General features: G+C 42.6%; 3 protein-coding genes across 7 annotated transcripts; 2 read left to right on the forward strand and 1 right to left on the reverse strand.

Moving 5' to 3' along the window:
- Window positions 1-10,828: 10,828 nt before the first annotated feature.
- On the reverse strand, window positions 10,829-78,415 carry LOC147890108 (Methyltransferase MT-A70 family protein). Of its 2 annotated transcripts, none has more exons than XM_087390994.1 (9): window positions 78,036-78,415; window positions 76,495-76,552; window positions 50,739-50,878; window positions 42,223-42,256; window positions 41,640-41,715; window positions 41,349-41,526; window positions 37,898-38,023; window positions 11,974-12,061; window positions 10,829-11,781 (listed from the first exon to the last, which is right to left on the reverse strand). In XM_087390994.1, exons 1-9 carry the CDS (start codon window positions 78,354-78,356, stop codon window positions 11,606-11,608), a joined length of 1,197 nt encoding a protein of 398 aa, XP_087247120.1. In that variant the 5' UTR covers window positions 78,357-78,415; the 3' UTR covers window positions 10,829-11,605. The 2 variants fall into 2 exon arrangements, with proteins under 2 accessions (XP_087247120.1, XP_087247119.1); XM_087390993.1 differs by having other exon boundaries at window positions 76,495-76,738.
- Window positions 70,784-75,989, forward strand: LOC147890109 (uncharacterized). The gene is made up of 2 exons (XM_087391007.1): window positions 70,784-72,541; window positions 75,978-75,989. Exons 1-2 carry the CDS (start codon window positions 70,784-70,786, stop codon window positions 75,987-75,989), a joined length of 1,770 nt encoding a protein of 589 aa, XP_087247133.1.
- Window positions 78,416-121,341: 42,926 nt separating the features above from the next.
- LOC147890110 (uncharacterized) lies at window positions 121,342-126,393 on the forward strand. 4 transcript variants are annotated; one of them, XM_087390819.1, is made up of 9 exons: window positions 121,342-121,398; window positions 121,817-121,907; window positions 122,065-122,596; window positions 122,748-123,078; window positions 124,088-124,146; window positions 124,307-124,352; window positions 124,506-125,716; window positions 125,939-126,008; window positions 126,125-126,393. In XM_087390819.1, the coding sequence occupies exons 1-9, from the start codon at window positions 121,374-121,376 to the stop codon at window positions 126,184-126,186; spliced, it is 2,427 nt and encodes an 808-aa protein (XP_087246945.1). In that variant the 5' UTR covers window positions 121,342-121,373; the 3' UTR covers window positions 126,187-126,393. The 4 variants fall into 4 exon arrangements, with proteins under 4 accessions (XP_087246945.1, XP_087246947.1, XP_087246948.1 ...); XM_087390821.1 differs by having other exon boundaries at window positions 122,170-122,596; XM_087390822.1 differs by lacking the exon at window positions 126,125-126,393 and having other exon boundaries at window positions 125,907-125,996.
- The last annotated feature ends 17,786 nt before the right edge of the window (window positions 126,394-144,179 follow it).

Consider the following 144,179-nt stretch of genomic DNA (forward strand, 5'->3'; position numbering starts at 1 on the left):
AGGATGCACTCAGCACCCTGCATCCATCCAATAAGACACGCACACACAAACGTGAGTGCATACGAGGTGGTGAGTGTGAGTACGAGGGTGCTCCCTGACTATGATCAATCTTGCCAAGAGAACCCAAGGAGTGCTTGTCCTCATGACGAGGGTGACTCCTCCTCCGACATATCCGTGTCGTTGGTGTCAAGCGATAAGGAGGACCCTTTGAATGTGTTTGCATGCATGCTTATTGTGAGGACAGTAAGTGTAGAATCCACCCCCAAGACCACCGAATGAGATTGGTCATGGAAATCTCCACACTTGCCTCACCATAAGTAGGGTGTTGCGGTTCCATATGCATTAGATGGAGCTCATCTTGAAACTCCCAAATGTGACATCTTACTATTACAAACTCCTCTTGAACTCTACATGAGTGCATGGCAATGCTTGCAATCGACCATGCGACATTCCTCCACAAGTGCAACAAGGAGAGAGTGACATGGGAATGAAAAAACCCTACCAAATATGGGCCATTCGCCAAATCGAGACTTTTCTTTGTGTTTGTAGTAAGAATGCACATCGTGATTTCCAATGTGTAGCATCACTATACCTCCCAGACGCTATGGGGTATACAAGATGAACACACAACGCATCTCCTATACGAAAAAATAGAGAGAACAAGGAAGAACAAGATCACCATAACACTATGTAAGATGTATATATCTTAGACCAAGAACTCATATATCCTAAAAGAACGGAGTCAGAATGCTAGTAATAGCATGCATACAAGAACAAGATATCGGTTAGGAACCATTTGAGAACTGAACCGTTAGCCATTGCAACTAACCTACCCTTGCACACCCCTCGCAGTTACTACTATTATCCCGCATGGGTATACAATAACAAAATTGGTGGATGCATTCCCTTGTCCTTGGAATCTTCCTCGATTGGAATGATTTTCTCTTTGCTGATGCTAATGTCACGGAGGATGATGCTGATGTTGATTTTGACTTTGTTGTTGATGATGACCACTTTGTTGGAATGATTTACCTTTGCCTTTGTCTCTACTTCTATCTAAAGCTGTGAATGCTTGATCATTGGAATGATCTTTGTGTGCATGAATGGCTTGCGTCATGAGTTCTTCACTAAGTAAAATTGATTGAATTCCTTCGAGTGTCAGAATTTGCCGTTGGATGGCAATACTCTAGACTAGATTCTTGTATCCCTCTCCTAGTCCATTCAGGATGACTTGAACCATTTCTGCTGGATTCATGGTCTCTTCTACTACTACGAGTTGATTTTTCTAATCCTTGATCCTAAGTACATAAGCATGACCGGTTTCACTACTATTGTGGAAACTCTGGTTGATATGGTTTCTTAGTGTGAGAATCCTGGAAGCGTTCTTGGACTCGTAGAGAGCTGCAAACATATCCCATGCTGCTTTTGATGTCTTGACTATGTTGAGTTGTCCTAGCATGACATCTTTCACATTGTGTTTGATCAGATGATAGGCATACTTGTCTTTCTTGTCCCATTCTTCCTATGCTCAAGCAATGGAAGGATCTGCTATAGGTGTAGACACAATTGGTGTAGCTAGAGATCCTGCTATAGATCCCACTGCTAGTGTTGTGACAACAGGTTGAGTAGAGCTACTGTTAGGATGGATCATCCACTGGTCTAGGTGTAGACCCATCAACATACTCCCATTTGTCTTGAAGTACAAGAAATGGTCTCCATTCAGTATTTCCATGTGCCATGATTGGACTTTTCTAGCTTAGCAGACCCCTCTAAATTGAGGTTGCTAAGTCATAGACACGGTGCAAAAAATGTACTCAAATTGTATGTGAAATCACTATCTGAGTCAACTGCAAAACACTGGCTGTATCAACTAAAATCTGAGCTGTCGGTGAAGATAGAATTGCAATATATAATCCAATTTGTTACAAGGCTTATGGCAAGGCTTATGGAAAATGATGCCGAGAATAGCCAAGAGGCTTTACAAGGTTTAAAATAATGTGCACTATGCCAAAAAATAGCCAAATAGGCTTTACAATGATGGCATGTTTGAAATCAAATAGGCTTTACAATGATGGCATGTGTGTGTGAAATCAAATCATGTGCTATCTGCCCACTGAACAATCAATCAATGTCTCTAAACACTCTAAACTCTACTCATTGAACTGATGGAACATCAAATTTCAGGTAATGTGATAATGTGAAACCGCATGTGAGCATTGGGACTTGACTCTGAGTAGGAAGTATGGCATGGCTTCGATTGGCTTCTTTGGAGTTCTCTCCACTATGGATGATCTAAAATACTCTAAACTAGATCTAGACCAACCGTCGAGTGATGAAAAAGTAGCAAATAATTCCTTCTCTTTGTTCGTTTTAGGTGTTTGGTCAGATGTGTCGATGTAGAGGCTGATGTGCATGAAGGAAGTGGATTTGTCATCGAGGCTCAAAGGTGTATTATACTTGTGGACTAAATGTGCGCATGATGTAACAAGCGCATAGAGCACAAAAAATTGAGCGATTTTTCTTTTTGGAGCACCCTCAAATTCTTCCTGGATCAAGAGATACCGCTTGATCTAGGTGGAGGTGCAAAAGGGTGCAAATTGCTCAATGATGATGTGGCAAGGCGAGTCACATGCAGTGCTGATGTGGCAACTGTGCTTAGCAAGGGGTATTCCTATGAATCCATGTGCTAAAGTGGCAGGTGGGTTCACATGCAGTGTGAATAGTGTGCTTGTAGAGGGGTCAGTGTGCCTGGCAGGGGGTAGTGCCATGTGGCATTGATGATGTGGCACTATTGACTGGGCACTAATGAGGTGTCACTTCACTGACCTGACCCAAGGTGAAGTTGACCTAGCCAAGGTCAAGTTGACTAACCCTAGGTTAGGTTGACCTAACCAGGATTACAATAACCATGGTGATGTGGTAAAAGAGGATAAGGTACCATGTGTCAATGCTGATGTGGCTTGGGATGATCTGGCTACTGACATAGCATGTGAATAAGATGATGTGGACCTATGGATGCTGATGTGGCAATTGCGGGATGTTACCGACATGGTAGATCAAGCGATTGTGATGATGTGGCCTTGTGTGGCCACTGCTGATGTGGTGGATAAGACGAGGTGCCATATGGCCAACCCAAGTGACACAAGAATTGCGTGAGATTTTGATGGAATCTTAGCATTCTGTCTCCAACTGGAGGGTTGTTTCGTGAAGGAGAGGGCCGTCATTGTAGAGCCGCAGAACGTTGGTTGGACAGAGCTCAGGACTTGGATTGCTGTGTGAGTGTGGAGCTTTTCTTGTTAGAGGCGTTGTGTCATTGAAGAGCCTCCAGCTCCTCATTCCGTGAAGGCATTGAACGTTGTAGGCGTTGCAAGGTCATTGAAGAGTCAGTTGGAGTCTCTGGGCCATGGAAGCTATGAGCTATCAAGACTGTGTCGAGGGAGGTAGGCTACGTGGAGGTGCCTCTTTTGTGAAGGAGCATTGATGCACGCTATTGCATGAGCCTTGTTGGAGGTGCCTTGGAGGGCAAGCATGAAAATACAAGAGTTTCTCCAAATAACAAGGACATTTGTAGAAAGCGGATGGGACACAACATGTTTGATGAGCACATCATACACATGCTTAATACAATGCTGGACAGTGGATGCCTAAACCATCCTGGTGGTTGTCTACGATTGAGCTTTGGGATAGTTTACTTGTTTCATTTCTTGATACGACGCAGGTCAGTGGTTGCCTAAACCAGCCCAGCGGTTGTTTGTGATTGAGCTTTGGGATGGTTTACTAGACTAGCTCGGACTTAATGTGATTATTTTAAACTAGCTTGGTGGTTGGAATATCATGCAACCATGGCTGGTTTGGCTCAAACACCAAAACAAGCTAGCTTGGACTTAATGTGATTGTCCTAAACCAACCCAGTGGTTGGAAAATCATGCAACCGTGATTGGTTCTGTCCAAACACCAGTTATGTGATTGTCTTGAACTAGTGTCGCTGAGCAAAAAGTAACAACAATATATTTCACAATAGAACAGCAATGTATTGTTATTTTACTAAATCGGCCGAGTGGTTGGAACGTCATGCAACCTGTTCAACTCAAACACCAATGTGGTTGAACAGTCATTAGTTGTTGACTAGATCGGTGGTTGAAATTACTGTGTTTCTCACTACTTAAATTATTTAAATTTAATTTCCTACTGTTCGGGACATATACAACTTAATTTCTAGACCAGGATGTCTTGTACTTAATGAGATTGTGATTGTCCTAAGCCAACCCGGTGCTGTTTCAAGTCAACCAGGAGTATTTGATTGAAATTGTGGTTGAACATAAATTAAAAAATGAAAAGCAATATATTGGTATACAAATGAAAAGCAATATATTGGTATAGAAATGAAAAGCAATATATTGTTATTTTCTAATTGTGAAATTCAAAATTGAAAAGCAATATATACTTGTTATTGTCTAATTGTGATCGTCAAGCTAAACCAGTCCGGTAGTTGAAATAATGACTATCCTAAACCAACTCGATGGTTGAAATTGTGACTGTGTCCTAAACTAGCCTGATGGTTGAAATTGTGAGTGTCCTAAACCAATGCGGTGGTTGAAATTGTTTTTTTTACTAGTACCTTATTATATATAACTCTATTAAACCAGCCTACAGGTTGAAATTATTTTGTTTTCCCATAGGTTGATTAGTTTAATTAGACCGCGTTTTTGCACATATTGTATTTTGTTTTGTTTTCCTCATAATAGTGCAAAAAGGGGACCTGCCCACACTTTCCTAGTTGCATCATCAATTAATGTCACATAGTATTTAGCCACGCTTAATGACCGTGTAGGCATGGGACTATATAGGTCTGAATGCACCAAATCAAGCCTTGCAAGCTCTTTCTTTCCCCTTCTTTGATGGGTTGATTTAGTATGCTTCCCATAGAGACAACGCTCACAAAATTCAAAGTAAAAAAAACTCAAATGCTATACATAACCCACACAACATAAGAGTTTCATTCCATTCTGGCTCATGTGCCCCAACCAGCAATGCCACAAAGAAGAACTTGGTTGCTCGGTTATTGCAACAACATGATCACACACCTCTGATACATGTAAGGGATACAATGTCCCACACTTGGCACCTCTTGCCAAAACCATAGAGTCCTTCTGAATTTTCCAACTTTGAAAACCAAAGGTGGTCTGAAAACCAACATCATCTAGCTGACCCATTAAAAATAAGACTCTTGGTCAACTTAGGAAATGGTCTTTAGCACAGTTACAGCATGCCAGACTCCCGTTCAACTATGCATACTTACTACTGGGCGGCATGCCTAGTAGAGCTCACTCCAATTGGAATGCTATCTATGCTTCTGCACTATGGTCAATTTGGTTTACTCGATGTGCAAAAGTTTTTTACTATAACCTTGTTGATGCTACACATTTCTTTATAAATCTATGTATGCAACCAGGAACGAAGTGATATTCCACAGAACATTCTCGAAACCTAGACTCAGCTACAAGTGTTTGTCCAGAAAACCTGGCAAAAGAAGAGAACACTCTGCTGGCGCAACTACGTGATCTTGTAGGGAGAGAGAGAGAGGTGTGAACAAAAGAGAGTAGAGTCGATGCCAAGAGCAAAGCAATTTGGCTCCTCAAGTAATGCAACCTCTTGCCCCCACTCAAGATGCTACCCCTCCCCCTTTCTTTCCCGTTGCTGCTTCTTTATCGGTTACTCCCTCCCCTTCTCCTGATGAGAGCACTATGACACAAAGTGTGCTACCCACACAAGCTCAAAAAACTGCCACCCCCCCGAACCGCAAAGAGCCTCACCATGCCCACCCCCCTTCAAGAGACCAATCTCACGTGCTGACCCGGCGAGCGCTTTTGCTAAAGTATGCAAAGAGATTTTGTCGAGAGAACAATTCCTCCAATCCCTACTATGACCACTCAAAGAACTCCAGAGGAAAGCCAATAAGCGCAGACGCTCATGCCCCTACATGCATATCCCAGGCACTTTTGTTATTGGAGTTGTTACCCATGTCGTTTCGAAGGAAGAGATGAACTAAATTACCTATCAATTGGCCCAGCTCAACACAACCACTTTTTGATAGATGGTTTTGCTCATAATACTATCTCCTCCCGTTAAGGGGCAGAAAGATTTTGACGTAAAAACGTTTGTCTATATTTTTGACTTGATAATATAAACCTACATTTTATTTTATTTTTAAGAAAAATATTTTTATATAAATACATCCCATTAAATTTGGCTTTTCTCCTATAAGAGATTGAAATTTTTGTCCCAACTTGAAAAAATTACTACAATTAAGCCATTTTGTAAGGGAATGTTTAAATTGTTTAGCTTGTAATAGTTCTCAGTTGATATTCACTAACCTTATATACAACAAAGAAAACTTTAAGCTTGTGTAACCTATTTATTTCATTGACCTCTTGGACTTCAATCATCTAGTTTAGTTGCCCTCATATCCTATTTTGTATGTCCTTTCATTGCAATGTAATGATCCTTGTGGAATACATGATCCTTGTTAACTTTTTATACGATCATCTAGCATAAGGTATTGAAACATGTTTATTTCATTGAACTCTTGGCTTCCATCATCTAATTTATTTGCTTGCATATCCTATTTTGCTTGCCCTTTCATTGCAATGTAATTATCCTTGTGGAATATATGATCTATGTTAACCTCGTATATGATAATCTAGCATAGGGCATTGAATGCCTTTACAAAAAGGGTAAAAACACTTGCCATGCCCTTCTCTACCACCTCCACTAGTACACACTTGGAATCCTTCATATCTTGGTAAAATATTTCTCAAGGATCTTGATTCCTTTGCAATACAATCATAGCTTTAGTACGTGCATGTGGAGAATATTTTAAAAATTGAATGCAACAAGCTTCAATAAGAAGTCCAAAGAAATATGTATATATGTGGGAGGACTAGTTTGTAGACACAAACATGCATCATATCCTGTTCCAAATACAAAATTTTGATGACCCATGTGCACATGCAAGATTTCTCCCATTCATTCCAAAAGTAAGCGAAATCACTTTTATGTGTTTCATGATGCACACTTAATCGCTAAAAGTAGGCTGCATTGGCAGCCTGATAATGTCGATAGAAGAGGTTTGATGTTGAGACTATTGAGAATGCTAGATGAGAGGCATGTAAAACAAAATTCAATCCAATACCATACAACAAGAATAGATGCCAACCTATGTGTAGATTTCCCCATTTTTTGAGCTCATTAGATGCACATCATCAAGTTAACAAAATTGGTTAGCCCAGCATATTAAAGTGTAGCTTATTTCTAAACTTTCCTTCTTTTAAGGATTGTAGGATAGAAGAAATAAATGGTTGTTTCTATATTTGAATGGTCACAACAAAGTAATTCTTTAAAATTCTTGATATGAGAGATGAGAAATTCTTTAAAATCCTTGATATTATTATCTTTGGAGATAATAACTCTTTGAAACCATCATTTTAATGAAAAATATGCTTACACTTTAGAAAGATGCACTCATAGAGAAGAGAAAACTAGCTAGGTGAGGCAATGCCTACTCTTCATAGTAGCTCCAAAATATAATTGAAGGTGTATTGCACCATATAATGCAGTTATGACAAGGGTGAATAAAATTTCACTCAAACTCTTCAACCATGTTAAATAAGGGAGCAAAATGTCGAGAACTACATGTATGTTGATTGGAAATCCTAATGGTATTGCAATGAAGTCTTATCAGTTTGAGGCTGATTGTAGCTTTAATTTTTTCATTGTAGAATGAATGGGTCATATGTTGAACCCTTAAAAAGAGCTTGACTAGAAAGATGAAGGGAAGTGACTTCAAAGGTGGATTCTAGATCAAAATACAAGAAGGTATTGGTAAATGGTTGAAGATCAAGAGCTAATTTTATATCAAATTCTCATTGGAAAAATATCCATTTAGATTATTTCCTAATTGTTAATGTCCTAGTCAACCATATGACCTTGTAAGTTTGATATTATTGTTTTGTGTCAGAATCAAGTGAATATAGCAATGCATATTGTTTCCCAACCAATTTCCAACCTTGAGGAAACTAGCATTGGATATTCAAAGGCCTATCTTTCTACACAATTGATATCTCTCCCTCCCTCCTCTTTTGGGATGTCCATGTCCCTTTTATATGCAACACCAACGAAAACATAGTGATTCATCCGTGGGGGGGGAAATAACTTATCACATAAGTGAATTCGGGCATGAGGGATTGAGCAAGAGTTGTCCAAGTATTGCCATGCCACGAAGAGAGGGGAAACAATATGGAACAAGAGCACAACTATCAGCTATGTCTATCACTCATCATCTTGATATTACTATGCTCATTTTTTGAAGGTTGAAGAGTAGTAGTTGAGTTGCTTGAGAAAATTGATGAAGTATGGATATTCTCCCAAGCTTAAGGCTAAGTGGAAAAATCCCTTCAATGATGTAGAATAGGTGATCAAAAATATATTTTACCCATCTGGATTGAATATACAAGAAACCTCGATCCTTTGATACGTGCAAGCTTCAAAACAAGCAACGATGCTACACGCACTGCACACAAGAAGTTGATGTCATTTTGGTAAAAGACATAACATGAGGTTTCTTGTAATTTCTTTGATGATTGCATCGTGTTGAATTCAAGAAAGGGCAATTTATCGAGGTTTGATAATCTTTTCCGCATAGGGGCCACTTTGAGAAAGAGAAATTACTTCAAAACCGTGTTTTTTCCCAAGGCAAAAACTAACGTGTTTACACTTAAACAATATCACTTCAAAGAAAAAGAAAGGAATAAAGGATAATTCAAAAAGTTAGTGGAATGAAGTTGTAGGGGAACAAGCAAAGTCAACTCCAAACTAGTAAAACAATGTTGAAATGAGTTGTAGTTCATTAGGTGGAAATGTCGCATACATGGGTAACAACTAAGAATTTTCTCGTTGAGCACATTTTCAAGATACAATGGGTTTGTTTAGTTGGAATGTGGTTGATAGCAATAAATAAATGCTATTTGACTAACCAATGTACACTGTAAGCAACATAAGTACCAAGGAATAATTTTTTTCATTGAGCACATATTAGTCATGATTTAATCAGTTGTTTGGTTCAAAGAAATTTGATTTGGGTTCTTTACAAGATTCGGGTTACATAGTCCATGCAAAGCTTAACAAACATCTCTCTCTAAAGCATAGAAGACCCTTTTAAAAAGATTGCAAAGGTCAGGATCAATATAGATTAATTAGTCAACCCAATTGAATGCACACAATGAGATTCACACATTGAACATTTTGCTCATGGTCCATGCATGGTCATTTGTTGGAAGCTTGGAACCTAAAACACACTCAACTAGAGGCTAAGATTTCCAATTGTATAGTCTATGCCACAAAATTCATGGTAAATTATCACGAGTAAAGCTATGATGATCCTATTTGTGTTTCTAGCTTTCTAGCACATCATTATCATTCACTTAGTCCAGATCCACAATTCAACACTACGTTGGTTTAAAAAGATCACTTTTGTGAACTCTCAAAAGTGACCTTGAATTTATTTGCGACTCAAGTAACTTAGGTCATACACATATATTCGTTTCCTAATATGCTAGCTAGCCTTGAGGAAAATTTGATTTTTATAGCATTTTCACCTTCAACATGGCAAGTTTTAGTGAGAACTAGGAAGTTCTAGAAACTTGAAATTTTTGTAATTTTTCAAGCTTTGGAAAATTCATGAAAAATACTTTATTCCATGTAGAATCAATAGACATAAAGTGTTATTTTTCCTTTTGATTATTTGGCACATCTTATGAACACATTAGAGCATTTAAAAACATTAATTGAATGCCCTTATATGATAGAAGCCCTCCACTAATCTAAATAAGGAAAGTAACTTTTGTAAAATACAAAAAAGCATAAAGACTAGGTGTGTACAATATCAACTTTAAACATTCCTAACATCAATATCTACTCTACTGTGAGCATTGTGATCTTTAAGCATGCATTTAGGTTTGAAAATGGTTGTGAAAGAATGATATTCTAATTGAATTTAAGAACCGATCAATAAAGTGATGTTAGATTAATAAACCATGTAGGATCATTAAAAGTGATCTTAGATTGTCAACGTAATCTTTAATCAAATTAATGTCTAAAAGACTACAGAATGCCTTGGAAGTTTTGTGTATAACTCAACAGAAAGTTTAGACATTGATTGCAAACATATATCTTGTAGACAATTATAAAAAAGAGGATAAAAGGATCAATCTTAGCCACTAATTTATGTTCTACCTATTGAGATAAAACAAACGTTAGAGCAACGGCCTAGAAAGGCAAGTGTCCAAATTCATCAATTGATCCCTCTTGGCCTTCAACCTATCCCTTTCATAATGAATCAAATCCAACTGTGCTTCAAGAGGAGTGAGAGTTCTCTTCCTCTTCTGCAGCTCCTCAATTAGAATTTGTGACCCTTTTTTCTCTCAATCACTATTATAGCAAGCACATGGTGCCGACTGAATTTCCTTCTCTCTCTAGGTATGGCAATGCCTTCAAGTTTATGTAAATAAAAATATAAAAAGGATCGATCTATTGTACATAGATACCAAGACTGGATCTATGACCAGAGACAAATTCACTTTATACTTCTTGCTTGAGGAAGAAATACCAGTTACCCATTCTTGTGCCCAAAAATTGTAAATTGCCTATTCAAACAGCATGTAGCACACTCTGTACACCAAAAAGCATTGTCAGCAACCAATTTAAATCAAGCTGGTGTAGGATAATACCTATTTAAGAGCCATTTTAAGCCTACTATTACTAATGTCCCAACCTAGAACTCGGTGAAAACAAAGTATGGATGCCTTCTTTGCCCTCACCTAGCCCATGAGCACCTCCCAAGATGCCCTACTCTAAATTTCAACATCATACAAAGGTATGCCTTTCTGTCGAATAGGTCCTTCAGTTATCATTTTCGGGAGGGAAGAAACATAAAATAAAGACAGCTTGCATACAGTTCTGCCAACAAGCTTGACCTCTGCACATATCCAAGGACATTGACAATTCTTTTGAGAAGCGACTTTGCAAAATGATGCGTCCCTCTCTCTAAGCCATTAAGGGCTCACAGATAGGACGACATTTTCTGTATTATCACAACATATTAAGGCAAGCCAGTTCACAAGATCCTTCAGGTCTAAATCACATGCCTCCTTTAGGCCAATTTCATAGAGGGAGCTGCCAACAACCACCTCAGCATGCAAACCAAGGACCTTAGCAATCTTTATCAAGGCTGCTGCTAGAAATTCTTCAAATATTCAAAGCCTTTCAGTAAGGGTACTTTTGTCATATCGGAACAATGTTAGATTATGAGCTTTGACAAATAACAATAGTAGTTTCTGGAATGTGGACCACACCTCTGCATCAAAACAATTCCATTGTCATGCCACTGTGCAAGGTAACATTTAGTAAGATGAAAGCATAGCCTCAGATTTTAATTTTCACTGTATCTTGTTCTGAAGCCATGTAGTCCTTTTGGCTGGGAAAACACCAGTAACTATTGGATCCAAAGCAGCCATAGCATGGTAGCTGACAGAGGACTCACACTGGAAGATCATAGTGAAAAACTTGTGCTACTTTTTCCATCTCTGAGCTTTGATCGGAAGTAATCAAGCTGTTGAAAACGAAGTGGTTCATTGCCCCATGCCATCCAACCAGGGTTTAAATCTCTTGCAAAAAGCTCCAAGCCTTTTACAGGTGCATGCCCAGGAACATAGGCAGAAAGAAGCACTAAATAGTTAAGGAGCATCTCTTGGAGCGTTGCATGGTTGTCTTGCCAACATTTGCATAGAGAGTGTACAATATCTGATGAACATGACGAAATTAACCCTCAGAATTTCCCCTGCCTATTGAAACAGGGAACCCTCTGAAAATGGAAACAGATAAACAAGGACTTCACTGATTATCCCAAGAAAAGGATACATCCCACTGGTGGTTTTCGAGAATGATCACCAGGAATGCTGATCAAAACTTGCCTATCTGGAGGACCTTTTGGAGCTCCTGAGGTGATCTGTCAACAATCCAAACATCAGAATTGGAAAAAGGTAAAAAAATGGCAAAGGAGCATAAGCAGATAGTGTAGGCTGTGGAGTCCAGATGAAAAGGTAGTCTTTTGAAATGCTAAAATTGCAGCCTGATGCACAGATAAATCATGATGCATGACAAGCGACAAACATAAAATTTGTATTTTATAGCTAGTTCATGTTAAACCCATAGGACTCCACTTCAAAAAGTATTCTTAATGTAGATCTAGAACTGATTGCCAATTTGATCCACCAGGAAAGTCTCAGACTCTAGTTTCCATGATCCAGAGAAACGAAACAAGCTGTTACATCTCTATCCGCACTACTAACATCTATAATTAAATGCAAATGATATATGTAAATGTCTGCCTACAATACTACCATGATTATATCACCATGACACCCACATCAGAGGTGACACGTGTGAGAAAACAGAATGGATGCAAGAGTGAGTAAAGAGAGTGAGCTGAACATAGTTCACTCCCAAATGTCAACTGAACTGAAGTGCATGAAGTGTGTGTACAAGAAAGAGATAAGGGGTTTTGTCTGAGTGACAGAACCCTATCTAATCACTAACCGTAGTTAGAGATTAGACTATGGTTAGGGGGAAAAACCTCTAAGAGGGAGAAGTGCCCCTAACTCACTTATTACATTACATTGGCTACTGCCTAGAATATATCAATAATTCTAACACCCCCCTGCAATGCCAATGTGGTGTACAAGGTAGTGATCCATCAAAAGAAGATAAGTTTAGGGCACTGCGAAATGCCTCAAACTTCTCACGTGGAAGTGCTTTGGTGAAGATGTCTACAACATTGTCATGTGTTGACACATAGATCATACTGATCTCCCCTGCATGCAACTTCTCTCTGACATAATGATAATGAACATCAATGTTCTTCGTGCGAGCATGAAACACAGGATTCTTTGCCACCGCAATAGCACTCTGACTATCAGTGAGAATAGGAGACACCCTCCAATATGAGATGAAGATCAACGAACAAACGTCGCAGCCAAACATACTCAACTGTCACTGTGACAGCTGCCCTGTACTCAGCTTCACATGAGGAATTAGCCACTGTAGATTGCTTTTTGCTCAGCCAAGAAATGCAAGCGTTGCCCAAAAAGAAACAATTACCACTAGTGGAATGCCTTGTATCATAGTCTCCAGCCCAATCTGAATCACTGTAAGCATGCATCTGCAAGTCGCTCCCCGGGGAAACATCAAGCCAAAAGACTTTGTGCCTTGCAAATATTTAAAGATGCGTTTTACAGCCTACCAATGTGTTGTCTTTGGGCTGCGCATATATCTGCTCACCTGAGATACAGCATACTGAATATCGGGCTTGGTATTGCACAAGTATATGAGGCATCCAACAGCCTGGCTGTAAAGTGTGACATCCACTGATTCACTAGCATCATACATAGTAAGCTTCAGCCCCGGCTCCATGGGAGTGGCAATAGGCTTACAATCATGCATGTTGAACCTATCCAAGAGTTTTTGCACATACTTGGATTGAGACATAACGATGCCACGCTTATCTTGTATAAACTAGATCCCCAAATAAAAATTTAACATGCCCAAATCTGTCATGTCAAATTCAGCTTTCAACTCAGCCTTGAAATCTGCAATTATAACTTCATTTGACCCCGTGAGCAACATGTCATCTACATAAAGAATGATGACTAAAATATCCCCCCCATCCTTCTTGATGTAGAGGGTGCTTTTCGTGGGACTATTGTGTAATCCCTTACTTGCCAGGAATGCATCTATCTTGGCATACCATGCACATGGGGCTTGTTTCAGCCCATATAAAGCTTTGTTAAGCTTGCATACCTGAAGTGCATTGCCAGAAAGTTCAAATCCAGGACGTTGCTTGACATAAACCTCTTCCTATAATTCCCCATTAAGGAAAGTTGTTTTTATGTCCAACTAATGGACATTCCACACAAAATTTGCAGCCATCGTAATAACTAACCCTATGCTGGTCATCTGGGATGTAGGAGCAAATGTCTCCTCATAATCTATGCCCTTCTTCTGTGCATAGCCTTTGGCAACCAGCCGTGCCTTATACCTGTCAATAAACCCATCTGGTTTCCTTTTTACCTTGAAAACCCACTTGGTACCAATGGCATGCTTACTTGATGGCAAATCCACAATATCCTAAGTCTGATTTTTCTCTATGGAATGCAACTCATTGTGCATGGCTTGCATCCAATGCACATTATCCTTTGCGTCTTCAAAAGAGTCAGACGACTCTTCATCAAGAAGAGTCTCTGCATAAGCTGCCTCAACTGAAAGAGCCCCATCTGCGTGCCTTACTGCACTACGAGTCCTGCCAGGCAATAGGGCCTCAAGCCTACTCTCCCTGAGAGTCTGAAGCAGCCAGTTCGGGACTGTTTTGGCTGTGTGTATCTCTTGAATCTCTTGCCTCATAACTTCATCCACACCCTGAGGTGGCACAAAATCAGCTGGTGGCTGAATCGGGGCATGTGGATCTAGAGGAGGTTGCTGTAAATTCTGAGTTTCAGCGGGGGAACCAAATGCTATAGGAGGCATCCCCTCAAACACATCATCTGAAGAAACTGGAATCTGAAATTCAGCATGTGTATGTGCTGATTTTTCAGAGAATATAACATCTCTACTAACAAAAATCTTGCGTGTAGCAGGATTGTAGAGACGATAGCCTTTGCTTTGCGAACTATATCCCACAAAAATGTATTTGAGTGCCTTTATCTGACAACTTGTGTCTAAACTCCACAGGCACATAGGCATATGCAACACAACCAAAAACTCTGAAATGGTCCACTAAAGGCTTTCTCCCATGCCATGCCTCATAGGGAGTGATTGTCTTCAAAGCCTTTGTAGGAGCCCGATCCAAAATATAGTTGGCACACATGAGGCCCTCAAGCCAAAACCTGTAAGGCAACTTCTTACTTGTGAGCATGCATCTATCCATCTCCATGGCAATGCGATTCTTCCGCTCAACTTCGCCATTCTGTTGAGATGTAAGCCTCACTATAAGCTGATGCATGATGCCTTTCTCCTTCAAAAATGCCTCCAATTCATGAGACATATACTCTCCCTCTCAATCTGTGCAAAGTGTCCCCACCTTGAGTCTTGTCTCATTCTCAACCATAGCCACAAAGTGTTTGAAGTGCATAAACACTTCTAATTTTGCCTTGAGACCATAGACCCAAGTGTAGTTTGTGAAGTCATCTATGAATGTAACAAAATAGAGATAACCTCCAAAAGCAGGTGTCCTCATGGGACCGTAGACATCACTATGATTAAGCTGTAATTTCCGTGTAGCTTTCACTGCACCATCCTTCTTTTAGGGAAGTTTATGCATCTTGCCAAGGATGCAACCTTCACATGCATGAGGAGGAGGCGTCTCCAAAGGAGGCAATGCATCAACCATATCATGCCTCTGAAGTGTCATTAAGCTGCCATAGCTCATGTGTCCATACATGGCATGCCATAACTCCGCATTCTACATCGCGGCAATGGGAGTGCTCACTGATAATGCAAGATCGGATCTTTTTTTCATATAGATCAAGCTGAAAAAGACCCCGATACAAGGTGCCAGACAACATCAAAGCATAGTCATTCTCTTTGTCTCTGACAACGCACTTGTCATCATAAAAAACAACCTGAAATCCTCCTCTATTGAGTAAGGACACTGAAAGTAAATTCTTCTTTATACCTGGCACAGAGAGAACATCTGAAATTCTGAAATCTGTGCCATCAGTGGATGTGAGAATAATGTCTCCCACTCCACACACTGAATAAGAAGAATTATTTGCACAAGTCACCTTCTTTTTGGTAGGTGGAGGATGCAGAGATACAAACAGACTCTTCTTGGAAGTGATGTGCTTTGAAGCACCATTGTCAAAATACCAAGTATGAAGTGTCTCATTGATACTAAGAGAGCATGCATCCTTTGAAGGATCATAGCTACAAGTCAAAAAAGCATATGGGTCATCACCATTAGTGGCTGTAGCATCTGAACTACCCACTGAAAAATCTGAAGTGCAAGACAGAAAGGCATAGTGCTCTTCCACAAAGTTGACGTAAGAAATCCTAGATTTACTATATTTAGAAATGTGCTAAGGAACAGAAAGGAGACTGAAATAGCAGAGAACAAGGACTATTTGTATTGCTTGAGTGTCTGTAGTGTGTCATCCATACAGTTGGGCCTCTCTTATATAGAGAGTGAAGAGTCACACACAAAAAGGTATGCACTCCAAAGTGTATGTGCATGAAGAGGTGTGTACCCCTTGTGAAGGGTGTGACCCTTTATGAGAGGGTACATTACAATGGGAGTGTCTTCAATAGAATGTCTCTTGTGAAGGGTTGTGCCTCATAGGAAGTGTCCCCTTGAAAGGGCTTACCCTTCCAGAAGTGTCCATTCATCAAACCATCCATAAGTCTAAGATATAGAGAAAGGAATACATCACAGACCGTGACATCCCCTCCCACTCAAAATAAGACCCTCGTGGAGATAATGAACTGATGTAAAAAATATCACTGTAAGTTTTGAAAATACTGCTGTAAAATGTCAGGGTACTGATGTAAGTCTTCATTAGATTGCCAAGTAGCGTCGGAGTCATCCACATCTCGCCAAAGAATAAGAAATTCCGTGATAAGTCGATGTCGAGTCTCTCGCTGTCGATGGTCCAGAATACGCTCAGGAATAAGGAGAACATAATCGTCTTCGAATTCTCGGACATAATCACCTGCAGGAGGAACTGCTTCATCGCCTGGGATGTACGTCTTTAGCCAAGAAATATGAAATGTCGGATGGATTTTACCCCATGATGGTGGTAATTCCAATTTGTAACTTAAAGGTGAATTTTTATTGATGATCCAGAAAGGTCCATAGTATCTTGGTCGTAACTTAGGAAACACACACTTAACCGTCTTATAGCGATGTGGGGCTACAAATAATAGCACCATATCACTAGTGTCAAATTCCAGGTGACATCTATGTTTGTTAGCAGACCGTTGATACCGCTCTTGCGCTTTTCGCATATGATCCCTGACTTGGAGTAGAATATCTTGCATTTCTTGAACCAGTTAATCAACTAGGGCCACTCGATGTTGAAGTACAAAATTCGTTGGTACAATCGGAGTGTGTCCATAAGCTGCTTCGCATGGAGTCATGCTGATGACACTATAGAAAGAGTTATTATAAGCAAACTCAAGGAGTGGTAGATACTCTTTTTAAGCTGCTAGGCGTGACTGAATATAATGTCGAAGCATTTCTTCCAGAACTTGGTTGACTCTTTCAGTCTGGCCATCTGATTCTGGGTGGTAGGCTGAACTGAACAGTAGAGTTGTACCCAAAGATTCGAATAGTGAAATCCAAAAGTGACTGGTAAACTTAGGATCTCTCTCGGATACGATATTCTTGGGCAACCCATGGTGTCGGAAGATGTGTTGTATGAAGAGTTTGGCGATGTCTGGAGCCTATGCACTTCTTTTGCAAGCAACAAAGTGCCATTTTGGACAATCAATCAAAGATTATCATAATCTGAGTGTTACCTCTGGAGAATCGTGGTAGTGTTGTAATGAAATCCATGGAAATACTTTCCCACCTTTCAGTTGGAACTGGAAGAAGCTGAAGAAGTCCTACTGAAAGTCGTCAGCTTGCTTTCATTTGTTGACAAGATAAGCAAGATGTAACCATTTTGATGGCGTCGCTTTTCATCCGAGGCCAGTAGTATGTTGCACTGAGTAACCTATAAGTCTTGTTGATGCCTGGATGGGCAACATAAGGAACTACATGATGCTCTTTTAACAAAAGACATCGAACATCCTTGTCATGTGGTACACAGACGCGATCTTGATAATACAGAAGGTCGTCCATATAAGAATAGGATGAGAAAATCTTATGTTCGGAAGTCGAAGTTTGATCTTTTGAAAAAACTTGTCCTGCTGTGCCGAAGTCTTTATCATTGAAATACTTCCCTTTGAATAAATTCGGAACATCCACAGATAATGTAGAGATTACCATAGCTGATGCTAGAGTTAACCTGCTGAGAGCATCTGCAACTACATTGCGTAGTCCTCGAATGTACTCAATGGTCATGTGAAAGTTGGCCAGAAACTCAACCCAGCATGCTTGTCGAGCGTTCATGACTGGCTGAGTAAAGATATACTTTAGAGAGTGATGGTCTGTCTTGACCACCAAGTCGGCTCCCATGAGATAATGTTTCCAAGAGCGATAAGCATGTACAACGGCAAGAAACTCCTTATCATAAACCGGTATCGGGTTTGGATATCGGAATGTTTATGGCTGTCAAAAGCAATAACTCTGCCTTCTTGCATCAAGACTACTCCTGTAGCGATGTCGGAAGCGTCAGTCATGACCTCAAATGGAAGGTTTGGGTCAGCAATAGCCATAACTAGTGTGGTAGTGAGTACTTGCTTGAGTTGTTGGAAACTATACTCTGTTTCAGGATGCCACTGAAAAACTACTGTACTTTTCAATAATTCGGACATAGGAGCTGTGATTTTAGAAAACTGATAGTCCTTTGTATGGTAATCCGAGAAAAGAGCGGACATCATGAACATTCTTAGGAGTAGGCCAGTTTCGGATTACCTCGACCTTCCTGGGATCCACAGAGATGCCTTGAGCTGAAATAACATGTCCCAAATATTCGAGTTGGGTCTTGAAGAACTCACTCTTCTCAACATTGATGTAGAGAGAATTTGCGCGGAGAACTTCAAAAACTTGGAGAAGATGTTGTTTATGCTCATGTAGGAATCTGCTGAAAACGAGGATGTCATCAAGGTAAACGATGTCGAACTTATCGAGGAAAGGCCTAAAGATGTCGTTCATGAGTGTCATGAATGTGGCCAGGGCATTGTTTAACCCAAAAGGCATGACCAAACATTCATAGTGTCCATACTTTGTTCGAAAAGCTGTCTTGTACTCATCGCCTTCTCGTATGCGAATTTGATGATAACCTGAACGAAGATCAATCTTTGAGAATTGTGTTTCGTGTAGAAGTTGATCAAAGAGGCCATCGATGTGAGGCAATGGATACTTGTTTTTTATAGTGAGCTTGTTGAGGGCTCGGTAGTCGATGCAGAGGCGCATTGACTTATTCTTTTTTTCCACAAGTAGTACAGGAGATCCGAAAGGGCTGCGACTGGGCCGAATGAGACCTTTGTCGAGTAGTTCGGTCACCTATCTTTGGATTTCTTCATTTTGAGTGTAAGAAATCCAGGAATAAGTTCGATTGGGTGATCCACTGGTCGTCGAGGTGGTAATTGCTTTGGCAATTCCTGTGCAAAAATATCCAAGTAGGGCTGGAAAAAAGGTTGGTTGAGGTATTCAGGAGGATCCTTTGTTGATGTCTCCTCTACTGCCATTACCAACAAAAGTGAAGTCCTTACTTGACGTTTACGAACCCACTTCTTTACTTGTAGGGCAGAGGCAACTGGGGTTGAAGGAGAGTCCCTAGAACCAGTTAGCTCAATAAGCTTTCCCTGGTGGACAAACTGGATATTGAAGTTCAACTTGTCCGTATAATGTTGGATGCGAAAAGACAAGTTTTTTATCCTGGTGTTGCACAAGAAGGTAGGTCCGTTTGCGAGTTCAATCTGATAGTCCATGGGACTAGGACTGGTGGTCAACCGAAGTTTGTCGACCATAGAACTAGCTAGGAAGTTATGAGAGCAGCTACTATCGATGAGGATAGTGACCGTTGTTCCACGAATCGATCTTTGGACACAAAGTACTTGAGTGGCCAGGAAAGGTTCGGGGTTGCTGGCAAGGCTCATGTGGATGGTATTTGCCATTCGAACAGCTTTGCCTTTCTTGTCTTGTGCTGGGGTAGCATCTTCTGTTTGGGAAGTACTAGGTTTCATATTGGAATTTTGCTTTGGTCGCTTGGGACAATCAAACCATCTATGGTCGCCTGTACAGATGGTACAAAGTCCTTTTGTGCTGGAGTTGTTCTTCTTGTCAGTGGCCGCACCTTTATGTTGGGGATGACGGTGATGACTTTGTGAAGAAGAAGAGGCGCGATCCTTGGAAGAGTGCTTCTATTGGGATCCAGCATACGATTTCTCAAACTTGTGGGGATCTTGAGACCGTCGTTGACCTTGATTACCCGAGTTTTTTCTAAACTTGGGGTTATCTTGAGAGCGAGCACCTTTGGCCATAGTAGAGTTCTGTGTTCTATTAGCACTCTGCTTCCCTGTGTTTTGGAAATCTGTAATATGCTCTGCGTAAGCAATAGCGCCAGCTGTGGTGGTGATATTTGCTTTGAGGACATCAATGCGTAACGAGGGGTTTAGGCCTGAGATGAAAGCATGAAGGCAATCATCATCAGTTAAACCATCAATCTCCAGTACCAATGTGGTGAACTGAGAGATGTAGGAAGACAAGGAGCCTGTTTGCTTCAACTATTTGAGTTTTGAACGTGCTTGGAAGTCCGCATTGGCAGGTATGACCTACTTACAGAGCATGTGTTCAAAAAGTTCCCAAGTTAACACACTTTTGCCGTCCTTTAAGCGTCGTTGCCACCATAGGAAAGATGTATCCTTGAGGAGAGAGGCTGCCAAGGCAATCCTTTTGCCTTCAATGAGGTCAATAGTATCAAAGTACATGTGTAGTTTTGCGAGCCATTGGTCAACTGTTCGGCAATTTCGTTGACCAGTGTAGGCTTCCGGAAGTTTAATGTCAAGTCTTTTAGTTTTGGAAGCTTGGAGTAAGCAGTAGAGGGCACGGAGTTCAATGTTTTCTACCTCAAGTGGAAACGAGTCCACATAGTCCTCTGGTGGCATCACGTCATCCTCTATATGTGTGTGGTACAGCGAGAATCTTGGAGTTGTTGGACTTTCTTGACCAAGTCGGAGATGCTGTCTTGAAGCTAAGAAATTTGAAGTTGAAGTAGTACTTCGCCTTGTAAGTTGACTTCAGGGTTCTTTTTTGGACTTGAGTCACTGATCTCCGGAGAGGTTGCACGCGAGCGTTGCGACATATCTGAGGTCCCTATGAGAAGAGCACGAACCTGCGCTCTAGTTTGTACCATTCCTGAAAGAAAAACCGGGTTGCTCCCTGAGGTTGCTCATGTTGGAGGGGGCAAGCGAGGCAGGATGGAACCACCCGTGGAAATCTGGTAAAAGAGGTCATGTCTGAGGTAACACTAGTGAGGCCGAAGTGGGTGTTACTGCTCGTGAGAGTACAGGGGTAGGTTGCAGAGTCCACGGATCTGAGAAGGGATAAGGAGCTGCTGTTGGGAGTGGAGGATATCTAGGAGAAGGAGTGTCTTCAGAGTGTAAATACTGTCTTGGGGAAGGTAAAACCTGTGTAGGAGGATATATGGGACCTGAAAGAGGTGGAGAGTACCCTAGAGATGCTGAAGCTGAGGGGTAAAAGTCTCTCCAACGATGGACAGCAAACTCATGAGGAATATCGGGTTCTGGGTATTTACGTGTCTCGTGGAACACAACCTGGACTGTGCTAAGGAAGTAATGTAATTGAGGTGCCTCACGCAGAAGGTATAGGATGTGGTCCAAGTCACTGGAAGGGCACGTGACACAGAAGACCCACTATGCAAAAGCTCCGAATGGGCTGGTTGTGCAATCTGAACACGATATTGTGTGGTAGATGATGCCTGAGGTGTCCTTGAAGGGACTGGGGAATTACCAGGGGTTTCCATGCTTTAAGGAGGAGGCTTTCATTTGCTATAATTTGATAATGAGCATCCAATAACAATATGAAAGAGAATCCTTAGAAATAGAATGGAAAGAATCCACCTGGCATAGATTAGATCTGCCAATTAGTTGCGTAGAAAAGGTCTGCAGATCACTGTCCGAAGGTCCATGTTGCTGTCCTTGCAAGTCCACGTGGATGTGTGAACAAGAAACAGGTACCTAACGAGACTTTCGAGCCAGATGGACGTTGGCAGAGGCGTTTGGCAAATTGCATGAGATCTGGCGCACTCCTCCTGCGTTGAAATCCGTGGCCTGATTAAAGTGGCCTGCGTTGAAACCTATGGGGTAATAGAAGCAGGACCAGGCCTGGCTAGACGGAAATAGAGGGCAGAAAAGAGCCACCGTTGACAGGCTAAAAGTGGTGTGATGAGCAGCAGGGGCCAGGCTAGTATGATTCGAGATCAAAAGGGCAGCAAGGGCTGCTGGTCACAGATAATCATGGCGATGAACCAACAAGAACTGGCTGCTGCAGAACGATCTAGTGTATGCCAGATGGAAGCCTGAACGAAAGTGCAGCCTGCTTGAAAAGGAGAAGGCGGAAATCATGTACGGCTGTTTTGGAGCGGAATAGGCTGACGTGAAATCGCGATTGAATTTCGCCCTTTTTCCTTGCTGGTTGGTAGTTGCCAAAAAATTAAAACGTGGGTTTAAACCCTTGGGTAATCTAGGGTTTGGCCTTGGGTGTAGGGCCGGTTGCCCTTTTTAGGTCCTCTAGGTACCCTTTTGTAAGTTGGTGCTTGGTGCCAAAGGGTGTGCCTATTCTAAGGGGTGTGACCCTTGGATAGGTGTATCTTTTTATGAAGGGGTGTGACCCTGTTTTAAAAAGGGGTGTCCCCAGACGAAAAGATGCCCTTTTTTCCACGATGGGGTGTGTCCCTTGGGTGAGGAGTCAAAACTCTTCATCAAAAGATACGTCCGATGGTGAAAAAGGTGCGTCCCTAGGTTTTGGGACAGCCCAAACACATCAAAAGACACGATTTTTGTCGTGTCCATTCACATCAACTCGTGATGTGGGGGAGATGGAGAGGCCATTGATGACTTTAGGTGGAGTTGGCGCTAAAAATTTTTACACTCATTCTCTCCATCTCTTCCATGCACAATGTGCGCGGATATCCTTCTAGCGGAAAGAGATGTATCAGATAGGCGCTAGAAGGTGGGAGGCATTTCCTACAGGCAAGAGCGAGATTTGCTCTGATACCACTGTAAGAAATCCTAGATTTACTATATTTAGAAATGTGCTTAGGAATAGAAAGGAGACTAAAATAGCAGAGAACAAGGAATATTTGTATTGCTTGAGTGTTTGTAGTGTGTCATCCATACAGTTGGGCCTCTCTTATATAGAGAGTAAAGAGTCACACACGAAAAGGTGTGTACTCCAAAGTGTATGTGCATGAAGAGGTGTGTACCCCTTGTGAAGGGTGTGACCCTTGATGAGAGGGTACATTACAATGGGAGTGTCTCTTCAATAGAATAATAGAATGTCTCTTGTGAAGGGTTGTGCCTCATAGGAAGTGTCCCGTCGAAAGGGCATACCCTTCCACAAGTGTCCATTCATCAAACCATCCGTAAGTCTAAGATATAGAGAAAGGAATACTTCACAGATCGTGACAGTTGGCTGTAACATCTCCCCCATCATGAGAATGTGGAGCTGATGCATCTGACACAGCCATACTTGAATTCCTTTCCTTCTCTTTGGCTATGCGCTTCTTGCATTCTCCAATATAATGACCTGGCTTCTTGCAATAATGACAGATGCCCTTCTTTTTCTGCTTATCTATATCACTCTTTACCTTATAAGAGGACTGTCCTGAATCAGCTTTATGCTGATTTGTGGGCTGATTGGCATGTGGCTTTTGCTGCCCTTTACCCTTGGGCTTGAACTTGGAGAGCATGGCATGCTCGCCAGCCCGGGTTGCCATATTTGTGTGTGTCTGCTCCTCCTGCAACAGAAGTCCTACCAACTCGTGAAAAGAGAGAGGATTGCTGCCCCCCTCAATGACAAATTCAGCGAGGTGTGGAAACCGAGATAGGACTCAGGAAGAGAGTTCAGAGTGGTGGTGATCATCTCTGAATCCAGAATGACTTCATCAATATTCAGCCACTGTTCCCTCAAATCCTGAAGCTTTGTGAGGTGAGAATTAATGGAATCTCCCTCATCCATATGTGTATGGGAAAGCTCTCGCTTCAGAAAGGAAACTCTAGCATCATTTCTTGCTGCAAACATACTCTCTAGTATCTCCCAAGCTGCCATAGATGTCTTGCATGACCGAATGTGAGGTATAATAAACCTCTTGACAGAAAGAGAAATTACTGAAAGAGCTTGTGCATCTCTAGAGTCCCATCTTTTCTGCTCTGCTGTGGGAGCTCCTAGAGCGGCTGCTCCAACTACTTGAGCTGCATTTGCACCTCTACCCCTGCCTCCAGCTATAGGAGTGATAGATGTAGCCACTATATCTGGGCTTGCTTCATCTCCATTGACATAATCCCAAAGATGTCTGCCAACCAAGATATTGCGAACGATGACACTCCACAAGGAGTAGTTGGTGCCATCCAACTTATCCTCCTGTGTGAGAACTCCGAACACCTCATTGGGGTTGTTCTGATCCATTTTCACTAGATAATCCCAAAAAACACAGCAAACTGGCCAAGTAAACTCCCTTCCTGGGATGTAAAATGCACAAGTAAAATCTGCAAAGAAAATCTGCCCACAGTGACAAATACTGTCACAGCCTATCAAAGGCTCAAAATGCACTTCAATGCTCTGTTGAATGCCCAAAAATCTGCAAATAGAATCTGCAAAAAGTGGCAAAAGTCTGCAAATTGACTCGTACTAAGTCCAGAACTGCTTGCAAACTTCCAAAGTGCTCTTTTTCCTACAAAATTGCTACCCAAATGCAAAAGCCCCAATTTCTTGGGGGAAATTGCATACAAAAGAGGACAAATGATCTGAAAGCCCCAAATGTTGCACAAATTGCACTACTCTGCTTGCAAAAGCCCCAAATTTCACTGCCAAATTGCAATTATGCAATTGCAAAAAGTCCCAAAATTCTCCAAAACTTGCAGATCTACTGCAATGTCTGCTATAGCTTCAAATGTGCTACCAAAAGCGAAGCCAAACAATGGCTGATGCACAACTTAGCCTGCAAATGACGGACACCGAACACCTTCAGCCTGCAAAAAATCCTGCAAGTACAGAACTGTACGGAATCGTACAAACATTCTGTACAGACTGTACGGACAAAACTGACGCAAAGGAACGGAACTGTACGGCGTGCTGTATGCAACTTTGCAGACGAATTCTAACGTGCGGTACGGAAATGTACGGACGGCCGTACGAAACCATACGGACAAAATCTGACGCTCCGTACAGACTGTACGAACGAACTAGCGAAGAAAAATTCCCGGCGTGGATTACATACGAGAGCATATGCTTGTACAGAATCCGTACAGTTGTACGGACTGTATGGACGACAAGTAGCGATGAGGTTGTACGGACGAGAGGGAGCTGGAGGCAAGAGGCTGGGAGCAGGAAGCAAGTCCGGAAAGGAAGTGCTCTGATACCAAATGTGAGAAAATAGAATGGACGCAAGAGTGAGAAAAGAGAGAGTGAGCTGAACGTAGTTCACTCCCGAATGTCAACTGAACTGAAGTGCATGAAGTGTGTGTACAAGAAAGAGATAAGGGGTTTTGTCTAAGTGACAAAACCCTATCTAATCACTAACCGTAGTTAGAGATTAGACCGTGGTTAGGGGGAAAAACCTCTAAGAGGGAAAAGTGCCCCTAACTCACTTATTACATTACATTGGCCATTGGCTAGAATATATTAATAATTCTAACAACAGGAAGCTACGATGTTGTTCTGCCCACCATGCACTACCTTGTCATTTAAAATCCACAAGTGGATTCAGCTGTAATTCTCAGAACACATTTTTCAAACTCCAAAATCACCTTTCATATTGCCCTAATCAGTAATAAGATTATCAAGCACAACAATACAAAGGCATTTCTTTGTGACTTTCTTAATAATTGTGAAAGTGTGTTGCATTCGATTGAAGAGAAAAAAGAGAAGGTTCAGATTTTTTTATTATATTTATTCTATGAATCTTTCTAGTGGTTTACCTCCAAATAAGGCTATAGATTATAGTATAAAACCCAGGCTCAACTGACCGCACTGCACCAACGTGCAATTCTATGAGATCACCCAGAGGTTCACATGGATGAGGATCTTACTCCTCTGTGGATAGAGGAGAGACGAGTCCTCCTATAGTAGTGGGATGCTGCCGTTGGGAGGGGAACTGGCAATGGTACAAAAAGAATAACTCTTTGCTAGTCCTCGACAATCGGCAAGTGCCCATTGACACGCCCACTTGGCAAGGTGGGTTCTCTGAGACTCACAGGACCGAGATTCTCACCTATACCATTTAGAACTGTAATGGAACCTTTTGGTCAAAGCCAGGGAACTTCTCAGGAGTCGTAGACAGGACAAGACATTGTCTTCTATACAAAAACTCATCAAAGTCCGCAGCACCCACTACACCAATCTGTGGTGACACTGTTATGGATAAAATTGTCTAAGGAAAAAGGCATTAATATGTGTGTGTGTTTGTATATGTGGCAATAGTATAATAAAATATGGTGTGCATAGGGCCCAGGGTTGAGGTGGCAGGGCATGACCATGTGCCACCCTTCCACGTAAGAGGACCCATAAGGTGTGTTGTACAAAATCCATGATAGTAATATTATAAAATGTAAGGTGGCATGGCTTCTCCATGTGCCACCCCTCCACCTAGGCTGCATTTAGTGAGATATGGCTCAAAGTCCATGGGAGAAGTAATATAAAATAGGTGGAGATGGATATTATATTGAGTTATTCCCTCCATATGGGATAGGCCCATGTGGGGGAGGTATAGAAGGTCCAAGAGAGCAAGTTAAATAATGGGGAAAGTAGGATGAGGTGGCAAGATTCCTTATGCCAACTTTCCACTTGTCCTCCTAGAGGTTTGAACATATTATAAAATTGGGAAGAGACCAAGGAAGTATCATAGACTTGAGATATAGGACTTGATTTATGTGAAAATTTGAGGCAAAGGGTTGTCGCACACAATTGAGAGTGCGTAACCGCCTAGCCCACATGGGAGACTTTTCCACACACACCATGCATGTGGAAGGATGCATTAATTGGGAGAGACCCCCTCTTTTGGCTATAAAAGGAGGGGGCTATTCCTTGATGAGACACGCTCATTCTTGTAAAGCCACCTAGCTAGTACTTTGATATTTTCCTCTCATCCTTTCTTTCAAATAAAGTATGGTCCTCTTCCCTTGATGTCTCCATCTTTACATTCCTCCTCCTATCATGTACATGCTTCTCCTTCCCGCTCTCCCTTTCCCCTTGTGTCATAGTCTCCCTCTTCATTCCCTCCCCTTCTAATTCCTTTTCCCCTCCCATGAAACGTTTCGCCCTCACGATCTCCTTTCCTTTATGGCCCTCGAGCGTTGCCATGCTTAGCTTCTAGCCTCTGGTCTTGATTTCTTTTCCGGCTAATAGCAATGGTGTGGCTGCTGGGATCGAAATCTCCACGGCTAGTGGCGAATCTTCTGCTCGTACCGGTCGCATCTGCAAAACTGTACCATCTGTGCTCCTTCTAAGCTACTGCGCACGCATTCGATTCGCGCGTCTACTGTGTTCACCCGCACGACAGTTTTCTGGGCTGCTGCGTCTTCTAGTCGCAGATAGTTTTTTGAGTTTCTGCAAAACTGTAACAGCAGATCTCGCGGCCCCCTCTCTCTTCTCTCCTTCTCCTTCTCCTTCTCCTTCTCTTCTCCTCCTCCTCTCCTCTCCTCTCCTCTCCTCTCTTTTTATTAAAGAGTAGGATTTGAACCCAAGACCTCCCCCTTCACAAAAGGGAGACTTATCATTGGGCCAACAAGTTGGAAGTGGTGAAAATGTAATGATTTTTGTTTATATATTGAAATCTCGGGAACTGTAACTCTCTAACTGTGGGGAGTTTGCTCTTGCTGTGAAAAGTAAAAGTACTTCATTTCATGTGCTCTATTCACATCTCCTACTAGATTTCCGATTCAGAACTTCTCCAAGCTCACTTCACGGACGCACGCCACACGAGGAGGATGGATATTTATGTCACTTCTCGACACGTTTAAGGATTTAGTGCCTGGTCCTCCGCATCTTACGGCTACCAATGCACGAGATCTCTTCCTTGATCTTCATGTCGACCTTCAACGGCTGATTCTCTAGTGCATTGTTCGAGGAGATGACGAGTGGAATGATACACCGTGGATGATTTATGGTGAAGAACTACTGATACGCTGGGAAAACTTTGATTTTACTTCTACTCATGGTGCGGTGATCGAACTACTTGCTGCTTCAGAGGTAATTAAAACGGTGTCCTTCATCGAAGGGTGGGATGCTCCCCAAGCTTGGGGGGAGATTTGACGCATCTACTTGTTAATTCCTGTGGATAAGCTCGTCTTGAATGGTTTATTCTCAATCTCACTACAAAGGTTTCTAGGCCTCGGCTATGGTTGGTAATGTTTCGACCAAGGAATCCATTTGTACCTAATCAACCTTTTGTGCCTCATTTCGAGCTTCAAGTTGTAATTCTTTTTTGTCTAAAGATAAACTATCAACAAAGGATTGCAAGTTTATTTGGTGCTGAACGTTTCGCTCAAGTGTTGAATTCTCCCCACCCTCTCCTCCTACCTATCTTGGACTACCGAGAAACTTGGGATGTCCGAATTTTGGTCTTGGTGTGATGACATCTTGGATCCTTCAATTTGATGGAGCTTACAAACCTTCGACCAAGGCTACTGGCGTGGGTGTGAAGCTCACTTCACCGGGTGGTGAGGAGTATTGTTACAGCATGTCTGTACCTGCAAGTACTTGCAATCAAGCTGAGTACTTAGTGCTCATTTTTGGGCTACAAAAGGCACAAGAACATCATGCCAAGCAACTTGAAGTGCAAGGAGATTCTCAACTAGTGTGTGAACAAGTTAGTGGAAGGTGGAAGGTGCGGAGCAAAGGCTTGGTTGCACGACATCAACAAGCATTGGAACTTTGCAACCAATTTGAAGAGGTAAAAATTCAGCATATTCCTCGAGCTCGAAATCTAGTTGCTGATTTCTTGGCACGTGAAGCTTGTACTTCAATCACGCATGACGCGAGTGGAAGCACCACCCCAACAAAGCCGCAAGCCACGAAGGAGGGTGATCATTTGTAAGGAACGCAAAGGTTGTGGTCATCATGAAACTAAGTGTTAGGCATACTTCATACCAGTTCACCGACTTCGGAAGATCATCAGAAAGATCCTCAAGGACATTGCTCAAAAGAAGGATGCCAGACCGCACACCCCTTGAAGAAATAGCATGGTGACTACAAGAACTGGAAGAAGCTGAAGGTGATGTGCAGGCTCTCCAACTGTTGACATTTGTCATGGCATTCTTGTTTGCCTTGATGAACAACCTTATGCAGCATCATGTCTCTAACCCTCGCTTGTAGAGATGGATGTGATATCATGAGGGTTGGTCCTTTTAAGATTGTCTATGTGCTATTCTATGCTGAAGATTCTTCCCATGTAGTATTTCACAATACACCAGTGACACCCTACCCTGCCTATGTGTGCTTTGTGGAGGTATCTTCACCCGATTTTCAGTTCAAGCTTCCTCTTTCTATTGTTTGTCCATAGATAAGCCTCTCTTTTCCATCTTCCAAGCATGGCTGACATTCCCGTGTTTTATGGACGGGTGGAAGAAAATCCAAATGAGTATCTTGTGGCCTTCAAGCGCCGTTGTGTTTCTCTCAACTTTCTTACTGAAGACAAATGGCTGTTGGTTCTTCCCACATTTCTAGAGGGTTTGGCTCAAGTGTGGTATGAGAAGCAGGCCGAAGACGTTCGCCAAAGCTGGCCAAGGTTGACAGCAGCGATGATTGAGTATTTCGGCAAAGAAGAAGAGTTGGAGAATGTGTACTTGCAGGTGGCAAACTTGAAGCAGTCAGAAGGTGAGACGGCGCGTCGATATGTGGATCGAGCAGCCGTGCTCCTGGACCGTTTAATTGCCACACAGGAGGACAATGCCGGATTTCAAGCTGGAATGACTCAGCGTGTGCTAGGCTACCTTGTAGCAGGAGCAAGTGATGAATTCCGCCTCAAGCTTAAATGGGAGAATCCAGAAACTATGGTGCTAGCACATGAGATTGCTCAAAAGTTTGATAAAGTTCAGTCTGACCCCACTTCAAAGAAGACGATTGTCCCTCCGCAACCCCCTCAATTCCTGCAACAACCACCTGGGGGGTCTAACTCAGGGGCATACCCCCACCCCTCATCAGGGATGTATCCACCGCCTCCACCTCAAATGTATGGTCCTCCCTTAGAGGCTTACCCTCAACAAGGTGTATATTCTCACCCTCCGCCTCGAAGATTTCCCCAGCCTCGCCCATGAGCCCCTCTCCTTTCTACTCCCTCAGCCCCTCCAGCTAAAGAGGCCCCCTCTGCAACAGAACCTGGAGTCAATGACCTAGCCAAGGCCTTGAATGATCTTCGGCTTGAGATGGTGGGCATCAGAAATCAAGCCAACCGCCCTCCAAGAGACCGTGCTAATGTTGTATGCTATGAGTGCCACCAGAAGGGTCATTATCGCACGGAATGCCCCAATATTCCAAGGGTGAATCTTCTAAGTGAGTCTGGCACTAAGGATTCTGATGTAGAGATCCTTGACCTCGGGAAAAGAAGTCGTACCATCTCGGACCCCTCTCCAAACTGTGGACCAGGCCCCCCCAGGAAGAAGGTGTCCTTCTCAGAGCCCTCTGATGCTGAGATGGCAAACCCACCAACAGAGAAGACTAAAAGATCCCACAGGAGTAAGTGGTCACCCTCGGATTTTTCCATCGGCTCGGGCCAAGAAGACTATTCGGTCGTTCAGGACCTTGCTCATCGTTCTTTGAGCATCACGCTCCCTCAACTAATAGCATTAAGCCCTAAGGTGAGACGTGAGCTGCAGCAAGGGCTCTCAACAAGGAGGAACAAGAAAAAGGGAAAGGTAAGAGAGGTATCCTCTATCTCTGAAGAAATTGATCGTTGATCGGCACCCACATACAGTCGATGTCATCATAGATAATTGCCGTGTCAAAAATGTGTGTGTTAATAAGGGAGTTGCATGTAATATCATGGTGCCCCGAATCATAAAGAAATTGAATTTGAAATGTACAAGGCGTTCCTCCACTCGAATCAAGATAGCAGATGATCGACGACTCGCCACCCTGGGAGTCATTGAGGATTTTCCCATCACTGTCAATGGGTTGACCACCACTGTCAATTTCTATGTAGTGGACATTGAACATACAGGCAGGAGTTACCCAGCGATACTCGGGAGACCATGGTTGAGAAAGAGTGATGCAGTCAGCAATTGGAAGACACGACACATGTCTTTTGGTGCTTCTAAGGAGAAGATCGCGGTGCAACCCAGTGCCATGGAACCGGAAGAAGAAGAGGAGCAAGACAGTGATACTCTCTCATCCTTGGTGTCTGAATCAATGGAAGAATCAGACGCGGGGGAGAAATTCTTAGAGGAGGAAGTTTACATGATGGAGGTGTCTCCAACCCCGCCACTTGCAGAAAAGGTAACAGCTAGTCCTCAACAACTTGAATCTATGCTTTCCCCAGACCTCACTCCAAGTCAGAAAGATGAGTTCCTAGAAATGTTCAAAGATTTCCCTGACCTCTTTGCAACTAGCTACCACCACCTTCGCCATGTGACTGCCTAGAGCACAAGATAGAGCTGAAGCCTGATGCGAAGCCTGTGGCTCAGAAGTATCGAAGATTAGGGCCCCTGCAGACGGATGCTTTGCGCTCAGAGTTGCAGAAGCTTGTAGAGGCTGGGTTTATTGTTCCGGTTCACAATACTGAATGGGTTTCACCAGTGGTAGTCACCCCAAAGAAAAACAACAAGTGGCGGGTCTGCATCGACTATAAGAAACTCAATGCAGCCACCAAGAGGCATCATCATCCTCTGCCCTTTCAAGACCTCATTCTTGAGAAGGTAAGTGGTCATGAGATGTATACTTTCTGTGATGGTTACTCTGGGTTTTATCAAATCAGAATTGCCAAAGAAGATGTGCTTAAAACCACATTTGCCACACCCTGGGGGACATTTGCATTCAAAGTAATGCCATTTGGCCTCACCAATGCTCCTGCTACCTTTCAAAGATTTATGCAGATGGTTTTTGCTCCTTATTTGGGGGATTTCTTGGAGGTGTTTTTAGATGATTTATGTATATTCTCGTCACGTAAGGAGCATGTCATGAAGGTTAGGTTGGCCTTCCAAAGGGTCAATGATGCAAACGGCAGTCTCAACCCTGAGAATGCACCATTGGAGCCACTCAAGGGAGGTTATTGGGACATATTGTCTCATTCGAGGGCGTCAAGCCTGACCCCGAGAAGGTAGAAGCTATCCTCAAGCTCTCCCCACCAACAACCAAACGTGAGGTACGCTCATTTGTCAATCTAGCAGCATACTATCGCCGCTTCATTGATCAATATGCTGCTTTGACACGACCCATGACTATGCTATTAAAAGATGGGGTTGATTTCTCTTGGGATGAGAATTGTGATCATGGGTTTGCACAAATCAAGAATGCTCTGGCTTCAAAACCCATTCTACGCAATCCAGATTGGTCAAAGACTTTCTATATCAATCCTGGGTTTGGTAAGCACACTCTCGCAGGTATTCTTCTTCAGCAAGGGGAGGATCAGTTTATGTATCCCGTTCGATTTGCTTCTCGACAATTGCTCGACACTGAGCGACGCTATTCAGAGACTGACAAGCATGCCTTGTCTTTAGTGTTTTGCATTGAGAAATTTAAGCATTATGTGGCTGGAAAGTCCTTCATTATACTCACTAGCACTGGTCTTGCAAAGCAGGTTCTTCAATCATCAAATCCCATGGGCCGGTTGGCCAAATGGTTGGCAGTTCTACAAGAATATGATTTTTCTTTCAAAATTGTAAAAGGGGGTTGTTCCAACTTGAAGTTGCTTTGATTGACTTAGAGGAGTGCCTTGATGTAACCCTTGTAGCAGCCATAGAAGTTGGGAATCCATGGTATGGTGGTATCTATAAGTTTCTGACTGCTTTCTCCTTTCCTTCAGAAAGTACTAGCTATGAGAGAAAGAAGATCCGCAGAGATAGTAGGCGCTACACCCTCCTTGATGGGGTGTTGTACCGTCAAGGCATGGATGGGGTACTAAGACGAGCCATTGATGCAGATAAAGTGCCTAAGGTATTGAAGCATTGTCATGATGGATTTTGTGGAGGCCACTATGCCAGTGACTATACAGCTAAGAAGATTTTGCATGCTGGATACTATTGGCCGACCTTGTTCAAGGATGTCACTTTGTATTGCAAAACCTGTGAACCATGCCAATTCTTTGGTAGGAAGGATTTGCGTCCTGGGCAACATCACCCAGTGATGTCCATCCATCCGTTTCAGAAGTGGGGAATAAATTTTGTCAGGCCCTTGCCCATGACTGCCCGCAAAAAGAAGTATCTTTTGGTAGCCACTCAGTATGTCACTAAGTGGGCTGAAGCTATCGCCCTCCCCGCTGCAAATGGTAAGGCAGTTTCAAATTTCATATTTGAACGTATCTGCACAAGGTTTGGGACACCCATGAAGATTGTCTCTGACCATGGGAATCCATTCTTAAATGAAGCAGTGGAGTTACTCATGGATCGCATGGGTATTGATCATCACACTTCTAGCATCTATTGTCCGGCATCCATGGGTCAAGCAGAGCGGACCAATGGCCTCCTTTGTAAAACCCTAGGAAAAATGGCCACAGGGAACAGGAGCCAATGGGATCAGAAGGTCACTAAACCCGTGTGGGCTTACAACATCACTCATAAAACATCTACAGGTCACACTCCTTTTGAGTTGGTGTATGGTACTGAGGCCGTTTTACCACTAGAGATAGAGATTCCAGCTTTGAGATTGGCACAAGAACAAAGGATGACAGAAGATGAACATGTAGAGGCCACATTGGTACAGCTTGAGAAGTTAGATGAAACCCGACGCCTTGCACTACACCAAACAGAGGTCCAAAAGAATCGACAAAAGGCCCGCTCGGATGCTAAGATTCGCAAGGGATGACACTTTGCTGAGGGGGATGTTGTGCTATGCTTTGATAACAGATTGGACCACCAAATGGATAAGAAGTTTCTGTCACTGTGGACTGGTCCATACGAAGTCATCAAGGAACGTAGCAATGGGTCTGTACAAGTTCAGGAGCTGCATGAACCATATGGCAAGAAGGTGATCAACAAGCGTTACCTCAAGCCTTTCTTTGTGCGTGATGGACCCAGGCATGGAAATGCTGTGCATTCCCTGCCTGGGGGGGGAACTGTTATGAATAAAATTGTCTAAGGAAAAAGGCATTAATATGTGTGTGTGTTTGTATATGTGGCAATAGTATAATAAAATATGGTGTGCATAAGGCCCAGTGTTGAGGTGGCAGGGCATGACCATGTGCCACCCTTCCACGTAAGAGGACCCATAAGGTGTGTTGTACATAATCCATGATAATAATATTATAAAATGTAAGGTGGCATGGCTCCTCCATATGCCACCCCTCCACCTAGGCTGCATTTAGTGAGATATGGCTCAAAGTCCATGGGAGAAGTAATATAAAATAGGTGGAGATGGATATTATATTGAGTTATTCCCTCCATATGGGATAGGCCCATGTGGGGGAGGTATAGAAGGTCCAAGAGAGCAAGTTAAATAATGGGGAAAGTAGGATGAAGTGACAAGATTCCTTGTGCCAACCCTCCACTTGTCCTCCTAGAGGTTTGAACATATTATAAAATTGGGAAGAGACCAAGGGAGTATCATAGACTTGAGATATGGGACTTGATTTATGTGAAAAATTGAGACAAAGGGTTGTCGCACACAATTGAGAGTGCGTAACCGCCTAGCCCACATGGGAGACTTTTCCACACACACCATGCATATGGGAGGATGCATTAATTGGGAGAGACCCCCTCTTTTGGCTATAAAAAGAGGGGGCTATTCCTTGATGAGACACGCTCATTCTTGTAAAGCCACCTAGCTAGTACTTTGATATTTTCCTCTCATCCTTTCTTTCAAATAAAGTATGGTCCTCTTCCCTTGATGTCTCCATCTTTACATTCCTCCTCCTATCATGTACATACTTCTCCTCCCCCCTCTCCCTTTCCCCTTGTGTCATAGTCTCCCTCTTCATTCCCTCCCCTTCTAATTCCTTTTCCCCTCCCATGAAACGTTTCGCCCTCACGATCTCCTTTCCTCTATGGCCCTCGAGCGTCGCCATGCTTAGCCTCTAGCCTCTGGTCTTGATTTCTTTTCCGGCTAATAACACATGGGAGTCAACGTATCGGGATGAGACCAGAGAGGCAAGAGGAGTGCGAGGGTCAAGCAAGGTTGTAGTTCTATACGAGTCATTTCTCACTTGGATGATCATTGTGAAGCGGCACGACCAACATGCTAGATTCCTTTGGATTTGGATATCGAACCCATCATTGCGGGATAACGAAGTCTACCACTTTCCCCGGAGACCTCACACTTTGTGAGAGAGCTCGACAGGAGTGGGAGGCATCTCCATATGCTGTCTTATGCCCACATATCATGGACTTCTCAAGTCGCGAGAAAGTTGTCCTTCTTGGAGACTTGGACGCCAAGGCTGCTAACCGCTAGGTATATAAGGTTGTGAGATAGTAGAGCAAGGTTGGTGGGGGTAGGAATTAGGATGTTTTGATACATGCAGTAGGCCTCTGTTCAAGGCTGAATACCTACGCTTGGGGCTGCACATGGCAGCATTTTTGTGCAGGAAGGACTATTCAAGGTGCCCTGGCATCTGCCCTACAGACCTCAGTTATTGGCCAGTCCAGTTGTTAGCCGGTACAATCCATCTAGTCCGGTCAAACAGGTTGACCATATTGGCCTGGTCAGATGCAATGTACCTGGTCCAGATCTGGTTTGTAGATCTGGTTGGCTGTCTAGCCTGGTTAAACCTGGTCGGCCAGGTTTAGGGCTGGAATGCCTTATATAAAGGAGACCATAGTTTTTTCCATACGTTACCATGGAAATATGATTGGAGTATGGATCAGCCCCTGGGGCTGAATCATACGTGACCCTAATTTTACCCAAAAGCAAAAAGGAAAATATACATTGTACATTGACAGAGAGCTACAAAACTTTCAACTTCAAACTTCAAGTTTCAAATTTGTATTAATTTTAAAGTGAAGAAATTGATTTTAAAATATTTTCATAAAGGTCTGGGAACCCTGTTTTCCCTCCCAAAAAAAAACAAGTATGATTGGCCGTACCATACGCGTCTGGAATAACTGTTTCATACACGTATGGTTCAGCCGAACATACGAGTACGGAACCAACTATGAACGAGAACCCTGCCTCAGTCCTTGCATCCAAATGAAGCCCTCTTCACCGAGGCACACAGGAGCATACACTAAGCAGCAGCAGGCTCCATCTCCCTCAATTTTGGCACAGCATCCTCGGCTGTATTTTGCCCAGCACCTGCGGTAGTTTGTGCTCTACCTAGAGCCACACTTTCCACTTTCATTTCCACAACTGGCTACTATTTTCTACTGAAGTCAGAGGTCGTTTCCTCACTCAGTAAGAAGCAATCAACAATCGATCTTTCATGCACAAAGGTAGAGTACAAAGCAGCCTACTTGGCATCATGCCAGTCCCCATGGCTCAAGTGGATCCTTGAACACATGGGGGTTCTACAGGAAGCAGTAGAGAACCACTGCGACCATCAAAGTTGCATTGCGATTGCAAAGAACCTGGTGTTTCATATACAGACGAAACACATCAAGGTTCCACTTCATCAGAGAGCTAATAATTGACAAATTGAACAACCTTACCCGTTTGCCGGACAAAATAAAATGTAGCAGACCTACTCACTGAGGCTCTTTCTCGTGACCAGATGGAGCATCTCATTCGACACATGGGGGTGGCCCCAATTTCTCAGTCGTGAGCGGGGGTGATAGAGATCAGAAAGCCCATCTGTGAGCGCCCACATGAGAGAACGCGGCGCTGTATATCAGAGTTGATGGCATAGGAAATAGGGTGTTCTAACAAGTGCAGTAGGCCACTGTTCAATACCTACACCTGGGGTTCCACAGCGCAGCATTTTTGGGCGAGAAAAAGGGGCTGCTCAAGATGCCCTTCCATCTGCATCTGCAAGCCTGAACTAGGGTTGGCAGACCTCAGTTATTGGCCAGTCCAGTCAGCCACCTGGTCGTCTCTTTCAGGTCATCTAGTCAGGTCGAACAGGTTGACCAGCTTGGCCTGGTCAGATGCAATGTACCTGGTCCAGATCTTGTTGGCTGTTTAGCCTAGTTGGCTGAACCTGGTCGGCCAGATTTAGGGCTGGAATGCTGGTACATAAAGGAGGCCCCTGCCTCAGTCCTTAAGCTCTCTTGACTGAAGCACACAAGAAGATACACTGAGCAGCAGCAGCCTCTATCTCCCTCAGTTTTGATACAGCATCCTTGGCTGTATTTCGCCCAGCACCTGTTGCCAGAGTTTGAGATCTATCTGGAGCCACACTTTCCCACTTCCATGGACAAATATACTCAGTTCGTTTGAGGTTCTACTTGTTGTCCTATCTTATGCACATCAACGCTCTATGCCGTTTTATTTACAGCGTACTGTTGGGTGTGTTTTAGAAAGAGTTCACATTCATGTTCCGCTGCGTACAGCTCCTACAGTGAGCACTTAACCTCTGACACTCTTGCCTTTTGTTTGCACTTAATACAAAGAGTCTATTGCTCCTTAGATGAGAGAAAAAATTCTCACAAAGCTAGTTCAAATGAAAGGGACCCTGAGGGCACCCAAACAATGGGAGACATCTGGAAAGAGTAGATCTCATAAAAGATTGACGACTGTCAGCATTCTTTAATATCCAAATACAACACACTGTGATTTCAATATTTGAAGAAATCACAAACTCTTCTTTCCGCAACATTTCAAGAAGAACACACATCAAAATACTTTGTTGCAACTGCACAACAATCATACCTCTAATGATTCTCTGCAAAAATCTGCTTTCTGCTTTTTTGGATGTACATATCCAAGAAAAAGGCACTCATACGGTTTATGATGAGCCAAGTCAAGTTCACTGATCATTGCTCCATTTGATTTAATCTGCGAAAATGATGACCTATGATATCAAATCAATTGAGCATGACAATCATCATTCTAAACACAAGCATAATAACTGTTATCATCTAAACACAATCACACTCTAAACACAAAATAATAGCAACATAGCTTCTGATTTAAAATGGTATGGCCAGTGGAATTTGCTCTTTTTGGCTTTTCTAGGAGGAAAAGGAGGAAAGGACACGTTAGAGAGAGACAGAGACAGAGACAGACAGACAGAGGTCTGTTAATGTTTACAAAGACCAAAAAGGACTATGAGACCAAAGAGTTGCAATATATCATGATCAAAACACCCATGTAGGAGAACTAGAGGTGTCTAGCTAAAAAGCTGAAAATATAACTCAGATAGATGCTGCAACCATCCGAACCTCGGAGATCTCAGGAAGATTGGACCTGTTCAATCTGCCGTAAGTGATCTCAGCTGTGCATGACCTTGTTTGGGATCCCATGTTAGAAAACAGAGCTGGAGGTTGCTTGCCACACTCCCAAAGCACAAGAATGTAAAGATATGTAGCCCAGGAATCCAACAATGCTAAAATCAAAACTTGCTCCTTTCCATTAGGCATACGAGTATATATAGAGATAGAAACAGACACAGATCTTGAACAGTAACAGTAGAGTGGAACAGCAAAACCTGTAATGTAGATTGCTCCAAAGATGGACAAAACCTGATACAAAAGCGTGCTCAGTATGCCACCATCTAGAAGCTATGTGGACCCTTGGCACCTACTCAGTCTCTTGGTTTGTTGTTTCCTAGGGGGGTAACATGCATTTACATGCTTATAGTGATTCAGATTGGGCTGGAGATTTCGACAATAGGCAATCAACCAGCAATATACCTAGATGAATCCAGGAACACTCCCAAACTCATCCTCTAAAAACACAACATAGTGCAGTTTCAATCTCACGATAGTCACTCATAAGATTGAAAACCATAAACTCCATCACGCACAGCAGGGACTAGCCACTATGACATCCCCACTGACGTCATCAGCGCCCAACACTGGGTGTAGACCATAGTATAAAAGTATGCTCTCACACATACAAATCCACACACCCACACATACTTGAGCATCCATTTATACAAAGTCTTCGTACTGAGTTTCTGTCGGCACTCCGGAGATGAAGGGCAAACTCAGCCATGACGAAGGCTAGCACTAAAGGAGAAGGCTAATCAAAAAGTAGTCCAAATCTCTTCATTCAAGCTACAACTGCTTGTGAAGTCTAAATGATTTCATTTTAGTCTCTCCCAAACGAGAATCTAAATCTAAATCTAGCTGATAGGGCAACGCACCATTTAAGATAGAAAGAATTATCGCAATACCAGCAATAATTGTTTCTACCTTGAACTTTCATGCATTTTTTGGCTAAGTAAGAAACAATCAAGAGTTGCAACCTCATCTTGTGAAGCTAATACAGGCAGCTCTCACAACCATAGTGGAATGTGTTTGGTTGTTGCGTTTGTTGGCAGATATACATGCATCATTGGAGGAGCCTACTCCAATTCTCACTGGCAGTCAGAGTGCCATTACCATGGCACAGAATCTTGTGTTTCGTGCACACACGAAACACATAGAGATGCATTATCAGTATGAGTGCCATGCAGGGGAGATCAGCTTGGTCTTCCATCAAAATGTGGTAGATCTTTTCACCAAAGCATTACCATCAAAATGTGGTAGATCTTTTCACCAAAGCATTACCTTGTCCAAAGTTTGAGGATCAAATATTTCACTTATATCTATTTTGGTGATTGATATTATTCCTTGTACTCAATGTCACGTGGAAAGTTATTACATCCCTAACAGGATTAACTGGGGATTAACCAGGATCTAAGCAGTCTAACCCGATAGCAGATGAGGTTTAGATCCCATGGATAGAGCTCCTCCAAGAAAGAAAAGGCTGGTCCTAGAAAATCAAGCTATTCTGGAAAAGCTAGGCTTTAAGAAAAAATAGGAACCTTTATGGAAATTGAGCTACTTTAGGTGTGGCAACGTTAAAGAGAGCTTGAGCTAGGCCAATATAAGCCAAGTTTCCCCCTTAGATGTTGACTACGGATGAGGCTCTAACATAAGCATTGTACTGCAAAACAATTCACTGAGAGCACCATCAATTTTTAGTTTTCCCACCGTGGTACACTCTAGCTACTCAATTCATGGATGAGGCATTTTGGAATTTGCCAAATTGTCTAATGTGAAGACAATTTGTTGGATGGTTTCTCCATTGTTCTCTGGTAATTCACTCGATTCCCCATAGCACCTTCTCTTATCCAACTCTGAGACTTCCTCTTGGCATGCTTCCATCCTTGTATACCCCCATCAACACGCCATTAGCCTTTGCAACATGCTCTCCATGCATTCAAGCATTGGAAGAGTCAAGCTCTCCCCATCTTACTTCTCCACTGGTTTGAATGTGTACACGACAAGCCCTTTCCCTCTCTACTTGCGATAGATCTGAGACCTCTTTCGAAAAACAGTGGAAGAAGTGTGTGTGGATTACAGTAGATTTCATTGGTATGTAAAGCGAAAGAGTACACTTTTGGCACAGTCCTTCCTGCAAAGTAACCCTTACCAAAAGCCTGAAATCTTTCCAAAGCCCTATGAATGGATCAGTGTGTTAGTCATTTGCAAGCCCCATCCTCGTTGGCAGACCTCTCCATGAGATAGCAATCACCATGCTTTCATGAAATGTTATATGATACGTGAGACACCAGGTGCTACCTAGCCAGACATGTTGTTTCTTCCTCTAACTTAGCATTTACATCTCCAAACTATTCCCTGACTTTGCTTGAAAAGAAGCAGATTGTGTCAATGATAGCTCATTTGGCTTCCCTTTAAGCTAAGGCTGGCCACTGCTCCATGACATCTCTTTCTACAGTATTTTACATTGGTTCTTCATCTTCATCATCTCACCATTAGTCATAGCATAGTTACCAAGGAAGGGGAATGTTCCGGGAACACTGGATGCCAGAATAGAAATGTTTCCGGAATATTGCCATGTTCCTAGATCCCCTTATTGCTTTGAAAATGTCCATTTTCAGTAGTATTAAAATGTCACAGCTGAATGACGTCACACCTGAACTGTACAATACTTTCCTACCTCCATCCCAACACCATGTCCTAAACACTTTGAAAGCCATAACAGAGCATACACGGCAACAAAATGTTTCTAGACCGATCATTATCATCTGTAGGACAGGAAGATTCCATATTCTAAATAAGCTTCTCACAGCATGTAACCCTTGCACTCCATAGGAAAATGTTTTTCACAGTAAGTAAAACTATATAACAGCTGCTCTGAGCTCGCTTACCTTTAACCAGTACCAAGTCACTGCATTATCAATGCCCCATGAAGGAAAAAGCTCATCCTCAACAAAGTAACGAAGTTTTTCTCGATTTGTTACCCATAGCCCTACAAGTGCTCCATCAGGATGAACAAACTTTTGCAATGGGAGAGAGAGTAGAGCCCTGTTGGGAAGTGTGGGGTATCTGCACGAAACACATTGTTTCAAAGAAAGGGCAAACTTAGGACTAGCTTAAAACCTCTATGAGAAGCAGAAAGAGCACTTTTGATATCAAAATTAGAGCAATAAGAAACCCACAAGGCTCGTCGATGCACACTCTTATTCTCCCATGGGGGATCGATTAACAGAAGATTGTACCCATCACGTTCATCACCTACAGAAGTATCCAACGTGGGAAAGACAAAGAGCTTGTAAGAGCCGACTCATAAAACTATAAATGAGCTAAATAATTGATTTTTAACTTCATTGCCATTCTTTACCTCAAACTCTTAACAATTAAGATCAAACGAAATATGAATTTACAGATTCAATACAAAGACACTCCAGTTTTACAACAGAGAAACAATTGACTCACTAAAAACAGTTGTTCTCCTAATATAGCTAGGAGCCAGCTTGTTAAACGCACGCGTGTTGATTTTGATGTAGCCATGTTTCGATGTGTCTATGTGCAGAAAATATCAGCATATTTGACTAAATTTGAAAATTTTGAGCTCAAGAAATTAAGCATGCACATCAACAAATATCTATTACGACTGTCTTCTAGTATGCACATATGTTTCTGTTTTCATTATGTTTCTCTGTTTTCAATTAAGGTGGGGAAGGAGGATACACACACACACACACACACACACACACACACACATACAGAGAGAGAGCATACTTGGGATCAGCTGTCCAATGCGTGTAAAATCAGACTGTTGGATCCAGAAGCATATTGAATTAGTCAATATTCAGCAACTATAATCAACACAGTGAGAAAAACCCTAAAAACCTCTCTCTCACTCTCTCTCTCTCTCTCTCTCTCTCTCTCTCTCTCAATACTGTTTTGCATGCTAGTTTGCACCACCACAATCACCCATACATATAAAAAATATCAACATATGTCAAGAAGACCCCCTCATGCATATAGTTCTCCTAAGTGAATACAATTATCCTTGCAGGAGATTTTAATGCACGGACAGGATCTATGCAAAGCATCATAACAACGGAGGAAGAGATCCCATATGGATGGATGAACTGGAAGAGGACGGCGAAGAAAGAAGGGGTTGGAACAGGTCATCAAAGGATGTGGGGGAAATCACTCACATGGGAAGGCAACTCCTCACATTGTGTGGTTGTTTTGGGCTGCAAATATGCAATGGCACATCGAATTTTCAAAACATGGGAGGATTCACATGCAAGACAGCTCAAGGGTCAAGTGTGGTTGATTATGTGATCACACAATCAAATGCGAAACACATGATCAACTATATCAAGATTTTAATGCACGAACAGGATCTATGCAAAGCATCGTAACAACGGAGGGAAGAGATCCCATATGGATGGATGAACTGGACGAGGACAGCAAAGAAATAAGGGGTTGGAAAAGGACATCAAAGGATGTGGGGGGAATCACTCACATGGGAAGGCAACTCCTCACATTGTGTGGTAGTTTTGGGCTGCAAATATGCAATGGCACATCGAATTTCAAAACATGGGAGGATTCACATGCAAGACAACTCAAGGGTCAAGTGTGGTTTATTATGTGATCACACAATCAAATGCGAAACACATGATTGACTATATCAAGATTGAGGAGGAATCTCTTGAGTCTGATCATAGGGCAATCTCTATAGGCATAAAGGGGACAAGTAATGTTGTGAAAAGACATAAAGTTATAGCACATCCCAGGTTAAGTGATTAAAATCTCCAAGAGAATACAATTATCCTTGCAGGAGATTTTAATGCACGGATAGGATCAATGCAAGTCATCCTAACAACGGAGGGAAGAGATCCCATATGGATGGATGAAGTGGAAGAGCATATGAAAGAAAGAAGGGGTTGGAAAAGGACATCAAAGGATGCGAGGGAAATCACTCACATGGGAAGGCCACTCCTTACAGCGTGTGGTTGTTTTGGGCTGCAAATATGCAATGGCACAAGGAATTTTCAAAACACAGGAGAATACACATGCAGGACAACTCAAGGGTCAAGTGTGGTTGATTTTGTGATCACAAAGTCAAATGTGAAACACATGATTGACTAGATCAAGATTGAGTAGGAATCTCTTGAGTCTGATCATATGGCAATATCTATAGGCATAAAGGGGACAAGTAATGCTATGAAAAAACAGAAATATATCGCACATCCCAGGTTAAGAAATGACTTCAAAAACGCTCAAATCTATGAAAAGGAGATAGAGAAGGCAATGGCAAAAGGGAACATACCTTTTACATGGCACGAAATGAAAAATTACATAATATGGCACAATTCTTGAGCAAAAAATCTGCAGTTGGGCAGAGGAAGAAGGACTCAGGGCACCATCCCAAGCAGGGTTCCACCGCAAACACTCAATGGTTGATCATTTGGTTGCCATAAGGGCTGCAACTTAAGGAGTCAAGAATAAAAAAGAGGTTGTCTACTGTGTTTTGTAGACTTCAAGAAAGCCTCCGATACAGCCCCATGTAGGAATTTATGGGAAAGATTGGAAAAGCTTAAAGTCCCTCAAGAACTCAGAGAAGCCACGTACCGACTCTATAAGAAGGTTCTAGCAGAGCTAGCACAGCCTCTAGTGGATGGATCATGCTCCACGGGAAAATCCGTAATAAACAGTGATATAGGGGTTAAGCAAGGTTGTCCCCTCTCACCAACACTGTTTGGTCTCTTTATTAATGATCTGGAGGGGTGGAAGAGAGTACACAGCAAGAAAGGTATGCTTCGATAATGCTTATCTACACGGACAATATTGTATTCTTCGCAAAGAACAAGGAGAATTTGCAAGCACATTTGGATGCACTGAGAGAATTCTGCAAACACTTAAGTATGCAGGTCAACATAGATGACACAAAAGTAATGGTGATCGGAACACATAATAAACAAGGGGAGCCTCTGGAAACAATCAACACATACATATAAATACATAGGACTGAATTTTACAAACAACTACAAATGGAATGCATGTGTGCAAAGGAGGATTCTAGAGGTTTGAAAGCTTTGTATAGCTTCCAAAATAAAAGCAGGAAGGCTCGTCTGTGGGATTGGGAAATGAGAAGGTTTATGTACACCATGGTAGTGCAAACAGTAATCCTCTATAGATGCCCAGCTTGGGTACTCGGGCTCTCTAGGATGTATTGGGAAAGGATTGAAACTTTACACAAACATTTCCCGATAGGGGAGTTAGGGGCTAAGGCACAGACACCACACCCATCCTATTGGCTGAAATAGGTATGATACCTCTGGAAGGGGAAGCATTATGTCAATTCATGGCTTACCTTAACAAAGTTGAGAAGATGGATGCTAGCAGGATACCACACAAGGCAATGGACGCTACACAAATCATAGGATGGTACAATGAGGGCATGAAGTGGATCATGGGGTATAACAGCTGCTGATATACCAGAAGACGCATGTGAAATCAGAGAGATAGTGACGCAGAGAATGCTACAGAAACTATGGCAAAACCCGGGGACAAAAATGCAGTTTTACAAACAGGAAATCAGCCCGATGGAAAGTTATAGAATGCAGAAATACCTCAGGGAAGACACATAATATTCAGAAGACAGCTAATCTGTAAAATTAGAACTAGTTCACATGATCTCGAGGTGGAGAGGGTAGATGGGCAAGAACGGACATGCAAAATCTGCCAACAGGAGAGATAGAAAAGAGCAGCATGTACTCCTCAGATGCAGAGCCTACGCCCACATTAGAAAATGATACAAGGGCAGCAAACACAGTAGGCAGCCAAAACACTAGGGAGTTCCTTGAAGGAGGTTTTGGAATATCATACCAATGTACTAGGACTAGCCCAACAGGTACTTGAAACATAAAAGGTTGTAATATTTTATTTCATTGTATGTAGGGGATCACTATTAGTTGACAGTGATGATCACCAGTCCCATAGACCCTGAAGGATCTCACAATGGACTTTAATACAACCATCTCTCTCTCTCTCTCTCTCTCTCTCTCTCTCTCTCTCTCTACACACACACACACACACATACAACTTACAATAAGGAGCTCCGCACCAAGTCCTAGTTCTACCGCGACCACTTCTTGAGAGTATCGGAGGAGGGATTCATCAACAGACCCTAGTATCTAGAGGACACAGGAGTGCCATTGGACAGATCCATGTTTCATCCCATCTGTTGAGGGTCGAGACACGGAGAGCACAAGGCATACCCAGGGAGAAACGGCTATGTATGCTTTGCACACTAGGTACCTGAGACAGAGGAGCATTTCCTATGTGTCTACCCAGCCTATCATGAGATCAGGGGACGATACCATTGCCTCTACCAGGAGGGGAGCGGCTTCGGTCCACTCTCACAATTGATCCACTTCCACGATCAGGTTTGCATTGGGCTATATACCTAGATGAATCCAGGAACATTCCCAAACTCATCCTCTAAAAACACAACATAGTGCAGTTTCAATCTCACGAGAATCACTCATAAGATTGAAAACCATGAACTCCATCTCGCATAGCAGGGACTAGCTACTATGACATCCCCACTGACGTCATCAAGGCCCAACAGTGGGTGTAGACCATAGTATAAAAGTATGCTCTCACACATACAAATCCACACACCCACACATACTAGAGCATCCATTTATACAAAGTCTTCGTACTGAGTTTTTGTCAGCACTCCAGAGGTGAAGGGCAAACTCAGCGATGACGAAACCTAGCACTAAAGGAGAAGGCTAATCAAAAAGGCAAAATCTCTTCATTCAAGCTACAACTACTTGTGAAGTCTAAACGATTTCATTTTAGTCTCTCCCAAACGAGCATCTAAATCTAAATCTAGCTGATAGGGCAACGCACCATTTAAGATAGAAAGAATTATCGCAATACCACAGGCCGCGACTTGGACGAAAACTTCACAAGGTGAAATTTGCATGTCCGCTAATACGGCAGAAGCATATACCTAGATGAATCCAGGAACATTCCCAAACTCATCCTCTAAAAACACAACATAGTGCAGTTTCAATCTCACGATAGTCACTCATAAGATTGAAAACCATAAACTCCATCACGCATAGCAGGGACTAGCTACTATGACATCCCCACTGACGTCATCAGCGCCCAACACTGGGTGTAGACCATAGTATAAAAGTATGCTCTCACACATACAAATCTACACACCCACACATACTTGAGCATCCATTTATACAAAGTCTTCGTACTGAGTTTCTGTCGGCACTCCAGAGGTGAAGGGCAAACTCAGCCATGACGAAGGCTAGCACTAAAGGAGAAGGCTAATCAAAAAGTAGTCCAAATCTCTTCATTCAAGCTACAACTGCTTGTGAAGTCTAAACGATTTCATTTTAGTCTCTCCCAAACGAGCATCTAAATCTAAATCTAGCTAATAGGGCAACGCACCATTTAAGATAGAAAGAATTATCGCAATACCAGCAGGCCGCAACTTGGGCAAAAACTTCACAAGGTGAAATTTGCATTTCCCCTAATACGGCAGAAGCATATACCTAGATGAATCCAAGAACATTCCCAAACTCATCCTCTAAAAACACAACATAGTGCAGTTTCAATCTCACGAGAGTCACTCATAAGATTGAAAACCATAAACTCCATCACGCATAGCAGGGACTAGCTCCTATGACATCCCCACTGACGTCATCAGCGCCCAACATTTACTTGCAATGTGCTAACACAGGGAGACCCTACTACGATAGATCAGAGAGTAGCAGGAGGCGATCAGGCCACAAGACAGAGAGGCTGACAAAGCACAGCATCACGTCACAAACTTCTATGCATTTGAGTCAGCTCCAGGACGTGGAGGAGATAGTTGACATGTGGGCAGCCTAAATTATTGAGAGAGGGATGCAGAGACCACCTGCAGCACGGAGAGTGACCAAAGCACACTCTATTGAGGTCCGTCCTATCACATCTTTCCTCAAAGGAAACCGCCCGAGGCAAGGGGTTACTCTGAACATAGCCCAGCAGGTTCAGAGATCGAGTAGACCACATCCCCCTCTACCACCATAGCATGACAGCCCAACAGGCGTAGATCCGAGACATTTTCACCGGTCACAGGCAAGCCACCATGGTGCCGAGCTTTGGCTTTTGAACCTGAGTCTCAGATCTCAGCATGCTATAGCTCTCAGATAGTTGCTAGTCTCCGGGTTATATCTGATTTTTCTCGAGCTATTGAGCTCTATAGAGTTATCAAGTTATTAGGTTATCATTCTATCAACTTATCAGTTTATCAGTTTAGTAGTCTTAGCACCCAGCAAGCACCTTAGTGTGCCCTTTGCTCCAGCCCACTGAGGCTTGTATGAGATCATCCTTTTGGTGTACCTTGTACCTTGTCCCATAGGCTCGTGAGGTCTTCCGCGGACATTAATACATCTCTCTCTCTCTCTCTCTCTCTCTCTCTCTCTCTCTCTCTCACACACCCCTAGTCAAACAAAATCTTTACAATGCTTACTATGTTGTGAGTATTTGCTTAGCTAACTTGTGTGCTAGCCCAAGGACTTTGATGCGGTGCTCCAGGACTTCCTCTAGATTGCTCCCCAACTTTTTGGCTCCTTCCATCAAGGTTTTTAGGTTGTCACTGCTGTCATAATCTTTTTCTCAGATATGTCCATAGGCTCAACACTGTAGGAGCACGTGCTCCTCATTTTCTACCTCCCCTGCGGGACAGATGTTGCAAATTCTTGCATCTTTGGAATCCAAGGTCTTGCCCACCTACCCCTCTCCACCTCTAGGTCATGTGAGCTGGTCTTTATTTTGCAAATTAAATGCCTTTTAAACATTAATATATCCTCCCCCAAGTATTATTGCATTTCATATCTATCCATTGAATTTATGAAACTGCATTTTCATTCCGAGTCTTGCCACAGTTTCCGTAGCTTTTTTTTATATAACTAAATTCTTGATTCCACCTATATCTTCTCGGATATTAGCAGTCTTTATGCCCCATAACTTCATCCATTTTGCTTTTCAATGTGTTTCATACGAGCATGAAACACAAGATTCTCCGCCATGGCAACGGCACTTTGACTGTCAATGAGAATTGCAGTAGGCTCTTTCAATGATGCATGAATATTTGCCAATGAACGCCTCATCTAAATACATATACCTAGATGAATCCAAGAACATTCCCAAACTCATCCTTTAAAAACACAACATAGTGCAGTTTCAATCTCATGATAGTCACTCACAAGGTTGAAAACCATAAACTCCATCACGCATAGCAAGGACTAGCTACTATGACATCCCCACTGACGTCATCAGCGCCCAACAGTGGGTGTAGACCATAGTATAAAAATATGCTCTCACACATACAAATCCACACACCCACACATACTTGAGCATCCATTTATACAAAGTCTTCGTACTGAGTTTCTGTCAACACTCCGGAGGTGAAGGGCAGACTCAGCCATGACGAAGGCTAGCACTAAAGGAGAAGGCTAATCAAAAGATAGTCCAAAATCTCTTCAATCAAGCTACAACTGCTTGTGAAGTCTAAACGTTTTCATTTTAGTCTCTCCCCAATGAGCATCTAAATCTAAATCTAGCTGATAGGGCAAAGCACCATTTAAGATAGAAAGAATTATCACAATACCAGCAGGCCGCAACTTGGACGAAAACTTCACAAGGTGAAATTTGCATGTCGCTAATACGGCAGAAGCATATACCTAGATGAATCCAAGAACATTCCCAAACTCATCCTTTAAAAACACAACATAGTGCAGTTTCAATCTCATGATAGTCACTCACAAGGTTGAAAACCATAAACTCCATCATGCATAGCAGGGACTAGCTACTATGACATCCCCACTGACGTCATCAGCGCCCAACACTGGGTGTAGACCATAGTATAAAAATATGCTCTCACACATACAAATCCACACACCCACACATACTTGAGCATCCATTTATACAAAGTCTTCGTACTGAGTTTCTGTCAGCACTCCGGAGTCTAAATACACTCAAGTATGGTTGTGAAGGCTGCCCTGTACTCAAACTCACAAGATGAGGTAGTAACTGTAGAGTATTTCTTGCTCAACCAAGACATGCATGAGTGTCCAAGAAAGAAAAAATTACCAATGGTTGACTTGTTGGAAAGGTCGCCTCCCCATCTGTAAGCCCCCAAATGAGGAGGGCATGGGGGAGGGAGACCTAGGGCAAGACCTGCCCAGAGGAGGATTGTGGGCAGGCTTATGGCCTGGAACAAGCCCAGGAACAGGGCGGGGAGAACAGTAGCAGGGTCGGCCAGAAAGGAGGGCTGGTTGGAGCCATCCAACCAGGCCCGGGATGGAGCTGACCAAGGGGCTGCGCCCCTGCATGGAATGGAGGGCCCAAGGCCCGGGTTTATAGAGCCCCACAGGTTGGCAGGGCGGCAGAGCACAAGTCGGCCCCCCCACCATTGAAGGGCCCAAAGGGGCTTGGAATAGAGCGCCCATGGAGGGGAGTGCTGGGTCGGCTAGTAGACCCTCATTTGTCGGTTTTTTGGGGCAGGAAGTCGACCAGCAAGGCAGCACCTGGAGTCCAACGTAAGGGGTCATTTGCAGCCCCATTATTTATCCACCGAGGCAGCCTTCAAGGAGCAGATCTGGATGTCTTATGTTTAGGGAGCAGGTGGACGCTTAACAATGGAAGGATGAAGCCCATAAAGGGGTGCGGCCAAAGGCAAAGGGGGAAACACAAGGAGGGGGCAGAAACGATATTAGCGAAGCTAGAGAGGAGGGCTGAGGGGATGCTTGAGAGCATGTGAGCTTAGGGTGCCAGTTAAACAGCTGTGACTAGTCTCTCCCTTCTTGCCACATGAAACAAGGGACATGATACAAGGAGGGGATCAATTTTTCCTTTGGTGCAAGTTAATTAGAAAGATAAACTGAGCTTCTGATTCAGCTCTAGTGCCAAAACAAAAACAAGACAATAAATAGAAGCCTGCCACTACGCACGTAAACCAAAAACAAAATGAAATAACCTAATATCCCGCAAGGGCAGTGATTCCTCCAATCATCACCAAAATGGATCCTAATTAAAGTTTTGCAAAAAAAGAAAACAAATGTTGAAGAAGTAAATCATTAAATAATATTTTAATCATGAATTAGCATTATGCCATGTTCTCATGCCTTATGCATGCATTTATGCATAGTATCTAGATGCCTCTACCTTCATTAGATCGAAATTCGAGGCAAAAGTTATAAAATAATGAGCTTGGAGACGCTTACAATCAAAAATCGGGCCTTCTTTGGGCAAAGAAACCTAGTACCAACGCTCATGCCAATTGCTTCCTCATTGTAGTCATTACAAATCATATGATTGAATAATGGAAATGTTGAGAGATGTTCCCCTCTTGCACATGTTTTCCCTAGCAATATCAAATAATCAAAAGAAATGATCAAAAAGAGTAAGTGAAATACAAGGCATTGTCCATAAAGCCACCACTTGACAAATTTTATTGTAATGTCCATAGTTTAAAAATGCACAATGCTGTGAAAAAATAGTGAGATAATGCAAGAACCTATGAATACGATAGATTAAAACCCACTTAATAGAGAATATAGGCTCGATCTTGAAAAATCAATAACACACAAGTGCACCAGAAAAGAGCTACGAAGAAAAGAAAAAAGATTAGATTCAAGAGATTCCAAACATTAATGTGTTCCCAAAACAATTTCACACTTGCCACAATGTTGAAAGTTCACCAAAGCATGGCAAGTTCAGCTCAACTACTTACTAGAGGAGGGAATGTTGATACATAGCATCTTGATGTGATCCTCCCATCTAGGTGTTATAACTCATGTCAAAAGGACAACTTAAACATGCCACAACAATAGGACCCTCACTTCAACGTTACAATAGTATTAACGATTATGTATCGTATGAGACTACCGCAAACTATTCCTACTTGGATTTTGGCTTGTGATTGTCCAACCATGGCAAAAGCATGCTGGAGGATATCAAAGATGGAAGTCATTACAACATGTAGTTATTGTTCAAGACCATATGGCTATTATCATCAAGTTGTAAATCCTCCAAGTCAAAGTTCCAGTTGACCATTTATTTGATCATAATTATAGAGTTCTCCATTTATTTAATTATGGTCAAAGAGTTATTTTCTAATTGGTCAAAGTTACTTCAGCTTGGTTAAGTATGCCTAACCTTGGTTAGGGAGACTTGGCTCACGCCAAGAGGGTTAATTGCGATTAACCAAAGTATTTCAAAGCTGGCTTCGGTTAGAGAGTGTTAGTTTCGACCAACAAGACTTGGCTTTAGCCAAGGAGGGTTGACTTTGGTCAACCAAGTTATTCCCAACCCCAATCGGAGAGCTTTGACTTTAATTAAGCCACCTTGACCCTTGGTCAAAGCCCTTAATTACATCCTCAAAATTTTCAGCACCTGCCTCACATGCTTGACGTGCTCCTGTCTATCCTTGCTGTAAATGAGGATATCTATCACGAGGGCATGAGTTTTATTGCTCACATGTGGCCTCGACCCCAGGAATCAAGTGGCGAGGTCACAGGATGGGGGTGTGCGAGTTTCCCCCTAGGAAATTGTGCCTTGGGGGCAAATGCAAGTTCTAGGGCCAAGAGGGGCCCAAAGAACCTTAGAACTAAGATTGGTCATTGGTGTGCTTTTAAAAAGGCCCCACTCGAGGGGGGCCTAGGGGCAAATGAGGCCCTTGGGGGCAACCCAAGGCATGGGCTACCACGTGGCAAGCCCATGTAGACCCTTTTGGAAGGAAAGCCCAAGGAAGGCCTTGGGCAAGGAAAGGCTGGTGACGGAAGCTTACGGGGAGATGGAAAAGAAAAAGCCACGCGTGGAAGGTGATGCCGGGACCAAGAGGTTGGCTGACGGGAACCTGGCTGAGGCTGTACGGGTACACAAGGCATTGAATGCAAGCTCAACAGGCACCGAGAGGAGGGTTGGTCTTCTCTTGCTGAAGCCGTACACAGTGCGGTTGGGTAGTACGGCAGATCGTACATGTGCATTCAAGACATACGGGTACGGAAGAGCTCCTTGCACGGGCTATACGGGGTAGTTTGGCCATTAAATGCAAGCTGTACCAAAGCTGTCTTGGCACTTGTACGGCTGCAACGTACGGATCGTACAGTCATTTACTCCAAGGTGTACATACCGTAGCAGCTTACCAAGTACGGGGTATTCGGAAAGCATGGGCTACTATGGCTATTGTTTGCACGATAATGGCTTGCGACGGTATGAGTTGTACGACAGCCACTATCTCCTCTCTTGTTTTTGGGTTGCTGCTAAGTGGATGAGTGGAGGTTCATCGCAAGCTTGATCGGGCAGGCCTTGAGTCCATGAGGGCGTGATAGCTCATGATTGGGCTCGGTTGAGATTTTGGTTTCATAAGGATGCACCTTTGCACTCATTCAGTGACTGCCCGTGAGCATTGAGTTGGCTATGGAATAGACTTGCTTGGCAGCAAAGTTATCAAAGTGAATGCTTGCAAATATTTATTGTGCTTCTGAGCACCGATGGGCAGCTCAGTTATGCTCTCACCCATTGTTTGGGTATCCCAGTTGATCAGTGAACACTTGTGATTAATTGGGGAGTGTGTGGCCTTGCTTGGGCTTTAAATAATGGCTCCCATGTTGAAATGCGGGTGTTTGCATTGAGTATGGATGCCTATGGTCACATGGATGTGATAGCAAAGCCCCACAGGGTTACAGTGTTGTGATTACGATGCCTCCAAGTGAGGGAAGAGCATTGAAAATGCGTGAGTTGGTACTCACAGTGTAATCTCTTTGTGGCACTCTTCAATTAATAAAGAAATACCGAAAGGGGCGCCAAGGCCCCACAGGGTTACAATGTTGTGAAACTGATGCCTCCAAGTGAGGGAAGAGCATTGAATGCGTGTGAGTTGGTACTCACGATGTAATCTCTTTGTGGCACTCTTCAATTAATAAAGAAATACCAAAAGGGGCGCCAAGGCTTTGGGGCTAGCCTGTGTCTTTGTATTTGAATAGGAGCGCTCTAACTCCCCCTATCTGTCTACAGAGTGTTTGCTGAGTATTCTTTTGTAAGGGCTTTTGTTTGGTTAGTGTTTTACCACCCTCCTATTAGCCTTGAGGCTGGTTTCAATATCATCAAAGAAAACCAGCATGCATCTAAAAAGAAGTGGCTGCAATATCTTATTTATCAGCGCCTGGAAGATGGCCGGTGCATTACTCAATCCAAAAGGCATCACCTTGAATTCATACAAGCCACGTTCTGTGCGGAAGGCCATCTTGTGCTCATCTCTTTCTTTCACATACCTCAAATCTATCTTCGTGAAAAATTGAGCACCCTTGACTTCATCCAACAAGTCATCTATCCTGGGGATTGGAAGCATGTTCTTGATAGTGGCCTTATTTAGATCCCTGTAATCAATGCACATGCGATACGATCCATCTTTCTTCTTCACCAAAAGCACCGGGAGCCAAAAGGAGAAGTGCTATGAGAGATGAAGTTCTTCTCAAGCAATTCCTGCACCTGTACTGCCACTTTCTCCCGCTCAACCTTAGAGAGACGATATGGGGCTTTGTTTATGGGCTTACTGCTAGGCTCTAGAACAATGGCATGATCCACATCCCTCTTGGGAGGCAATTGGGATGGCATATCAACAATTACATCAGCAAACTCCGAGAGCAACCGCTGCATATCACAATCCTCAACACGGGGAATGATACCCCCCTGAAATACTGACACATTCAATGCATAGAGGGCTTGCTCCTTCCTGAGCTCTTTGGCCAATTGCCTTGCTGAAATGACCTGCACTTTAGGAGTGGCAATGCCATGCAATGCTACAGTTCTACCCTTGTGGACAAAGCTGAGTGATAAGGCATTTGAATCCATGCTGATTTTGCCCAAATATTTTAGCCAATCGCAGCCCAGGACAGCATCTATTGGGCCCGTGTCCAGTGCCAAGAGATCCCCAGCGAATTCATAATCCTCAAAGAGCTTGATCCTTGCATCTTGGCAACAAAATTTACTGATCAAATGCTGTCCATTTGCCACCTCTGCTCTCAGCCCATAATCAATCTCAATAGCAATCAGTCCCACCTTCTGTATGGTTTTAGAATTGATGAAACTATGACTGCTACCGCTGTCCACAAGCATGTGAACAGTCCTGCTATTAATTTTCCCTTTCAATCTAATAGTTTCAGCATTGTTGGCACCCATCCAGGCATGAAAAGAGATAGCATAAATTGTTTACAGCACATCCCAATAGATCTTCTCCTCATCCACAAGAGCATTTCCACTTGCATCCTCTCGCACATGAAAAGGCATAGCATCCTAATGCTCCACATGAAAGGTTGTAGGCCAACAGGCTCGCATGCCACAAGTGGGCTGAGTGTCATTGGATTGTATACCATGCATATTATATTCAATAGCACCACCGAGATCAAAGGGGAAATCAGCCCCCTTCATAGCTCCAGTATCTGGAGCTTCTTCCACGTCCTATGCACCCTCTAAATCACCATGAGTGGCATCCAAGGTCTCAGAAACATCCATTAAATCCTCATCATCCAATATCTCAATAATCATGCTGAGTTTTGCAGTACCACTGTTACGCATTTTACAAACTTCCCGATGCTCAGGAGTCCACTTCTCACAACACTTAAAGCATAAGTTTGCCCGCTTTCTGCTGTCTATAATAGTCCTGGTGTGTTGTTTAAATTTTGATTTTTCATTTCCAACACTTGGCTTAGCTCTTGACTTAGCATCAAATGACTTGTATGGCTTAGCATATGGCATCTTGCTGCATGTACCAGTGGGAAACCTCAGAAATGATGCTGCTGCTGATTTCCTATCATGCCAATCGGTCACCTTAGGCTTCTTCTCAGCCTCATTTGCAGTCCCGTATGCGCTGCCCGCTGCCATCTTATATTGTTGGCATATTTGGGCTCAAAAACCTCTGCTAATTGCGTTGCGCACTCAATTGTTTGAGGGTTATGTGCCTTCACATTTGCAGACAGAGAAGGACTCAATCCCTAGATGAAACGCAGCAACTTCCCTTTCTCAGATACATCTGGTACAAACAAGGAAAGTCTCCAAAAAACATTGCAAGTACTCTTGGAATGTACCAGTCTGTGACAATGCATAGAATTCAGCCAAGTACTAATCCAAGATGAGTGGGGATATGTAGGTGGTAACCATCATTTCTTTAAAACCCCTCCATGTGGTTGGCCTTCGAGATGAATCCCTCATATACCGCCACCAAGTATGTGCATAGTCCTGCATGTGCATACCCGCAAAGATTATGCAGTCCTCATCTTGCGTTGGGTAGAAGCGGAAACAATCTTCCAGCTTCGTAAGCCACTCCTCCAGCTCATTAGTGTCCCCTTTGAACTTATGCACTGCGAGTTTGTCCTTGATATCCTTGGCTGCATAATTCCTGTGTGCGTAATCTCCAAAAGTGCGGGCATCATCACGCTTGAGGTTCACATACTCGAAGAAAGACATCTCAAGTTTGATGGCCTCAAGTAGGGCCTTACATGAACGCAAGGAATCCACCAACATCTCATCAAAAGTGGCCTGCTGCCCACCAATAACCCCCTACTGCGTAGTGGCTGCTGCCATCAGATGCACTGGTTGCGTCTGGCTGTATGTGCTCACTGGCGGAGCGATAGGTGCATGAACCCCTTGCTGGGTCTCTCTGCCAAATGCATCTCTCTGAAATGATGGCATGCCAAAGGGCTGAGAAGAGACCTCTCTCCCAAGGGTGTAGGCTGCCATATAAACCAAAACCAGCTCCAGGCATACTCGCTGGTACGGTGAAAGGAGCACTAACCAGATGCATACCAACAGGTCGGCCCAGAAGAGATAGCTCCACCTGCATGGTTGCAAAAAAGTAAGCCAAAAGATGGCCTGACATCCTGCAAGAAGGTGCTCTGTGGCACAGAGAATGCATCATCCAAGTCCAAATAATTCCTATGCCGGGGTACATGCAACAATCCAGAAGACTAATGCTCATAGGCACAGTGGACATCTGCCATAAAACCCCTGCATGGAGCAAAAAAAACATCTTGACTGTCTAAGTGGTCCCCTTGCTGGGGTGCGGGCTGCTTGCCCTTACCCTGCATAGCCTGGCCAATCTGTTGCTCAAGTTGTTGTCCCATCTAGGCAAGAGCTGTATCCTGCATAGCCATGGCCATGGTAAGCTACTGGTTGAACCCTGTCCCATCTCCAGGAGAGCACCCTAAAGCATAGAAGCAAGGGTATCCAAAAATTGTGTATGTGTTGCCTGTGCTTCTCGAGATGCAGGAGAGAGAGGCTGAGTTGTAGGAATCTCTGAACCACAAGTGGATGCACCCATTGCGGAAGGCGATTGCTCATGCTGAGCAACCTCATCACTATCATGCAATCTATTCGAGACGTGACGGGTGTAATGAAGGTGGAAAATAGCAAGGAATTAGATGGGAAATAGGTGGGAAAAAGAAGGGAAATTGGTGGTAAGATAGGAGAAAGAAGGGGGGGACTATATAAGTCATCCCCTAATGATTTGTATGGCACCTTTTGATGTGACATCTAATCCGATCCCTCCCTCCTCCTTCCTGCTACCTGCTACCTATGCTCACACTCTCTCTCTCCTCCCTCTCTCTATCTCTCTATCCCCTCATCCTTCTCTCTCTTCCTCTCTCTTTCCCCTTCTTCACTCTTCTCCTCCCTTCCTTCTGCTATTCTCTCCCCATCTCCAAATACGCCCCTTCCCCCTTCTCTTTTTAGGGGTAAACAGTTCACTTTTCAGTCTCTTTTTAAAGGCCTTTCACAGCCCGTTTGGAGCCATTTTGGCTCTGTTTCAAAGCTTCTTCGACGACCTTTCTTCCGAGCCTCTCCATCGACATTTTCGTGTTTCCACGCACTATCTCAAGTGCTCATTACGCAGGGTTTTGCTATCCATTTCTCCTTGCCTACATTCGAGCTCCTCTCTCCAAAGCCAGTCACCATGCCACCAAAGCGTGCCCCTCGTGATATATTGCATGACACTGATGAGGCTGCTCAGTATGAGCAAGTGCCTACCACAGTGGCTGCATCCATTGGTGGTGCAGAGGTTCCTTCCACTCAGCCTCTCTCTCTTGCATCCTGGGAAGCGCAGGCAGTGCAGACATAGTTTTTTGATGCCCTTTCCTCTATGCTCTAGGGTGCTTTTCGCCAAATAGGACAAGGGTTCAGCTAGTAGCTTACCACAGCCATGGCTATGCAGGATGCAGCTCTTGTCCAGATGGGACAACACATTGGTCAGCAGATCACATCTATCATTGCTATGCAGGATAAGGGTAAGCAACCAGCACCCCAACAAGGGGACCATTCAAATAGTCAGGATGTTTTGTCTGCTCCACGCAAGGGTTTTATGACAAATGCCCATCGTGCCTATGAGCTTCAGTCTTCTGGACCATTGCATGTACCCCAACTTGGGGATTATCTGGACATAGATGATGCATTTTCTGTGCCACAGAGCACCTTCTTGCAGGATGTCAGGCCATCTTTTGGCTCTCAACTTTCTACATCTATGCAGAATGAGCCGTCTCTTTTCGGCCAACCCGTTGGTGTGCATCCGGCTAGTGCTCCTTTCACTGCACCAGCGAGTATGCCTGGAGCTCGCTTGGGTTTATATAGCAGCCCACACCCCTGGGAGAGAGGTCAATCCTCTTCTCAGCCCTTTGGTATGCCATCATTTCGGAGAGATGCATTTGACAGAGAGACCCAGCCTGAAATTCATGCACCTATCGCTCCGCCAGCGAGCACATATAGCCAGACGCAGCCAATGCATCAGATGGCAGCAGAGCTTCTACGCAGCAGGGGGTTGGTGGTGGGCAGCAAGCCACTTTTGATGACATGTTGGCAAATTCTTTACGTTCATACGCCGCCCTACCTGAGGCCATTAAACTTGAGATGCCCTTCTCCGATTATGTGAACCTCAAGGATGATGATGCCCGCACTTCTGGAGGTTACACACACAAGAATTATGCAGCCAAGGATATCAAGGACAAATTCACAGTGCATAAGTTTAAAGGGGACACTCGCACTCCCAATGGGTTGGAGGAGTGGCTCACGAAGCTGGAAGACTATTTCACTTCTACCCAAGTCTGAGGAGGAGAGCATCATTTTTGCAGGTATGCATATGCTGGACTATGCCCACACATGGTGGCGATACATGAGGGATTCGCCTCAGAGACCAACCACTTGGAGGGGTTTCAAAGAATTGATGGTCACTACATTTGTATCTCCACTTGTATTGGATCAATACTTGGCTGAATTTTATGCCTTGTCGAAGACCGGTACGGTCCAAGAGTACTTGCAGCGCTTTTGGAGGCTTTCCCTGTTTGTGTAGGATGTATCTGAAAGGGAAAGCCGCTGTGTTTCATCCATGGGTTAAGTTCTTCTCTCGTTGCAGATGTGAAGGTACATAACCCTCAAACAATTGAGAGGGCAGCTTAGCTTGTAGAAGTATTCGAGCCTAAATATGTTGGCAAGCACAGAAATGCCATGGGCACCTCGCATGCTACGGGGTATGACGTTGAGTCGAAGCCTAAGTTTGTTGAGTGGACTAACAACATGATGCAGATGAGGCTCCTAACACTGCAGCCACAAAGGGTACTGACTTTCCTTTTGATCCTGGTGGTGCTACTGCGCATGACTCTCATGCTTCGCATTCGTATGAGATTATGTCCACTAGTGGAATGAGAGGCCGTAGGCCCACACTCTTTTCCGTGGAGCATCACGATGCGATGCCTTTTTATGCACGTGAAGATGCAGGTGGTAATGCTCCTGTGAACGAGGAAGAGGTTTATTGGGATGCCCATCCAACACTTTATACTATTTCCATGCATGCCCTGATGGGTGCCAAAAGTGATGATACTATTAGATTAACAAGGATGATTAAAGGCAGGATTGTGCATGTGTTGGTGGACAGCAGTAGCACCCACAGTTTTGTTAACTGCAAGACCTTACAGAGGGTGGGACTGATTGCTACTGAGATAGACTATGGGCTGAGAGTAGAAGTGGCCAATGGACAGCATATGATCAGTAGATCTTGTTGCCAAGAAGGATTAAGTTCTCTGATGACTATACATTTGCAGGTGATCTCTTGGCACTTGACATGGGCCCAATAGATGTTGTCCTAGGCTGTGATTGGTTGCAATCACTGGGCAAAATCAGCATGGATTTCAATGCCTTAACACTCACCTTCGTCCACAAGGATGGATCAGTTACATTGCATGGTATTGCAGCTCCTAAATTGCAGGTCATTTCAGCAAGGCAGTTGGCCAAAGAGCTCAAGATGGGCAGCAACCAACCTTTAACCCTAGTTAGCACTAACCTAACCCAGTCCCAAACTAACTAGCCCTAACCTAAACCTACTACCCAGGTAGCTAACCCAACCTGCCATACCTAATCTCTATAGGTTAGGCTAACCTAAGCACGAACCTTGCAAGCGACGGACAAATGACGGCGGCGCAATGGACGACCATGGCGCAACAAACAAGGACAGGGGACGGAGTGCGGCAATGCAATCGTGAGGCACATCCGCACAGGAGGTGCGGAATGGAAGGCGGCAATGGGGTGGCTTGGTTGTGGCCTCGTCAAAGCTCATGGCCTCAGGACTGGTTGTGGATTCACCAGAGCTCATGGCCTCAGGACTGCAGTGGTCTACCCCACTAGCGGAGGCAGGGTTGGAACCCCAGATGCAATCACGGAGGAGCACTCGTGTGGTGCTTTCGGTCAGACGGCTCTGGGCAGAGTGATGGTGACGTTTGCTTGTACAAGAGCAATTTCTTTTTACATCGTCGATCTCAAGAAGAGCCACCCAAATCCAAATCGGTTTTTTTTTGGGGGGGGGGCATCTATTGCCCGGCTCTGCTACTACAGCAGGTGCGCTTGCTGCTAGTGACTGTTGCCGCTTGTTCTGCGCTAGGTATTGTAGTCTAGCTCAGCCTTGCGTTTTAAGTGTCGCAAGGGGATAGTGGGGCAAGACAGGTGCCAAAATCGAGGCTAATGAAATGAAGGAGAAGGGGCAGATTTGGAGAAGGGCCAAAGATGGTAGAAAAGGGGGAGAGGGTAGGGGAGAGGAAGGAGGAGAGAGAGAGAGGGGGGGGGGATAGAGGGAGAGGAAGAGAGAGAAGAGGGTGAGGGGAAGAAAGAGATTGGGCAAGAGAGTGTAGGCATCACGTAGGAGGAAGGAGGTGGGAGTAGATAGGAGTAGATGTCACATCAAAAATGTACAAATAGGGGTGGATGGGGACTTGTATAGTCCCTCCACATTTCCCACCTAAGAGGCCTCTAAAGGTCCTCTAAATTGCCCCTTATCCCCTTCATTACAAAACCCAAGGAAGATTGAGTAATGCTAAGGTCCAAGAAACTACAAAAGCTTCCACTAGTTGTACAATTAAGTTCACAAAACTCTCGAGGATAAATTCCTCCACCAAAAGAGTTTGGATCTTCGTACATAAAATCTTTGAAGTTTGGAATGTCTAGGACAACTAAGTCATCTGTGAATCTCCTAACCTGACTTAGTTTATGAAGAACAATTGGACAAGTCTCACAAGAGATTAAACGCTCCATAAATTCAAATTCATAAGTAAAAAGGTAGAAGTTTGCTAGGAAAACAAAACAATGAGAGCCGATTGGAACACTAATGCTTTGTTGAAATAAAGAGTCTCCTAGAGTTATGAACAAATTATCTAGAAGGAAGTTCAACCAACAAAGGACATCTTCAAATGCTAACAACTTTTGTGCACCTTTTCTTTTCCAAACCATAGGATTCTTTTGACTCGCCTTTTTACGCTTGTGATGAGCTGACTTCCCTTCCGAATTAAAACCTCTAGGAAAGTTATGTAAAGTTCTCATCCAAAAAAGTTCTCTAGGCCTCGCTGCCTTGAAAAATTCTTTGAGTTAACAAATTCTCCTTCTATATGCACCATAGGAAAAAACAAAACTATTCGAAAACAGATTTCTCCATTGCTGCATATAAAGGTTTCAAATCTCCAATTAAAGAAACTTTTTTATGAGCTTTCCTAGCTTCCCTGACATGCTCTTGAAAACGGACGAAGGCAGTACAATAAGTCTGACCTACATAAAGATACTACTACTATGAATATTGTAGATAACATAGATTGCTTGGGAGGTATGAATAGGACTAAGTTAAGAGCTCCGAAGATGTTTACTCCTAAGACGTCTTAATTACTTGAGAATCCTTAAAATATTGCTTTATAATGTATACTAACTAATGTTGACTTAAATCTACACCATCGGATAGAACCTTCACCCAAAAAATGAAGTTTACTCAAGTTGGATCTAGCTAAGAAATCAAATCTATCTCTATACAGGTTTCTAACATGTCTAGAAGCAAAACAATGGGTGGAAGAGTGAAAGGGAGGTCTAATCATAAGACTTAGGACTATAGAAATAGGCATAGGTGAGAACTATCATGACAAGAGAAATGATTATTTAGTTAATTAATAGTCATTAGAACCTTATTATTGTTAGGCGCCAATTTGATGGTGCGATTATATGTTTGTATTTATGATCGATCAAGCGGTGTAAATAGTACCGCAAAACTATGTAACATTGGCCAATGAGTAGTAATAAAGATGTGCACACACGTGTCTAGGTCCTAGGGGCAATAGGAAAGGGAAGGGTGCATTAGAGTGCATTGAATGGGTCATAGGATAAGGGTAGGTGTAAATGGGAAGATGGAACTTACCACATTGCATTCATCTGCCATCTCTCTCCCACCTTGCATGTAGGTCGAAATAGAAACAAGTACACTCACGAGGGCGCTCTTCCCCATTGGAGGGCCAATTGGCATTCAAATTCTGCATGCATTGCACACATTTGCATTCTCGAAAAGTCTGGTTCTTCACATTAGGTATCAGAGCGGGGACAGTCCACAACCGGGACAAGAAGAGAGCGAGAGAGTAGCATGTGAAATTGCGGCAGGTGTGACAGCGAGAGCACTCACGTACGGCGGAGAGCGACAGGTCGATGTCTATGAAGAAGAAGAAGACGCACAGGAGGAGGAAGCAACAATCCGGAAAGGCGAAACAACGAAATCGAATGATGAAACCTTCATTCGGCATGTATTTGTTGCAAACAGTGTATTCTGCATACTCTTTACACACTCACTTTTTAGGCTGCAAACCAACTTCTCCTTCCCTGCAAACCAACTTCTCCTTCCCTCCAAACCCTGAATTCTTGAGAGTCTGAGACAAAGGATTTCTTGGAAAATTTTGCTCTTGAACGGTGAACAAGGTGACTCCCCCCCGTGTGAATATACCCTTAAAATCCTTAAACCGTGAGGAATAGAGACCCCTCCCTGTTCTCCCAAACGGAAAGTCAGATCGAAACAAGATCTTAAGGGGGTGATCCACCCACCAAGTACCCCCTATAACAATATCTAGAGCTCCAATCCACTCAAAATAAGTAGCCCAAACGGAGTGTACCAGTTTACAGCAGAAATACAAGAAGAAAAGCGTAAAAGAGAGGGAAGAAGAGGTCATTTGAAGAGGTTTTTGGACACAAGCGAAGCGGGAGTCGGATAAGTATCACCAACTCTACAACACTTGACTTTTGCTATAAAATAAACTCTCTTTTTTTTAATTACAGCAAGTCATTTTCTCTCTTGTATTACTAAAAGGAAAGAATGGAAGGGGAAGGGAGATATAACAATGAACTTATTCCTTTTCCTCCATTACCCGAAGGAGAGAGAGAAAGAACACCTTCAGCCCCTCCTGAAGAGGATGGATTAGGTGAGAGTTACACACATCTTGAGTAACCCACAAATAGATTTACAACAGTCTCTCCTTCAAGAACCTCTTGACAAGGAGAGTTCTCCTTTCGTAATGAAAGAAGAAATGAGACCAGCCAAGAACAAGGTGATGAGTTTACACCTTCACCTCGAAACCCAACACACATGGATTATAATCCAAGTGCAAGAGGAAGAGAGGAGACTCCTGTTGATAAGTTGATTTTCTAGCTTAGCAATATGATTGAACAGTCCATTATGACAAGATTAGGGACTAAGAGGACTTTAAATTTTGGGGATGAAGAGTTAAGTAACCCTTCTAAGAGATCCAAATTCCAACCGCGAGAGAGAATCGAGTTCCCCAAATATGATGGGGCAAGGAAGGCTGACAAAATCCTCAATTGGATTCGCCATTTTGAGCTATACTTTGCCCATCAAGACAAGATCGAGCAAGAGAAGCTTGCTCTTGCCACATTACATCTGAAAAGGATGCTCTAATGTGGTGGTCTTTGTCACAAACAGGAAAAGAGACTATTCATGAATAGGCTAAGTTTGTGGAGCAACTAAAAGCCACTTTCATGCCACTGAGGCATGAAGAGAACCTAACCTTTTGCTGGGAGAGGTTTAGGCAATTCGATAGTAAGAGTAATGAAGATTTTACAACCAGGTTTTGGAAACTCTCTCTAGAGTTACCCGAAAAGAGTGAGGAAGATAGGAGAAAGAAGTATTTAGCAGCCTTAAGCCCAAAAGTAAGATACGAGGTTGAAATGTTTAACCCAACCACGCTTTGCTGGCTGAAATAGCCGAGAGAAAATTGAATCCTCGTAAACCCTTCAATAAGGAGGGTGGGTCCACATCTAAGACCAACAATATACCCACTTTTAGGAAACCAAACCAATTTAAGAATAATAAAGGGAAGGGTAAAGCTCTTGTAAGGAATGTAAACAACCAATCACGACCTGGATGGGTACCATTTCCTTCCATTAGGGACGAAGAGAAGAAGACGTTAATTAAGGAAGGAAAATGTTTCGGGTGTAAGAAACATAAGCCAAGGCACATATGGCATAAGTGTCCCATTCTCTTGGCTAAAATTGCCAAGACGAATTCAATAAAAGGGAAAGCCAAGACATCCAAGCAGGAGGGTAAGGCTTCTACCTTGTCACCCTCGAAATCTACCGTGACTATTAAGCCAATAGTGAATGCTGTCCATTCAGCCAATACCTTTGGGCCTCATGATCTTTTTAAGGTTTATGGATTCGTGACTGGACACAGAATAGTGGTTCTCCTAGATGATGGATGTAATTATGACTTAGTTAGTGATAGATTAGTAAGATTACTCCATCTTAAACCAAAACCTATTAAAAACATGTCACTCTCGGGAGCTTTTAGGGGACATAATGAAGAAGACACATCCATAATACCGAATATCCCTTTTCGTACACAAAAATATAGAGATCAAAGGGATTTTCTAGTAGCTCATTTACAAGGCGTTGACATGATTCTAGGTAAACCATGGCGGTATGATTTTAACCTTGCTATTCATCCTCATACTCATCATTGTTGCTTTGTACATAAGGGTGAAAACATAAGGATCATAGGGGATCGAGACGTGTAAACAATTCCATTGATTACTCCTACCCAAGCGAAAAGATTGATAAAAAGAGGAGTAGATTGTAATCTTGTGTATATACGGGATTCACGAGATCTTCATATCTCAAAAGAAGATCAAGAGAGAAATGAGTTCCTTAGAGCTTATGAGGATCGATTTTCAAGAGATGACTCATTCAAATTGCCTATGGAGAGAGAAGATGATCATGCCATAGACTTAAAGCCAAGAGCTTCGCCTCCATGTAGAGCCCCATACAGGATGAACAGGATAGAAATAGAGGAGGTGGAAAAACAAATTGAAGATCTATTGCAAAAAGGCATGATTCGACCAAGCAGTTCTCCATTTGGAGCACCTGTATTATTGGTCAAAAAGAAGGATGGATCATATCGTATGTGTATAGATTACCGTGCTTTGAATAAACTTACAATTAAGAACCTATATCCGATTCCAAGAGTGGATGATTTATTGGATATGCTTAAAGGTACTGAAGTTTTTAGCAAATTGGATTTGAAATCTGGTTATCATCAACTTTGGATGAAAGCTGGAGATGAACATAAGACTGCTTTTTGCACTCTCACTGGACATTACTTGTGTTTGGTCATGCCTTTTAGCCTAACTAATGCTCCAGCCACTTGTAGTAGGCTAATGAGAAGGGTTTTGCGACCCTAATTCGGAAAATTTGTCATAGTCTTCTTTGACGACATTTTAGTTTTCAGCCAGACTGAGAAAGAGCATAAGGATCACCTTGCTAAGGTGTTGGAGCTCCTAAGGAAGGAGCGATTGTTCCTAAATACCAAGAAGAGTGAGTTCTTCAAGACAAAATTAGAGTATTTGGGACACATTGTGTCTGCTGACGGAATTCGAGTTGACCCTAAAAAGGTCAAGGCGATAATTGAATGGCCAATAAGATCCTTCCTAGGAATGTGTAGTTATTATCGCAGAATCGTTAAGAATTTTGCACGTCTTGCTTCTCCACTAACAGATTTGTTGAAGAAGCATTCCTTGTATGAGTGGGGAGAGGTTCACCAAGTAGCTTTTGAGGAGCTTAAGATAACACTGGTCACTGCACCAGTGTTAACACTTCCGGACATGGACAAAGAGTTCTTTGTTGTATGTACGAATGCGAGTGGTACCTCGATTGGGGCAATGTTGATGCAAGGAGGCCATCCCATTGCTTATGAGAGTAGAGAACTTCAAGGGGCTGAATTGAAATATATCACGTATGAGAAGGAGTTACTGGCAGCCATACATGCTTTGAAGTTATGGAAGCATTATCTTTATGGTTCTGCTTTCAAGATTAAGACTGACCATCAAAGTATCAAGCACTTGTTTTCTCAACCCATTGTTTCTTCAAGGCAAATCAAATGGGCTGAATATATTCAATCCTTTGGGCAACCAAATATTGAATATCAGCCAGGAAAAGAGAATTTAGTAGCTGATGCTTTGAGTAGACGGCCCCAAGTTAATCACATTTCTGTGATTAAGGAGAAATCATTAGGAGCAATGGTTGAAGCTTATCCTTTAGATGAGGACTCCGCTGAAATTTATGGGAAGATTCAGCGTAATGAGGTTGGGGGTTTAGAGGCTTATTCCATCATGGATGGATACTTATTGTTGGGACATGCCATATGTGTACCCAAAACATTTCGGTATCTGGTCATGAGTGAGTTACATGCGAGTCCATATTCTGGACATAGAGGCATTAGAGGGAACATCGACAATATTGAGAGGTACTTCCATTGGCCTAAACTTCGCATAGAAGTTTCAACCTTTGTTCAACAACGTGACGTATGTGTACTGTAAAAAAGAGTTGTCTACTCTTGAAACAGCAAGGTTATTCATGAGGGCAATCTTTAGGTTACATGGGTTACCAAAATCTATTGTATCCGATAATGATGGCCATTTCATTAGCAACTTTTGGACAGCCCTATTGGAGAATCTCAGAACCAAACTGAAATTTACTACAGCCTTCCATCCTCAAGGAGATGGACAAAGTGAGAATGCCAATCAAACCATAATTACTTTACTTTGAGCTTATGTCCATGACCAACCTAGAAGGTGGCCAGAGTTCTTACCCATGTTAGAGTTTGCTTATAATAACATTGTACATACTTCCACCAAGAAAGCCCCATTTGAAATTATGTATGGGCAATGTTTACCCACTCCAATAACACACTTGGGGGAGCGAATTTTGGCTACTGACCAATTTGCTGAGGATATGTCACAGGTTATTGAGCAGGTAAAAGAACATATTAAGAAGGCCCAGGTTCAACAATCCAAGGCAGCCGATAGAAAAAGAAAAGAAGTTTATTACAAGGAGAATGATTGGGTTTTATTGAAGATTGATAAAAGAAGAATCAAATCAGTGAAAGGAAGTACAAAATATGTCAAGTTAGCACCGAAGTTTTATGGTCCATTTCAGATTTCAGCAGCTTTATATCCAGAAGAAGGATCCAGAGCGTATGAGCTAAAATTACCAGCCCACTAGCGTATGAAGAATATCTTTCATGTGAGCAATTTGAAGAGATACCATGGCGATACTTCCGCATTTTTGGATACTCACCATAAAGAGAAGAGTACTCATGGAAAGAAGAGATATATGTATTTACTGAAGTTTAAAAACCAGCCAGCTAGTGGTGCACAATGGATGGAAGAAGAGTTCTTTACAAATTTTCCAAAAATACTCGCACATCATAAAGAGGCGATGCAATTGCAGAAGTAACAAGAGAAAGTGCACGTAAGAGGAGGAGACGAGCAATAATCGAGAAGAGGACTTCTGCTCATTCAAGCAGAAGGAGTATCATGACAAGAGAAATGATTATTTAGTTAATTAATAGTCATTAGAACCTTATTATTGTTAGGCGCCAATTTGATGGTGCGGTTATATGTTTGTATTTATGATCGATCAAGTGGTGTAAATAGTACCGCAAAACTATGTAACATTGGCCAATAATTAGTAATAAAGATGTGCACGCACGTGTCTAGGTCCTAGGGGCAATAGGAAAGGGAAGGGTGCATTGGAGTGCATTGAATGGTAGGTGCATGAGTCATAGGATTAGGGTAGGTGTAAATGGGAAGATGGAACTTGAGTGATCTCAAGGGACATTAATGAAAGGGTATCACCCGTTCATTGTGAATCTCAAGTAGCATTCTCTCTACCATATTGCATTCATCCGCCATCTCTCTCCCACATTGCATGTAGGTCGAAATAGAAACAAGTACTCTCACAAGGGCACTCTTCCCCATTCAAGGGCCAATTGGCATTCAAATTCTGCATGCATTGCACACATTTGCATTCTCGAAAAGTCTCACAAGAACAAGATATTATTTATGTTCTTCTTGTTCCGAAACTTTGTACGAATGTTCTTTTTCTCAGGATGACGACTCTGACAGCTTAAGCCACCATACAAGTACTGCCACATGGCTGCCCACAACGGGTTGCCATCAGACTGCCATATGGACAGAGTGTATGCCCAGCAATGAAAGCAGGAAGACCTGGCACAAGAGGTGTTTACAAGGCAGGCAAGGACCTCTCTTATGACCTGTAATGAAGGTGGGAAAAAGATGGATTTTAAGGGGGAAATAGATGGGAGAATAGTAGGGGAAATGTGGGAATTGTGGGGGACTATATAAGTCAACCCAAAAGGATTGTAAGGGACTTTTTGATGTGACATCTAATCCTATCTACTCTCCCTCCTCCTTCCTGCGACCTGCTGCCTACGCTCACACTCTCTCTCTCTCTCCCTCTCTCTATCTCTCTATCCCCTCATTCTTCTCTCTCTTCCTCTCTCCTTCCCCTTCTTCTCCCTTCCTTCTGCTATTCTCTCCCCATCTCCAAATCTGCCCCTTCCCCCTTCACTATATTGGTATCAGAGCACCGCTCTCTGGCACCTTGCTTCCGTTGGCTTCACCAACCCTGCATTATAGCAATTGGTACGTTGAGACGCCTACAGATGCAGCAAGGTACAATCAGCTCGTCGGCTGGCAGACGCAAGGCCAACGATACCAGTTGCTACGTGCCTATCTAAGCCTATCCTCGCATATTCCAGAAGCCCACGACCAATCTGGAGAGCCGAGAAGAGTCCACGACAAATGTTTTCGGAGAGCTCCTCCTCAGCTAGGGTATTCCGGCTTGCCACCTACCTGCCTGTGCCTCTAACGGATCCGCCCTTCGTGGCTTGCACCTAACGACGCTCATGCACTGCTCAGCTTTTCGTTGCCCCCTTTTCCTTTGCAGGCATCCCGTAAAGAAGCAGCCCTGCAAACCCAACAGGCCCAAGCTACAAGCGTCGTCCGTGGCATCTCGACCTCGGTGGCATCTTGCTCGTGGCATCGCCATCCGTGAGCATCGCCCTTTCTCTCCGCCCTCTCACCAGGCCGCCGTCGTCTATCATACCTTAGTCTTTCCTAAGGTTCCGTTAGCTAGGGTTTAGGGGGGGTTTGGTTAGCTACTTGGGTTTGGTTGGTTAGGTTAGTTTAGGTCTGGTTAGGTCTAGCTAGGTTAGTGATTGGGTAAGATTGGGTTTAGTCAGTTTGGCTTAGTTGAGACTACCCTAGGTGTCTTAGTTGTCCTGAGCTCCAAAAAAAAAAAAAAACCCTCTTTTAGGGTACTCCTACAGCCCTATTCTGGGCCTTTCTAAGCCACCTTCGTGGCTCATTTTGAGCCCGTTTCCAGCCTCTTCACCGACCTTTCTTCGAACCTCTTCAACGACTGCATTTGAGCCTCTTTACTGACACCTCTCGAGCCTCTACATCGAGCCTTCGACACTTCGCACATTTTCCTCGTGTCACTCATGGCACCCAAACGTGCACCTCGGTCGGATGAGTCATCTCAGCACGGTGACGATGTTGCTCAGCAGGAGCAGATGCCGGTCACAGAAGGTGCATCTCCTTCACAGCCAGTTTCTGCTATGCCTACCAACACACAGTTTCTAGATGCATTGGCCTCGATGCTTCAGGGGGCTTTTCAGCAGATGGGTCAGCAGTTGGGGCAGTAGCTCACCACTGCTATGGCTATGCACGATACAGCTATCACCCAGATGGGTAAGAACATTGGGCAACAGATCACTACCGCCATCAGTATGCACGATAAGGGTAAGCAGCCCGCACCCCAGCACGAGGATCAGTCGGATAGCCAGGGTGATTTTCCTGACCCACACAGGGGATTTATGGCTAATGGTCGTCGCACTTATGATGTTGGTTCTATGCATGCACCCCAGCATGGGGATTATGTTGATTCTGGTGATGCCTTGCCCGTGCCGCCGAGCACTTCTCTTATTGATTCCAGGCCTCCATTTGGCTCGCATATTTCATTGGCTGAGCCGTCCATTTTGGGCCGGCCCATTGGCACATTTTTGCCAACGGCGAGCATGCCTGGATTGGGTGTTGGGTTTCAGGGCAGTTGGGAGAGGGGCCAGTCCTCTTCTCAACCTTTTTCTATGCCACCCACCCACCGATATGTTTATGGCAGGCAAACTCAGCAGGGATTGCATGCTTCGATGACACCTCCTGTTAATACATTCAGTCAGACTCAGCCTGCGTATCAGGGAGGTAATGCTTTCAGTCAGACGCACTTTATGCATCAGGGGAGTGGTTCTCCTAACCAGCATGATGCTAGAAGTGGGCAGCATGCAAACATGGATGATATGCTTTCAGATGCCTTACGTTCATATAGGGCTTTGCCTGAGGATGTTCGTAATGAGATGCCCTTTTCACAGTATGTGAGCTTCAAGCGTGAGTATGCTGGTAGTCACTATAGGAATAACGCAGCCAAAGATGTGAAAGATAAAATCTATGTGCATAAGTTTAAGGGTGACACTCGCACTCCCAATGAGTTGGAGGAGTGGCTCACGAAGCTTGAAGATTATTTCCGCTTCTACCCTAAGAATGATGAGGAGAGGATCATTTTTGCTAGCATGCATTTACAGGATTATGCACATACATGGTGGCGTTACATGCGAGAGTCACCTCAGAAGCCTACCACCTGGAAACAGTTCAAGGAGCTTATGGTCACGACCTTCGTCTCGGCCCTGATCCTTGAACAGTACCTTGCTGAATTCTATGCACTATCACAAACAGGTACGGTCCAGGAGTACTTGCAGCGTTTTTGGAGACTTTCTTTGTTTGTACAGGATATTTCTGAGAAAGGGAAGTTGCTGCGTTTTATACAAGGCTTAGATCCCTCTCTAGCTGCTGATGTGAGAGCTCACAATCCTCTAACCATTGAGCGAGCAGCCCAGCTTGCTGAGGTGTTTGAGCCAAAATATGCTGGCAAGTACAAGCATGTGTCACATAGCTTCTATGGTACTGCTTATGATGCTGACAGGAAGACAAATTCTGCTGATTGGATTGATAAGAAACCAGCAGCTGCTTCCTTCCCACGATATCCAACGGTTTCTGGAAGTAAGATGCCATATGCAAAGCCATACAGGCCCATGGATGCAAAGACAGGTGTCAAACCCAGCGCTGGTTTTGGCAAATTAGAAGTTAAACAACATTCCAGAGCCATAATGGACAATAGGAAGAAGGCAAATTTATGCTTTAGGTGTGGAGAGAAATGGACACCTGAGCACCGAGATGTGTGCAAAATGAAGAATATCAGCTCAGCCAAACTCAGCATGATAATTGAATTATCTGATGATGATGAAGTGGCTGATGTAGCAGACCCCCATGATGTCTCTCATGAGGAATTGATAGGAGTTCATGATGCAGATGAGTCTCCTAACACAGATGCCACAAAGGGGACTGCTTTTCCTTTTGATCCGGGTGGGGCTATTGAGCAAACCACTCATGTGATGCATGAGATTGATATTCAGCCTACATGTAGCAAGAAAGGCCGTAAGCCAACACTCTCTGTGTTGGAGCATCAACCTACAATGCCTTTTCCTGTCAGAGGTGATGCTAATGGTAATGTTCCTGTGGATGATGAACAGATTTATTGGGATGCCCAGTCTACACTGTATACCATCTCCCTACATGCCTTGATGGGTGCCAAAAGTGCTGACACAATCAGGTTGAAGGGAATGATTAATGGCAGATCTGTCCATGTATTGGTAGACAGTGGTAGCACTCACAGTTTCATTAATTGTAGAACATTGCAAAGATTGGGATTAGTTGCTACAGAGATAGACCATGGTCTGAAAGTGGAGATCGCGAATGGACAGCACATGATCAGCAGACATTGTTGCCAGGATGCCAGGATCAAGTTTTCTGATCATTATGAGTTTGCAGGTGATCTTTTGGCATTGGATATGGGACCCATAGATGCTGTCCTGGGTTGTGATTGGCTGAAATCCTTGGGGAAAATCAGTATAGATTTGAATGCTTTATCTCTTGAGTTTTGCCACAACGGCAGAACTGTTACATTGCAGGGCATTGTGAATCAGAAATTGCAGGTCATTTCAGCAAGGCAGCTAGCTAGGGAGCTCAAGAACGAAAGTGCCATTTATGCATTGAATGTCTCTGTACCTCAGGAGGGTGGTATTCCCCATGTGGATAATTGTGAAATGCAGAAATTGCTCTTAGAATTTGGGGATGTGTTTGCTGATATGCCATCTCAGTTGCCCCCAAAAAGAGATGTTGATCATGCCATAGTCCTGGAACATGGTAGTAAACCAATAAACAAGGCCCCGTACCAACTCTCTAAGGTTGAACGGGAAGAAGTGGCAACACAGGTGCGAGATTTGCTTGAGAAAAACTTCATTGCTCATAGCACCTCGCCATTTGCATCTCCAGTACTCCTCGTGAAAAAGAAGGATGGCTCTTTTCGTATGTGCATTGATTACAGAGAATTGAATAAGACCACCATTAAGAACAGGTTTCCTATTCCCAGGATTGATGACCTGCTGGATGAACTCAAGGGTGCTCAGTATTTCACGAAGATTGATTTGAGGTCAGCAGGCTACCATCAGATCAGGATGAAAGAGGGTGATGAGCATAAGACTGCCTTTCTTACAGAAAGAGGATTATATGAGTTCAAGGTGATGCCTTTTGGTTTGACTAATGCACCAGCCACCTTCCAGGCACTCATGAACAAGATCTTACACCACCTTCTTTTCAAATGTGTGCTGGTATTTTTCGATGACATTCTCATTTATAGTAAGGATGCACAGGAACACATTGACCATGTCCGACAAGTGCTAGAAATCCTGAGAATGCATCAGCTTTATGCCAAGGCCAGCAAGTGCACATTTATGGCAGAGGAGGTTGAATATCTTGGTCATGTTGTAAGCAGGCACGGAATCAGGGTAGACCCAGCTAAGGTGAAATGCATTAAGGAGTGGCCGTAGCCACAAAATACCACGCAGCTCAGAGGTTTCTTGGGTCTTGCTTCTTTTTACAGGAGATTCATTAGGCACTTCGCCAAAAGGGCTGCCCCTCTCACTGATTTGCTGAAAAAGGATGCCTTCCAATGGTCAGAAGCAGCACAACTCAGCTTTGATAACCTCAAGGATGCCCTTAGCAATGCACCTGTATTGGTGTGCCCTGATTTCTCACGGTCTTTCATTATTGAGACGGATGCCAGTGGCAAAGGTTTAGGGGCTGTCCTAAAACAAGAGCATGGTGTGATTGCTTTTGAGAGCAGGAAGTTTAATGCCAGAGAAATGAATTATCATGTTTATGATCAAGAGATGCTGGCAATCTTACATGCTTTTGCAAAATGGCACCACTACCTGTACGGTAGCAAGATTAAGGTCAAAACGGATCACAGGACACTCAAGTACTTCTTAACGCAGCCTAATTTATCCATGAAGCAAAAGAGATGGCTGGCTGCAGTTCAGTCCTATGATTTTGACATTGAATATAGAAAGGGGAAAGAGAATGTGGTTGCTGATGCCTTGTCCAGGATGTGGTCATGCAAACTGTCTGCCATTTCCACGCTTCATCAGGAGTGGATACTTGGGATTCAGGAGGAATACATGCAAAATTCTGATGCAGCTCCTATTTTTGTGGAGTTACAGAGTCCGTCCAGCCAAGGACATGTTCGATTTCAGGTCCGCAACGGACTGTTATGGTGCAGGGACAGAATTTATCTTGTGCCAAACTCCAAGTACAGGTTGATGGTATTACACGAAATGCACTCATCCCCTATGTCAGGGCATACGGGTATCACAAAAACATATGAAAGAGTCAAGGAGAGCTTTATTTGGGATGGTTTGTGGCGAGATGTGGTTAAGTTTGTCAGTGAATGTTTGCCCTGCCAACAAAATAAAGTGGACAGCCGGTTACCCGCACGCCTTCTGCAACCGCTACCCATTCCTGAAGGCAAATGGACTCACATTGCCATGGACTTCATTACAGGCTTGCCTTCTACAGATAAGGGTTGGGATAGCATATTTGTGGTGGTTGACAGGATGACTAAGCAGGCCCATTTCATACCGACTAGGACTCGGTACCCCGCTTCACAGGTTGCCTGGCAATTCATTGAGTATGTGTTCAAGCACCATGGTTTTCCTCAGGAGATTGTCAGTGACAGGGATGCTAAATTTATGGGTCACTTTTGGCAGGAGTTATTCACTGCAGTTGGTACTTCCCTTGCGCCTAGTACTGCTTATCATCCATAGACGGATGGACAATCAGAGAGGGTGAACAAGTGGTTGGAGAAGTATCTAAGGCATTACTGTCATGACACGCAGAAGTCTTGGGACAAATGGTTAGCATTGGCTGAATTTTGCTACAACAGCACCAAACACCTCTCTATTGGCATGAGTCCATTCGAGGCTATGTATGGATGCAAAGTGGGAATGCCTTCCAGGGTTGCAGACTTGGCTGTGAAAAATCAGCAAGCAAGGAATGATTTGGAGAGTATGGATGCCCTTCTGCAGTTGGCTAAGAGGAATATGCAGGATGCCCAAGCCAAGCAGAAGAAGTATGCGGATGAACAAAGGAGGTACTTATCTTTTGAAGAAGGGGATTATGTGCATTTACGTCTCCATAAGAATCGATATTCCTCGCTGAAAGGTAATACCAACACAAAGCTTGCCCACAGGTATTATGGCCCCTACAAAATCATCCGCAAAGTTGGGCAGGTAGCATATCAGTTGGAACTACCCAGTACCTCCAAGATCCATAATGTTTTCCATGTATCCTTGCTGAAACCACATGTCGGACAGCATGTCCAGGTTCTTCCTGAGTTGCCTCCTATGGATGAAGAGGGCCACATAATCTATGTGCCGGAGCAAATCAAGGGCTTCAGAGATCATGTACTCAGGAACAAAGCCTACACAGAATACCTCATCAAATGGAAAGGTTTAACGGAAGATGAGAATTCTTGGCAACCTGAGAGCATTGTGCAGGACTACCCCTATCTCCTACAGAGCTGATCAGTTTCTGTTGTATCCTTCTCATCCAGGGCAGCCTCTTGGAAATTTTGAGGGCAAAATTCTTTGGGAAGGGATGGCTGTAATGAAGGTGGGAAAAAGATGGATTTTAAGGGGGAAATAGATGGGAGAATAGTAGGGGAAATGTGGGAACTGTGGGGGACTATATAAGTCAACCCAAAAGGATTGTAAGGGACTTTTTGATGTGACATCTAATCCTATCTACTCTCCCTCCTCCTTCCTGCGACCTGCTGCCTACGCTCACACTCTCTCTCTCTCTCCCTCTCTCTATCTCTCTATCCCCTCATTCTTCTCTCTCTTCCTCTCTCCTTCCCCTTCTTCTCCCTTCCTTCTGCTATTCTCTCCCCATCTCCAAATCTGCCCCTTCCCCCTTCACTATATTGACCCAACTAGGGGACAGAACTGACTGCCTAGAGGTCAGCCTAGAGCAGGGTGGGGTCCACTGTCAAGTCACCCTGAAGGACAGGCCGGAGTATATACAGGTGAAGTCAGCCAGATCTGCTCGTCAGCCATTTTATGGGCCCATCATCTGTATTAGAAGGGGCCCAGAGTGCTTCATCATCTATAAAGTGTGCTTCCTCCCTCTCAACTCCACTGAAGCCTCTGACAGCACACAAAAGGAGACGGTTAAAAAGCAGACTTAGGAGCCGTCATTGGCACTTGTATGTGACCAGTTTTGCACCTACTTGGGCAGCAATTGGCTATCTGAGTATCACATTTTGCTTTGCGGAACTTGCTGTGTATCTGAAGTGTGATAATGTGTGGGCAGGTTGTGAGTTAGATCTAAGGAGTTCGTGAGATCCTTGGGACCACATATTCCACTGCATTTTCCTGCCGCATAAATTTTGTGTGGTCTCAAGTGAACAGGATCATTTTATTTCATTCATCTCCTATGTCTCCTGTTCCATCTCCAAACCCCTCTTCTGCTCCTCCTAAATCTCTCTCCTCCCCTGGATTTGCCAGGCTCCTTTGTGACTTCTGCTTTTCATGTTATGTGCTACACGTGAAATGCATCTTTAAATCACAGACATGCTTTTTAACTTCTCCTATTTGGCTTTCACTAGGATTATGTGCGCTCCTATGCAAAATTTTCCCTTGCGTCTTGTGTAAAATACTGGTGCGTCTTCTTTTCCCATTATATCATTTTAAACTTCATTGCGATGTGTTAACACCTCAGTTGCAATTCCATTATCACTTTTCAAATCATACTACTATACTCAGAAAAGTAAACTGTGCTTCAGATGTGCTCCATAAAACAACAAGCAAACCAGCAAATGGGAACCGACCTTCTGATGCGTTGTGCTCTCCCGTGACTCTCAAGAAAGATATATCATACAAAGGAGCCTGCCAAACACTACCCAGTTTCACAAAGTCTACCAATTCAATATTGTCTTTCTTTGCATGAAGATCTTCAAGGCATCCAACTCTCTCACACCATAAAACACTATCTTCAATGCTTTCAAGCAGACAAGGGACTTCAGCCAGAGCTTTGAATGCTGTGTGGGCATCGGAAATAAATTTCCTGACCTCCTGGAAAAAAATGAATAGTTGACAAAATCTTTACAATACAGAAAGAAGGAAACAAAGTAAACTCAGAATACGCTGAACTAAATCTTCCTAACATTGAACTGAAAGTACACTTCACAAAACCAACGTTTGGCCATCCTTAAAAATTATGGGGTGCTGTTTTTTAGATTCTGAATGTTACTAACGCCAAATGCAAGCATTCTAAATGCATGCGCACATAAGTGCGTGAGCCAGTGAACACAAATTTCCTTCAATAAAAGATCCTTTTCCTGAAATATTCCTAATGCAGGATTAAAAGTACAAACAACATTCCAGCCAAAACTCAAATAGGATACTCTGTTTCTTTCCCTTGGATTCATCTTCTAAAATACAGGCTCTACTCCCCTACCCTTGTTGGATGGACATTGCCCATGTTGGACGACCAAGCTCAGAACAGCCACTCTCATATCACATTGGAAAACACACCTCTAAGCATGTGTCCTAGACTAGACACCATGTACAAGACCAATGACCTTGCAGCACCAACTGAGAAACAAGCAGAAGATATGCCAGGATGCTACAACCACTTATTCACAATTCAGTATGTGCACACAAGTAGATCGAAGACACTTCAGAACCAGGAGAGAACACTGAGATGTATAACCAAAGGATCTCATAGATAGATGTAGAGATAAAGTAAAACCCTGCCAAAACTGTACCAATTCTGAAGGCATTTGCCGGCTGAGGTAGGCACCCTGATCTTGGATTAATGCATTATTGTTTAGACATTGAAATATGGCAGCTTCATCACGGGAACATCCTCTTACAGGTCATTATATGACAGATATTTTAAAAGGTCCAACATGGAAAATCGTGAGCTCTAAAGACTGATAGGGCAGGCTTTGCAAAGGCGTGCTAGAGAAGGGAACTAAAGTCTGAGAAATAAATTTTGTGGAATTTGCGATTTCTGATGTGGCTACTAGCAAGATTGTGATGTTGGCTAGGCGATGCTTTATTGGAAACGAGGCCCCAATTCGGTAAAAGTAATTGGATAATTATCCGCCCACACCAACCCTCTTGATTAAATAAAATGTGAAACGAGCAAACCATCCTCTTCGACTCTAATTGTACTACATTTCAACAAAGCTTTGCTCTATTCTATGTCCTGCTCGATGTTGGTCCCAAGAACGGTAAGCAGGCCCAAGGTTTGATCACCCACAAGAAATGTTGCAGCTGAAATGCGAATTGAAGCTTGAAATTTTCCATGTAGTTTGTTGTTATGAAGAAAATACAAAGGGAGAATAAAAATGTGCAGAAATACCAGATGGCGCTCGTGAGCACGCTGTTCCTTGAGGTTTGGAGAATAAGTCTTGCGCTTGCGCTTTTTCTTCTTCGCGAAGGAGGGGTGTGAGGGAAGGGGGGGCTGAACGGAGGCATCGGGGAGGGAAGGAGAGAGGAAAAAGGAGCGGGAATAGTAGAGAGAAGGGATCAAAGAGAAGTGGGAGTAAAAGGAGCTGATAATGAGAGATGGTTCAAGAAAGAGTGCATTGGCTCCAGGAATCCTCACTACACCATCAGAAGCAATTTCACTCCACTCCATCGACTCTGATTTTTTGAGCGTTTGCTCCTCATTTACATTCATGTGTCACCATTTTTGTCACGAAAGTGCCCCGGAATCCGGCCCTCCTAGTGTCTCGACCACTTGATCGCGGATCACACCGTCGCTTCCATTGGTGCCTTTCTTCGGCGACAGGCAGCCTAGGGAGATGTTTGGGTTTTCTCACACCCCCTTGAGCCACTTGTCATGGGGGACGAGCATTTTCCGAGGGAAATCTTCCAAGCGTCCGAGCGAAGGAAAAAAAATCTTCCAACTATGTAAAAATATGGCAAAAATAGATCGGAACAAAAGATAGTTTCACTTAGAAACATGCAAAGTATTATAGCAATGCCTATTTTATACATGAATCTTTGGGAATGGTGAGTAACATAATGGGATGGCTTTTTAAGAAACCCACATGTAGAACAGACTTCTCTATGAAAATTCCCTTATGATCCTTCTTACAGCTTTTAGTTAATAGGGGGTGACATTGAAAATCCTCTCTCAACCTAGCCTATGAAAGGGTTTATCCAAAGAAACCTCATCGAAGTAAGCCATCAAGGTAGTTTCACCAGCAAAACCCCTTTGAAGCAGGTCTTCCAAAGTAGTTTCACTGGCGAAACTACCATGGACAGCACTTTTAAAAGTGGCATAACTTTCACATCCAATGTCCAAATATAGTCATTCAGCCACTCAAATTGATTGTAAAACCCCATTTAAGAACATCTCTGGAGTTATATTTTGAAAAATCTTGCATCCATAGTATTAAATATTACATATATTTTATCAGGGTGATATATAAGCCCAAGTTAATACTTATTTATAGTAATTTAAACTTCTTTAGAAACATATCCATAAATATCTTGTTATATCTATGCTATTAAAATACTAGAAAGCTCTTTTCATATTGACATAAATGTGTTTAATAAGTAATTATATATGTATAATAGTATTACATTGAGAGTGATTATGAGGGATGTTTCTTAAAGGAATTATTTTTCAACACTTTTTAAAGGTAATAACATGGGTACAAAGGATGTTTATGAAGAAGAAAATCTATGTGATGTAAGATTGAATGAGTGACAATTCTGAATGTTTTTATGATAAAGGGATCTAGTTCTAGTGAAAATAAAAGTATTAAAACCATGTTTCCTAAAGAAATACAATTTTTTAAATCTCTTGAAAAACATGCTTGGATAAATCTGCTCATAGGTTTTCGCTCGTGAAATTGACGCATTCCTTGTCATGAATCTAAGCCCTTCATCTTATGCCCTTGATTACGGTCGGCAGCCTAACGAGATGTTTTGGTTTTCTCCCACCTCGTTTAGCCACGTGTCATGAATATGAGCCATTGAGGCAGCCTAAAGAGATGTTTTGGTTTTCTCCCACCTCATTTAGCCACGTGTCATGAATATGAGCCATTGATGTTGATTTGTATTGTTTAATCTAAACCATCCAAGTTTTAACCGTGCAGCTTTTAGCTTTTATCCAAAAAGTGGAATAAAAGTAAAAGCATATCCTTGCTTTTGAAACGCAAAACAAGAGAAATCTATATAAATGTTTGAATAAAGAGTTTGTTCTAAGTAATAGCAAGAAACAAGAATTTGTGACAGGAGATGCAAGAAGGACAAGAATCTCCATTCCATAAAGTTTGTGTGAGCAAGCACACATTTGAATCCAGGAGGGTCACTTATAAACATGAACATAGCACGTTAGTGCACTCAGGGGTATCTTTTTAATGGATGCGTCAATTTTACGAGCAAAAACCTATGAGCAGGTTTATCCGAGCGTGTTTTTCAAGAGATTTTTAAAAAATTTTTTCTTTAGGAAACATGGTTTTTACACTTTTATTTTCACTAGAACTAGATCCCTTTATCATAAAAATATACAGACTAGTCACTCATTCATTTTTACACAACATAATTTTCTTATTTAGAGACATCCCTTTGTACCCCTGTTATTACCTTAAAAAAGTGTTGATTCCTTTAAGAAACATTCCTCATAATCACTCTCAATGTAATAATACTATGCATATATAATTACTTATTAACACATTTATATCATATGGCAATATCTTTTTAGTGTTTTTATAGCATATTTATGGACATGTTTCTAAAGAAGTTTAAATTACTATAAATAAGTATTAACTTGGGCTTATATATCACTCTCATAAAATACATGTAATATTTAATACTATATATGGAAGATTTTCCAAAATATAACTTTGTAGATGTGCTCAAATGGGGTGTTCCGATCAATTTGAGTGGTTGAATGACTATATTTGGACATTGGATATGAAAGTTATGTCACTTTTAAAAGTGCTGTCCAAGGTAGTTTCGCCAGCGAAACTACCTTGGGAGACTTGCTTCAAAGGGGTTTCGCTGGCGAAACTACCTGGATGGCTTGCTTCAATGAGTTTTCTTTGAAGAAACTCTTTCATGAAGATAGGTTGAGAGAGGGTTTTCAATGTCACCCCCTATTAAGTAAAAGTTGTAAGAAGGATCATAGGGGAATTTTCATAGAGAAGTCTACTCTACATGTGGGTTTCTTCAAAAGCCATCCCATTATGCTCTCACCATTCCTACAGATTCACCTAAAGATTTTTGTATAAAATAGGCATTGCTATAATACTTTGCATATTTCTAAGTGAAACTATGTTTTCTTCTGATCGATTTTTGCCATATTTATGCATAGTTGGAAGCTTTTTTTTTCCTTCGCTCGGACGCTCGGAAGATTTCGCTCAGAAAATGCTCGTCCCCCTTTTTAATAGGGTGACTTACATGCTATTTACATGCATGAGGGCATTTAATAAATAACTACTTAATGCAATTTATATGCTATTTGCATGCATGAGGGGATTTATTAAATAACTACTTAGTGTAATTTCTATATGCAGGTTTAAGAAGGGGTGTCTAAATGTTAAGGTAAAAAAAATGTATACATGTAAGAGGGGGTCAATCAATTACACGAGAAAATGTAAAAATGAAAGAATAAGGGTATTTTTAATACATTCTTGCTTGCACATGCTATATTGGATTTATGAAGAGTGACCCCCCAGGCATTTAAGATTTTATATTTTTTTACATAATTGTTACCCCTCTTCCGCATGTATACATTTTGTGATTTTGAACTTAAAATTCCCCTTCTTACATGCACTTTTCATAGTTATATCAGACACGTAGTTTTTAAACCCCCTCCTATACTTGAATTTAAAAACCTCGGGGCATGAATGAGTTTACTACCTTACATGTTTATAGAGTGATCGCCCCAGGTCCTCATGTGCTTTCTATCATTCTTTGAAGCACTCCTCATGTGATTTTATGTGCTTTCAAACATTTCTCATGTGCTTTTAGATTTCCTCATGTGCTTTTATGCACTTTCTCTTATGCTTTGAAGTAGTCCTGATGTGCTTTTATGCTTTCTATCATGCTTTGAAGCAATTCTCATGTGCCTTTACGTGCTTTTATTGTGCTTTAAAATATTCCTCATGTGCTATTTTTGTTTGCAAAAAAAAGAAAAACACACCATTCAAGTCAGCTTCCATAGGAGGTGTTGAAGGTGAATACAAGAGAGGAAACCAACTATTAACCAAGCCAGATTCCATAGGGCCTAGCACATTACTTAGGGTCCCTTCGGAACTGGGGCTAATGGTCAAGGTGGTGGTCTATACACCCAACAAATACCTCTCACGAAAAGAGTGTAGAAGATACCTACAGGCCAAGTGTTGCAGAATAGGATGATCATTGGGAGCAAATGGATTCTGGTAGGTGAATGGAATAAGATTGTGTCTAGTGAGGATAGGTTTCTTAATAAAAGAGGGCTGGTGGGTGCTAAATTAGAGGCTTGGGATGAGCTATGTCTAGATAAAGGGTTGATTGATGCTATAGAGCTGGATCCTGAGGGGTTGAGTGGGTATTTATTGAGTAATAGGAGGAAAGGGTCGGAGTCTAGAGAAAGCATGACAAGCCTTTGTGAGCCAGTCCACCATCCCCCATGTGAACTCCCTCTGCCTCCTTTGTGTATTGGCTACAACCTTGATAGCTGCTACCCAAATCCTACGCACTGATGTACAACCCCAAATACAGTGTGGATGTCGTCTCGAGCACTACCTCTATACAACAATGATAACAACCATCCATGTGCATCTGCTTCAACCAAAGGGCGATGGGTAGGCCCCCATGTGACACTATCCAAAAGAAATAGGAGATCTTATGTGGCCTAAAACTAGCCCATAGACATGGCTAGAAATGGGATATGACCTCCTGAGAGACATCCTGCTCTAGCTAGTGTCATGATTTGTGTAAGAAAATAATACAACGTCTATGCTCAACAGATACCAGGATCTCGTACGCAAGAGAGAATACAAGATAGTATGGAGAATCAAAAATTTGATTACTGTAGAACTGATACAATAGATGGCACTGCCTCCCAACCGTGCGCTCCTGTGAAAGAAGCTTCGATGGCATGCTGGAAACATTAGAAGACGGACGCTGGATGCTAAGGAATCAGGGTTGCTGTAACCAACGATTAAATGGGCTTCACGGGCTTGCTCTTATATAGCCACCAGTCGTAGTCGGTTAGGCTCAATTGGGTGACCGACCCAGTCTGCCCAAAAACGGTCGACTGGGGGTCGGTCCCGAAATAGGCCACCGACCATACGATAGAACCAGTGCGCAAAACAGAGCAACCAACCTACAGTCTCTGTTCGGCCATCAGGGATCATTTGAGGCTCCAAACGGGCCCCGCAACTCAAGAGTGGGCTGCCCTGAGAAATGCTCCATCTACCCTCAGTGCGGTCAGTCAAGGGATGCCTTCTCGCACTTGCATGTAGCCTAGTTGGTGGTGTGCCAACTCTATCTGAAGCCGTCCAGCCATCAGGCCACACATGGCCCCTATCTAGTGTCCAAACCAAGACCTACCAGATAACCGAGCTACTCAAATGCCTTCTCCTCATATGGGGGGCTTACAAGTAGAGTTAGCTGGTTCTCGTGTAGTTACACGAGAGTGGAGCATTGATATCTAACACCCCCCCTCAATGTCCACCCGCAAGTGAACTTACTTTTTCAGCCCAATGCCAAGTCGATGAAGATGCCTCTCCAGCAAGTCTCTTCCAAGAGCCTTCGTGAAGATGTCCGCAGCATTCTCTGTAGTCGGACAGTACACCAAGTCGACCTCTCCATCCATGATGAGCTCGCGTACAAAGTGATATTGAATCTCAATCTGTTTTGTGCGAGCGTGCAACACCGGGTTCTTTGCAATCGCCATGCAACTCTGATTGTCACATGATAACTGCGAAGGCTTGTTCTGCATTGCACCCATGTCCCCCAAAATCCTCCTCAACCACACTACCTTGCAAGAAGAAAAGCATGCAGATTTGTACTCGGCCTCGGTAGAAGAAAGAGCAACTGTGGGTTGCTTCTTGTTGACCCATGACACAACTCCAGATCCAAGTGAGAAATAGTATCCTGTCACTGATCTCCTGCTGTCCACGTCTCCTGCCCAATCCGAGTCACAGAATCCAGTCAAGATGTTGCCCTTGGTATAGGTGATGCCATAATCAAGTGTGCCTTTGATGTATTTCAGCACCCGCATCCCTGCCCTCCAATGGTTCTCTCGGGGCTTATTGGAAAACCTGCTCAGTACGCCAGTCGCAAAACTGATGTCCGGCCATGTGTTGCACAGGTAAATCAAGCTACCCACAAGTCTTTTGTACTTCGCTTTGTCCACCAGTGGTGATGAATCCTCGTTTGAGAGCTTCGCGTCAACCTCCATAGGGGTACCAACTGTCTTGCACTCAGCCATGGCAAATGCCTTCAGTATCTCTCCAGCATACTTCAGCTGTGAAATGAAGATCTATTTTGGCTCCTGCCAACAAACTTCAATCCCCAAACAGAAATGCATCAGTTCAAGGTTTGTCATTTCAAACTCTCTTCCTAGCAAATGCTTTGTCTGCGAGATCTTCTCTTCATGGTTCCCTGTTATGACAAGGTCGTCCACATAAAGGACCACAATCATACACCTGCCTCCTTCTCTCAAGATATATAAATTTGCATTAGATGGGCTCCTCCTGAACCTGTTTTGCAGAAAGTAGGCATCAATTCGCTGGTACCACGCTCGTGGGGCCTGTTTCAGCCCGTAAAGTGCCTTCTTCAGTTTGCAAACTTTACCTTCTGAACCGGGGATCTCAAAACCTGGTGGTTGTTCCACGTATACCTCCTCCTTGAGATCTCAATTCAGAAAGGCGGATTTCACATCCATCTGAAACAGGGGCCAACTTCCCTGGGCAGCTAAAGCCAAAACACTGCAAATTGAGGTTAGTCGAGCTGTGGGAGCAAAAGTATCTTGATAATCAAAACCATGTACCTGTGCAAATCCTTTTGCCATGAGCCAAGTCTTGTACTTATCCAACGTGCCGTCGGACTTGTACTTGGTCTTGTACACCCACTTGGTTCCGATTACCTTGCGCTTTGGTGGTCGATCCACAAGGTCCCAAGTGTTGTTCTTCATTATGGAGCCATACTCCGACTGCATAGCCTCCATCCACCTATCATCACCCTGTGCCTCTTTAAGACACTTGGGTTCATCAGCACGGATCACTTCTGTCATCAAAGCATAGTTGATCAAGTGTTCCTGCGCCCTTCTTTGCTCCTCTAATCTCTTGGACCGACAATGTTCGGATGGTTCCTCCTCAATGGCTGGAGGTTCTCTGCCATCCAAAAGCTGCTTTACCCACTTCGAGAATGGCCGTTGCTGTTGTGGTTCTGCAGGCTCTTCTTCGTCTTCTTTGTCTTGAATCCTCCCAAGCACCGTTGGGGGAGTTCGGTCTGCTATTGGTGGCGGTACTGGATGGATATCCTGGTCCTGGTTGTCAGGGAAGGAAGCATCCTCCTCCAATTGATGTGGCTATTTTGAGAAGACCACATCGCGACTTACTATTACCTTCTTGGTAACAGGGTTATAGAGACGGTAACCCTTCGCCTCTCACTTTAGCCCAAGAAAATACACTTTCGGCTCTTCGGTTCCCATTTGGTCCTGGTAGCATTAGGGACATGCACAAAACAGTCACATCCAAAAACTCTAAAATGTGTAGCTGAAGGTTTCTTACCAGAAAAGGCTTGCAGTGGAGTCATCCCATTCACAGCCTTCGTGTAGCTACGATTCAGGATGTAAACTGCAATGTTACATGCTTCAGTCCAGAAAGTCTTTGGGAAATCTTTCCCTTTCATCATACTCCGGCCCATTTCGTAGATGACGCGCATCTTGCGTTTTGCTACTCCATTTTGCTTTGATGTATGTGGCGGGGTTTCTGCCTCTTGATCCCATGACTTTTGCAGTAACTTTTGAATTCAGTCGATGTGAACTCTCCACCTCTGCCTGATCTGAACTTCTTCACCGCCCTCTCCGATTCTTTCTCAACCATTACATGCCATTCCATGAACCTACTGAAAGCCTCGTCTTTTGTCTTCAGGAAGTATATCCATATCCTTCTACTGTAGTCATCGATCAGCATCATGAAGTAGTAGGAACCACCCAAAGCTTCCGTCTCCATCTTTCCGCAGAGGTCCATGTGAACGAGCTCTAGAGGAGCCTTTGCCCTGCTGGCCTCTTTAGGAAAGGGCTGCCGATGCTACTTGCCCATCATGCAAGCTTCACATACATCGGGCAGATCTGAAATTTCTGGTAGGTCTACAATCATTCCACTTTTATGCATCTCCTTCAAAGAACTAAGGTTTAGATGACCAAACATGTGTGGGGGTTAAAGGTCACTGTGCCTTAACCCCAGTTATGTACAATACTCAAACACATATATAAATGAATGAAAAAGAAGATTAGGGTGGTTCTGCACCCACCAAACTTGTGTGGCTCTCTGTCTCTCTCTCTCCTTCTTCCATTCTTGCTTCCGTTGAGAGCACTCTCAACTGGTATCAGAGCCCGGGTGATCTAGCTGAGCATGCGTGAATGCTTTGAAGCTCAGCAGCTCTATGAGAGGAAGGAGAAGCTTTGTGGGAAGCTTTGTGGGTGACTTTACTTGCATCCGAGTGTGCAGAGACCTTGGAGGAACCTTTGGAAAAGTCACTTTGGCTTTACGAAGTGGTTTTGAGAGCCTGTTAAGAGCTTTCAAAGAAAAAGTCGTTTTTTGAGCTTTTCCCTATTCCGTTCGATGACAGAGACTCTGTATTGACTTGTAGAGGCAACTATTGCTTGCTTTTGGTGTCCACATTACTTCAGGAGCTTGGAAACACCTTCATTCTTGAATCTGGGATCATTTCATTGGATTTCTGACTCATTGTGTCAGTTCCTGCGTTTTTTGCTCGGGTGTTGGAACTCAAGTTTGGAGCAACCATTTGCAGATCTGTCAGTTCCGGTGGACTCAGGAGGTCCTAAAACTTCTATGTTGCTCATCATTCGCACTCCGGTGGAGTTTACAGATAGCTCTGTTTCCAAAAACGTTTTTCAGTCCGTGTGTTGGACCCAGTGATTGAGGCCACGGTTTCCAAAACCGTCTGTCCCATTGCGTTCCGGACGCCCAAAAACCCCTACCTATCAGTTCTTGCGTGATTCGGTGGAGGATTTTCAGAGTTATAAATCTCTGTGTATTCGATTTCGTCTCTCTGTTATGCATTTTTCATACTAAGGTTTTGAAACCTTAGATTTATGCCACATGGCAGTGGATAAGTGTTGACTCCCATTTCTCACTCATCGGTTGGGATTTTGGAGTTCTGGCAGAAGAGAGATATTTGCAGATTTTCTTGCTGAGTCCGATTATGCAATGGCGCCCATGTTTTGAAGCATCTCAGGTTCTATTTTCAGTAGCGCTCATTACCGTGGGACTATGATTTCTTGAGCATACCTTATGCAGATCACTTTGGTTGCAGTTTGAGCAGTGTGCGCTCATTCGTGGTATGCATTGGGTTGCAGTGGATGATTTATAGGCCATTTGGATGCATTGCGGTCCTTGTTGGATGCGTTGATAGGCCCAAATTGCCTTGTGGGATGCTATTTTTTATGGACGCTTTGCACATGGATGCTATTTTAAGCTGAGGGACAGCTTTGAAACATTGCAGGTGATGCACTGATAGTGCTATGCTCTCTTGGATGAGACATTATTGATGCATATGCCAGTGGACAGTGTTTATGCTTGAGTCATTTGGCACTTATTGGCATTTTCTTTTGGGCCAGATTTGCTCATATGGATGCATAGTATATGCACATGAGTCAGATGCTTTGAGTTTTGAGTTTTGGCGATATTTCACTCTATTGTGGCATACACATTTGGGTGCACCTGGTATTTGGTGTGATTCTCTCTTGCAGGCACTAGCATTTGGGATTTTGCTTTATTTGCATCATGGCATCCTCTTCCATGCCTGAAAAGGAGTTTTTCAGCATTAAAAAGTTTGATGGGACAAACTTTTCTTTGTGGAAAGAACAGATAAGGGATGTGCTTATTTAAAAGAAGCAGATTAAACCCTTGGCAGGGATTGAAGCTAAGCCTGCAAATATGTCTGAGGATGATTGGAATGAGTTGGATGCATTAGCAAAGTCTACTATTAAACTTCATCTTGCAGAGTCAGTTTATTTCACAGTAGTAAATGAGCAGACTACGGAAGATTTGTGGAAGAAATTGTGTGCCACTTATGAAAAGGAAACTGCCTCTAATAAAGTTTACCTCATGAAGAGGTTGTTTGAGCTGCAGATGAAGGAAGGGGTCTCCATTGCTTCTCACTTGAATGAATTCAATATTATTTTCAGCCAGCTTCAGGCTCAGAAAATGAATTTTGATGCGGAGACTAAGGCAATATTTCTCTTATGTTCATTGCCATCCTCATGGGATACCTTTCGTACAGCTGTCAGTAACTCTGCACCTGGTGGAGTACTGAAATTTGATGATGTTGTGGGTAGCTTGTTGGCCGAGGAGATTAGACGGAAGTCTATGGATGGCAACAAGCAGGATGCAGCCTTAAATGTGCAAAGGGGCAGATCACAGTTCAGGGGGAAGTCCCAAGAAAGAGGGAAGTCTCGTAGCAAATCTAGGGCACGGAACATTGAGTGTTACCATTGTGGCAAGAAGGGCCATATGAAAAAGGATTGCTACAAGCTGAAAAGAGAGCAAAAGGATAAGAAAAAGAATGCAAATTGGGGTGCAAATCAAAAGGAAGAGAGTCCAAGGGAGGACAAAGGAAAAGTGAAGATCGAGGAGATCAATGCAGTCACACATGATAGTGACAATGACGTTCTCTTCATGTCTGGTTTATCTGCAGAGTTGCTTGCCACTTCAGATGATGCATATTCCCAGGATTGGATTTTGGATTCTGGTGCTTCATTCCATGTTACTCCCCATAGGGAATGGTTCTCCACTTATGACAGTGGAAAGACAGGTTGTGTGCATCTTGGAAATGACTATGCATGTGACATAGTGGGAGCAGGTGACATAAAGTTTTCTTTTGCAAATGGGTCTGCATTTGTTTTGAAACATGTGAGACATGTGCCTAAGTTGACCAAGAGTCTTATTTCAGTGGGTCAACTAGATGATGCTGGTTTTCACACCACTTTTGGCTTTCAGAGTTGGAAAATTCAAAAGGGCTCTATGCTTTTGGCCAGGGGTGCCAAGTGTGGGACTTTGTATCCCTTACATGTATCAGGGGTATTTGATCATGTTGTTGCAATAACCGAGCAGCCAAGCACTTCTTTGTGGCATTGCAGGTTGGGGCACATGAGCCAGAATGGAATGAAACTCTTATGCCGTTTGGGTTATGTACCGCATTTGAGTTTCTCTGATTTTGAATTTTGTGAGCATTGTCTCTATGGGAAGCAGACTAAATCAGCCCATAAAAGAAGGGGAAAGAAAGAGTTTGAAATGCTTGATTTGGTGCATTCAGACGTATGTGGTCCCATGCCTACACGGTCATTAGGCGGGGCTGAATACTATGTGACATTCATTGATGATGCAACTAGGAAAGTGTGGGCTTATGTTATAGCTCGGAAGAGTGATGTGTTCCAGGTATTTCAGAAATGGCTGGCCTTGGTTGAGAATCAGTCAGGTAGAACGCTTAAATGCCTACGGACTGACAATGGTGGAGAGTATCTCTCTCATGACTTTCAGCATTTCTGTGATACTCGTGGGATTAAGAGGGAGCTTACATCCCCTCGGACTCCAGAGCAAAATCCAGTTGCAGAAAAGATGAACCGTACCATTCAAGAAAGGTTGCAATGCATGCTTTCCAATGCAAGTCTTTCTGGTGGTTTTTGGTCCCAAATCAGATGAGGAGAGGGCCATGATGGCCAAGGTTCCTTATGCATCAGCAGTTGGGAGTCTTATGTATGCTATGATAGCTACTAGACCAGACATTGCATTTGCAGTGGGAGTTGTTAGCCGGTATATGGCTAATCCAGGAAAGAGGCATTGGGAGGCAGTTAAGTGCATCATGAGGTACATGAAGGGTACCAAGGAGATGTGCATTTGCTTTGGTAAAGGAGACATGCGTGTACTTGGGTACACAGATTCAGACTATGCAGGGCATGTGGATAGTAGGAGATCCACTTCCGGTTATGTGTTCACCTTTGCAGGTGGTGCAGTGTCGTGGATGTCTCGTGCACAGAAGTGCATTGCTTTGTCTACCACAGAGGCTGAGTATGTTGCAGCCACAGAGGGTTGCAAGGAGGCTATATGGCTTGATCGGCTAGTGGGAGATTTGGGGATTCATACAGGTGTACCGACATTGCATAGTGATTCCATGAGTGCTATTCAGTTAGCACGGAATCCGGTCTTTCATGCAAAGACCAAACACATTGAGGTCAGGTATCATTTCATCAAGGAGGTACTTGAGGACAAGCGCATAGAGCTTGTCAAGGTTCATACAGATGATAACCCTGCAGATATGCTGATGAAGAGTCTACCTAGTCAGCGGTTTGAGTATTTTCGTGTATTGATGGGCATTGGATAGTATGCTCACTGGTTGTTCTCCCTTAAAGGCACATTGTCCTTTAAGTGGGAGGTTGTGGGGGTTAAAGGTCACTGTGCCTTAACCCCAGTTATGTACAATACTCAAACACATATATAAATGAATGAAAAAGAAGATTAGGGTGGTTCTGCACCCACCAAACTTGTGTGGCTCTCTGTCTCTCTCTCTCCTTCTTCCATTCTTGCTTCCATTGAGAGCACTCTCAACATGTCATGCCATAGCTTAGTGTTCTTCACATCCGCTCGAGCACTGAAAGCTGAGAGTTCGTAAATGTTGTTGCGCCATGTACCTTTACCAACGACCTTCCCTTGAAGATCCAGAATCTGTGCACCATTCTTATCGAATTGAACTTTGAGGTCCCGATCCGTGATCGCAGAAATGGACAAGAAGTTCCTCTTGATATCTGGCACATAAAGAACATTGGACAACTGTTTTACAACTCCATCTGACTTGAGAGCAATCGTACCTTTTCCTTTTGCTGGACATTTTTGCCGACTGCTACCAGGATGTCATTCCCTACCGACTGTAGAGAGGTATACCAATCCTTCCGACTGGTCATGTGGCGTGATGCACCACTGTCAATGATCCACGGTTCATCCGCAGGTACATGAACTGCCTCCGTGCAAATCTCCTCAATTGCGACGAACAGCTCTACTGGTACTGCCTGCGCGCTGTTGTTGGACTCTTTCTTTACTCCGTTCTTCTCATCTGCAATCTTCTTTCGGTACTCATTCTGCTTGTGCCCTGCCTTGTTGCAGTAGAAGCACTTGATCTTCTTCTTTCTCTTTTTATCATCAGAAGAAGATGGGTTACCAGAGTCCTTACCCTTACCTTTCTTTGATCCGGTCCAGAAAGCCGAATCTTCTCCAGTCCTCATCTTTTGACGCATCTCCTCCTCCAGAAGCATCGCGCTGAAATCCTCAAAGTTGAGGGGTAGATTTATGTTCTGTGTATTCAGTGCCGTAACAAGACCGTCGTACTTTGGTGGGAGAATCCGTATGCACCTTCGTGCTAGATTCTCGCTGGTGATGGTGATGCCAATCGCAGTCATCTGATCGCGCAGATTCTTCACCCTGGTGATGAACTTCTCTACCGCTTCAGACTCAAACAACTTCTCATTCGTGAGTTGAGTCTCCAGATTCTGAATCCGCATCTGATTCGTGGTCTCGTACTGATTTTTCAAGACCATCCATGCATCCTCCGCTGTGGTGACATGTTGAATTAATGCCATGACAGAATCACTTACACTGCAGACAATAGAACACAGCGCATCTGCATTTCTTCTTGTCCACGGAATCTCATCCGCAGTTGGTACTATCTGTTGTCCTGCATTGGCTGGATCCGGTCTCGCAACCGGCCTCATGTCCACCCCAGTAGTAGTGTCCCAAAGCTCGTATGCGCTTAGGATGGTCTTCATCTTGAACTTTCAGAGTGGATAGTTAGAGCCGTCCAACTTTTCGCTTTCACCGAACGGTGGGATTTGCAATCTTGCGGGCTGGGCCATCTCTCACAATCTACTCGCAAACAGAAAACACACTACCAAATCTTCTTGCTAGAGTCCATGCTCTGATACCATGTAAGAAAATAATACAACGTCTGTGCTCAACAGATAATAGGATCTCGTACGCAAGAGAGAAAACAAGATAGTATCGAGAATAAAAAATTTGATTACTATAGAACTAATACAATAGATGGCGCTGCCTCTCAACTGTGCGTGTAAGAAAATAATACAACGTCTGTGCTCAACAGATAACAGGATCTCGTACACAAGAGAGAAAACAAGATAGTATGGAGAATCAAAAATTTGATTACTGTAGAATTGATACAATAGATGGCGTTACCTCCCAGCCGTGCGCTCCTGTGAAAGAAGCTTCGATGCAGTAGAAGATGGAGGCTGAATGCTAAGGAATCAAGGTTGCTATAGCCAGTGATGAAATGGGCTTCACGGGCTTGCTCTTATATAGCCACCAGTCATAGTTGGTTAGGCTCAATTGGGTGGCCGACCCAGTCCACCCAAAACAGTCGACTGGGGGTCGGTCCCGAAATAGGCCACCGACCATACGATAGAACCGGTGCGCAAAATAGAGCAACTAACCTACGGGCTCTATTCGGCCCACAGCCATCCGGATCATCAGAGGCTCCAAACGAGCCCCGCAACCCGAGAGTGGGCTGCCCCGAGAAATGCTCCGTCTACCCTCAGTGTGGTCAGTCAAGGGATGCCTTCCCGCACTTGCATGTAGCCTAGTTGGCAGTGTGCCAACTCTATCTGAAGCCGTCCAGCCATCAGGCCACACATGGCCCCCATCTAGTGTCCAAACCAGGACGTACCGGATAACCGAGCTACTCAAATGCCTTCTCCTCATATGGGGGGCTTACAAATAGAGTTAGCTGGCTCCCGCGTAGTTACACGAGAGTGGAGCATTGATATCTAACAGTGTGCTCCTGTGAAAGAAGCTTCGATGGCGTGCTGGAAAGAGTAGAAGACGGAGGTTGGATGCTAAGGAATCAGGGTTGCTGTATCCAGTGATTAAATGGGCTTCACGGGCTTGCTCTTATATAGCCACCAGTCGTAGTCGATTAGGCTCAATTGGGTAACCGACCCAGTCCGCCCAAAAACGGTCGATTGGGGGTCGGAGGCCACCGACCATACGATAGAACTGGTGCACAAAACAAAGCAAATAGCCTACGATCTCTGTTCAGCCTAGAGCCATCCGGGATCATTTGAGGCTCCAAACGGGCCCCGCAACCCGAGAGTGGGCTGCCTCAGAAAATGCTCCATCTACCCTCAGTGCGGTCAGTCAAGGGATGCCTTCTCGCACTTGCATGTAGCCTAGTTGGCGGTGTGCCAACTCTATCTGAAGCCGTCCAGCCATCAGGCCACACATGGCCTCTATCTGGTGTCCAAACCAAGACCTATTGGATAACCGAGCTACTCAAATGCCTTCTCCTCATATGGGGCCTTACAAGTAGAGTTAGCTAGTTCCCGCATAGTTACACGAGAGTGGAGCATTGATATCTAACAATTTGAAGGTGTCTAGCCCATTGCCTCTAGTTGAATAAAGGGTACCTCCTCCACCTATCTGAGAGCCCTATGTACATAGGCCAGAATCACTCTCCTGAGTCCCGTTGAAGATAGCCAAGGGGCCACCCCTCCTAGAGCTAAAGACACCAGACTGCTCCCTCAGGCCTTGTTAAGACTAAGATCGGATCAATGTGCACTCCCTGGCCAAACGATCCACTACTCTGATCCTCTACCTCTCAAAACCATCCAAGAGCTCCTCATCCCCTGGGTCTCTATTCATCTTGGCCTGCAAGTAGCCGCCTGGACCTACTCTATAGAATCCGCTCAGCGGTGGGACCCAAGGGACTCTAGAAAGATGCGTACTCTGAGGGAAATGCCTATTCGCAAGAACTGGCTGGACTAATAGTGGGGGTTCTAAGGACTGAGTAGCCCCTCTTACCATGAGTCTAGGATCACTCCACCAATCTTTGTCATCCTAGTGCTACCCCCCTCAGGTGAGCCAATGCTTATATCCTATTCTCTATTGCTCATGGGAGCTATCTCCAGGCCTCGAAGGACATCGTTGGGTCATTTACCCACTATACCCAACCAATATATGTGCGCTACCCAACCATGCGACACTCTGCATCTCTGATCTTGGGGTGCTAGATGAGCGGCTGTCTCTCAAAATCTTCCTTACATCCATCTATGGGACTTTTGTCACTTTCCACTTGTGCAGGCAGTGTTCCTAAGGATACCTCTCTGGAGAAGCAGCTTCTAGGGTTTTGCACTTAGGGTGAGACCAGGGACGATTAGCTTGCCCAAAGGGGTTCTTCACCGCATCTCCGTATCAATGATACCTAGCCCTTCTTGTACCTATAGTAGAATCACCTGTCTATCAAGAAACTTAAGCTCTGGTATTCCATGTGCCATTAAAACTTACCCAAAGGAAGTTGCAAACCAAGCGTCTGAGGTATCCAATGCATCCCCTATGAAGGCACCAATAGGAGTCTATATACCAAGCTGGGGCAAGAAGGACTTGGTTGATGATCGGGCCATACACATTCCCTTCCATTTATCTTCCTCCTACTCGCAGGTGAAAAGATGTGCCGGATCTCGGGGGTTCATAGGTCCGGAAACGGGTCAACCCCCTCTTCCGGAGTCTGTTCTACTACTCCGGGTGCGACAACCCCCCAGCTGTATATGCTACTCCGCCTCAGCAGAGTCAAATTCTGGTACCGTACTCGGGTGAGTAGGTTATTCGATCGATTCTCTTCCGAAGAATCGATCGCAATTGGATGAAGGGGACACCATATGTGTTTCCTACGAAGAAGCAAGAGATTCTAGAGGGGGTTGAATCGTTGGGCCCCACCCCAACGATTCACATCTCCCGGATTCTACTATACTAGGAGGAGTAGTGTAAAATTACTCACTGCGATCCACTTCTTCCCCGAACCACAGGTGAAAGAGAGAATGTAGGAGTCACCATCAGAGCAGCCCAAGCAATACTAACCATATCCGTGGTTGTAATCCCTATCCCTTCAATTCAATTCTATTGAATTCCTTTTCCTCCAACTACTGGGTGCTTATATGGATGAACCCGAATCGAAGTCAGTAACATATCGTACATGGGAATCAATTTCTGTTTCATATGATACCTGAGTGGGAGGAGGTAATAAGAGTGCAGATCCGTCCACCAATCTATTTTATAATGTTACCAAGTCCCAATCCCCGAGGGGTTGTCAATCCATATAATTTACTCCTCGATTCCTAATACACTAAGATCAGGATTGCCTATCCGTGGCATATCCGGATCCCAGCGTGGATTGATTCTTTCCCTTACCTATCCGTCCAATCCAAGTAACTATCCTCACGAATCCTTTTTTTTTTAATACCTTGCAGGCAAACCATTCAGACAATCCATTGGATTTGCCGAATGGTTCAGTCGTAAACCACTCAAAAATATTCTCGAGCTGGGGACGAGACATCAATCCGATTCGATTGAGCTATGAATCGGGAGCATGGATCCCCTCTCGTTTAGGTGGAGGAAATCAATACGTATTCGGGAGATGTATCTCGATACCCTTCGTCCGCTTGATGGGTCGAAGAATCCCATCCACCAGAATAGACGGGGAGGGATTTCTCTGTTTCATGGGGTAGATGCTTCCCACAACTCCTACGCAATTTGGATAATATTTTTCATCCCGTTCTACTGGGGATGGAGGGACTCGAACCCTCACGGTCCTACAAAGACCAACAGATTTTCTTTCTACCACAATTTGCATTGCTGTTTCCATTTAGGAATCCCCAACTCATCTAATCAATACGAAACACAATGTAATCGATCCGATGAACCAATTCTATTCCTGGGGGGGTGCTTCACCTGGGATCCCATGCTTCTATCTCAGCTGGATCATAACATTCCCTCTTCACGTCATAGTTTATTAGCGTGGGAGAAACAAACTATTCAGTTTCGAAGGGTGATTCCACCCCCGTAACTTGGGATCAAGTCTTCAAACTTTCTTCATCTCCGACACGATCCAATAGGTTGTTGTATTGAGTAGTCGGATCATAATCTCTCACCATAAAAATAGCTGCGTGTGCCGCCGCGCCTACCACTAGGAAACCACCAATCCACATGTGATGCGTAAACAGGGATGGCTGCGTAGCATAATCAGTAGCTAGGTATGGATAGGGAGGCATAGCATACATATGATGGGCCACTACAATGCTCTCAAATTCCACCCACACCAGTTGATAAAAAAAGGATGGTTAGTTTTCTCCAAATAATCTTTAGGCATCAGCTTGCATCTCCTACTATCCCCATCTAAAGCATGCCTAATTATTGATCCAACTTTATCCTTAAGGTTTGCATTCCACAATGTCTCCACAAGACTCCATTAGTTTCTTACAAAATCACTATCAAAACATTATATGACTAACTCTCATAAACATTCTATCAGGGGAATTGTAGACCGTGCCAAGATGCCGAAGTGCTCCTGAGCTAGATTGCTTAGAGACTACACATTATGAGGCTAGATTGCTGAGAGACTACACATTATATGACTAACTCTCATAAACATTTTGCCAGGAAATTGCAGACTGTGCCAAGATGCAAGAGTGCTCCTGAGGCTAGATTGCTTAGAGACTACACATTATATGACTAATTCTCATAAACATTCTGCTAGGGGAATTGCAGACCATGCCAATTAGATGCCGGAGTGCTCCTGAGGCTAGATTTTTTAGAGACTACACATTATATGACTAACTCTTGTAAACATTCTAACAAGGGAATTACAGACCATGCCAATTAGATGCTAGAGTGCTCCTGAGGCTAGATTGCTTAGAGACTACACATTATGAGGCTAGATTGCTGGGAGACTACACATATTTGACTAACTCTCATAAACATTCTGCCAGGGGAATTGCAGACCGTGCCAAGATGTTGGATTGCTCTTGAGGCTAGATTGCTTAGAGACTACACACTATATGACTAACTCTCGTAAACATTATGCCATGGGAATTGTAGACCATGCCAAGATGCTAGAGAGTTCTTGAGGCTAGATTGCTGAGAGACTACACATTATGAGGCTAGATTGGTGAGAGACTACACACTATATGACAAACTCTCATAAACATTATGCTAGGGGAATTGCAGACTGTGCCAAGATGCCGAAGTGCTCCTAAGGCTAGATTGCTTAAAGACTACACATTATATGACTAATTCTCATAAACATTTTGCTAGGGGAATTGTAGATCGTGCCAAGATGCCAGAGTGCTCCTGAGGCTAGATTGCTTAGAGACTACACATTATATGATGAACTCTCATAAACATTCTGCCAGGGGAATTGCAGACCATGCCAAGATGCCGGAGTGCTCCTGAGGCTAGATTGCTTAGAGACTACACATTATGAGACTAGATTCCTGAGAGACTACACATTATATGACTAACTCTTGTAAACATTCTGCAGGGGAATCGCAGACCATGCCAAGATGTCAGAGTGCTCCTGAGGCTAGATTGCTGAGAGACTACACATTATATGACTAACTCTCGTAAACATTCTGCCAGGGAAATTGTAGCCACCAAACCATAATCTCAATGACTCAACAAGTTTAATGACTCGAATTGATGGAATCCCTCTATAATAGATTACTTCTCCCTATATGCTCCCCGCCCTTGATTCCTAATTTGCACTCCACTTAGGGTGTCTCGCCTCTTATGTTTCCCTTCCACTACTCGTAGACTCTCCTATGGACTTCTGTAAAAAATGTGGCATGATTCCTTTAGGTGTCCTCTATTTTGGTGTGACACCTTTCTCTTGGTTCATCTTCAAGGTGAATTGGTCTAGATGACTCATACATGGGTGAATGGGTCTTCCCCACTCTGTATTTGCTTCTTTTACGATGTTCACTACTGTTGAGGGTTTGTATATGATGACATTTCATAAGTTAAAATATTTATGCTTGATTCCATGGTAGCAATACAAGTTTTGCAATCATGCATGCATAATTATTTAAGAACATTATGAGTATGCTTGTGTAGAGTTATCACAATATCATGGTTGTCTCTGCATACTTTTATGCTAAGAAAATAATGTAGGTTTCCCTATCCTTCATGTGAAATGCAGATGTGAGAAGCTACAAATCGAATAAGTCTTTAAATCCAATTGCATCCAATGGGCTTCTTCTTTGCTAGAAGATGATCGTGTTTGGTTCTTGATGAGAAAATTGTTCTCCTCATTGATGGCATGCTACCATTAAGGTTGTACTACTTCCTTGAAAGATGCAATTCCATCAATTTCCATAAATTTTGTCATATAATTCCACCTTTGTTGTACTGTTCAATCATGGGAGGATCTTTTGGCATTTGTAGTGGAACTTTTTGATGTTATATCAATGATGGTCATGGCAGTTGCAATGCTACAATTTCTTGCATAGGTTATTGAGCAATTTTTTGTGTTCATTATGGGCATCTATGATAATATCTCTAGAGATATCAACCTTCTCTTGAATGGATCATAAGTCTATGTGCTTTGAATTCTTTTAAATATTGTATGAATATATATTAGATGGATTTCACAACAAGTTTATTTCAAAGTTCATATTCCTCTTAATTACTAGCTTTAAAATGCATTTTGATAAGCATGTGTTTCTCATTTGATGCTAGTGTCAACTATGTTTTTCCAAATATTTCATGCATACATATTGTATCCCCAATGGAGAGCCTCAATAAATAGAAATATATTATTGGGTTAACCTTGAGGTGACTACATTAAAGGAGTAGCTACTTGTTGTGTTCACAATCCTTAAAGACTTGATTGGTAGTTATTGCAAGCCAGCAACATGGCCTTGGCTTGGTCAGCCATGATTAATATGTATGACAACCTGTGCATGTGACCAACATACCAAACATGTGATCCTTATCCCTCAAAGACTTGCCTAGTAGTTATTGCAAACTAGCAACATGGCCTAGGCTTGTTGGTCATCCATGCTTAATGTGTATGACAACATGTCTGTGTTAGAGTTAGCTCAAATGTCCACCTCTCATGTAACCCACCAATATTCTGTGTACCCAATGTTGTAAGGCCCCCATATGAGGAGAAGCCATGATGGGTATCAGATATTGGGAGGGATCCCCAGTTTAGACACTGGAAGGGGTCTTAGAGTAGACCAGATGGTTATGAGACGGCTTAGGAGCCAAGAGTAGATACCCGTCTGCACAAAGGGGGGGTTCGGGGGGGCGATAGCCCCCCCGATAGCAGGGGGTCCGGGGGGCGCAGGCCCCCGGTGGGGGTCTGGGGGCAAAGCCCCCAGCGGCAGGGTCCGGGGGCTGCCGGTAGCCCCAGGCCCGACGGTATGACCTATGCGCGATCCTTCATCTGCCCGACGGCATGTTTTCTGAAGGGTCGGTGGTCTTCCAGGCCGACTGTCTATTAGGCCGACTGCCTATTACAGGGCCGACCGTCAACCACTTACACTATATAAGTGGCCACCCCCTATCATCAGATCACCAGTTCTTCACGCTCATAGTCCTCCGTCCAGCATCTGTCTAGATCACCATCGAAGCTCTGTCTGTAGAGCGCACGGGTGGACAGCCAACCATCAGTTGTATCAGCAGTTTGGTATATCAGAATTTTTGTATTCTCTCCAGCTTTCCATCGTGTACTTGCGTTTTGTTGTTATCTTCCGCTGCGTACTATTTTCTTACAGTCTGCCTGACCAACATACCAAACATGTGATCCTTATCCTTGATCACAAGTGTACCTTTTGAATATGAATAATGGATTTATTTTACAATCAAATTCTTCCAACACATGGTGGCCATGCTGATGATAGAAGAAGATCAATCACTAGATGCTTCTTCAAATGATATCACGTGCACTTCAAGTTTTAAATAATGAATGTACACAGATGAGCAAAATTGACGGAGAGAGAGAGAGAGAGAGAGAGAGAGGAGAGAGAGAAGAGAGAGAGAGAGAGAGAGAGAGAGAGAGAGAGAGAGAGAGAGAGGGAGAGGGAGGGAGAGGGAGAGAGAGAGAGAGAGAGAGAGAGAGAGAGAGAGAGAGAGAGAGAGAGGGGGGGGGGGGGGAGGAAAGGGGGGGGGACAACTATGCAAAAGAGAGCATTGACTCACAAAACTCACAAAAGGTGACAAAGAAATGGTAATGGCAATGGTGATAAAGATTGATAAAATAAAGAAGTTGATGGGAGAATCTCTTATTAGTGATGATGAAGATGGAGTAACCTTCTTTAATTAAAACAAAATTTTAGTAGGAGGGACAACCCCTGGTGGTCATCTACAATTGGAGGTCTTTTCCTCTTTAATCTAAGTATGGGCCCCCTAGTGAAAGTAAAGGATTTTCAAAGCAAGGGGATTCATTATATAAAGATCTTGCCTCTATTGACAAAGGGGTTATGCTTTGGTACTACAAGCAATTTTGAAAAGCATACATTAGTCTTGATTCTTGATCCTTGTGTATGCTCATCCTTTTGACCTTATGAAGTCGTTGTACATTTGGTATATGCTTTGTGGATAGTTTCTATGTTCAATTGTGTCTTTGCAAGTATATTATCCACTTTTGTAATATCTTCATGTTCTTGAGAGCAAAAACCAAAACTTTGACTTGGAAAAGGCCAATATATTATGTGGATTTTGTATTACATTTATACTTGTTGTATTTAGCCAAAGATATTGTTTATAGTAGGATGCTCTTCCATATAAGAATGGGCTATTGTGGATGCATTCAATTGGACACTCCTCTTCTACCTACATAAAGACTCTCGATGTTGGAACACATATTGGAAAGTTCCCTTTCACTGGAGTATAGGATGATTTAGGATTCAAATCCTTCAAAAGTGTTGCTATGATATTTTTGTTTATTTAAAATTTCTCCTTTAAAACTAGGTAATTCTAACACATCATAAATATGCATGCATGTGAAATCTTGAACTCTCTTAGGCAACTAGGGTTAATGACTCTATAACTAACACATGAACGCCTCATGAATGCTCATGGGTGGACGAATAGGGGTGGGCGGGGAGGGCACACAGAGAGAGAGAGAAGGGGGGCGGGGGGGGGGGGCTAAGTCTCATTAAAATAGGGATTATTTTAAAAATCACCATCCTATAACACTCCTCTATTTAAAAAGTTATGACTTTACCATAGGCTTTTGGAAAATGCCAGTATGGCCCTGCTTGCTTTTAATGAATGTAAGAGTAGTTAAGAAGTCAAGTTAATGCTTTAAAACAATTAACTCATTACATGGCATTATTTCTTAAGTGGGTGAGCTTGCTCCTACTTGCTTTTAATGAAGTTGGTCACTTGACCAAAGCAAGGGTAAAGAGGGATTGGTTAACAATTAGAGCACTTTCCATGGACCCTTAGAGCACATTTCCAATCTTATCGCTATTTTCATGGAAAATACGCCTGCCACTATTCCCACACTCCTTAACCTAGAATGAAGGTGGAAAGAAATTGTGTGCGAACATCGAAGAATTGGTCGATGTTAAGCGCATGATTTTTGGGGGACGTGAATTAAGGATTTATCCAACAACGGTAAATGGATGATATCGAGATGATATCTTTGTCTACAGCATGAATTGAATGGCAAATGGATGGATCCCAACACGGGGAATAGCTCCTCTGATCAATGAGGCATATTGGGCTCCTCACAATATCGCAGATGATCTACGCAAGGTGGGAATGCTCTCTTAGCAAGGCCAAAAAAGGGCTTGAACTTGGGATGTGCTTTGAAATGAGTCAACGATGAGAGCTAGCATGGAAGAACCCTCCCAATACTAGTATGGGTATGGTAGCTCTAAATCGTGCATGCACAGGTCACATTAGGAAAAAACGGAGCTCATTTTAGGGCCTTTTAGGTTAGACAAAAAATAGAGATCCTCAAATGAGAGGGAGGCCAATGTTACGTTGGAAATGCTTTTCTTTTTTTTTTAAATAGACTTTATCTTTGTAGAGACGTGCAACACACTGATATTTTGAAGTTCCCGCTCGTATTTTCTAGTGTGTCATAAATGCTATACCAAATCCCGAAACAAAAAAACTAACATTTTAAAGTTTCCACTCAAGCGCTTTTTAGTGTGTCATAAATGTCTTCCTAGAGAGGTCAAAATGACCAAAACAGGTGCCTGATAGGAATGTGCTTAAGAAAGCCATTTGGGGCCTATTTTGGTCATTCTAACCCCTACAGGAGGTTAATTTAGTGATTCAAAAATCTTTTTGCAGATTTTTGCCTGCTCTGGACACAATGGTGATGCAAAAACCGCCAAATTTCACACCAAATAGTAGAAAACCATTTGGGTCCTTGGACATAGCATTTATGAAACACTAAAAAACGCTCAAGTGGGAACTTCAAAATGTCAGTTTATCTATTCTGCAATTTACATCTCCAATTGAGTACTCGCCCATATAAATTTGTGCTTCTCACTCTATAACTTTTTAATTTTAAGCTAAGAAAATTAGAAAAGCATGAATTGTTTACAAGGCTCAAAAATTAGCTTTGCTTTTTCCTAATGATGGAGTTTTAGCGTGGTGAGCTGGAGGACTGGTGAACCTCCTCATATGATGGCACATGGAAGATTAATGGTCACTCCCTTAAATCCTTTTCCTAAGGTATTTTTATGCAAGTCAACCATTGAGTTGATTGTCCCTTTATAGTCCATTTTCCTCATTTTAAAGGACTCATTTGAAAACTTTCTTTATGCCATTTAAGCCTTAATGTTCTCTTGGCAAGCCAATGTTTTTTTTCAAGGGAATTTTCTTTACTCGGCTCAAGGTGAAATATTATAAAAAGGGGAGGTGTTTTAATGTTTTTGGGATCTTATGGCTCAAGAATTTTTAAATGGCAAGCATTTCTATGTATGGCAAGTATTCATGCAACATCTCTTGTTAATCAAGAGTCTCTTGCCGTATAATTTTGGGAGAAGTATCGATCCTATGAGTTCAATTGATTTGGAGGAGGATGAGTGTGCTCGCGCTCACATGTTGCTACGTGCCAATAATAGGTTTCTTTGCCATTTTGGTGAAGCCTCATCATCAAAGTCTTTACAAGAATCTGAAGAGGTAGAGAAATCTCATGCATATTCACTATAGCTATTCATGTTTATGTGCACGTTACTTCAGCGAGGGTGGTTACTCCCCCACCAAGCTTCCGAACTTTACAGGAGGCTCAAGCTTCTCCCTATTGGTTGGAGGAGGTTGCTATGGGTAATGAACTCCTATCCATACCAAAAAATAATACTTGGGACATTGTCTCACTCCCTCTTGGATGCCACCCTATTGGTTCCAAATGAGTCTTCAAACTTAAAGGGAGGTAGCAAGCTAAGGGTGTCCACTTCCGGACCACTTTCGGGTGAGTGTGGCACGTGCTCGAGTGAAAATACAAAGGTTTTGCTTCGGTGTGCAATACCTTGATCGAGATATTATCTCCAATGAAACTCACACACGAGGACAACCGAGCCAAGCCAATACCTCGATTGAGGTCCTAGACTTTTTTTCACCGAACCGAGCCTATACCTCGATCGAGATCTCGTGGCATGCCACCTATACCTCGTTCGAGGTATCGTGGCAAGCCAGCTATACCTCGATCGAGGTATTATGGCAAGTCCACATACCTCGATCGAGGTATCGTGGATAGATGTCTTCGATCGTGTCAAATACCTCGATCGAGGTATGTGCCATCCGACAGGGCAGTTGACATACCTCGATCGAGGTAACGTGGCAAGTCCAGGAACCTCGATCCTAGTATGCTGGACCGATGACTTGGCCGCATGTCTGATACCATGATCAAGGTATGTAGCATCCAGCTGGTAGCTGACATACCTCGACGATCGAGGTATCGTGGCAGGTCCATACCTCGATCGAGGTAGATGGACCGATGTGTATGGAGCATGTCGAATACCTCGATCGAGATATCGAGGTATGACAGAGCGATGTATATGTGGCATGTAAAATACCTCGATCGAGGTATCGTGGCATGTCTATACCTCGATCGAGGTATGATGGATCAATATGTATGTGGCATGTGAAATACCTCGATCGAGGTAGTGAAACCCTAAATTTTTGTATATAAAGAGAGGGACCCCCCTCATTCTTCATACCTCGATCGAGCTCCTCCTCATCGAAATCGATGGATTTGTGGGAGCTCGACGGAATTGTGACAGCGACGGAGAACGAACAACGAACAACGACGGAGATGGATGGAGCGGGAGATTCCAAGTAAGGTTTTTTTTATGTAGCATTTTTTTTTGCAAAAATTTATTTAAATTTTAGTTTATAGGAATATCTAATTTAATTATAAAATATTTCTAAATTTTAAATGCATTTTAAAGTTTTTTTAAATTATTTTTTGAATTACATAATATTTTATTTGAAATGTGAAAATGTATATATTTTGTTTTTTAATATCATCTATTAAAAAAAAGAGATTAAAGTTATTTTTTAAATTAGTGCTATTTTTATTTAAATAAAAAAATATTTAAATTTTATTTTTAAAAATCATCTTTAAAAAAAAAAGAAAATAAGAATTTAAGGTAGGTTTTATGCTATTTAAGTTATTTAAGTTAGTAAAGTTTTTATTTAAATGTCAAAAAGTATATAATTTATTTTTTAAAATCATCTATTAAAAAAAAAGAGATTAAAGTAGTTTTTATGTTATTTTTTAAATTACTGAAGTTTTGAATTAAATTTAATGTTTAAATTTTATTTTTAGAAATCATCTATTAAAAAAAAGAAAATAAGAGTTTAAATTAGCTTTTATATTATTTTAGTTTATAGGAATATGTAATTTAATTATAAAATATTTCAAAATTTCAAATGCATTTTAAAGTTTTTTTAAATAATTTTTTTTAATTACGTAATTTTTTATTTAAAATGTGAAAATGTATATATTTTGTTTTTTAAAATCATCTATTTAAAAAAAGAGAGATTAAAGTAGTTTTTATGTTATTTTTTAAATTAGTGCTATTTTTATTTAAATAAAACAACGTTTAAATTTTACTTTTAAAAATCATCTTTAAAAAAAAAAAGAAAATAAGAGTTTAAGGTAGCTTTTATGTTATTTAAGTTAGTGAAGTTTTTATTTAAATGTCAGAAAGTATATATTTTATTTTTTAAAATCATATATTAAAAAAAAAGAGATTAAAGTAGTTTGCATGTTATTTTTTAAATTAGGGAAGTTTTGAATTAAATATAACATTTAAATTTTATTTTTAGAAATCATCTATTAAAAAAAAAGAAAATAAGAGTTTAAAGTAATTTAATTATAAAATATTTCAAATTTCAAATGCATTTTAAAGTTTTTTCAAATAATTTTTTTTAATTACGTAATTTTTTATTTCAAATGTGAAAATGTATATATTTTGTTTTTTAAAATCATCTATTTAAAAAAAGAGAGATTAAAGTAGTTTTTATGTTATTTTTTAAATTAGTGCTATTTTTATTTAAATAAAAAAACGTTTAAATTTTAGTTTTAAAAATCATCTTTAAAAAAAAAAGAAAATAAGAGTTTAAGGTAGCTTTTATGTTATTTAAGTTAATGAAGTTTTTATTTAAATGTTAAAAAGTATATATTTTGTTTTTTAAAATCATCTATTAAAAAGAAAAGAGATTAAAGTAGTTTGCATGTTATTTTTTAAATTAGTAAAGTTTTGAATTAAATATAATGTTTAAATTTTGTTTTTAGAAATCATCTATGAAAAAAAAGAAAATAAGAGTTTAAAGTAGCTTTTATATTATTTTAGTTTATAGGAATATCTAATTTAATTATAAAATATTTCAAAATTTCAAATGCATTTTAAAGTTTTTTAAAATTATTTTTTTTAATTATGTAATTTTTTATTTAAAATGTGAAAATGTATATATTTTGTTTTTTAAAATCATCTATTTAAAAAAAGAGAGATTAAAGTAGTTTTCATGTTATTTTTCAAATTAGTGCTATTTTTATTTAAATAAAAAAATGTTTAAATTTTAATTTTAAAAATCATTTAAAAAAAAAAGAGAAAATAAGAGTCTAAGGTAGCTTTTATGTTATTTAAGTTAGTGAAGTTTTTATTTAAATGTCAAAAAGTATATATTTTGTTTTTTAAAATCATCTATTAAAAAAAAAGAGATTAAAGTAGTTTGCATTTTATTTATTAAATTAGTGGAGTTTTGAATTAAATATAACATTTAAATTTTGTTTTTAGAAATCATCTATTAAAAAAAAAAATTATTGCGGTGTGTGTTTATCTATCTTTATGTGGAATATTATAGATTATATAGTTGGTTAAGAGTTGTTTCATAATTTAGGTAGAGTAAGTAGGTTGAGTTAACAAGCTAGAGCAAGATGATCTAGTTAAGGCCTAGTCAAAAAGTTGTTTAGGGCTAGCTATTCCCAACTAGCTAGGAGCCAGTCATGCCAACCAATCATTCAACAGATGCTCCAAGTCAAGCAGTATAACCAGGGTTATCTCAATGACCATAACCTATCTCTATCCTATAAATATTGTCATTTCCTATATATTCTATACATTTCAAGATGCTATTCTACTTTAGTTTGGCATATGTTTAGAGGTGCAATTTGACTTCCACTTGCAATTATTGACAGGTGCATTTGTCGACCTTCATGTGGAATATTCTAGTATGCAGGTCTTGCCTTGGGTTATATCTTTCAAGCTAGCATCTATTCCTTGTAGTCCATTTTAATGTATTGTACATAACATTTTCTTTCTATCACTCAGTATCTTTACATCTCTCTTCCAAAAATACACCTCTACTACATACTTTGACATGCTAGTAGAGCCCATGGTAGTCTAGAGCCTCGAAAAATGGAGGGAGCATTTAGAACAAAAGCTATTTGCTATTAATTACAGCAAGGGTGGGTAGTATAGACAAGGAGAATGAGCTTGAAGAAACCGACTTTCTAAAGTACACAACTTGTAAATAATTGTAAATACGAATTGAATTTGCAACATAGCATTGTTGTAGGCATAGCCACACATTTGGCCCATCTACCGATAGCTGCATAGGATGATCCCAATGACATCCTACCTCATCAAGGAGTACGTACAAATAGTTTTTATTACATAAATAGATTATAAGTCATATTGAATAGAATATTATTTTTATTATGCAAATAGAATATTAATTTCCATGTGTTTTTTTTGTGCATGCGGTAGCCACAGCGCACAGGTTCTGGCACCACTATTCGTATGCAGATAGCAATTTTGAGAGCTGAGATGAGGGCACTGCAGGATGCTAGGGCACCCCCTCACTTGGTTGCAAGTCTAGATTCAGTCATTGATGCTCTGGGTCGATTGGACATAGTTGAGGACGTTGTGGATACCTTTCAGGCACAGGCTGAGGCAGAGATCACTGGTCATGGCTTGGATTGGAGAGCCATTCGAGAGTTGTTTGAGCGTGAGTCACCTCATAGGTAGGCCTTAGAGGATATGTTTTGGGATGGTCACACTGAGGCGATGCCAGGGCTGTCCTTTCATATTTTACATTGTAGGTACCCCGTCATAGCAGCACACATTTATCCGAGATATCTCGCTGCGAATGGTGGTCGGTTGCCTCACAACCGTCAGATAGCCAGGTCATTTGCCATGCAGCTATACGCCGAGTTTGTGCTTGGTCATCAGGTAGACTACCTTAGTACTCGTCCAGGATCAGGAGCGGGACATGGTAGGATGGGGCGTCAGGAACATCAGACTGCAGGTGTTCGGCGTCGACGTGAGGCACCAAAGCTGCACACTATCCCTACACCAGCATTGCGAGTTGTTGGAGGATGGATTAGGGGGGATGTTCATTCAGTGGCATCATCCTTGCACGACATGGTCTCTGCTCTATCGAGATCACTTTCGATTCCACCTCCCACATCTACACCACCTCCCACATCTACACCACCTCAACACGAGTTGGAGACTCGAGACGCACGGATTGTAGAGTTGGAGGCATTGTTGGCCGAGTCTAGGGACAAGGTTAGTTATTTTGATTATTTTAGTTTATTTTTTTGTTGCGTGTTTTGAACTGAAGTTTTTTGGTTAATTCTCACAATATACGCGACATGTTTCATTGCAGGCACATCTATTGCGACAGGATATGGAGTCTCGTGTATGACTGTTGGAGGCAGATTTGTAGGAGCAGAGGATTCGGACACGCATAGCGTACCATCGAGTGGAGCACTATATTTTGCAGTTGAGACATATTAGTCGTGATCCATCTCGCCATAGGATCGACCCCAGCGTGGCCCTGTACCCCGCTCCTCTTGTAGATGTGCCGACTAGGACACCCATAGACGCACCAATCATAGCCAGGCTTCCTACTGCCACTTGCGTCCTTTGCCATGAGGAGTTTGACACCGTAGGGTAGTTTAGACTAGGGTGCGGCCACATCGCACATCTCCATTGCATGACCCGCCACATGGTGGCACGATCAGTGTGCCCTATATGCTTTGCTGACATTGATGTGGCCACATACAAAGGACTAGGCATGGATGATCTGTATCCTGGTCATCGTCAGGCCATTGATCCATTTGCCCATGTGGTCTTGATAGAGCACTACAGGGAGGAGGCACAGAGAGCTTTGCTGCAGCAGGAGGGTGCTGATACATCAGTGGTTGCAGCGTGTGTTCCGCGATGCTTCTCATATGGTGATTTCGTGCCAGGTGACAAGGCACGAGCAGAGGAGGCACGCCGTATTGAGCGAGAGGCAGAGCTTCAGATATCATTGCAGCAGTGGGTGGAGCAGCAGCTTGGGCGGGGCCAAGACCAGCGTCTTCTACATGTAGAGACGATTACTCACGCTGGATTTGAGGCAAGAGTATTCGCAGATGCACGACTTTGGGAGCTGAGACGTGCATACATAGAGGAGGCGAGGGAGCCAGAGATGGCAGCAGTGGCTCATGCAGCATGCCCTCCTCTTCATCAAGATGAGGCTGGCCGGGGATGCTCTGCAATGCTCCTCCCAAAACTGTTGTATGAAGGACCTAGTGGAATCATCCAACAATCGATCGCTGTGAGGTGCACGACCACTTGAAGCCCAAAGAGCATCAGTCTCACTATCCTCTAGACTGTGCCTCCTAATCATGCATGCTCGCAATGTGCGCGGTGCAATCTGAAGAAGACGTGAAGCGATATGCACATGGCCTATCATATGAGGTCTACTAATGGTAGCCACAATAGCACGACGTGCTGCCAAGGCATCATTGGAGTTCCTATGCTTAATAGAAGCATAGGAACGTCGAACATTGCTAAGGACCTCGCTACATACAACCCTATCTCTACGTGCACCAAGACCACCAAGCCTCCTACACTCTACCAAGTCAGGGTGATCAATCAGGGACATGAGAAGACCAGACTGCGAAGCTGGCGTGAGGTCACTAAAAAAAGACTGCACAATCTTGCTAGTACGACGATGGATAGTGGACTTCGGCAAGTCACATCGTGAAGCAACACTGCTGCTGCAAGGTGGGGCAAGGGGATCAATGGGAGATGGTAGGGTGGAGGGGGGAAGGGAGGCGCCAAGGGGAAGGGGGGGAGGGGGAGGGGGAGGGGGAGGGTGGAGGGGGAAGAGGTAGAGGTGGAGGCCAAAATGTAGGTGGCTAGGGGAAGGGTGGAGGCTGGAGGTAGGGGAGCGGATGAGGATGGGGGGACAATGGAGGTGGGGGTGGGGGTGGGGGTGGAGGTGGAGGTGGAGGTGGAGGTGGGATGTAGAGGTGAAGGTGGATCGGTGGTGGTAGCGCGAGCTCTAGCTCTAGAGGCTCTCTTGCGCTTACGAGCCTTCCGCTTGCACTCCTCGTCAATGAGATTTGGGGGGGGTTCCTACATCTTTCACGTCTACTAGCTCTATGGCTTTGAGAACCCATTCTCAATGAAAGTAGGATGGAAGGTGTGACAAAGTGATGAGGAGGCAAGAATGGCTAAGAATGGGTGAAATGAACCAAAACGTGGTGTCTTATAGAGAGCCTCAACTCATCCACTAGATTGCTCTTGATTATTATTGGTGGAGAAGGTGCTAAGATTGAAACTAATTGGCTGGAATCCAACGTTAATTTTGAATATTTGCATCGTTTGATTTTATTCCAGTTTTGTACCTCCAAATACCTCGATCGTGGTCATAAACCTCGATCGAGGTATGCTATGCCTAGGTCATATACCTCGATCGAGGTATTCAATGCCGCAGGTCATAATCCTCGATTGAGGTACTCTATGCCCCACGATCATATACCTCGATCGAGGTATTCTATGCCTCACGCAGGTCATAAACATCGATTGAGGTATTCTATGCCTCGCACATCGTGGTCATAAACCTCGATCGAGGTATTCTATGCCTCGCGCACATTGTGATGTGTATACATGTGGCTGATGTGGCACCATGCATGGTCATGATGTGGCAATATGGTGTGGAATATATGAGTCTCTTCCATGATGTGGAAATGTGATGTGGCATGATGAGTTGGCATTCATGAGGTGGTAGATTGACATGGCAAATTGAGGTGGAGGGATTGGTGATGTGGCAAGGTTGACGAGGTATGCCAAGGTGGCAAGTTGTGATGACATGGCTCCAAGAGTTCCTATGATGTGGAATGATGAGGTGGCACATGTGGCTGATGTGGTAGCACGTGTGGCAATAAGGTGACATGGCAAGGAGTGATGTCACATCTCCTTGATGACATGGCACCACGCGGTCTAACAACGTGGCATGGTTGCAAGGCAAAAATAGATGACTCAGCCTTCCGCATGGGCAGCATGCAACTCCAAAGGCTTGTCACTAGGGTCGGTGATGCTCCTAGCCTACCTCACCAAGCCTAATACCAAGCCTACCTTGTCTTGGTATTAGGCTTGGGTAGCCCTTTTTCCCCCACAAAAGGGAGATTTCACTCTTGGAGGCCATATCGTACGTTTCCCTTACTCAAATTTAACCAAAATTTTTTCCTCTTATTCATCATGCGGAGGACTAAAAATATTGAATTTTTGAAATGTTTGGTCATGTTTGAGAATTACTAGATTTATTTTTAATACTCTTTGTTGATCCTGTAAGGAGTAAAAGTAAAAATTAAACTTCAACCTTCCTAAATCTAACCGCTGGATTTGGGATTTGATGATTCAATCACACACCCTTATGTGCCTACTAACCTTCCACTGAATTGGATTTGCTTAATTATTCAAAATACTAAAAAAATGTGTTGTGCTACTAAAATGCATGTATTTTATGACTTTATTTATTATAAATAATTATTTATAATTAGATAAATCATTCAAAAAATTACCAATAAATCAAGTTAAGCTCTACATAATGTAAAGAGACCACCTACAAAGTTTCAATAACATTTAATCTAAAATGAGTGAGAAATTTAGAATTTAATATGATAGTCTCTATTCGTGACAAAGGTGTGACCACCCTGGAACCATGCCGTGTGACACAAAGAAATTTTTTGTGTGTGCATTGAATTTTTGATCAGACTATATGATTGTGTGCACAATAGCATGTGTGATGTTGTGTCTGAAGACTTCAAAGACTAGATCCATAGGAAAGTAGGTGAGATTTGCATTTTTGTGTGCTAAAAAGCTTGTTTTTCCACCTCCTAAGGATTGGGGAGTGAACAAAAAGTGGACACCCTTAGCTTGCTACTTCCCTAGAGAGTGTCCAATGAGGCAAAGCTTGCAAACCATCATGGAGATAGCTGTGGAATGATATTCAACCCAAACAACTATGCAACTTTACTTACTTGGATCAGTGGTCGAGACAAAAAACCACAAGATAGTTACATGTTTCTTTATTGACAAATGGCATGTTATCGGGGATGATGGTTTCCTCATTAGTTCCCCCCTTGGGTTGAATCTTTGTTTGGTTTGGTCATGGGCCTTGCATGAGTTAGGCACTTAATTCAAGTTTGAAGGTCAAGAGACAAGGCTCAAAGATGGCCACATGGCAAACACACGGATGGGTAGACCTCGTGAAGGCATGATGTTGAAGCAGTTCTTGCCTGTGATCTCCATTAGTGGAGATTAGGCCTATCCATGGAGATCTTCGAATGGTATTATTTTGCCTTGTTTTGGGGCAAGCATATTGGGAGAGAGAGGATCCTTTTGCATTGTTTATAAGGGCTGTTAGGCCCTGTTAAGGTGTAGCAGTAGTTGTAAGAAGAGGCAATATAGAAGCCCCACTTTCTGCGAAATGAACCTATAGTGGCCCTTTTTATAGGTTGCATGCTAGTTGACCAACATGTTAGGTGGTTGGCTGACTAACAATTGGCCTATAGGTAGTTGATCAACAAGTTGGCTATCAGCTAACTGACCAATCTCACAGACTGATAGTCTATCAATCTAAAGGCTCTTCCAACCTCTATATAAACCTCCCCACCCCAACCTATCAGCACACTTTGCCCTCACTTCTAGTCCTTCTCCTTGCTTGTTCCTTGCTAACCTAGCCTACCAAGACCTCTCATGAGGTGCATGGAGTAGGATCCTGAGTGTTACCGGCATTAAACAGAGTAGAGCATAGGATATATAGGATATAGGTTACCAGATTAATGTAGAGGGATATTGGCTTAATAGGATATAAGTTTTATAACCTTAATAGCTTAATACAAAACTTAGATTATAGGATACAAGTTCAGAGGGATATCGGCTTAGTAGGATATAAGTTCTATAACCTTAATAGTTTAATACAGAACTTAGATAATAGGATACATAGGTTACCAAGCAATACTTCACCTTAAACAAGATCCAAAAGGACCCCATATCAGTGTTTTCATGCAATCTATTTTCATCAAGGAGAATCAACCCTAATATATGTATGCGACCATTATAATAGATGGAATACAATGTGATCCCAAATTGGTCTATCTATGTAATAAAACGAATTCAAATATTATAAACTCATTGCATGGTGCTTGATCCTATATTCTATGTTTATGATAGCTTTCTTTTGTGTTGGATTCATAATGATTCATAAAGTGGAAATGTTATCCAAAAAGTTTAGTTTGCAGAGGTACCGCAATCTACGGTAGCGAAAGGGCTAGTACAGGTGGAAGACGGATCCCAATTTTCCAAGGCCATTCTAAAACTAGTGTCAATTGCCATGGTACATGACGATGAGAAACTGGCGATGGAAGCCACCCAATCTGATGAATCAAGAGCGGAGGATCTCTTCCTAATCTCTTAAATGCACCAATTCAGATATCCTAGGGGTAATTGGTAGAGTTGGTACCACAATTTCACAAACAACTCATTCAATCATTGACAGGTGAACCAGTAGCAGATATGGAAGCGTTTGCTTCGTTGTGGCTTGGAAGAGCCTGTTACAAACATTGATGCGGGCATGCAGGCAGTGGTGGAGATGGATGTGTGCTAGGAGCATGGAGCTGTAGAGGTCGCTGCTATGAATGGCTCTGTAGATCTCTTGAGGTGCTAGAGAGCTCGTATGCTCGTCATAGAGGCCACTCGTGGATGTTTGGAGCTTTTCACCCTGGCCGACTGGTAGCGGTTGTAGGAAGCCATGGAGTAGCACAAGTGAGGTCGCTTTTTGCTTGTTTTGCCTCTGTCAAGACGTCAGAGGTCGCTGATAGTGGAAGAGGCGCTTGTAGTAGAGGTTGATGCTTGGTCGAGGGAGCTGCCTAGTTGAAGTCTGCATGCGCCTTGGATAGTGGGCTCGTTGGAGATGGACACTGCTAGCTCGTTAGCTCTGTTGCGTTCTTAGTTGCTTGGTCACCCTGTTGGAGTTGAGCTTGATAAGTCACCTTGCACGTCGTGGGGAGTCGCTGAGCAGTGGAGCTAGAGAAGGTGAGGCTGGCTTGCAAGAAGCTTTGAATCGAGGTCGCCTGCAACGTGAAGTTGTTGATAGTTGCATGGCATCATTGGCGGTGCATGGGTTGCTTGTACTCAGGAAAGAGCCTCCCAGACTTGAAGCGCACCCCGCATGCACTGCATACGGTCTTTTGTCCCTCCGTACTTTCCCTCCATTGCGGCATCGTTTGTTGCGACCAACAATGCTTGCATCTCTTGCCCTTCCTGTTGCTGCTTGTTGAGGCGAGTTGGAGAGCGAGTATGGCGGAGTCTATTGTTGTGCTCTAGCGTTCGATCAAGCTGTGGGTGTTGCAATGATGCTGGTCGTTGACGATGCCATGAGAAGGAGTTGTATATCACTGACTCACCAGTCGTTGGAGAGCTGGGCTGAGCGAGTTGTTGATGAGCTTGCTTAGGTCCTAGTGGATGAAGCTTTGGCGCAGCAGAAACGTCAGCTGACTCTTTGTAGCCCTTTTGCCATGTGTGTTTCTAGACTCATTGTCTTCTTTGCTGCTACCAAGTTTTAGAGAGTCTCTCTCACAAAGCTCTCAGAATCTTACAAATAACCTAAGAACCGGAAAACTTGAACCTTAGAGAACCTAAACTCATGAAATGAACCTCGCAATCACTCAAGAAACTATATCTCAAGCTCTAGAAATCGAATTCCTGAGCTTTCTGAAAAACGGAGATGGAGAATAGCTCTACAAGAAGAGATAGAGAGACAATGAACGTGCCTCACAGAGAGGGCTTGTGCCTTGATGGAAGCAAGGGCTTAATGCCTTGATACAACAAGGGCTTTCACTCTCTCTGACGGAAATCTCTCTCAATAGAAGATGCCTCACGGAAGGAGGGCTTGACACTCATGAAGGGAGTGGGAGCACCTGGTGCTCTGATACCATGATAGCGAAAGTGACAGAGGGAGAGAGAGAGGATTGCACATGATATAGCTACTTGTACACAAAGTTGTATTGAACATAACATGAAGATATACATGTGAACCCCTTAGGGTTAGGGTTAGGGTTTGCCCCATATGCCCTATGTAGATGGTGCAATTTACACCATCCTCAACACGTGCAACCACTAAAATGGTTATGAAAATTAAAATTAAACATGATCACAAATTCATGATTTATCAAAACCATAGAAACCAAGAACAAGGAAATAAGTGGGGGAGACGAGAAAGAGAGAGTGACACTCCATGGGGTCAAATATGGCCCCCCTAGATGGTGGTTCTTGCTTTCCATCTAGAGTATTTTAGTTATAATTCCAAAAAGCAAAGAGCCGATTATAGTACATCCAAATCATCCCTTGTCCATAATTAGAGGGATTGCTCAACATAGCTCCACAAGCTTAAAATATCAAAAGGCTTAATAATATGCCCTCATCCACAATTAATAAAATAAATTAGCCCACAGCTTGGTATTCATTACTTTACAATATGGCCCATGTCCTTTGGCAACCATTCGATACTTTTATCAATCCAAATCACCTTCACCATCTCCGTTCCTCGTTATCCAACTCATCATTTGTACTCAAGCTGCCAATTGTGTTAGTTGTTACAATCAATTGATGAATGATCACACCAACTAATCCCAACACAAATGTACTCTTGATGTACAGACATAAAAAATACACACCTTGCGACCAATTACAATAACACCAGTAACACTAGCAACATTAGTATTAACATGGAATCACCCACAATACTAACCATCTAGCCTATAAAAACACAGGTGGTTAGGCATCCCCACAACTAAACCCCATAAAGCATCCACTAGGACCCCCGCCACTTCCGATGCAGTCTTGTGGAATATTTTACCATAGTCATACTTGAGTAAAATAAAATAATTTCCATAGCAAGAAATATCGAAAATACCATTCCATAACATCCCTCTTACTTGGATTGCAATGTACCTCAGTTGTGTATTTGACTTTCCAAGTCAAAGAGTGGAGGTGTGAAGAGTACTCTCTTGGATATTCATCAAGTATCATCATGGTTCAAAATTTTCTTCAAGAGATCTTAAGCTCTCATTAACCAAAGATAATGAATTTATTCAATTCAAAACTTATGAAAGATTATTTTTATTCTTATTCGGTACCAAGAGAAAGTACTATACCACATCCATTCCTTGCTTATGTTATTTTGGTATGGGTCCAAGCATTATATTCCTCAATATCTGTAAAGTCCCATACCAATATAATATTGAGATATAATAACATTTTCCTTAGGATGCGAGTAGCAATAAGTGATATAGACTATTATGTGATCAACAGAACGGTATGTGTACATCATTGTCTAATCACATGTCAAATTTTCTGATTTAACTTTGTAGCTAGTGATAATCCAATATGTATTTTCTTTAACTCTACTAGAAAATACATAGAAAGTCTTATCTTACATACCAGTTGTTTTTCATTATCCATAAAAGCAATTTCGTAACGAAATTACCCAAGCAAAAAGCTTGCCAGTGAACAATTGTGCCTTCCCTCTTGCTTAGCAAAAATGTCATATGCTTTTTTTTCTCTTTAGTTTTCTCCAATTCAGTTCACTTTAGGAGCACTTTATCGAAGCATACCATATGTATCATACAATAATACTATTGCTATCTACAATGAAGCTAGGATTGGCATCTCCTCAAGCAAGCTATGAGGATACAAGCCCTCTAAGTAATTGTATTTCTTATTTCATACATACCACATGATATACTTTCTTCTTATCCTTATCAATGCACATAATCATGTTGATTTAATCATTAAAAAGTCTTAGCTCACCTAGATTATCCTAGATCCTATATAGGCTATCATATTTATTGTCCTTTTCATGATATTTTAATATGATCTATCACTCTTCTTCAAATTCAATTATTCCCTTCGGTTGTCATACCATTCTTTCTCGTCTCTATATGGGAAAACAAAAGAATGGAAAGAGCTACGTATCTTCTTTATCCTTCCAAGTCTTTGCTTGCTTGGTTGAGTCCCAATCAACTTTCTTTTGCTTCTCATTCAATCATTGGTCTGATAGCTTTGTGGTTCAAAAGAGATTCCTTGGCACAGAGCCTCTCTTTCATAGTGACCTCATCATATGCAACTTAAGAAAAGTAATTAAGTAAAAAGCAATAAGAAGGATAAAAGATGTATCTAGAGATGACTTGGTCGTCTCATCACAATGCTTGTATGCTTGGTTGTGTCTACTCAGTTGACAAGAGAAATTGCCGATTGTTTTCGAAGTAATAGCATGCATATAGTGCATCTATTTGTCCTTGTTTAATCTGCAACTCTCAATTCTTGATTTAGTCCTATTGCTTTCTTCCAAATTAAATAATCGTGGTCTTTTGCTTAGGAGAGCAAAATCCTTGTTACGATTTCATACAACTTCCATTCTTGAAATCACATGATGCTACTATTACTTCAAATATAAATCATTCTATAAGAATATGAATCTTTTCTATCCTCATGTCCTAAAATTAAGTCATCTTTGGTCGTGGCTGTTCATCTTCCTATCTAAAGACTGCTTCTACCAATTCATTGACAGTAGGCAGTGAAAAGAAACAACCATAAATTTGTTATCTCAAGTTGGAATATAGTGATAGAACCAATGCATACCCTTTGAACAAGACAACGTGGGCTGTTTTCATCAATCGTAATTACATCATTGATTTTCAAAGCATCTTTGATAACCTTTGCATACGGACTCAAAACCTAGTGATGAAGTAGTCGAAATGATTCGAAAGGACATTCTGAGAACAACTCTATCATCAAATTGAAGAAAATCATATCGCTTGCCTTCCACAGTCAGTAGGCTAGAGCGTAGCCATGCTCTGATACCACTATTATGAAAATTAAAATTAAACATTATCACAAATTCATGATTTATCAAAACCATAGAAACCAAGAACAAGGAAACAAGTGGGGAAGAGAAGAGAGAGAGAGAGAGAGAGAGAGAGAGAGAGAGAGAGAGAGAGAGAGAGAGAGCGACACTGCATGGGGTCCAATCTGCTCCCCCTAGATGTTGGATCTTGTTTCCCATTTAGAGTGTTTATAATTGTAATTCCAAAAAGCATAGAGCCAATAATAGTATATCCAAAGCATCCCTTGTCCATAATTAAAGGGATTGCTCAACAAAGCTCCACGACCTTAAAATATTACAAGACCTAATATGCCCTCATCCACAATTAGTAAAATAAATTAGCCCACGGCTTAATATTCATTACTTTACAATATTGCCCATGGTCTTTGGAACTTCAGTCAATCCAAATCACCTTCAGCATCTCCGTTGCTCGTTATCCAACTCATCATCTATATTCAAGCTACCAATTGTGTTAGTTGTTACAATCAATTGATGAATCATCACACCAACTAATCCCAACACAATTGTACACTTGATATACAGACATCAAAATACACACCATGCAACCAATTGCAATAACACTAGTAAAACTAGTGACATTAGTATTTACATGGAATCACCCAAAATACTAACCATCTAGCTTGGCAAAACATAGGTAGTTAGACGTCCCCAACTAAACCCCACAAAGCATCCACTAGGACCCCCGCCATGTCCGGTGTGCTCCTATGGAATACTTTGCCATAGTCACACTTGACTGAAATAAAATAATTCCCATAGCAAGAAATATATGAAATACAATTCCGTGATAAAAACTCCTAGATTAGATTTCTCAACCCTTACCCCTTTTGACCCATGATGAAGACAAGCTCTTCACTTCTCAACCCTAATCCCTTTCCTGAACCCTACATTTCTTACTTACCCTTGAAACTCTTGAAGGAGATGAAAACTTCCATCAACTATCATGAACAACCATTCTTCTTCGCTAAGCTAAGTGCAAGAATGTTTTCACGCTCAAGCCCACATCTCCAACTGGAATACGACTAAAGGCCCTATGAACAACCATTCTTCTTCGCTAAGCTAAATGTAGGAATTTTTTCACGCTAAAAGCCTACATCTCCAACTGGAATATGACTAAAGGCCCTATGCTATCGTTGTTTTACTCTACTATAAGATACACTTTGTCTGGAAATAGAAAGTCAAGAACATTGTAAATATCTTTTAATGGAGAGAACCTCTGACTCTTTGGGGCTAAAGAGCTAAGTGACGAGGGATAAGAGAGGGATGGAGAGTAGTAAAGGTTTGAAGCTAGGATCCTAATGGCATGTCATGGGACCTAAAACGTTTGAAATGTGCATTTTTAATATGCCATGCAATTTAACCGTCCAAAAAATGTTGAAAAAATATCCAAAAGTGACGAGGGATAAGAGAGGGAGAGAGAGTAGTAACAGTTGGAAGCTAGGGTTCTAATGGCATGTCATGGGACCTACAAATGTCTGAAATGTGTATGTTTAATATGCCATGCAATTTGATCTTTTAAGCAAGCTGGAGACACTCAATAGACTCCGGTTCATCCCCTCATTAAAACTCTCTTAAAAAATGTTGCTCATATTTTCTTGTTTTTCACGATGTCTCTTACCTGGCCACCTAAACTCCTTGAAATCCTTCCCTCCTTGCTCCCCTCCTTTCTCCTCCATCCTGGTCAAAGGGATATATGAAATGTTGATGCATCTCTTGCATTTTTCTTCTTGGATGACATAAACCTACAACTTGGATGCCAAGAAGAAGATTTTGAGGTATGGTGGCATGGATGTGGGAAGTTTAGAATGCACAGTTTGGTATGATATCCCCCACATGAGTATGCGTTAACTTTACCTCTTTTGGTAGCAGTGCTGAAGGTAGTCCATTGAATTGTCTTGAGTTGATTTGAGTTCTTCTCACCGTGTGACATAAGGGAGGTTATAAGAACTTACTAGCTTTGGATCTCACTCTTGGGTTTATATGTCTATCATTCCAAGCCACAAATGATCAGAAGAAGCAAATGCAAAAATATAGCATCAATGATTGAATCAAATGCAGAGCCATAGCAAAATCAATAGCAGTAACATCATTGCCCCCCCCCCCCCCCCTCTCTCTCTCTCTTTCTTGAAGCCCGCTCTCACCTTTCTCTCCCTTTTCATTCCTTCCTTGCTTCGCTTTCACTTAGCTAGTTGAAAGCAATTTTTTGTGTGCTCACCCTACAGTCCACTGCGAGGGGCACATCTGCTCGGGACCGATGGTATGAGGTAGCAAGAAGTCATTCATTAGAATTCAGATGAGGGCATGGGCATCCGCTAAGGTCGACAAATGCCCTATCAGCTTAGCTAGTGCGGCTCCTTGAACAAGGGCAGCCGCTTAGGTTGGCGAATGCCCTGTCGTGTAATAAAGGACTTGGGAGGGATTGATTTGGAGCACATGTGCCATCGTGTTTTTTTTAAAAATAGAAAGGGAAATTATATTGGAAGGAAGGAAAACATTACAAGAAAAGGAAAAAGTTAGCTACTTCAACTGACAATACAATGCAACTTCCAAGGCTCTATAAGCCAAAATTGATACTCTAGATGACCAACATATGTTAGAATCTCAAGCAGGTCCTTACAAAGGAAAAACTCATGCATTCCAAGTTTGTAACGATTGCTTCCTTTTATTCGATTTGCAAGCATTCTACGCAAGATATGTGTCTTCGGCGCTACAATGCTCTATTGTCGGTTTACCATGATTTTGGGTTTGAAGCATCACCCTTGTTTTGCATGCGAACAAGGGTGGTCCACCTCCACAACGTGAATGAAATGGATTGGCATTTTGAGATGGCAAAATATCACAAAGTTTCTAGGGGCACCTTGTAAGCAAGCTGGAGACACTCAATAGGCTCCGGTTCATCCCCTCATCAAAACTCTCTTTAAAAATGTTGCTCATATTTTCTTGTTTTTCACAATGCCTCTTACCTGGTTGCCTAAACTCCTTCAAATCCTTCCCTCCTTGCTCCCCTCCTTTCTCCTCCATCCTAGTCAAGGGGCTTTGACAGTTGGCAGGGCAACCAGAGTTGACGTACAACCTCGTTTTCTTGCTCCTAGTAAATTGAATTTGAGAATTAGTCCGAGGTTTGCACCTCGTGAGTTGGGGACTGTTAATGAGGAGGTCCATACTAGTGCTAGGAAAAAAGTTTTTTCCTACCTAGTCAAATTAAGGATACTCTCCAAGTCATGCCGGTTCTTTCATCTCAAAAACTACACATTTTTTGATTTGTACACTGGAATATTTTTCTAAAGACACAAATTTTTTCAAAATGTAGCCGATGCAAAATACATAAACGGACGATTTTTTTCTGGCACTGGTCGAGACTCAAGGTCATTTGAGGTTTTATATCCCTAGTGAAATGCCTCAGGGAGGCAACTCACAAAAAAGAAGAGGCGAGCGGCGAGCCTGTTCTTTTTGGTGAATTGCCAACCCGAGGCATGTTGCGGATGCAGAGGCTAGGCGAGAGGCGAATTCCTACCCGTGTCAGATTGCTACTCCTCGGCATTCCCAAGTTCTTTGTGTGCGAGCGCAATGACAGGGCTGATTGGATTCCAGATTGGACGACGACGACGTGATCGAGCTGTATGTAGATGATGAAGCCAATGAGAGGTCTTCTTCTGCAAAACGAGGAAGCGAGAATGGGAGGGTGGACGAGGATGTGTGTGATAAGCGACGGCCGGTGCCAACGACGACGACGAAAGAGAAAGGGAGAGGGATGATGATGTGGAATGAATGATGTTGGGAGGAGGGAGGGGAGCGGGGGGGGGAGGGGAAAAAAAGGCAAATAATTTTCCCACCATTTCTGTTACAAATTTCAAAAAAACGCAGCGGGAATATAAAAAACTAAAAGTAGGTAATCCTCGTTCTCGTTCTCATTCTGGTTCTCGTTTATTTGTATTCTCCGATCGACCAACATGCATCCTCCCACTCCCTATCCAGGTAAATTCTCTCCGTTTTGCTTTGGCCATTTCTCTTTCAGATTTGTTTCCAGAAATCTCTCGCGGAAAGAGACGAAAAGATTGCAGAAGATGAAATGAAAGATCCCCAATTGCTTCCGATCTTCCCCGTCCATCTCCTGCTCCAGTTTCGGACATTTCTCCGTTTTCTTCCGCCCATTCGCATCCGCCACCTTCCGATTCGTCTCCTGCTCGAGTTTCGTCCCTTTTCTCGGGAGATTTCTCCGTTTTGCTTTGGCCAATTCGCATCTTGAAATTGCTTCCGATCTTTCGATTCATCTCCTGCACAAGTTCACTATCCGTCCCTCCTTGCTTGGGAGATTTCTCGGCTTTTCTTGTTCTTTTTGAAATCCTCCTGCTCGCTTGCGCAATTTCACATTATGGCTTCTTTTACGTTTCAGCATCTGGACGATCCAGGTCCAAAGTCCCAACCGATCGACGCGACAAGGCTTTTAGTGAGATAACTGGGAGGATGAATGTGGTGTCCAGAAGGTAAGTCACGTTTTTCCTGCACTTTGTACCCTTCAATGCAGCTCCTCTTTTCTCAACTCGTGCAGATAGGCCAATCCGTAGCAGGGGTTTTTGCCACTAAACGATGACGTCTGTCCTACAAGATTTGATTTCAATGCTGCATTGTGGTTCTTTGCAGTGATCAGGATCTTACGACTCTCGTAAGAGACTCTAAGCTGGAGGTGAAAGAAAAATGCACGAACAAGAGTAACACCTCATTGAGACGCCATTCCGTTTCTTCCAGGTACGCAGGTCCGAAATCTGAAAAGACTCACACAACGACTGGAGGGACTACAGCTCCAGAAATCAAGCCCCAGCCGAAGCGGCCCTCTCTTCCAGCTTGTCAACCATCCAACGGTGTGCCCAGGCGAGGAAGCCTTAACCCTGGGGCAGGAAATAAGGGAACAAAAACTTTATTCCGAGAAAATAGTACTACTCAAACGCGTGCGAAGATACAGTTTCCCGGGAGGTCTCTGAAGTCCGCAGCTGATCCGCTAAAAAAACCTGCCTTAGATGAAAGGGCTCCATCAACAGTTGAAGCTTTTGCACTAGATGCAAGCCTCCTTAAGTCCGCTTCTTACTGGCTCGCGCAGGTTAAGCTGGCCGAAGCGATCAAGAAACACGCAGTAGCTATTGGTTTCTTTCGCCTAGCCGTTGAGTGTGAAGCTGAGGTACGCCATATGGTTATAGAGAACACTGAATTAATAGATTAGGCCTTTGTTACTCGAGGAATACTAAATTGCACCACAGCCATGCTCATTGCTGGCTTTCTTTTTGCTAACTTTTGTTACATAGACTAATGAGTTCACTTGTTTTGAACAGCCAGTTCAAATGCTCAGAGAAGAGTTGATATCATATAAAACAAGACACACGCTTTGCTTTGAAAGCATCTATCAAGTGATGTCGTGCTATGGAGTCACGGAAGAATGCCATGAGTCTCTGTTCCTGGATGCATCTGCCACTACATTTTCAGACATTGATAATACAGCACGTGTAGTTTGCTTCGACAATGAGGTGGCTGAGTCTCAATCGCTAGCCACACAAATCAGTGAATCAAGCTGTCTGTACACATCCGACAAGGACTCAAACGAGGTTATCAGAAAAAATATCAGAAGTTCTCTAGAGGAAATTTCGCAGCAAGGAAATAATGCAGGTATACAGGGCTCATGGCTCTCTTATTTTTCCTTTTGGCATGCAGGCAGTTCTAGTCCTGCGTGTGTATTTGCTACGAAACTGCAATTTGTGTATTTGCTAGAACATATGCTAGTGATCCTTCCTATGACTCTCGAATACGTTGCTATGTGCCTTGTTTGCACATTAAAACTGAACCAGATATAGTTGGTAGTTAGGAGTGGATATATCTTGACTGCTAGCAAGTCAAGCGAACAACTTGAATTAATCAGTTTCATAGAGAAGCTCAGTTACCTTAAAGTAGGGGGCCAAATTGTGAATGTGTGTTTATCTTTGCTCATAGCTGGCATGAAGTTGAGTATGATCACTCTTTATGTCAAACACGGAAGTAGCTAGCTGCATGCTTAGACACATTCTCTTGTTGGAGAAGATCAGGTTGGAGCAGTGCTTTGATGGCATGCAACTGACAGTTGCAATCGTCACGTGCATCCCGTCCTTGTGATGAGGCAAGCATGCTGGCAGCACTAGGGTTGCTTTGGTTTGGCAAAGTAAGCATAGAGCAGCCAAGGCCTGGCAAAGATTCAGCAAAGACTGCCATGCTGTAGCATATATCTCAGTCCTTTATAGGCTGGATAAGGACATAGAAGTCGGCTGGATCAGCTCAGCCTGTGAGCCAGCTCAGGTTGGGACCCAGGAGGGCCTAGCTGGCCAGCTTAGGGGCTACTGCAGTCTTAAATAGTTGTCCTACGGATGGGCCTTGTAAAAGGATATCTTGGGGGTCTCATCCAGAAGTCAGTCAGTAGCAAGTGAGATCAGCAGCTCAGCAACCAACTCAGTAGTCTCCTCGAGTGGCTCAGTTGCAATCTTTATGTTCTTGGTGATTACCAGGCCTGGTGCTTGTGACGAACCATAGGTCTGCATGCTACAAATAAGCAATCGAGAATTTTTTTAGTTTGGTGAATTTGAGCTTAGTTGTAAACGAGTTTGAAACCATGTGGGATTGCTCAGCCAGTTGCTGCTATTTCTTGCAGATATACCACAAAAGTGTGCACCATTGCCAATAGAACTAGAAAATGAGAGTGGAAACAAGGTAGGTTGTGAAACCTTGAAAGAGATTGCTTTGCTGTCCAAGATCTCCTATCTTGTGATGCTTTCTTGTGAAAAAAAGTCGAGGCTATTCAATATTGTTGTGCTTTAACCAAAGCTTCATGGCAAGGTGGCAATTCTGATATTCGAGGGTTGTTTTGCAGGAGGCTCCGTATCTTACTCATATCCAACTGCATGATCTGCATGACGGTAATCTCGCAAAAAAAATTTCTCCCACATTTGCAACATGTATTTTGATGATGTTAAGTTGCCTAGTATTCTCTGATATGTTAGAATGATTTCTAGCAAGCATTCCAGAGTTCTTGACATGAGTGTACCTTGTTATGTTATGTCACAAGACAGGGCTATGGAATGTGTATGATACTGCCCAACAAGAGTCAGAACCTGCATGTGAAGGGCATATTAAATCCATGGATGCCGATAGTATTACAAGGGAGGTGGTTTCGTATATAATGTCCAGCATGGATGATTCCGTTAGCTCCCCAGCTTCGAAGTGCACGGCCACTTCCCGATTGCAAGATATTGATGCGCCATCCGATCTTCCTAGAAATAACGACCTTGTCTTGAATGGCCCAGAGTTTCAAAATGAATCCCAAGTGTCTGCAAAAGAAAAAGAGTTAGCCAGCTTACCGATCCACAACTTTAGTGATACGTCTACAATTGAAGCTGTTCAATTAGATCAAGAGACATCTACTGAATCTTTGCCGAGTTTGGAAATATGGAACACCTTGCCCATGGAAGTTGATCCGGTGCTAGTGCAAGAGGTTCAACTGAACCACAAAGAAGCTAATGAGAAGGCAAGTCTCCATGTTGAGCACGAATATTTCTATTTGCAGGAGAATATGGTTAGTCATGAAAATCTAGTGTTTCAGCAAGCCGGAAGATTTGCAGATCAAGATGGATTTTCATCAGAAAGCAATGGATCTCATTCGCTTCCGAGAAAGGCAGAAAGTCAGGGTGAAACTGCCAGCGTTCATAAGCTTTCTGGTGATGGTGAGAGTACGGCGAGTATTGTGCCGAAGTGTGGAACTATTTCTAAGAAAGGACGGAAGACCAAGGACATCAAAGGAGATGCAAATGACCCAAATGAATCGAAATCAGAAATGCGGGTGGCTTTGCAAGTGCAAGGTGCACGCCATTCTCAAATTAATAAGACTCTTGGCGTGGAAGATCTTAGTGACATGAAGAAAGCACAACAATCTGAAAACTCGAAAGCGAATCGTGTTGACGGTCAACATGTAGTCGAGAATCTCGAAAAATGTGATGAGATCGGATCTGCTGCATTTCTCACACCAAAAGCAGGACGCTTATCCTCTTCAACACCGAGAACGTCTTCCAAAGCAAAAGCATCGAATCCGGAAGAAGTTGCCTATGGTTCAAGAACCCGTTACGGAGCCAGAAACGACCAAACTCTTGCAGGTAGGAGTAGCAAGGAAAGTGTCTTTAAGCAAATGCACCCAGATCCAAAGGAACATAGCCCGAATGGTACGTTGCAGAGCTTTGTGACGCCATCCCGAGGAAGTGGAAGCCGAAGCAGACGCATACGCAAAGAGGTGAAGAAATTTGTCTTCCTTTAGCCTAGATTTCTTGCTTCTCTGAAAGAATGTTTGACAGTCACTAGAAGATTGAAAGCCCAAACTTCCCAGATTGATTCCCATCTGAAGATTGTTCAACAGGTTACTGATTTTCCCCACAATCAATTTGCAAATTGAAAAAGTAAATGGGTTTTGCAAATTGAAACAGTAGATGAAGCCAGGGGGTGTTCTTGATTACAGTTATCGGGAGAGAAGTATGCAAGCGATAGAACCCCTATTTCTGATAAGAAAGAGTCCGTGGAGACGCCAGGTACGCATGGCTTAGTACGTATCTGCTTTCAATTGTTCTCACACTTAGCTGCTTTCAATTGTTCTCACACTTAGCATGACCATTGACGATCCTGTCTTTTCTGTTTGCGATTTTAGGTTCATTGGGTGTGAGACGATCTGCACGACTCAGAGCTGTGTCCACTCCACGTTCCCCATAATTACCTTGTTTTGTTTGAAGTGTTGCTATTTTGTGTATACTTTGATACATAACGACTTTGATAGATCTTTATCACACTAGGGGGCGCTACTATGAAGGAGCTCTTACTGTTTGTAAGTGTGATAGTAATCTGTAAGTGTAAAAGTTACTATCACACTTTTTAAGCGTGATAGTAACAGCATTGCTATACGTAATTACCTTGTTTTCATATTGTATAGCTTGACTTATTATCAAGGACCTCTTAAGGTTTGTAAGTGTGTACATTTTACTTTCCAATTTGGATTTAAAGGGATTAGTAAGACCATTTATCCTTTGTTGAACTTTCTTCTAGATAATGTCTTCATAAGTTTTGGGAAACTCTTTATTCTTAGATTTCCAATGGATATTAATTATGCTATGTTCTTGTTAAATTACACGGCGTAGCAAAACAGAAATTGAACAAAGAATAGAGAGTACACAGCAAATTGGAGATGAACAAAATTTTCCTTTAATATTGATATAGTATAGATGATGGCTTCGTCCACTCGTGTGCTTCCACAGTGGAGCTTAGATGGCGATCTAGACAAATACTAGGTGAAGAGTTACTAGTTGGAAGAATTGATTTGATCTAAACTGATCTGATACAATGGAGTGGGGAGGTCGTCTCTATAGCTATGAGGGCGGTAGTTGGATCAACGTAGTCAGTGGAATCGACTAGTCAACCTAGTCGATGAAGTCGACCAGTCAACCTAGTTGGTGGAACCGACTAGTCGTCCATGGAATATTCAAGGACTCCCATACAATCACCTTTCTACCATGAACGGTCTCATTGATAGACCTCATTTGACATGCAAGTTAGGATCCATCTAGTGTCTCGGGCTCACACATGGCTTCTCCTCATATGGGGGTCTTACAACTTGAGCATCTTGGACAACTGATACAATGGACTAGGGAGGTCGTCTCTATAGCTATGAGGGCGGAAGTTGGATCAACGTAGTCGGTGGAGTCGACTAGTCAACCTAGTCGGTGGAGTCGACTAGTCAACCTAGTCGGTGAAGTCGACCAGTCAACCTAGTTGGTGGAATTGACTAGTCGTCCATGGAATATTCAGGGGCTCCCATATAATCACCTTTCTACCATCAACAGTCTCATTAATAGACCTCATTTGACATGCAAGTCAAGATCCACCATCCAGTGTCTTGGGCTCACACATGGCTTCTCCTCATATGGAGGCCTTACAACTTGAGCACCTTGGACAACTGATGGTTACCAAGAGGGTGGGGCATTGAGCATATCTAACAGTTCTTAGCATTTTACTTATGAATTTGAGTTTATGTAAAGATTGTTGCCTTGAGAGACTTGTCAAATTTCTTCTCTTTAGTCTGGCCAACAAGGTGTACCCTTTGCTCAAGTGAGCCTACATCATTGGTCTCATCGTGCAAGTAGGTTTAGAAAAGAGAACCCCCAAGTATGTGTATGATGAGGCAATCTCAATCAGTGACCCATCATTGGTGAACTACTCTTGATGCATAGTAGCTTGAGATCTATTGAAAATCATAATCTTGGTTTTACCAAGCTTGACCTTCAAATCATGTGACTCACAGAAAGACTATAGCGCATTTGTGTGTCTCTAGAGACCCTTTGCCAAGAAGGATAAGAGCACCACATCATTTGCATATAGCAAGATCTAAATTAAAGTGTCAGCAAGAGAGCAACTTATCCCTCCTAGTGTCTCACTTTGCATAACTATCTCAATCTTGTCAATGTAGAGGCCAAATAGGTAGATAGAGGACACCTTTGTTTGACCCCAAAAGTACTCATGATCTTGTATGTCCATCTTGACCTTGTCCTAACTTTGCTTGAGATTCTCTCGTAAAGTGCCATGATAGCCCAAATGATCTCTTGATCATAACCCAAATCTTGCAAATGTTTGGTGAGGTGGGCTCTCAAAACTGTATCAAAGGCTTTGTGGAAATATACAAAGCAACAATAAACCCTATGCTTCCATGCCCATGCCTCTTGAATGATACATCTAAGTGAGAATATGATCCATGTTCCCATGATCATGTCGGAATCTAGCCTACCCATATGCTCTAAGTCCGTACATCTCTACAAATCAGTTGACCTCAGAATCAAGCATTGATGCATAAATCCTTGATCACAATGGTCCTATAGTTTCTTGGGCTCATGGGATCCCTTAAATTGTGGATGGATGAGATATTATTAATAGTCTAGATGCATGGGAAGCCAAGGAAAACAACTTCATTAGAGCTTTGCGATTGGGGATAGGATATTAATCCCATATGTAATAAATTTAGTGCATAGACCCTCATGATCTTTTGCTTGACCATTAGAAGCTTCATCATAGCATCATTAACACCCCCTTTAGTGAAGAGTGTATAGGAAGCGGGATGAGGTGTATGTGAGGTTAGGGTTGGCTAGTTCGAGATGTGATATAGTGTGTGTGCATAATCATACTAGACCTGAGTATCGGTGATGGGTGAAGGGGACCACCACTCTAGGAATTGTTGGGATTTATGACCACAAGCTTCTCAAAAAAACTTCTTTGAATGACAAAATATAACAAAGCATAAACCCCTTGAATAATCTTCAAGGAATATTTCTCACATGAGATAATACTTACTCATATAAAATGATGAAGTTTCGCACTGACACACTCAACTCAATATATTATGAAAGAAGTTGACACATAAATCTTTCAAAAACACTATATTGAATTGATGATAGATCAACTTGAGTTTCAAATTCAAAACTAATTTGACTTAGGACACAAATTGACTCTTGGATGCTATGGCCTCATCACCGCTATGGCATTGGTTGGCCTTACAAGACACTAGACGGTAGCTATAGATCCTATAACCTAAGACTTCTAGCAGTGTGATGACCTGATAGGCCTGTGGCCTCAACGAAGAGAAAGAGCTCAAAGCTCTAATCCATCTTTTCATGTTGATATAAACCATCTTGGCTAGAAGTTGCCAAAACCACCATGCAATCGCCTAAGCGCCAAGTGCCATCCATGTAATGGTAAGTCTCAAAGGTGGCGAACTCGTGGCAAATCACCTTGCTTCTACTGCATGGTCCAATCATGTTCAAGTTGCCAGCATCCTTGATAGAAGAACCTTGTGCCACAAATGTCCTCCCACAAGGGTCCATTCCAATAATCCCCCCAGAGCCAAAGTGGGGAGTAAAAGAAGTAAAAGAAAACCAATGCTCAATAGTAGCTAATCTTCCCAATAGCTAGTATAGCACTACCACACTTTGACTGAGGCAATCTTCCCAATAGCTAGTATAGCACTACCACAAGAGCAACACAACTCAGAACCAATACTCACACTAAAAATGCCTTAACGACCACATGATCCAAGACAAGGACAAGAACAGTGTATCATAAGAGCCTTTGAGATGCCCAGTCATCAACATAAGCTACAAAGAAAATATGCATGGTCTTCAATGCCCCCCAAAGCTCAATGAGGAAGATGACTAGTTGATCTGCCACACCTACAACATTTTTGCTATACTTCTAGACAACAAGAATGACTAACAAAAAATTCTTGTAAGTGGTGCAACATCAAAACATCATAAGAGCCTAAGATGTGACTCCAAACCACAAGTTTTTCACAACGCCTAGTCACCTTCTACAATAACAACAAAATCGGCATTTTCTTTTGGTGTCAAAGCCTCATAAAATTTTCTTTGTGGTTCTCTTGCCTTCTCATTCTTTTGACACCTCGAGCAATGCTCTTCTATGTGTCTTGGCTTCCCTCGGTAGTTGTAGCTTTTCTTTTTCTTAAGAGTTCTTTTGTCTTCAGCAATATATGCTGGTTCATCGACAGGTTGTAGTGACTCTTCATGTCTTTCTTTACTAAGAAGCAAATAAACACAATCAAGGAAGTCAGCATCTTCATCCAGTCATAAAATTCTTACCCTCAATGTATGTTGGAGGTAGACTCTTCAAAAGGATTTCCTTCTTGTTGCCTGCTTCAAGTCAAGAACCTAGATCATGTAGTTGCCTTAAGAGAGCTTGCATCCTATTGAGAAAAGTACCCAAATTTTTAGTTTCATTCTTCTTTAGACAAAAATTTCTTGTTTTAGAATGGCCTTAGAATGTTTCGTACGTACCCCGAACAAAGTCTCAAGAATCCTCCAGCTCTTAGCTCCTGTCTTCTTTACATCGGCATGGTGAAAGCAGTCTGACCCAAGAGCCCGTCTAATAAACCCAATTGATTTATAATTTCTCTAACTCCACGATGCTATCTCTTACTTAGAATCTGGCTTGATATCATTTCCATCAATTAGTCACCATAAACCTTTTTGCATCAGGTAAAGATTAGTGGCAAGCTACCACGATGGAAAATTTCAATCTGTGAATTTCACAAGAGAGATTTTAGCCGCTTTATCCTTCTTTGTGATTTCCATGTTGCACCTTGAATAACCAATTAACACAACTATGACATTGACACTTCTCAAATTCAAGAAAAATTCTTTCTATTCCTCACAAGGACAACACAGTTCATAGACCTTAACTTGAAACCAGTCTCTCTCTCGACAAGCTATGATACCAAATATTGGGATTTATGATCACAAGTTTCTCAAAAAAACTTCTTTGAACACCAAAATATAAGACATCATAAGCCCCTTGAATAATTTTCAAGGAATATTGCTCACATGAGATGATATTTACTCACATAAAATGATAAAAATTCAGCACTAAAGCACTCAACTTAATATATCACGAAAGAAGCTGACATAGAAAGCTTTCGAAAGAACTATATTGAATCAACAATAGATCAACTTGAATTGCAGACTCAAAACTAATTTGACTTAGGACAGAAATCGACTCTTGGACTCTATGGCCTCTTCACTATGGCATTTGGTTGCTTTACATGACTCTCGATAGGAGGCAATTGATAGAGTGAGTAGCAAAAAGCGAGCAAAGCCAAAAAAGCATGCAAGAATTTGTTGAACCAATAGGAAAATCAAGCAAGCAAAGAAAGAATATGTGTCCCATAAAATAATTGCATGAAGTAGAAAATATTCAAAAGGGGGCTATGCGTCACATTTCTTGGAATTGAGTACTCCAAAGTTAAGGACTATTTTAGCATGACCCCATTTGGTTTGGAAATTACCCGAGGGGTCACTCACAAACATGTAACATGGCACTTTAGTACACTGAGTGGTATGTTTTTAATGGGGGGGCAGTTTATGTGTAGGATAGGATCTATAAAATAACAACTTAACGTAATATATATATGTATATGTATGAAGGTGTGTCACAATTTTAAGATTGAAATGTAAACATGTACAAGGGTTTATCCATTTACATGAGAATATAAAAATGCAAGAATAGGCATAATTTTTAACACATGCTTGCTCGCACATGCTTTATGAGTTTACGAGGAGTGACTTCTCGAGTGCAATTAAAAGGTAGATGATCTTAAATATTATTTTTTCCAAAATAGACAGTGTCTTCTCGCTCCCTATTATGGGAAACCTTGCTTTGAATTTGGTACAACAAATCAGCCAAAAATTTATAAAATTCATATTTGATGTACACAAATTTTTTAGATGTTGCAAAACATGATGATATTCATCTAAATAATGCTTTGCTAGTTGATTTGATATGTAACATTATGCCATTTAGATTTGACAATCAAAAGATGTAGGGATGTCAAAAAATCATTTGTTTGGAAAAAACAACAACCAACTTTTCAAATTGACAACGTGCACAATCTAGTAAAATTTCATGCACCAAAATAAGAATTTGTGGTCAATTTGTTGCATTGGTTGGATTAGTGGGATGTCAGAGTCAATAATTGGGGTGGGATCTTTTTGCCATAACAAAGAAACATGGGTTTTGTTCCAAGAGTGAATAGAATTAAAAAAGCTAAAAGTTTGCACGGAATGTACACTAATCCATTTAAAGAGTCCTTGGAAACGCCCCACTTCTGTGGAAAGTTGCATTGATGTTTTCAATTACTATGGTGGAAAGAGAGAACGTGATTGCAATAGGGTTTGTCTTTGATACTAATGATGACTTGGAAATGAAGCATACCAACTCGCTTATGGGGGATCTGAAATTATTGTTAGTGCCTTTAAGGTTATATGCATATTTAGCCTTCTAACATTAAGGAAACACATGGAATTTTGAATAAATTATATTTTTTTGCTACTCAAATACGGGATTTATAAATATTTTATTGTTTTTCTCCCTTTTTTGGGCTCGCTCTCTTTTTGTCGCTTGCTTTTTGGTAATCCTCGATAGTAGCTACAGAACCTATAACCTAAGACTTCTAGCAATATGATGACTCTGTAGGCTTGTGGCCTCAACAGATAGAAAGAGCTCAAGGTTCTGCTCCACCTTTTCTCATCAATCCAAACCGTCTTGAGTGGAAGTTGCCAAAACTGCCATGCAACTGCTAAGAGCCAAGTGCCATCCATGTAGTGGTAAGTCTCAAAGGTGGCCAATAGCCCTCCTTCTATTGTATAGTCCAATGACGTTCAAGCTACCAACATCCTTGGTAGGAGAATCACATGCCACAAATGTCTCCCCAAGAGGGTCTATTCCAATAGGAATTCCTACCAAAAGTCTTTGGATTTGTTTCTAAATAAGGTGTTCATTAGTTCCTCCCCATTTCATCAAATAAAGTCCTGTTTCTTCCCACATACCAATCAATGATAATCATGTATCGTTTCGGGTTCATTCAGAAGGTTGTGTTTGGTTTCAAATCTAAATTGGTGGCATAAAGCCTTACACTCATCATTATACCAACTGTTGTAGAGAACAGTCCCAAGTGGCGGTGGGCCAGTAGTGTGAGGGAAAGTGTGAAGGGTAGCCTTGTGAAGTGAGTGGGTGATCAATGCGGCATGATCCTTTAGTAAGGTATGAAATCAATATATGTGAGAAGTGTATAAAGGCGGGCTGAGTACGCTCAAGATGTATGTCATGATAGGTGATGTGAGTGGTCTATGGGGAGAAAGGTATTGCGATATGGGATGTGGAGATACAGAAAAACAGGGATGTGTGATTGGCCCCAGGAGGAGGTGGTGCAACAAGAAAGTCAATAATATGAGAGGAAAAGGCATGGGATCCCATGATGTGATCAACAACATTGGAGCCTCGTGTTGAGATATCAAGCTCCACTCGTGATATACCAGGATGATCGTTGTGCATTTATGTCACTGACTTGTTAGCTGCAGATGTGGTTGGTACACCGCCCATGAATAATAGCTGGATGACAGCTATCTTTATGTACTCTAGTTAGTGGCTCAGTTAGTATGCCACCTAGGTTAGCTGAGTTTGGTTTGAGATCCACATATAGGGTTCATCTATTCCTTTTGTACTGAGAGAGTTCTTTCGGCTTTCACAACTAAGAAGAGGAAAACTATTTTTATCCTCCACCTTTGTGTGTATTCCCCCATTGTGTATTTGAGGAAGCTGCAAGTGAGACTCCTTACTTCTCTTCCACTCTCTTCACATGGTATCAGAGCTCGGTTCTTGGTAAGGAGCTCAAGAAAGCAAACCAAGTTCACAGTGTCTTGGTAAGAGGATCAGTGTTGCTTTCCTTTTTCGAGTTTGGGAGCAAATCTTTGCAGGTAGCACAACCGAAAAGTGCAAGAGTGCACTGTCTCAGATTAGGATGCCCTTCGCAGTGTGGCAAGAGGGTAGTATAGTTCATTACTGGAGCTGAACAAGAACCAGTTATTCCTAATGTTCCCAATCAACAGGAGTTGCAGGCATTTAAAGGATGGCATGAGAGAGTTAGAAAAGTTATATACTAGCTGTTTATTAGTATTTCAGATTCTATGATTGTGCATATTCAGGATGCAAGCACGCCGAAGGAGGCATGGGATACTTTGACAAAAATGTATAGCACAAATACACAAGCCAGGAAAATGCAGCTCAAGTAGGAGTTGCATAATGTGTAGAGAGAAAATATGAGCATCAATGACTACCACATGAAAGTGAAGAAGATTGCAGATGCACTTGCTTCCATTGGGTCACCAGTGGAAGATGGTGATTTAGTTTCTGTGACCTTGAATGGTCTAGGAAAGGATTATGCACAGTTTCGGACATCCATTGCTGTCCGTGAGAATTTTCTTGATTTTGGGGAGTTGATTGCTTTTCTTATTTTTGAAGAGCAGAGAAACGGTGGTGCATTTTCTTCAGGAGGAACTTCAAAAGAAGCTATCTTCTACTCAAATGCTGGAAGAGGTAGAGGTAGAGGTAGAGCAGGCTGATTTGGAGGCCGTGGCAAAAATCAGAATATGCAGCAAATTCAAGAAAACTAGTCCTATGGAGGAGGACGTGGTAACTTTAGAGGCAAGGGGAGCCAAAGAGGTCATGGTGGATGACAGAGAGGCCAAAATGCAAACAACAATGTTGAATGCTAGCACTGTGGTAAAATGGGTCATATGGCTAAAGACTGCTACAAAAAGCAGAATGACATCATCAATGGAAAATTGCAGCAAAGCAATTATGCATCCTCTAGTAGATAGGGTGATGACAGAAATGAGCATTTGTTTATGGTGCACCACATGACCAATTCTATGACAAGTGCAGAAGAAAGCAATGATGTGTGGTATGTTGACTCAGGTGCATCAAACCACATGACAAGTCATGCAGAATGGATGCAGGATGCAAGGAAAATGGAAAGACTAGGATTTGTGGATATTGGTGATGGTACTGCACATCCTATTGTGTAGATTGGTAAAATTCCTTTGTCTATGCAGGATGGGAAAAAGAAACAACTGTCTGATGTATTTCATGTCCCGAATATCACAAAGAACCTGGTTTTTATTGGTCAAATGGTTGAGCAGGGCTTGCAGGTCAGATTTAATCCTCATGGATGCTTTGTTGAGGATATGAAAAATAAAGGTCGCTTGATAGCAAAAGGGAAGAAGAAGGGCAGGATGGGGGTTTCCATTTTTCGAGCAAAAATCCCCGAGCGACGAGCGGCATGTTAGAGAATATGGCCAAAAACATTGTTCTTGGACCTAAAGGTAGTACATCACATCACCAATATTATTCCAAGGAATATGTATATTTAGTATTTAATTATTCAATGTGAGGGAGACTCTGATCGTAATATGTTTGAAACACATGTACCAAACCCAACAATATTACAAGATAACAAAAATATCAAAGAACCGACAGTTAAAAATGTCAGGGAATCTTTCATTGTTATATGTTTAAAACACATTTACTAAACCGAGCTATATTATAAAATGACAAAACGGTCAAAAATTATGCCATGTAGACACTAACTCAGTTGCACCATTCACATAGTGATAATTTGAGGTGCAGCATATAGCCACAAAATGGTAGCGCAAAACTATAGCAGAGCGAAAGACCCATGCAGACATGTCATGACCACAAAGAGTACACAAAACCACAATGTGGTGAGCAGTGCCTCGGCACAAAATGTTTTCTATCCATAGAAGACTACATTAGTAGGTATGTATGTCCACATCACGGGATTCTTGAAAGTGCATTGTAAAGCTCTTGTTTTGTCATTGATGCTTGGTGGACCTCTTTGTGATTTTCTGCATCTAGACCCAAGTATTGCAATAGTATGTAGTAAATATGCTTGCAAGGAATGTAACGATCCAATCTTAGAGACCTAAATAGGAAGTCTCCACAAGTGCAAGATGAAAAAACAGATATGGTCACTGTATATTGAAGCCCCCTCATGCGAGACCCAGTTGTACCAACAATAAACTCCACATGCTCCTTAGGCTCCACCTCATTCACATGAAGCACCTCACATTCCATAGCCCTTGTTGAATCCATCCTTGCCTCCTGCATATCTTAACTTAATTTTTTTCAAAAGACAACTCTCTGGCCCTCTCAAAATTCAAGCCTCGCTTGATTGTCCAAATGTTTTTTATGGCCTTGCTCAAATTTCCTTGAACCCTTTTTGAAGTGGTTCTTCCAGAACAAATCCTCCTTCTATAAGAATATGCAACTCTTCCAAGCTGATATTAGTTCCTTCAGCAACCTTCCACTTTAATGGCACTGGTTCTTGCAACACCTCAATTGCTGTTGTTGGATTCCAAGAGTGGTCCACGCTATCCCCACAGAACCAGATCATTTGTAACTTTACACCTATTGGTGTTCTAATCCTCCCAAAAAATGAAGGTGCAGGGACTCCCAAAGCTCCTTTTCTTCCCTTTGAGTCAATTAACTTGTTACACTTCCCCTTCGATGTAGATACCCTTGGCAGTGGACTTGACTCCCTGCTTGTGTACGTCAAATCGCCCACTTTGTTTGATGTATTTGCACCTCTGCCACACCTTGTTCACAACCATCAAGATTTTTATTATCAATCACAATTGAACCTGAATGCCTTCTTCTTGGCACTGGTGTGCTAACTATTTGATACTCAGGTCTGTGGGAGTCATCTTTATGGATTGTCGAGGACATGGATTTTGGTCTTTTCTTCTGTACTGTTCTAATATCTCCAAGGTCAATCCCACCTTCCTGTGCCACTGCAAGTTCTCTAGCCACATCATTTGTAAGGTCAATGAAATTTCTTTTTGAATAGGATTTTTTACTCCACATAGATTCTCTTCTTCTCAGTTTTTGCATTGTCGGACCTTCACCAGTATGTTTGCCTCTCATGTAGGATCCTTGTTTACTACTTTGCAAGATTGCTATAGTCATGTCAGTGATGCATGCATCATACAACGACACATACTTGATGCCATTGTTTGTGCTCAACCCACTACCATGGATTGATTCAGATAGGTTAGTCCTAGGAACATCTCCTACACAAGAATAAGAAATCAACTTTGGTAAGGAGGAAGTAGTGATGCAAGATTTTAATGGATTAACAATGTTAAAATTTTCAAGTCACTCACTTTTAAAATGTATTCTCCCCAGTGGTAAACTCTTGAGTGCCACCACATGAGCCTTGTCTGAATAAAGTGGATGTTGCCCTCGATTGCATGACCATTTCCAAGCCATTCACACAATGATTTGAATGCATGCATGGTAGCCTCCTTGGTTGGAGAATTCTTCCATTGTCTACATCTCATCTTGAACTCCTCTTGGTCATGAGGTGGGATGCATTTTGTAGCATGCTTATGAAGATTATCCTCCCAATGCCACAAACAAGTGCACTTCTTTCCCATCATCACATTCTCTAGGCCCCCATTAAAGACAATCCTAACAGCCCTCCAATTTGCCTGAGCTTCATCCCCCATGAAACGATGAAACTGTGCTTTATGAAAACCCTCTTTCCCCATGACTTGGTTCAACAATTCCCAAAAAATCACCTGACTCTCTGTGTCCTCACCTTTGAAATCCCCAATGGCTATTGTTTGGAGTTCTTGAAGATGAGGGTTGTAAACATGGCGACCAACCTCGAATCCTCTTCACATGATCAAAGCAAACCCAGCACTGCCCAAGCTTTCCATTGGGTCGCATCTTGTTGACTAGGTCCACACTAGAACCAGGACCCTTTGTAGACATCTTGAAAATGTGGCATCGATTGAAGGATGAAAAAGATAACTGTCCTGGGAAAACAATACTTTGGATGTATTCGTATCTACTCCTTGACTTAAATACTATCAAGGCTTTGTTCACCTCCACCCTTTTGTTCATCCACATCCTTCTTCCATCTAGACACCCTACACACAGGCACAAAACTGAACTCGTTAAAATCAAAGGTAGGACCTGTGCATTCAAGAAGAAGAGTAATGAAAAAGTACTGAACACCTCACCTCTTATTGTCAAGCAAAGACTCCATCTTTTTTAGCAACGAATCCAGTAGAGTGTCAGTCAAAGGATTGGATTGATCATTGTTTGGAATGATAGCTTCCAACACCATCTCTTCGGCCACCATTTTTTGCAAAGCCTTAGGCCTAGAAGGATGCTTACTTTCCACCATTTTAGAAACCTTTCCTTTCAACTCATCCAACTCACTCCTAGATGATCCCTCTGCCACCACATGCATATGAATTGCACATCTACTCATTGGATGCTCCATGGTGTCTCTTGGAAGACATATGTACAATTTGCAAGGATAGCTGGCAATGCAAAGTGGACTAGTCTTGCAATGATAGCATTTGAGAGTACCACCTGTGACTTGGTGGATCTCTGGAATCTTTATTAATGGTCCCTTCCAATGACTCTCATTTCTAACACCTGGTCTTAGAAAGAAAGGACACATCTTACTATCACATTGCAATCGACCTGCACATTTCCTCAATCTGACTATCCCATTGAAGCTAGCAATATTTGTTGTAACATCCTCACTCTAGACATGACCATCAAACTTGTTTTCCAATCCTACTGTCTTTTGCTCCTGGAATGTTGGAGGCAGCTCGAACATAATATTTCCATCATATGACTTAGGTAGCTCCTTGAAAAATTTAATTGAAGAGACCATTTGGAAAGAAATAAAAAGAGAATTAGAAGGTGGCAATTTATGTAACAAGTCAACAACATTGTGGAATGGCTTATCTTTGTCTCTTTCTATTGAAGGCAATCTATCCCCAGTCACAATGAACTTATTCCCGAATTGAATGTCTAAGGTATATTCCCTCCCATCTCTCATTGCAAATGGCACTTCAAACACAACCTCTTGCTGTGACACATCCATACACTGGTGAATCCTGATGGTAGAAGAAATCAAACTGAAGACCGAAACTATTTCATTCTCCTCAAGCATGCACACACCATTTTGAGCAACCTTTTGTAGTAACAAAACACCATTCTCGTCATGAAGCAAAGCACTACTCTCCATTTCCATAAGAAAGCTTTCGAATTATGAAAAAAAATATGAAATTAATTTGCATTGATAATTAATCCAAGACAATTGTAAAATTTGGTATAAATCATTTTTCAGAGTGAGAAAGATAACATTCCAATCATGCATGTGACTATAATGTCCATGCTCGAGCATTGGATTTGAAACCATCAACCTCGAGAAACGCCCATTTTTGTACATATGATGGAGTGGACATGCATTTACTCGACCTCTACCATTCGATATCTTCACACCAAAGCTACGAGAAGTGGTCTTCTACTGCAGCAAATGGTCTCTAAGCGTAGATCTACACTCTCATCAAATCTAGCCATCCATTTTATGAGCAAAATTAGCCATGTCCAAGATGTTTGCACTGTCCAAAAAATAGCGTTGTGTGTAAGAGCCTCTCTGGCCTATAGTTGACAGTCCTGTCACAGGCTCGTAACTTTTTCTATGCCGGCTTCTTGCTACTTCCTACTTTTGGCCCGTGCTTCAGATCTTGTAAGCTCGCTTCCACTTTGCTTCATGAAAGAGTGCCAAGTAGAGTTGAGGGCATGATGATTCATAGAGAGACTACTATGAAAAGCTCATAACTGAGAGGGGAGATGGGAAGCGCTTACAAGGAGAGGCTGCTATGAAATCTCTAACTGCAAGGGGAGGGACGAAGAGCTTACAAAGAGCTTGAACACAGGGCTCTCTACATCGTCTCCTTCCTTGTCATCATGTGATTCATCTCGGCATTGTTTTTCTGTGTTGAAGATTGGCTAGACAGGAATCAGGGTAATTTTCGAGTGCACATTCAACTGGGTTGACTGCTTTTTCGGTATCACAGAGCTTGAGGGTGTTTCTTTCAAGGTCTCTCGGCATATTCGGGCCTACATTTCGGTTGCTACTCTGTAGCTTAGAAGAAGGCCGTGTTGAAATCTACTGCCAAGAAGGTAAACGCACATTTGCATTGTGGCCTCCAACGGGGTCCATAGCTCTGTTAATCTGACGAAGTAGAATCGGATTATCTAAACGAGGACTTCCTTTTGATGTTTAGGAGGGTGGCGGGCTAATGGTGCTTGTGAGATCCAATAGTGGATTCATCCAACAGAGGAGAAAGATGATCTGTTGGGATGATCTTCTTTAAGTCTTCACTAAAAGGATGAGGCCTCTGTGGAGCTGGAATCTATGGCTCTAGCACAGCAGAGCTATGGATTTTGCTGTCAGATCTCTCCGTCCCCTTCCTTTGTGTTTCTCTCACATCTTGTGATTGACCTAAGGTGAATCATCTTCCTGATCAGTTTGTTTGGAGCTCCAAATCTACATTTGCTGAGGAGGTGAATGATCTTCTTGATCAGAGTTTGAAAGGGCAAGAATCTATTCGGGCAGGCCTTGAGCCTTCAATCAAGGAGGCAGAGAAAGGGATGGGGGGGCTGGCAAGGGACACACACAACTGACAGAGTGGGGGAGAGAGAGAGTATGGCTATGGAGTTTGGACTGAGGAGTATGCAACAGGCGAGCTGAGAGAGAAAGTCTATTAGCTACGGACTCTCTGTGGAGTTTAGCTATGGTCGAAAGGAGCAACACCCACACAAATCTTTGGAGGCATGTGCAATATGCAAGATTGGCAGCTGGTTTCGAAGAGCTTGAACGCAAAGGTCTTTGTCCAAGGAGTTTGACATGCATCTCCCCCTATTCCGCCGGCGGAATAGGGGGGGATGCATGTCAAACTCCTTGGACAAAGACCTTTGTGGGACGCATTGGAGGAGAGGAGGGCGATGCTTGTTAGTGAGAGTGAGGGTTGTTCGATCTGCAGTAGGAAAAGATTTCTTGTAGGTGGTGCCATCCTCTTCGACGATCCATCCTCAGAAGTAGAAGCAAATATTGATGCTCCATGGAAGGTAGCTTGCGAGATTGAAGCAGAAGTAGAAGCAAATGATGCTACATGGAAGATAAGCTTGCGAGATTGAAGCATAAGCAAATGATGCAGTTACATGGAAGATAGCTTGCGAGATTGAAGCAGGAGCAGAAGCGAAGAAGCTGCATGGAGGAAGGTAGCTAGCTGCTTGCGAGATTGAAAAGGGAAGAAAAAGAAAGCAGCAAGTGGTCGTCGTCCATGGAAGGTATCGAGGAGGCAAAAAAATTTCAGCAAGGTCAAAAAGCAAGATAATTTCCGGTGGATGATCTACAGCGATGGAAAGCTTCCGGAACGAGAAAACAAAGAAGTGATTGAAGTTTTTGTGATCGGGTTGTGATGGGGATGACGGTGAGCTGCATGAGATTGGACGTAGAGAAGCAGCTCTTCGTTGCCATCCGTTTAGGTCCAAAACCATGCCGTTGGACATGGGTGTGGTGTTGAAAACAGTGGAGACTTCGTTCTTTTCCATCAACAGTTTAAACAACTACAAAGTATCACAATCATACACAAACCGTGAGATCACTAATCTGCCTTCACCAGCCTGTTCGTCTGCTCAAGGTATGAAATCACGTCTCAGAGCGGTCTTGGTCATGCTCTGGGCGAATTACCTCTATGTTTGGCTCTAGGAAGTATACTCCCCCTTCGTGGCCATCTGCGTAAGTGACAAATTCTAGCTTTGGATCTTTTCCTAAGATATGTAAAAACTCTAGACCTCATACCTGAGCACAAGGAAAAGCCATAAACCCAGCAAAAAACCTGAGATCATAGGACTGTGATCCATAGATCAAATGCGAGCTATAGGGCAACGCTTGCTTACAGAACTTGCGTCTCTACCTCGAACACACAGTTAGGCCGTGATGCACCTCGTCATGTCAGCCAATGCGCCAAGCTCATCAAGCTCTTTGTCCAAGGAGTTTGACATGCATCTCCCCCTATTCCGCCAGCGGAATAGGGGGAGATGCATGTCAAACTCCTTGGACCTTAGTGACTCCTCAAAGGAGTTTGACATGCATCTCCCCCTATTCCGCCGGCGGAATAGGGGAAGATGCATGTCAAACTCCTAGTGATGGCTTGGAGCTACTGGCAAGTCGGCACACTTCAAGCTTCTTCAACTATAAGAATCGGAGCTGCAGTTTGTTGTCGCAGTCTTTTGTTTACATGTCTTCAGTCATGTTCTAGTAGTTTTTGCAATCATCTTTATGCCTTGTAATGCTATGAAAGCCCATAGGGACGAGCAGCTGTCTTAGTTCTTTTGAGTCTTTCCGCATATGAATACAAGTCGACTTATATCCACATCTCTATGGGGTTTTCCATATTGTATGTAGTATTACATGAGAGTGTTCAAGTTCAATTTGTGATCAGGTTGCAAAAGCACAAACAATATGCTTGCATTTCTTTTAAGTGGTATCAGAGCCCCTTCAATCTCTTGGGCTTGTGAAGGTGTCAATAAGGGTCTATCGAGTTGGAGAGCTAGTTCAAGTCCACCAAATCTGTTCTCGCGCTCCTTGGAGGCTAGAACAAAATAGAGGGTGTATTTTCCACTATCTCTGCATTTTCATCTCCTTGTCATGAGAGTTCTCGGGGATGAGGCTAGGCTAGATGTAGAGAGGGAGAGCTAGTCAGGGATGTGAGGCGAGGTAGGAAATGTAGCCAGAGCTCGCAGGAAAGCGAAGGCACTAAAGGGGGGCACTAAAGGAAGCTGTTGCTATTGTTGTGACCAATTCAAGCTTCTATCTCCCCTATTCCACTGGCATAATATGGGGAGAGAGACATTATAAGGAATGTTCATTTTCTCTCCTTAGCTTAGTGATTGCTTCTTCCCACATTGTGAGTCTCTCTCTCCCCCTATTCTGCCAGCAGAATAGGCAATTTGAATAGTGCCACTTGCCTCCTTCAAGGACGTTGAAGGTCAGTTGGTGAAAGGATTCTGGCCATGGAGAGTGAGCTATAGGCATTAAATAGTGCATCTAATAATGTCCAGCCAGGCTTCAAGTTATTCCCTATTCCACCAGCAGAAGAGGGGAGAGGTGTAAGAAAATAATACAATGTCTATGCTCAACAGATAACAAGATCTCGTACGCAAGAGAGAAAACAAGATAGTATGAAGAATCAAAAATTTGATTACTATAGAATTGATACAATAGATGGCGCTACCTCCCAGCCGTGCGCTCCTGTGAAAGAAGCTTCGATGGCATGATGGAAACAGTAGAAGACGGAGGCTAAATGCTAAGGAATCAAGGTTGCTATAGCCAGTGATGAAATGGGCTTCACGAGCTTGCTCTTATATAGCCACCAGCCGTAGTCAGTTAGGTTCAATTGGGTGGCCGACCCAGTCCACCCAAAACGGTCGACTAGGGGTCAGTCCTGAAATAGGCCACCAACCATACGATAGATCAAAAGCAACCATACGGTAGAACCGGTGCGCAAAACAAAGCCCACAGCCATCCAGGATCATCTGAGGCTCCAAATGGGCCCCGCAACCCGAGAGTGGGCTGCCTCCAGAAATGCTCCGTCTACCCTCAGTGCGGTCAGTCAAGGGATGCCTTCCTGCACTTGCATGTAGCCTAGTTGGCGGTGTGCCAACTCTATCTAAAGCTGTCCAGCCATCAGGCCACACATGGCCCCCATCTGGTGTCCAAACCAGGACCTACTAGATGGATAATCAAGCTACTCAAATGCCTTCTCCTCATATGGGGGGCTTACAAGTAGAGTTAGCTGGTTCCCGCGTAGTTGAGAGTGGAGCATTGATATCTAACACCCCCCCTCAATGTCCACCTACAAGTGAACTTACTTTTTTGGCCAAATGCCAAGTCGATGAAGATGCCTTTCCAGCAGGTCTCTTCCAAGAGCCTTCATGAAGATGTCCGCAGCATTCTCTGTAGTCGGACAATACACCAAGTCGACCTCTCCATCCATGATCAGCTCGTGTACAAAGTGATATTGAATCTCAATGTGTTTTGTGCGAGCGTGGAACACTGGGTTCTTTGCAATCGCCATGCAACTCTGATTGTCACATGATAACTGTGTAGGCTTGTTCTGCATTGCACCCATGTCATTGCACCCATGTCCCCTAAAATCCTCCTCAACCACACAGTCTCGCAAGAAGCAAAGCATGCAGATTTGTACTCGGCCTCGGTAGAAGAAAGAGCAACTATGGATTGCTTCTTGCTGACCCATGACACAACTCCAGATCCAAGTGAGAAACAGTACCCTGTCACTAATCTCCTACTGTCCATGTCTCCTGCCCAATCCAAGTCACAGAATCCAGTCAAGATGTTGCCCTTAGTATAGGTGATGCCATAATCAAGTGTGCCTTTGATGTATTTCAGCACCCGCATC

The sequence above is a fragment of the Dipteris shenzhenensis genome, chromosome 19, assembly GCF_047967505.1.
Source record: "Dipteris shenzhenensis isolate YYH24624 ecotype China chromosome 19, Dip_SZ_1.0, whole genome shotgun sequence".
NCBI classification, from domain to species: Eukaryota; Viridiplantae; Streptophyta; class Polypodiopsida; order Gleicheniales; family Dipteridaceae; genus Dipteris; species Dipteris shenzhenensis.

Coding starts and splice junctions, on each gene's coding strand:
- LOC147890109 (XM_087391007.1), top strand. CDS start 70,784: ATGCATTTACAGGATTATGCACATACATGGTGGCGTTACATGCGAGAG.
- LOC147890110 (XM_087390819.1), top strand. CDS start 121,374: ATGCATCCTCCCACTCCCTATCCAG. Junction 121,399..121,816: donor TCCTCCCACTCCCTATCCAG/GTAAATTCTCTC, acceptor TTTACGTTTCAG/CATCTGGACGATCCAGGTCC. Junction 123,079..124,087: donor GCAGCAAGGAAATAATGCAG/GTATACAGGGCT, acceptor TATTTCTTGCAG/ATATACCACAAAAGTGTGCA.
- LOC147890108 (XM_087390993.1), bottom strand. CDS start 78,356: ATGAATGTAAATGAGGAGCAAACGCTCAAAAAATCAGAGTCGATGGAG. Junction 41,527..41,639: donor AGTGTGCATCGACGAGCCTT/GTGGGTTTCTTA, acceptor TGTTTCGTGCAG/ATACCCCACACTTCCCAACA. Junction 11,782..11,973: donor TCGAAAACCACCAGTGGGAT/GTATCCTTTTCT, acceptor TTAACTATTTAG/TGCTTCTTTCTGCCTATGTT.